Source organism: Trachemys scripta, chromosome 7 (assembly GCF_013100865.1).
Source record: "Trachemys scripta elegans isolate TJP31775 chromosome 7, CAS_Tse_1.0, whole genome shotgun sequence".
In the NCBI taxonomy this organism is placed as follows: Eukaryota; Metazoa; Chordata; order Testudines; family Emydidae; genus Trachemys; species Trachemys scripta.
The window spans coordinates 18,256,713-18,381,008 of record NC_048304.1 but is presented as its reverse complement, the minus strand read 5'-3'; the positions used below and the strand labels follow the sequence as shown (position 1 = coordinate 18,381,008).

The window sequence follows — 124,296 nt, the reverse complement described above, 5'->3', positions numbered from 1 at the left end:
TTGGGAGCATAAGCTCCCAATACTTCTGTTAGTCTTAAAGGTGCCACAGGACCCTCTGTTGCTTTTTACAGATTCAAACTAACATGGCTACCCCTCTGATAATTTAGGAGTGTAGACCAGGACTCATTCTCATATACATGAACTTACTGCAATTGAAAAAATACTTTCCCATGAAGCTTGAAGATTATGCCAGTGGTTTACTTATCTTTGTAGAACGTGACCACATTCCATTGGGTGTAGTGATTTTCCATCAGACCATATCATCATAGGATCTTTAATTACCATAACCCAGACGTCACTTACACATCTAATCCAGGGTTTCTCAAACTGGGGGTCATGACTTTAAGGTTATTACTTGTAGGGGTTGTGAGCTCAGCCTCCACCCCACACCCTGCTTCGCCTCCAGCATTTATAATAGTGTTAAATATAAAAAAAATGTTTTTATTTTATAAGGGGGGGGTCGCACTCATAGATTTGCTGTGTGAAAGGGATCACCAATACAAAAGTTTGAGAACAACTGTCTAAAAGAGGGTCCCTCAAATAGCAGACTCTTCTTTCAATAATTTATTAGGAAAAACAAAAAGACCTGCTTTATCCTGACCATACTTTTAACTTTTAATGAATAATATAAACCAGGGATCGGCAACCTTTGGCACACAGCCCATCAGGGAAATCCGCTGGTGCACGGGCATGGTTTGTTTACCTGCAGCATCCACAGGTTCAGCAGATCGCAGCTCCCACTGGCCACGGTTCGCTGTTCCAGGCCAATGGGGGCTGCGGGAAGCGGCAGCCAGCACATCCCTCAGCCCACGCCGCATCCCGCAGCCCCCATTGGCCTGGAACGGCGAACTGCGGCCAGTGGAAGCTGCGATCGGCCAAACCTGCGGACGCTGCAGGTAAACAAACCGTCCTGATGCACCAGCGGATTTCCCTGATGGGCTATGTGCCAAAGGTTGCTGATCCCTGATATTAACCATGAGTTTAGCTGAAAAATGAAATCATACTGATGAGAGGAATTGTTATGAAATACTGTTCTTGCAATTCCAGTAGCAGATAAATATGAAATCCTTTCTTGTGTCAGGATGTTTCTGGGCCATGAAAAATTAGATACACTCAAAAGATACACTCTCTGAACTGCTGCGCAGAAGGTATGGTGAGCATGTGATAAGCTTCAATGCCAATATTAGCATTCAATTTTTATGACTAGGTCAGGCAATGGATAGTATTAAATATACTGAAAGACATTTTAATGTACATTATAGTGATAGACAGTATCACACAGACTTGCTGTTACATTCACAGTGTGAATGTCTCCAAAATGACATTGCCACATAACTCAAGAATCAGTAAAAATATATTTATAAATTAATATCTGATACATTTATATATGCTTCTCATTTTGAAGAGGAACTAGTCAACATTTTTTAAAAAATGATGTAACAGAAAAAAATATTACCAATGCTTTGGCAACAGGAAAATGAGGTTACATCAGCTGAATAGATGGGAGCTGAAAGTAGGTCAGGTCTTAACAAATCCAGATAACAAGAAGAAAGAACAAACAAGTGTGGAGAACAAGGGAAAAATATGGTGTGTGGTTAAGTGGACTGGGACTCAGGTGCTCTGGTTTCAGTTCCTGCCATAACCTCCTTGAGAGTTTAGGCAAGTAATTTAATCTCTTCTGTGAAACGGGAGTAAGAATACTTTCTTTGTCTATATATGTAATAAGCTCTTCAGGGCAGAAAGTGTTTCTTACTCTATTTACGTACAATTGTCAAGCCAAAGGGGAGGGCTCAGATACACTCAATGAAGCCACAACAGGTGCATAAGTATAACCAGTTTTATTGCCTCCTGGGCACCCACAAGGCCTAGTTTCGCAGGTGAGACTGTTCGTCTAAAGCAATCCTCATAGCTGTTTTTATCACCATCTCCTTCTAAGGGAGGGGGCGTATTCACCCACAAGCAGGCTCTGGCAGAAATCACTGCTGCTCTCTATTCCCACACTCAACACTCTCCGGCCTTCCTTATCTCTTTACTAGTTTATCAGTCAAGTGGCTGCAAGCCAGCCCAGCAGTTCACTACTAGCTCCCCTTGAACTATGCTGTAATAACAGCCCAAGGTAACTTGCGGTCAGCCCCAGCAACAGTGTCTAAAAGTCAGACCCTGATCTTGGTTGTGTTTTCTCGATGCTACTATAATATAAATAATAAAATAACCCTCAGAGACAGATTCTCACTGATGTGTTGAATAAACCACTTTTCCCAAAAAGCATGGGAAGAATAAGGGCAAGTGGACAGTGCAGCACTACATCAGTGCAGCCTGCGCTGCTGGAGTGTGTCTGGTGAAGACGTGCTATACCAACAGGAGAGCGCTCTCCATTATCAAGAAGCAGAAGCTATGGCCTTGGCTACATTGGCAATTCACAGCGCTGCACTTGCTGCGCTCAGGGGTGTGAAAAAACACCCCCCCTGAGCGCAGCGAGTGCAGCGCTGTAAAGCGCCAGTGTAATCAGCGCCTGCAGCGCTGCACGCTCGCTCGCAGGGCTGCAAGCTATTCCCCTCGGAGAGGTGGAGTACTTACAGCGCTGTGAATCCACGCGCTGTGAATCCACGAGTGTAGCCAAGGCCTACCTTGGCAGGAGAGCCTCTCCCACCAACATAGCGCCAATGTGGACAGCGTAAAACTTGTGTCTCTTGGAGGGTGTATGTGTTTTTTTCACACCCCTGAGTGACATAAGTTATATCGACTTAGGTGGTAGCGTAAACTTGCCCTCAGTGCATTAGGAATGAAAGAAATGGCAGATATTGGACTCATTTAGGTGTGGAAAGGTTACATAAGCCCTTCATCTTGGATGTGGAAGAACCTTAGGCCTTGGCTACACTTGTAGCTGTACAGCGCTGTGAGGTAAACCTGTCTTCGTGCAGCTGAGTAGGGAAAAGCGCTGCAGTCTGTCCACACTGACAGCTGCCAGCGCAGTGGTGTGGCCACACTTGTAACATTTGCAGCTGTGTTGGGAGCGGTGCATTATGGGCAGCTATCCCAGCATTCATGTGGCTGCAATGTGCTTTTCAAAACGGGGGAGGGGCGGGTGGAGTGGATTGTGACAGAGAGTGTGGGGGGAGAAAGAGTGCTTTTTGGAGCATGTCAGCTCTCTATTTTGCAAGTTCCAAACTCCCGTCCCCCTGCTCATTCATTCACTCACTCAAAGCAAGCTGCAATCTGTTTGCTTTTCTCTGTGGTAGGAGCTTTGAAACCCGGCACTTCCGCATTCCTGCAGCCGGTCACAACAATGGAGAGGATTGGCCACTTCACAAGGTGATTAGCTGCAGCTGTTATTCCTCTCGGGGAGGTGGAGTACCTGCAGCGGTGTACCCAGGGAGATACAGCGCTGTAAGTGCCCTGCCAGTGTGGACGGGGAGTGAGTTACAGCGCTGTAATTTGCAAATGTAGCCAAGGCCTTAGGAGTATTTATGACTTTGCAAGGTATTATGCACACTCAATGCCCACTGGCTTTGCTGACAGTGCTTGACAGTTTGCACAATCAGATGCAAAATGGGGTGCAAGTGGCTGTATAAAATTCAATTCTAATCCGTATTTGGGCAAAACTCCCACTGATTTAAAGTACATTTTACATGTGGTTCCATGGTTTGTTTGCTTGTCACTATGCTTCCCTCCAGATTTTTTTTTTTTTTTAAACCTAAAGCAAAAATTCTCCTTTCGGGTACACTGTGGATCAGGGTCCACGTGGCTGTTCAGGGAAAATTCCAGAACAGAGTATCAAACTTTACATATTCTGGTCTGGTATTTTTCCTAAACAGCTAAGCTGGCCCTGATCCATGGTGACACATGTCTTAAAATTAAGACAAGAAACCTGCAAAAATCAATTGCCTAGCAGAATCAACATTAACTAAAAGTTTAATTAAGTTGCCTTGGTATCTTATAGATACTTCTAGAAGGTCACCCAAGTCAGAGCATTGGGCTTCTAAGTGTGTATTTTCTGGTAAGAGCACGTCTTCACTACCCGCCGAATTGGCGGGTAGCAATCGATCTATTGGGGATCGACTTATCGCGTCTAGTGAAGACGCGATAAAATCGATCCCCGATGGCTCTTCCGTCAACTCCGGAAATCCACCGCGGCAAGAGGTGGAAGCGGAGTCGACGGCGGCGCGGCAGCGGTCGACTCGCCACCGTCCTCACAGCCAGGTAAGTCGACCTAAAATACGCCACTTCAGCTACGCTATTCACGTAGCTGAAGTTGCGTATCTTAGGTCGACACCCTCCCCCCCCCGTAGTGTAGACCTAGCCTAAGTTGTTGCTTCTGGGGCAGATGCACCAGTATGCTCTGCTGCTTTACACCACTCCAGCAGACCAGTGAATCTGGCCCTTTAATTATGATCAGTCCTGTACAAAGAATTACTGAATGTTTATAACTTGAAAATATTACTTTTCATAAATTTCAAAGCAGCTAGTCACAGACTGATGGGAGTAATTTTAACACAAACTTTAATAATACTGATAGTCACAAGAGCACATAAAATCTACGTAACTTAAACCATATTATACAGAATGCTTAGGAGTAACCCAAAAAGGCATGTTCAAACCTAAGATCTAGTAGTTATTAGAAAAACAGTCAGTTCAAAATAGGCTGTTTTTGTAAGTGGATTATAACACTAAATACATTTATTGGACAAATATAGAATAACACAAGAACAACACTGATAAAAAGAGTCTGTCTCAGTGTTTGTAGAATTGAGCCGTAAAAGTATGTGATTTGCCATACTTTAAACAAAAAAAAGGAAGTTTTAGGGCCTGGACAAATTACTAAGTGTCCGAATCTGAATCCAATCTACATAGCCTCGTCTACATCAGACTTTTTTCTTTTTAGTATTTCCCATTGTTACTACTACTAGTGGAGCAGCAATCAGAGGTAGCAAGAGTGGAGTACTAGTGTAGGCAAAGTACCGGTGTTTTTACCACAACTACGTTAGAGGGTGGTTTTAAATGGTGGAAACTGCTGGCACTTTGTCTACACTAGAGCTCCCAACATTGGAGCTTCATCTTAGTAGCAACAGAGGGAAATTTTAGGGGGAAAAGTTTAGCGTAGACACAGCCTATGGAAGGGGTTAGTTACATTTTGTAAACTGAACAGGAGTACTTGTGGCACCTTAGAGACTAACAAATTTATTTCAGCATAAGCTTTCGTGGGCTACAGCTAACTTCTTGTGCCTTTGTTTCAGTAGTTTTGCAAAGTGTACATTTGTGGTTGATTAAAAATACCTCCAGGGGTTCCTTCTAGTATGCAAGAATATATGGCTAAAAAACCATGTAAACTATACACAAGAAAACCATGTAAAAAATAAAACCCAATATCAAGTTAATATGTATTTACATTTTCTGGCACAGAACAAAACTCAGTTAATTCACAATGTTTTAAGAAAAAAAATAAACTAATATTTACAAAAATGGAAAAGACACTTAAATATTTACACTGTGGCTTCTTACTCATTTAGTTTCACAGCAGTTTTCCTAGAATGTATATATTTTGTTTCATTAGAAATAAATGTGCAAGATTAAACAATGGCAAAATATTATGCAAAGATCTGCTGCTCACCTTGCATAGTATTTACACCTTTGATGGATTCCTGCACATATGTTATTTGCATGGTTGTTGTAGCCATGTTGGTCCCAGGTTTTGAGAGTGACAAAGTAGGTGAGGTAATATTTATATTTTACTGGATCACATTCTGTTGGTGGAAGCGACAAGCTTTTGAGCTGCACAGAACTTTTCCTCAGGTCTCAGAGAGGTAACCAGAGTGCCTGAGCTAAATACAAGGTGGGACAGATTGTTAAGCATAAGGGGTTCGTTCCTACTATAGCAGACCACTTAAAATGAAGTGGGCAATTAGCAAGCAGTAAGGTGAGTTACAAATTGTTGTAATGAGCCATAAAACCAGTCTCTGTTAAGTCCAGGGTTTTTAGTATCCAATGGAATTATGAATTGGAAGTTCCAAGGCTCATCCTTTGAAGGCGTTGTGCGGGTTTCCTTTGAGGATGAAGTTTGAGAGGTCAGATATGGAGTGATTGCTTTGTGAAAAAGTGTTCGTTCATGGGTGATATGGTGTTTTTGTCTTTTATCATTTTCTCTGTGAGAGTTAATTCAGAGCACAGTGATTGTCTGGTTTCACCCACCTAGTTATTGCTGGGGCACTTGATGTACTGGATGAGGTACACCACATGTTGTGATAAGCATGTGTATGACACTTGGCTCTTAAAAGGTGCGTTGCAGGGAGATATTGCTTACTGTAGCATTGGCGTTAGGTCTGCAGGTTTTGCATCTGTTGTTGGGACAGGGTCTCGTGCTGCTTAGAGTTGGCATGTCCTGGTCTGTGTCCTCTTCTGGCCTTCAAACAACCCTCCAACCTTGCCAACTCATCATCAGAAACAATCTCTCACCACACCAGGACACATTAACTCAAAGTGATGCATAGAGGTCCACATAAGTTAATAAAAAGGTCCAGCAACAGGAGAGGGAAAAACATCCAGCAAGTGACCTTTCAAAAAGTGTTTTAACCTAGAAATATTGTTCAACCCTACGTGCTAGATCGGGGTCGGCAATGTTTGGCACGCGGCTCGCCAGGGTAAGCACCCTAGCAGGCCGGGCCAGTTTATTTACCTGCTGAGGTTCGGCCGATTGCAGCCCCCACTCTCCGCGGTTCGCTGTCCCAGGCCAATGGGGGCGGCGGGAAGCGGCGCAGGTGAGGGATGTGCCGACCCGTGTGCTAGATTCTGATAACCCTGATGCAGATACACAAATGCAGAGAGCAGGGGCAGAAAACTCCTTATGCCTATACACACAGACTTTCCATTGACTTTAGTGGGCTTTGGATCAGGTTCCCTAAGAGCAAAATAGGAGCAAATTTAGTCCTTATGTAAGGAGGTCAAAATCCCCTGAAGTCAATGGAGTTATACACACTTCTACAAGTGCTGTGTTTGGCTCCTGATCATTCAAGCAGCTAGTTCAATTTCATCCTTGATGTAGCATTCTTTCTAATGATAAGGAAATTGTCTGTATTTATACCCTCCAAAAGAGAATGATCGTGGGCAGCCAGTGTTATATCTCTATATCAGAAACGCCTTTTGTTACATTTGTTCTGAAACAGTCAAAGAGCAAGATTCTGTCCTTAGTTCCACCTATACAAGGCCACTGATGTCAATAGCATTGCATAGGTTTAATTGCATGCAGAATTGAGTCTACTATGTTTAAACTGAAACATCATAAACTTGGTATATGTTACATACTATTTGATCTCTTGAATCTTGCTCTTGCCATCCTAATAAATTTTATATATTGAAACCAAATGAGAGCAGGCACCTTCCAAAGCATGAAATCCTGACACCTACTCAGCTCTTGAAATGTGTTTCAATGTGGTTAACATCAGTTACACACAGTAGTTTCCCAGTAGAGTTTTCTTCCCCACTTAAGAGTCTGGAATGAATGATGTTCACTTTAAATCAGGGACACCATTCCTTATCATTTAACTTCTTTCCAGAGACAGCCGTTGAAGATCCTTCCTAATGTCGGGATGATCTTCCAGATCTTCATATAATGACCGAACAATATCCAATCTCCTGTAGTCCACTGGTTTTACCAGACTGCGAATAACCTGAAGACACCTCTCTTTCAGACTGAATACTGCAAAGAGAGAGAGAAGATTAATATTTATGTAATATTATTTGAGCTTCTCTAGCACTCTCCAGCCAAATATGTCAAACGTATCTCACAAACATTCATGAATTTAGCCTGCAATACTTCTGTGAGGTAGGTATTACTTTTCCCAAAATGGAGAGAATGAGACTCAGTAAGGTTAGGTCTATCACAGAGTCACTGGCAGAGAGAAGCAGAATTCAGATCTTCTGACTCGCAGTTATGTACCCTATCCAATGGATCATGAAATATATCATAAGATACATTAGAAATGCAGAGAGCAGGGAGACTTAAATAATGTCAAAACCCTGTAAATAGCTGTACTCAAGAGAAATCAATGATGTTGCTTTAGAAATCCCTTGTTTTCAATTTTAGATATAAAGTTTTTATTAATTGCTTGAATATCTGATTCATTCACACCCTCCCTTGTACCAAAGTAGAATAAGGTCTCTGATCTTAGCTCATCAATTTCCCCTTAAATTCTAGCAGATTTAACTCTCTTTATAATTGTACCTGGAAGTGTGATATTTGCAAATATGGGCTGGCCATTCACATTGCGAGAAGGCACAAACAGCTCTGTCTGATTGACAAGAAGTCCATCATCTGTTTCTGCATCTCTGAACAGCCAAAGATGTTCTATAACAAAACAGAGATTAAATATAACAAAGGAGCTATGTTTCTAATTGTTTTTAATGTTATCTATATTGTAGATAAATATGAGGAAGGTAATTTATTTTAAAATGAAATTGAGCTCTGGAATTAGTAACTATTTCAATTCTTCTTGTGGCTTGTGTGCCTGCCAGTGGCTTTCAAATAGATGTCTGAACTGAAGTCCACTAGGGATTTCCCAGGAGCGAACACTGTTGCCAGTTCCTTAAATAAACACACGCAGGCAGCCATGGACCCTTTGGACTTCAAAACAGTGGCCACAGGACAGGCAGGGTGGGTAATACCTGCTGTTTTGAATCAGATACTTTATTGACATCCACGGCTATAAATCCATCCAAGGTTCACCGTTGCACATCAGTTTCACCCCCCTGCTTCAAGAAACCCCCGCGTCCATCCTCACCCTGGGGGGCACATGCCCCCTCACGCGTCCCCACCTTGGCGGGCATGCACCCCCCCACCCATCCTGACCTTGGTAGTTGTGCACCCCCCTGCCCATCCCCACACTGGTAGGTCCACCCCATGCCCATCTCCACTGTGGTAACTGTGCACCCCACCACCCGTCCCCACCCTGGCAGCTATGCTCTCCCCCACCCATCCCCAGCTAGGTAGCTGTGCACCCCCGCCCATCCCACCCTAGTAGTGCAGCCTGTGCCCATTCCCACCCCGGTAGCTGTGCACCCCCCCCGGGCAGGTGTGAGTGTACCCCTCCCCTGGAAGATGTGCACCCCCCGCCCGTCCCCACCGAGGTAGCTGTACATCCTCCGGCCGGTGCCCGGCTGCAGGGCCGGGTAGGGCTGTGGCTGGCCCTCGAAGTCCAGCCAGATGGGGATGACCACCCGGGGGCTCCGATTACAAAAGATCACGTGAGAGGGCTCCCGTGTGTTCAGAGAGCGCAGGAGCCGTCCCCGCTGTTCCGCCGCCAGCTCCTGTGGCATCTCCGAGCCGACGCGCCAACCACCACAGACCCGGGGGTGCGAGGAGGCCTACGGGTGCTTTCTGCCCATGCGCGGCAGGACACTGGCGCCATTACTCTGTGGGGAAGTGCTTGGGCGGAAAACCGACTCCAACCCGCATGCGCGGCCTGTCGGCCATTGCTCTGGGGGGATGGAGGGCACTTGTGCTCTAACTTTACTGCGGTCTGCGCCGCCTGGCGGCGGAGGGGTGTGTGGGGCAGTGTAGTCAGCTGCTCCGCGGCCTGGCTAGTTACGGGGCGGGGCGCTGCCATTTTGAGGCGTTGTTTGAGGGTGTGGTGTGGGCGGGGAGGGTGTTACTGTGTCCCTCAGGGGAGGGGCGGCGCGCTCCGGGGGGAACGAGGGCGGGGCAGGCAGGCAGAGGCTGAGCACGGGCAGGGGCTGAGAGGGATCAGACCGTAGCACATGAGCTGATCCTCCCCAGCTCGAGGATGGGAGGCGCGGGGAGGGGGTGGCTCCATATTCAGCATTTCTACCTGCCCTTTGGCTGCTGACGTGTTAGGCTGAGGGGTGTGCTCCATCCAGCGTGGCACCGGCCCCAAGCTGGTTCCAGGTGCCATTCGGCGGGGCTGGTTGTGAGCCAAACAGGGCCTCCTAGAGGATTCAGGCTAGGGTTACCATATTTAAAAAATAAAGAGGACACTCCACAGGGTTCTGGCTCTGCCCCTTTCCGACCCCCAGCCCAGCCCTGCCCCAACTCTGCCCCTTCCCCAAAGTCCCCGCCCTAACTCCCCCTCCTCCCCCCCAGCCACTTGAAAAGGGCTGCCGGAGCACTACCGGCTTCACAGTTTGCCGGGCAGCCTCCGGACCCTACGCTGCCGGCCGGACACTTCCCTTCCCGGGCCCCTGCTGCTCTGTTCCTCCCCTGACTCTTCGGCTCTGTTTAAGAGCCAAGCTGCCCGAGCGCTACCGGCTTTGGGCAGCCCCCTTGCCTCCGGACCCTGCACCACTGGAGCAGAACAGCTGGAGCCTGGGAGGGGAAGTGCCTGGCCGACGGCTGGGGTCTGGAGGCAAGGGGGCTGCCTGAAGCCGGAGCGCTTTGCCAGCTCGGCTCTTAAACAGAGCCAAAGAGTCAGGGGACGAGCAGAGCAGCTGGAGCCTGGGAGGGGAAGTGCCCGGCCGGTATTTTTCCCAGACATGTTCGGCTTTTTGGCAATTCCCCCCGGATGGGGGTTTGATTACCAAAAAGCCAGACATGTCCGGGAAAAACCGGACGTATGGTAACCCTAATTTAGGGGGCCTGCGGCAAAGCAATTTTGGGGCCCCTTCCATAAAAAAAAGTTGCAATACTATAGAATACTATATTCTCGTGGGGGCCCCTGCAGGGCCTGGGGCAAATTGCCCCACTTGCTCCTCCCCCCTCCCCCCCGAGCAGCACTGGAGCAAGAGTGACCAGACAGCAAGTGTGAAAAATTGGGATGGGGTGGGAGGTAATAGGAGCCTATATAAGAAAAAGACCCCAAAATTGGGACTGTCCCTATAAAATTGGGACGTCTGGTCACCCTACCTGGAGCCAAAAAGCCCTGTGCTGTGCAGTTTGGGTCTTGCGTACTATAGAGGTGCCCCTTTTCTGTGGTCTCCCAAACCACCAAAACTTAGGGTGTTTTTGCAAAGCTAGGTGTCCCTAGGTGTAATTTAAATGCTCATTTCATGGGTGTTCATCCTCTGGGTGTTTGTGGATGTAGTAGCTGGATGTGTCTTTTGCAAGACTTTAAAAAAACTAGGCCTTAATTTCATTGCGAGACTCCTGTTATGATTCTATACTTGTTACTTTGGATTATTAGGTTTGACTAGTGCTATGAAACTGACCACTTACAATAGATTTGTAACAGTAGCATGTCCCCTATAGTCTGCCAAAAAAGCAACACTGTTGTATGCAGTGTTCTTATAGCCCTGTTGGTCTCAGGATATTAGAGAAGCTAGGTGGGTTAGGTAATATCTCTTATTGGACCAACTTCTGTTGGTAAGAGAGACAAGCCTTCCCCCTACACAGAGCTCTTCAGGTCTGGGAACATGTTCCACCTTCTATTTAGCTGTGGCCATTAAGAGTATCTTTCCCAGACCTGATGAAGAGCTCTGTATAAATCAAAAGCTTTTCTCTCTCACCAACTGATGTTGGTTCAATAAAAGACCTTACCCACCTTGTCTTGCTAAAAAGCAAATTAACATTCAAATTGTACAGTGGAAATTTTCTTTATCACTGTGGTGTCAACTGCAGTTTGGAAAAGCCTTGTTGAAATGATTGCTAAGTATTGGAAAGGATGTATGAAATTACATTACAAATTGGTGTTCAAAGAATATTATTTACATTGCAAAGTGAAACCCTTGAAAGTTAGGAAATTTAGGTTTCTGTGCAATTTTAATTGCCCCTTGTGCATCTTCATTATGGTAGCTTTTAATTACATAGTTGCATAGTATATTTTTTCCCCTCAGGATCCCTGGAGTTTAGAGAGCTATTCCTTGTAATATCAAGAAATGTCTGTGAGAGAGAGAAAAGGGGAGGAGCATCATACATGCTTTTTGAATGGAAACGATAAAAATAATTAGTCTGTATAGCAGTGGTTCTCAGCCAGGGGTATGCAGAGGTCTTCCATGGGTACATCGACTCATCTAGATATTTTCCTAGTTTTACAACAGGCTACATAAAAAGCACTAACTAAGTCAGGACAAACTACAATTTCATACAGACAGTGACTTATTTATACTGCTCTATATACTATATAATGAAATGTAAGTACAATATTTATATTCCAATTGATTTATATTATAATTATATGGTAAAAACGAGAAAGTAAGTAATTTTTTCAGTACTAGTGTGCTGTGACAGTTTTGTATTTTTGTGTGTGATTTTGTAAGCAAGTAGTTTTTAAGTGAATTGAATTTGGGGTACGCAAGACAAATCAGCCTCCTGAATGGTGTACAGAAGTCTGGAAAAGTTGAGAGCCACTGCTCTAGAGAACAATCAGGCCCTCTACCTAAAGTAATATTTTAATAGTTTTACAAATAAAAATTCACTATCAAAATTACAGGACACCACCTGTTTTGATTACAGCAGACAGGAGCGGCTCTAGTTTTTTTTGCCACCCCAAGCACGGCAGGCAGGTTGCCTTCGGCGGCTTGCCTGTGGGAGGTCCCCAGTCCTGTGGATTCGGCGGCATACCTGCGGGAGGACCGCTGGTCCTGCGGCTTTGGCGTACCTGCTGCCGAATCCGCGGCACAAGCGGACCTCCCGTGGGCAAGCCACCGAAGGTTGCCTGACTGCCACCCTCACAGAGACCGGCAGGGTGCCCCCCTCAGCTTGCCGCCACAGGCATGCGCTTGGAGCGCTGGTGCCTGGAGCCGCTGCTGACAGCAGAGCTCCATAGGGGAAGCACTTCTGAGAAATTCTGAATGTATATTTGTGCTTTATGGGATGACTAAGTTTTAGTAAATGTGAGGTGTCTGGGAGTGCACGTGTGGTGTTTACTTTGGATAGTTCTCTGTGTCTGATAGGTGTACATATGGTGTATGAAATAAGTGAATGAAAGGATGTGTATGTAGGAGTGGGTAGATGTGTGTATGTGGTTATGTATGAAAATTCTATTGTGTATGGAAATCTGTGTGGGCATGAATGAGTGTGTGTTGTAATTGATGCATGTGGTGGACAGAAGTCTTCAAAGTTCTATTTCCAAATGCACTGTGCTGTACTCTCCTGTGAGGGAGTGGGTCCTTCTCGGAAGGTCCATATATCACATCCCTGTCAGCTGCATTTCCCTGGATACTAAGCTGTAACTTTCAAAGCAACAGAAACAAAACGTCTGAAGATCCGCCTTTCTCCCCTCCTTATTGGACAATGTAAATCAGAGCTTTTTAAGACCGGCTGTGTTTTTTTCTGTATGAGTTAACTGGGCAATGGAGCACGGATTAGTAACTGAAAGAGGCATGCTTTATTTCTAGCTCTCCTTCCACATCTCTCCCAGTAGATCAGTGAGGCAGGATCTTATTAGCTACATTTGACAGTTCCCTTTGCAACATTTATTAACTAACTTATTTCAATTTGGACCTCTCACATTTAGGATTTAGCGTTTGGAAATTTGGTCGCAGTTTTTATTTATTTATGAGACTCATTCTCTCTTTTGCTATTGTCTTTATCACTAATCTCTTTATTTACTGTTGGGGGAGAAGGAATATTTATTGTATTAATTTCCTTAGTGGAGGAGACTTTGCATATTTTTTTGGCCTATATTTTTGTCCCTCTTCTCCCCCCAAACAAACAAAAACAAACACACACACACAAAAAATGCAGTGACTTTTGTTGCAACTAAACTCTTAAAACTAGATAATTTTTCAATAGGCTATTGGTGTGCATTTGTGTCTTTTATTTCCAGCAGCGAGATGCTACTAGACACAGAGACAAGGAAAGCCAGCATCCTAGCCTCACTCCAGGCTCTGGGGGAGGATTCTGCAAATGGGAGAAACAGGAGGAATCACAGAAGAAAGCTCATCTCTGGTCCGAATCCTACTGTGTGTGGCTGCCTTCCCCCAGGGAAACATCTGCATGGATCCAGATTCACTGATAGAATCCTCCAAAGGGGAAATCTCACAGGACCACTGGCTCTGGAAAGGGTGAAACTGACAAAAGCAAAGCTGGGGAAAAAATTCAGAATTCCTAAAGGCAAAGAAGACAGCAGATGGGCACTTTCCCAATCTCTGCAGGAGGTCATGTACTCTGCCCAGGAAGACCAGGCATGCTTTCAGGTGAGGACTAGCAGGATATAGTTTTATATGGGACTGACTGATAGGAAAAAATTTAACCTTGATATAACTCTATTATAAACATCAATGGGCTTCCACCAGGAATAAATTTGGCCCTTATCTTTGTACTAAGGAAGCAATTTTGTATATATGTAAGCAAAAATAGATTTTTTTTTGCACAAAAACTGACAGAAGATTTTATTAATACAATGGTGAAAATTGTGTGATATAAATTAAAGAGGCTTTCATGTCAGGGCATCTAATGTTGAGCCTTATGTAAAACTGCCAGAAGTTGATCTTGATAAAAATCTGACCTTTTAACTGTAGACTGAAACCATGTGGAAAACTGAGAACTAACTTCTTGTTAGAGAAATATATCCAGTATTTCACTTTTCTCTGTCTTCTGTTAAAAGGAATGGCTGCATGAAGGAGGGCTTTTTGCTTCTATCCAGTCGTCTGCTGCTGCTGCCTCACTCATTCCTCACTCAATGTAGAACTGATTCTGATCTCACACTAATGTGACTATTGACTTTAATGGAGCTATTCCTGATTTACACTGGTGTGTATGAAAGGAGAATCTGGTCCATAATCTTCTGCTTATGACATTTCAGTTGGGAGCTGTGGACCCAGTTATAATGTCACAGGGTGAGGAATACGCAGCAGGGGCAGAAGGACTCAAGAAACCAACATCCTATTTCCACGTAAACTTCCTAAGTAGTAAAGAATGAGGGCAGGATGAAAAGAAAATCTAGTCCTTAGACAAACGATTTTTGGTGTTTTTAATGAGGTGTTTCAAAGTTTTATTCAACAGAGGCTGTGGTAGTAGATACTGTGGCTTCTCTGTACCCTTGCTGAAGTGTTTGACCAGTGGATCTATGTTATGCACCTACTGGCCACTCAAAGTGCCCCCACGGCACTGCTTTGCAGATAACGGACACAACAATAGTGCTGAACCTCCCTGCACAGTTTCTCTGTGTCCTTGCCAATTCCCCACTTTCTTGTGCAGTAGAACCATGATTGTGCTTATGACCTTTCATGCCTTTAGGAATGCAGATTTCTCCCAAAAGGAGTAGGGGATTTTCAAACTAGGATAACATTTCAAGGGCAATCAGCCCTCATACTTCAGGGCATAAACTGATTACAGGACTGGGGTAAAGAGGAATTTTCCTCATGGACAGTATTGCCTGGTTACGCGCATTATCAAGGTTTTCTCTGAAGCATCTGATATTGGTCAGAAACAGGCTGTCAGGCTATATGGGATTGTAATTTCTAGATTCCTATAAAAGACTTGAGAAGGGACAATGAGTCATAGTACAGTTTTGTAGATCTGCAGTTCTGACACTTCAACTTACAGTATAACAGGGAAAATAAATGCACTTTTGCATTGAAACGTGAGTCCTTTATCTGAATTGCTTTTATAAGGAGCTTCAAGTATGAAAAGCATTCTTCAGCCCTAAGATTTTTGTAATGATACTTATTGTGTAACTAACAATCACTGGAACTGGTAACAAGAGTAACTGGCTATTGGTTATTTTTTTATTTCAGCCAAATCTTCTGTTCAGATTTCAGAAAGCTGCTAAAAGCATTGTTATGCTTTGCTTACTTTACAGAGAGCACCACCTACTGTGAGTAATGAATATTTGTTTGTAATACATTTTATTCTATTCTACTTAGGCTTTTATATCACATCCATTACCATGGTATCTGAGCACCTTGTACTTAGTACGTAAACACTTCTGTTTCAATTATACATCATGTACACTTATAGTCTGAAATTTTGGGTTAACTTTGGAGCAGGTAAATGAAAGTTATGTGACACCATAGAATATGGATGTGTTGCTATTTAGTTACTGTCTATGGATCTTCCAGAGCTTATTGGGCATTACCTTCATGAGTCGTCATAACCTCTTTGCATATTTGTCTGAATTTAGTTTACTACAGTTATATGTAAATGATCAGAAGATTTACAGCTCCAAAAATTGCAGCCAAGTTAGAAAAGGAGACGTTTTTGTTTTGTATAGCGATGAGATGTCACAGTTACAAAAATAACCCAGGGCCCAATCTTTCAAACACTCACTTATGCAGGTTGGCCCATTGACAGTAACAAAATTATTGGAGGCTATGTGTATGGGTTTGCAGGCTGGGCCTAGTGTTAGAAAAGTGTTAGCCATTTGAATTGGTCATTTAAGACACAATTAATAAGCGTAATCTCCATACTTTCATACACTTGGTAATTCGTAGACCCACGCTTAGGTGTTTGGATGTGGACAAGAATTGTAAGCCTTCAAATTGTCTTTAGTTAGCTGAAAGATTTTACACTAACAAGTGTGTGTCTTTTTGGTTAGAGCCAACCTCAACTATGGGATTGAGAGAGTCAAGAGATGGAAATCCCAATCAAACCACATGGAACAGTCTAAGGAAGAGATCCTCTTTGATGTGACACTGTTCAGGACTAAAAAACAGGTAGGGAGAGAGCAGAGTTACCACCTCTAGGTCCAAGTTATCCAGCCTAAATAATTATCAATGAAGCCAACCTAATCAGTTGCATATGTACTGACACAAGGGTGATCTCAGGGTCTGTTAATTTGAATGTAATGCCTTGACAAAAACATATGGTCCTAGGGCTATTAAGAAGCTGATTTTAGGCCAGATCACACTAGAAATGTTTGCTTTTTTTGTTAGTTGGTGAGGGGTTCGATTTCTTTACAACATTTCTATACTGGTAAAAACATATATGTAGATGCAGTTATACTGACATAAAAGTGCTTTTGCTGGTATAGCTTATTTGGTCATGGAACTAGTATAAGCTATACTGGAAAAGCAGTTTTGATTTTTTTTTGCAGTATAAGATGTCTGCACTAGAAGGGGTTGCCTGGTAGCTATACCAGCAAACTGTTTCTAGTGCTGAGCTGGTACTAGTGGAGATGCAGTTATTCCAGTATAAAAGTGCTTTTGCTGGAATAGCATATTTTACTTATACAAGCAAAATTTCCAGTGTAGACTGGATCTTATACTCCTAATCAAAAAGGTTCAATTGCAAATTTGTTGTGAATTGTTAATCTTGCATTTGAGCTTCAGTCGTCCCTTTTAGTGAGACCATAAGCAGTGTTAGGAACAGTATGGTAGAAACTAGTTCTTATGTGTAAAATCCAATGTGGCTGAATCCTCATCAGTGTTTTAATCAAACAGTTGCAATTTAATTACAGTTCAGTCAGTCTCTCTATTCTGGCTGGGAGCCTTGATGCAGGCACTTTATATCAACAAGTATAAAGCTGTTTCATCAGTTTTATTGTACCTGCTCATCTTTTTTGCCATTTACATTTTCATTCTTTTTGCATGAAACTTGGAAAATAAGTTTTCTGGCATTCCTGCTTCCATACCAGTGCTCTTTCCTACCTGCAATGTGCAATGGCATATACTACACATGTAGATAGGAAATTGTCAAATGTGCTTTAATTTATGCTGCAAATCTGATGTATGCTATAGTGAACTGTGAACCATTTGAGCTTTTCTGAGGAGGATAAAAAGATTCCTAAAAAGTGCATTTTTATATTCAGTGTGAGGCAGATGAACAACTTTTCTTTTGGAAATTCACTCTTAAATGGCTAAAATACCATCTGAACAAATCCGTAAAGGCCAGAGTCAGTTTAATTGTGTCAAATGTGCCTCATTTTTGCATGCATTTACTCCAGCCAGGTGTGAAGTTATCATGATTGCACATGTAAACATGCCTTTGAGGATCTGTGCCTATGTGCCAAAACTGCCTGAAAAATCTGGTCTTGAATGTGAAGCATGGCGTAGATTATTTGCAAGGTTTGTTATTTAGAATTGTGCTTCAGATTTCACAGCTGTATGAGTGAACCTAAGTATGTATTTAGTTAGTAAACCCAAGTCACATAGTATTTGTGTTTGTTTTTAATAAGCTTTTTCTCCCCCTTAGGGAACCATTTGTGTGTCCATAATAATGCAAGCTCTAGTGTTCTCAGGGTATCTTCACTATCCAGGAAATGAAATCCTCCAAGAAGATGAGATTATGTATTATTGCTGCTCTGTAAATGGCTTTTTGAAGCATTACCAAATCCCGGGGGAGGGGAAATAAAAGCTATTACAAATCCCAGAACCTGTGCTCATACCCCTAATGATAAGTCTAAAATAATTAGTTGGCTTTATAGTCACCTACTAATTAACAGGCTATACATTTCACCTGGTTCTTCATGAGAGATGGCTGTTTGATTCCTAGGTTCATGCAGTTACGACCATTTGCAGCCTTTGATCCAGGCTTGCAACTCCTACTGTTGTCACAATTCTGAGTCCTTTTCTTCCCTCTGTGTATGCAATTCACATTAACATGAATGGGAGTTGCATACACTGATGCAATGTCTATATGCTCATAAGCACTCCCTTTAACTTAATTGGTTGAAGCCTATAGAATGAATTAATGTGTTGAAACTGGTTGATTAAAATGAGATATTCTGCAGATAGCAGAAGAGAAGTGTGATTGACATTGAAGTTAATGACTATCACACTCAAGCATTGATGAAGTTTAATCAGTCTTGCGAATCTTCATTGCTCACAAACTTGTCTTGAAAATAATACTATTAAATAATGGTCCGCTAATGCAATGGTTCTCAAAACCGGTCCGCCGCTTGTTCAGGGAAAGCCCATGGTGGGCCGGACCAGTTTGTTTACTTGCTGCATCCGCAGGTTCGGCTGATAGCGGCTTCCACTGGCTGCGGTTCGCCACTCCAGGCCAATGGGGTCTGCGGGAAGCGGCGCGGGCCGAGGGATGTGCTGGCCGCCCTTCCTGCAACCCCCATTGGCCTGGAGTGGCGAACTGCGACCAGTGGGAGCCGCGATCAGCCAAACCTGCGGACGTGGCAGGTAAACAAACTGGCCCGGCCCACCAGGGGCTTTCCCTGAACAAGCAGCAGACCGACTTTGAGAACCACTGCACTAATGAATATAAAATATCCTTAATCTATCAATTTACCATTGGAGCACAGTCCAGGAGACCTAGATTCTATTCCTGGCCCTGCCACTGGCCTGCTGGGTGCTCGTGGGCAAGTCACTTCACCTCCCCATGCCTCAGTTGCCCAGTCTGTAAATTGGGGATACAACTACTAATCTTCTTTGTAAAGCACTTAGAGACCTACTGATGAAAAGTACTATATAAGAACTAGGTATTCTTATTATTATTATTACCACAATACTCTGGAACTGACTGCAATGTAGCAATTTGTTGATACCAAACAGCATCTATGTAGAGAGGAACCATACTGGTTGCTTTATAATAATTGACTTTCCCTTCTTAAAGTCAAGGATCTCTGAGCGTGCCATACATATTCTTCATCAGTGTCCTCAGGAGCGAAGTGAGAAGGACATCAGCTACATAGTAATCACCCTGCAGCCCGTGAAGGCCTTTGGAAATTACTCCACAATGATTCAGAAGGAGGTGGCAAAGGCTGCATGGTATTCAAGGTAATAAGGAGGATAAATCCTATGGGAAGAGAGATTGAATTGGTAAAGTCATAGTCAGCTCTGCTATACAGGCAAAACAGGTCAGTGTTTCGGGCAACAGATCAGAGGCAACAATAGTATGAGTTACTGTATGGGCTGACACATCTAACCAGTTTGTGTAGGACAATAAACACTATAGTGCTGATGTTGAATAAAGGCAAGAAAATTGCTAAACTGGTTTTATTTTTACGATAACTTGTGGTCTTGTATAGCGTCTTTACCGTCACTAATATGTCATGTGCCAGTGACAAGCACCAAGGTGTCACAGACAGCATGATTTACACTACCACAAAGATACAGAAAAGGAGGAAATACAGCCAAGCATTTGAAATGTAAAGTATTAAGTAAGGCTTTAATTTTAACATTTTTGTTCCCTTTCGCTTTAGGTGGAGAGGGTTTTTAAAAGACCCTTCCCCATTTGATAGTCATTTAGATGGTATCAAAGGTGGTAATAACTGTTCTTTTTGGGAGAAAAGAGACGTTAGTTAAGGAAGGCTGGAGTGGTGTTGTTGCTGTTAAAGTCCAATCCAGTTTACTAAGAAGGCAAAACAAGACAGACAGACACAAAAGGGGAGAGAAAGAAATAACAAAGATAGGAAAGAGAAGAAATAAGGTAGGGAAGGAAAACACACAAGGGGTGAGGAGGGCATTTTTTTTTGTCTGACCCCCCCCCAGGTAGTGTTTGGGATTCAGCCAGAGCTGGTGGAAGTGTCAGTGTCAGATGGGTCCCGCTCTCTGGCCTGGTCTGGAAATCTCTCAGGATCAGGATGACGAAGGCCTGGGGTGTCAGAAGACAGTGGGAATGGCAGCCATGATGGTAAAGCTTGCTCCAGTAGCCAATTTTTCTCCCTGCAGTCTCTTTCTTTAAGGACTCCAAAAGGTAATGATGGGTGGAATAGCCACCAATTTTGTCCACCAATTAGGTCTAATTTCCAACACACCAATTTTGGGTCATTGATTTTTGTTCTCAGACTTTTCTTGTTTACCAAGCATGATCTTAACACAGTCGTTGCATTATATCACTAGTCCTTTTTGTTTGGACTAATTCAAAGTCTTTCTGTCTTGCCTTTGAACCTTTTCCATTCCACATTTGTTCTTATAGGTTACTGTGACATTTTATGAACTTTCACTCTCTTTTCACCGTTGAGCTCACAATTAGGGTAAATATGTAGGCCCAATTATTACAACAGCCCTGAACTTTTGGTATATTCAAATCAGGATCCAAAACTGCATTCACATTTCACACCTTGAGCTTCTATGTACAAGCATTTATACTATCCAGTGTGTTTGTGTGACAGTATAGATGAAAATCTGCCCTTTTGGGGGCAGGAATTTGGAAATAAAACATATGTTACATCTCCCAACCAGGCCTTACTTATATTAGCACTTTTCCTGCCATGGCTGCAGCTCCACCAGTGTTAGCAAAAGTGGGAATCCTAGTAATAATAATTGTAGTATATAGCTCTTATATCCATAGATCTCAAAGGAGGTTATAATCAATGTAGTGATGGGAAACTGAGGCACGGAGAAGTGATGTGACTTATCCAAGGTCACCTAGCAGGCCAGTAGCAGAGCTGGGAATAGAATCCAGGTCTTCTGAGTCACCAGCCAGTGCTCTTTCCAGTAGACCACAGTATGTAAAACAAAAGGAGAAGATGATGTGGGTCTGTGATTTAGCAATGAACTTAAGTCTTTGAAGATTCAAGATGTTCAGAACAGCTTGGAACTATAGCAGCACTGTTAAACTCTTTATTGTTCAGGGAATCTGTCCTTTCTAGGTATGAATCCTGCCAAGTGATGATCCAACAGGGCTACATACCACACTCCTTCTATATCTGTCTCTCAGGATCTGGTAGGTAGTAGTTTATTAAAAAAATCAGAAGTGATATTTATTGCTGTGCCTCAGGGAGCCAAATTAAATTAAGGTTCAGTTTATTTATGTGAAGGGTGTACAGTGTTTCCTCTACTTAAGACTCTTTACAAGGTGCCTTTTGAATGTTTTACAGCATTTTAAAATGAACTTCAGTGGAGTTGGCAGATAGCGCAATAACCTTATGTAGGGAAAGCTTTGTTTTCTGACTTCAGTCAGGAATTGCTGCACTGGTGGCTAGAGACCTTTGATCAGCAGTGATACTAAGCTTCCTTGCCTCTTTCAAACATAGATAAGGCATCAGTATTTTGTTAAAGAAAACCAAAAATTAGACACATGTTGCCCAAAGATAATTCCTCCAGAACTCTCGTGTCTGACAGAGAGCAGGATTTAAACTTAATCTTCAGTGTAATTCATTAGAATTTCAAACAGGTTTCTTTGTTTACATTTATTTTATTCTGTCTCTTGAAAACTTATGGCTCTGTTCCTTTGAATTCCAAACTGCAGCACACTGAGCCTGATCTTGCAAGATGCTGAGCACCATGGTGCTCTGTTTCTCACAAGATTTGGCCTCCTGGCAGGAAAGTTTTGCCACATTAGCTGGAATTAGGGATCCAGTAATTTGTCCTGAGGGTCTGTTCTCCCCTATTTACACATACGTTAACATTCACTAAACCTGACAGAAATTGTGCGTTTGAGTGCAGGTGCATGTGTTAATGGAAGGAGTAGAGCACTAGTCATGTTTTAAATACATCTATTTCCTCACACTGTAATGTGAGTAGTTATGCAGCATATCTTCTGCATCTACTCATAATTTGCTCACACCTAGTAGAAACAATGAAACAGATGTGTACCTTGCATATTTCAGAGTATTATTTTTGTTTATAAAAACTGTAGTTCCAGGAGGAATTTTGTATCCGATCAGTACACATCTCAGAGGATCTGAGTTTAGGCTCCTGTCGCCTGGGCAACATGTTGTGCCATCTGAAACATGTTGCCACGCACTTTAGACTCTTCTCAGTTGCATATTTGGTAGTGTCCAGGAAATGCCTGTGTTACGTAAATAATTCTTTAAGCTCTTAATACCAGTCTGCACTACAAGAAATATTCCAGACCTTTTGTACCCTTCAAAAGAGTGAGAGTCTGTGTGATCATGTAAAGTTTACAAGCAAACAGTAACACTATGTCCCTATCATTTGTCATGTTTTGTAAACCTACCTTCCGCTCCCTATTTTTGTTTTTTTTTTGTTTTTTGCAAAACATACATTTTGGATTCAAACTGCTTGAAAATATCACGTTGAAGCTCACAACAAGCAGGATAATGATACATATATTTTCCATACTTAAAGAGCCTCACATCACATTCACAAGGGGTCTAGAAAAAATGCTTGCTTGTTTGCACAATAAGCTCCTATTTGATTTACAAGTTAACAGCTAATTTGTGGTGATGTTTACCTTGTAGCAACAGTTATCAAGAGGAACGATGTCAGTGGCCAAGTAAAGCCTGCCTGGTTCTTTAGTCGAGGGGATGCATTTGGGGTGAGTTACCAAGCAGTACACTAGGTGTTGAAATACATCAACAGCAAGATAGGGTTGAGTTAACCTGTTATTTTTGCAAGGTAGGTAGATAAATTGAGTTTCATGCAATTTATTGTGTGTGTGTCACAGAAGAGACACAAAATTGAAATCCTGAACACTTGTGGTAATTAAAAATTCCACATACTTTTCCTGAGAGTTGAGGTTTGTTCAAGTGTCCTTGGGCAACATTTCTACTTGCTAGCACTGTAGTGTTGCATTCTGTGCACCAGTTGGCTATTTTTCTGCACTCCAGCTGTGTTTCAGCGGTGGAGAGAGATCTGTCTTGTGGGATATAGAGTCCTGTATAAATAAGATGACTTTTTATAATGTGTGACTTCTTATTATCTGCTGATTTATTTTCAATACCACAAAACATATTCTCTGTTGCCTAATTAAATATAGACGTAGGGGAGAGAGAAGATTTGAAATTAAAGAATGATTAAAAATTGAATTGATATTTTAAAATGATACACTTTTCCTCTCCTCATTCCACCCTTTTAATTATTATTTTTCAGGATAGAGAGATTATAAATGGTGACTACTGGCAGACAACTGTTATTATTCAGGAACCAGCTGAGTTTCTCTGTATTGACCGAGAGGTAAATATTTCTTACATTTATGACAAATAAAAATGGTTAATAGTCAAACATATGTAAGCGCATTGGGCCAAATTCTGCCCACAGTTACAGCCAGGCTACCCCTACTGAGTTGCAGCACTGTTGTGTGCGCATTATCAAGGGTCAGAATTTGGCCTTCTTTGTTCAGACACTGCTGTATAAATATAATTTGATGTGCAGCAAAAAACCACTGATGGCTGTTCTTACATATCATCCTTCAAAAATTTGTTCCATCTGCATTTGATGGATGATCAAGTTGCTACACCCCTACTATAAAACTGCCTGGGGTAAAAGTGGAGAATGCTCACCTTATGTTATATAATCAGATGCTTTACATTGGTGTTGTGTGTGTCAGATTCACGGGATCACACAGTGGATCATGTGAATGCTAACACAATGTGAGGTCAACAAACCATTTTTATGCAGCGATGACAGAACCAGTTTGCATAAAGTAAGAATTCCGTAGGTTCTTGGTTCAGAATTTAGACCCATCCTTTTTTGGAAGATTGGAACAGTTTGAATGACATTTCTTTTTGCCATTCTTGTGCACTATTTCACTTCTGGATTTTGGCTGGGAATGGAAGAGGCTCATGGCAAAGCCAAAACACACCACCTGTTCTTATGGTATTCCTAGCTTGACTGGAAACCGGAAGTGCTAGAAATTCCATGAGAGTCACCAGATTCTGATAGTTCAACAACTGGGAGATTCTCCCCTTCAAACCTTTGAAGATGTATCCACCTGTAGTTCTGCTATACATCAACAAGATGCAGAAACTTTAAAACACAGTGGGCCAAATTAATCTCTGGTGTAACTGCAGTGACTTCAGTGGAGTTACATCAAGGGTGAATCTGAACCAAGCGCTTGCTACTTATCCACATCTGAAAATGGAGCATGAGGTAGATTAAAATAAAGTTATCTTGACTGTACATCAAATTAACTGGTCACATATGTACTTGGTTGTTTGTGTGTGCTCAGTTCTTGAGTACAGTGGCGGTGACTGCGTGCACGTATTGGGTATGCATATACAGAAGTATTTTTTTCTAAAAATATAGGCCGTGATATCCATAAGTAAGCATGTAACAGGAGGCTTGAAGGACTAGTCAGCCTAGTGCAGTGGTGCCCAAACTGTGGGACGCGTCCCCCTAAGGGGGCGCGGAGGAATGTTGGGGGGGGAGGGCGCGGCAGGGTCCGGGCCAACTCCCATTGGGAGGGAGGAGAAGAGAGCGCCATCCAGCCCCGCTCTGGCCCCAGGCCCGCCCCCAGCCACAGCTCCACTACTGCCCCCCCTCCAACCCCCACAGCCTTGGCACCCGACCGCGGCCTGGCCACGTCTTCTGCTCCGGCCCCAGTCTCAGGCCCTGGCCAAAGCTCCTTTTCTGGCCCCAGACTTGCCCCCAATCCCGGCTGCCGCTCCAGTACGGGCCCTGGCCTCAGCCCTGCCCCCCAGCCTCAGCCCCCTGGTTGCAGCTGTGCTCCCAGCCCCGCCCCCAGCCTTGGCCCCTGGCAGCGGCTCCCTTACCTCTGTCCACGCTTCCCTCCCCAGAAGCCGCATCTCTGCTTCTGGCCCTGGCTTGGGGGTGTGTGGACAGGGGAAGGGAGGGGGGGCACAATTGTGTAAAGTTTGGGGACCACTGGCTTAGTGGTTAGAGTGCTTAACTTCCTGCTCCCTGCTTCTGTGGTCAATGTGACTCAGTCTTTAAGGCAGGGGAGTAGGAGAACCCAGACCCTCCCACTCTACCAGGTTCCAGCCCAGGACCCTGTGTAAGTCAACCCCTGAGTAGGGGAGCTCCCAGAGGGGAGTCTACGTCCACTGCCCTGGGCTCCTTTCTACTGTTGCCCCTTCAGTTTGCGACATGGCCCTACAATCCAAGTTCCTGTGATGGCTTGTCTCTAGAAGTGCCCCCTGCTGGACCTTGGGCAGCATCCTGCTGCAGTCCAAGGTTCCTCTGGGTGGGGCAGCTGTAAGTTTGGAACCCCCACAAGGTCTCTGTGCTTCAGTCACCTGGGTTCCTTTTAGGCCGGGTGTTCGTAGGCCGCCTCCTTCATCCCTTTTGGCCAGGAAGACAGTTCCTGGTGGCTGCCTTGGCTGACAGGCTAGTGATCCTTCCCTCAGGTATGGAGGCAACTAGGTCATACCTCTTTGCCAGTCAGTCCTGGACTGTGCCACACTCCCTCCTTCTCTCCCCACCAGCCTGGCATTGGCTGCAGGTATAACGGGCCAGGGCTAGCTGGGCCCAAAGGCTCTCTTTAACCCCTTCCATGATGGTGTGCTGTTTCTCTGCTTCACCACAAAGCAGATAATAATTTATTGCATATGCAGAGAATATTGGCATTGTGGTACTGTACATACATTGGGAAAAACAGGTCCTTGCCCTGAAGAGTTTCTAATCTAAATCATAGATTGACTGTTTAGTCTAGGTGCATAGACTAGACCAGATGAAGGTACCATTTTTTGGATTAAAATCGTAGATAACTTCACTTTTAAAAAGTGTTTTGTTCTTCTGTCCTTGGTTGATTATTGTTGGAAAAACCTCATGGAAGACATGAGCATTCAAGAGGCATTTGAATCCAGAGAGCAAGGCGTCTGGGGTGGCATCAAAAGTGGGAAGAAGGGTGGGAGGAGTGTAGGTAGTGGGAAACGCAATGTTGGACTTTGCTATAAGATGTCTCTGACTGTTGTGTTATGGTCAGTCAAGTTCAAAGAACTCATGAACTGTATTGGGGAATAGCTATAGATAATGCTGCCCTTTGGATCAGTCACTGTATTGTAAATCAGAGCAGGATAGAAGGATAGTCTTGTAATTATTGTGCTTAAGATACTAGAGTGAGAATCAGGACATTTGGTTCTCTTCCTAGGTCTGCCACAGACTCACTCTGATGTCTCAGACAAGTCACATAAACTGGGAGATTTTCAAAGGAGCCTAAGGGAATGAAGCACCCAAATCCTAATGAATTCCAGTAGGAATTGGGTGCCAATCCCAGCCTTAATCTGTGTGCTTCAGTTTCAGGATAATAACACTTCCTTACTTTGCAGGGAGGCTATGAGGTTAAGTCATTAATATTTGTGAGATGCTCAGATACTGCCATGACTAGTGCCATAGAAAATCCTACATATAAAATAAGCAGTGAATGATAATGTCACGTATAATACAGCCAAGGTGCCAGGTCATATTTCCTTGGGAGCTACGGAAATGTGTGCTTCTCGAAGGAGGTGTGGGTGAGGGGAGGAAAAGCCCATAAAGGAAGGAGGGGGAGCCTTCTGCAAAGGAAATGTTGGTTAAACTGTCTTCCTTCTGGGGCCCTAGTTCTGTTCCTTGTAACATTGCTGTCTACCATTCTCATCCTTTAAGTGCTTAGGGAAACACTTTAAGATAAGAGAAGAAAGAGTTTGATTATGAATAGGCGAATGGGAGGTTTTTCTGTTTTTAAAATATTTTTTAACTGGTTCTTTTCTTAAAGGATTTTATCAAGATTTTCCTGTCCGGTGGGAAAAAAGTGTTTGGAGATCCTGAGCAGATGCAGTTTCTGAGGTAGAATGGAAGAACTTCAGACTTTTCAATTACCACATCTGTGAATCAACCGTGTTGTTAACTGGGGGAGGGTTCATCACCAGAAAAGTACTGTAGTCCTTTTGACCTGTTACTGTTTATCTCCTCTTTCACATTGTTTCCATGAGCAAGTCAATTAACTACTCTGTGTGTCTCAGTTTCTCCATATGCAGATAGGCATAATAACTCTTCTCAGGATTGTTGGGAATCTTGCTGATTTGCCACATTGGAGATCTTCATGTTGAAGGCATTATTAGAAGTACTATTATCTTTAGTAATAATGAATCATTTACTGTCCACTAAATGTCCTGTCTCTTTTATTACAATGGCATACTAACTTTCTGGCATAGTTTGAGAGTTTTTAATTTAACAATATATTCATCTTACTGATCCCTCCATAAAATGAACAGGGGTACAGTGAACTTTTAACATTACAGATGCTATTTGACTTCAATAGATGGGATGGTCCTTACAATTTCTTTCTCTGATTTGCTTAGAAGTCTGCACTGTTTTAAAGGTTGGCCCATCAATCTGCTGGAAGACAATCCTGGAAAATGCATTGTCTGTCACTACAGGTAAGAAAAGTTTATTCAGTGTAGAAAACCAGCACTATCCAGTGGAATTAACATTATTATAAAACATTTAGATTGTGCTGTAAGTTTCCATTGTGTTTTACAAATGAGTACTCTGGCAGTGGGGTTATTCATAGTAGTAAGCACTATGCCCAGTAGCACATGTTTTCAGGACTGGGACCACCGAAGACATGTTCCTAGACCCTAGGAACTTAGTTTGAGGCCCTGATCCTGCAGTTGGATCTGTTTTGGCCGATCCCTTTGCACCTGCAGAACTGAGATCTGCATGATGCAGGGTTAGCTAAGACAGATGTGGTTGCAGAATTGGTATCTAAATAAGGAAGAACATAGAGTGCTCACTAAAAATCTTTGGCAAAACTAGAATTTATTATAATGTTAATATTAGTCTCTCCACAGATGACTAAGGCTCTGACATTTCCCAGGGTGCAATCTGGACTGTTGAACAGCTCTGTCCCCTCAGTTATCCAACCTGGGGTGCCTTTTATACTGTTGCTGTGAGAGTAAGCGCTCTTGCTCTGCTTTCACACAGCTTCCAGCATGTAAATCACTCCCAGCCATACTGTATGAGTGCTATGACCAGCCCCTCCTGTATTACACTGCAGAGCAACACCAGCAAATTCCCAGTCCCAGACTTTCCCGCAGAAATGTGCGTCTTGTATTACCCAGCCTTCTCCTGGACAACACAGGCTCATATAAAGTCTGTCATTTTAATAGAAAATGATATGCACAAATCCAGTTATCTCAAATGGAGTTTCCCAAACACTTCAATCCAAGCACACTGGTCTTGATAAAACAATGAAACAGGTTTATTAACAACAGAAAGATTGGTTTTTAAGTGTTCACAAGTAATAAGAACATAAGACCATAAGAACGGCCATACTGGGTCAGACCAAATGTCCATCAAGCCCAGTATCCTGTCCTCTGACAGTGGCCAATGGCAGGTGCCCCAAAGGGAATGAACAGACAGGTTATCATCAAGTGTCACCCAATCTCAGCTTCTGGCAAACAGAGGCTAGGGACACCATTCCTGCTCATCCTGGCTAATAGGTCCATCAATGGCTATCTTCCATGAATCTCTTTAGCTCCCTTTTGAACCCTGTTATAGTATTGGCCTTCACAACACCCTCTGGCAAGGAGTTCCACAGGTTGACAGTGCGTTGCGTGAAAAAATACTTTCTTGTGTTTGTTTCAAACCTGCTACCTATTAATTTCATTTGGTGGCCCCTTGTTCTTGTATTATGAGAAGGAGTAAATAACACTTCCTTATTTACTTTCTCTATACCACTCATGATTTTATAGACCTCTATCATATCCCTCCTTAGTCGCCTCTTCCAAGCTGAAATAATGAGAAATAAAAGTTAGAAGTGGTTACAAAGAAATAAAAGGTAAAACACAACTAGTACCTAACTAAACAAGCTAAGTATCAAAGGGGTAGCCGTGTTAGTCTGAATCTGAATCTTCGTCAGATGCAGTGGGAATTCACCCACGAAAGCTTATGCTCCAATACATCCGTTAGTCTTTAAGGTGCCACAGGACTCTTTGTTGCTTTAAACAAGCTAAATGATTTCAAAGCTAAAACATGGTGAGACATACTTTTGAAGTCTTACTGACTGAATTCCTTTCTGCCAGGATCCCCCTTCAGTCCAATAATGCTTCCTTTTTCCTTCACACATTGTCGATGCTCTGAGTAGCAATGAAGGGAGTGAGGATTTGGGGTTTTTGTTCTCCATTCTTTATACTTTTTCCTCTCCTTTGAGAATTGTCTCCAGCTGGGGTTCAGGAGACAAAGTCTGTGAGGATGGGAACCTCCAGCTGTTTGCAAAGATCTAAATTACTCGCTACACTTTTTTTCTTGCCAAAGAATGGCCGCTTAAACAGGTAATAGTCCATTTGATTTTGTTGACACCTGACTGAAGTGTTGGTTAGCCTTTTGTCTCTGAGGAACTGTTTTATGACTGCTTCCCCAGATTTGGAATATGTCTTAGTAACATCATAAAGGAGAATCTTATAACTTTACATACAATATTGCCCCACACATTTTACTAGGACAGCAAAGGTCAGTAAATCATGAGTTTTCAGATGATAACCTACAAAGCATAGTTTGTACAAAATTTATCGTTGTCTTGAAAAAGAGGTGAACATAGGAATACAGACTGTCACAGGCTCATATCAAATGACCACTGAAGTCAGTGAGTCTTTCTGTTGACTTCAGTGGGCATTGGATCAAACCCTGCATTGGGCCTGACAACTCTGAGATTTAATGTTAATTGCCAACTGCATATTAGTTAATTGTCTATAACATTGGAAAATTGATTTTGGTGGCTCCTCATTTCGTAGGTACAAACCATGCTGAGTACTTTGTGAAAGAGTTCAAAAGTGTTATTTTAATAAAATAGCTCATTCCTCCAAATACCTGACCCTGAAATCTCAGCCATCCTCACAGGAATGTTTGACGATATTATCAGGCAAATTTAACAGATGGACATGGCAAAAGCAGTAGCACAAGTGATGTAAAGTGAGTCATATATTTATTCTCCAGTATGTGTGTTCACTGGACTTCTCCAGATCAGGGAAAGACTCTCCCCACTTTCAGAACAACCTAGGTTGTGGGGAGACTTTCTGGCCTACAAGAAGTAACTCAATTCATCACCTTTTGGCTTCTTTTGCGGAGCACCCTTAAGTTGCCATAAAGGCTAAACGACAGCTGAACCTGACAAAACTGCAGCACTTCAGGAACAGCATCAGAGTCTGCTGACTACATTGTAGATTTGGAAATACTTTAACATTTGCGGCTGTTGGGTAGTTCAGGATGAACATTAACAATAAACAATTAACAATAAAAAAGCTTTTCAGAATCTAAAGGGTCAACTGAAATAACTAGTGTTCTCTGAGAGCCTGATCCTAAAGCCTGTTGGAGTCAATAGAAAGACTCCTGTTGACATCAGTGAGCTCTGGATCAAATCCTGTGTTTTTACTCAGGCCATCTCCATTGAAGTCCACAATTGTTTTGACTGAGTAAGGCCTCTAGGATTTGGTCCAGTATTAACACAAATGTGTTCATGAAACAAACCAACACAAAAATCAAACAAAACAGCTTACAATAAAATTTAACTATACTGCTGCAGTACTGGACATCCAAACATAGCCGTGTCATGCTAGTGCATGCTAGAGACCTGAAAAATGACATGCATGATAATCAGAACAAACTAGCTCCCTAGATTAAGATGAGTGTGTGACGTTGTGCAGTCTATATGGTTTTATAAAAATATGATAATAAGTTAATATAATGTAACTGGGATATGCTTCATGCAAAAGGTCTCTTGTAAGGTATCATTACAAAGCTTATAATCTACTGAGTGTGATCATCCTATTTGTATAAATGTACCACTCTTGTATCTAAAACTAGAAATATAAAATATAACTCTGAGGGCCTATTTGGTGGTTTGGAATCTTGATGACTCCCATTAACCAGGACCATTGTCTGAAGATGGCTGTGTTTTACCTGTGAGTCTTCATGTATATGAGTGTGCTGGCAAGTGGGTAATGAAGTCTTGCAGTGACATGTGATCATGTCACCTGAACTGGTGCTTTTCCAGTGAGCGGGGGTGGAAACCCAGAGGGACAAAGGGTTCCCGCCTTATGCAAAAGATATATAAAGGGGTGGGAACAGAACAAAGGGACAGGAGAGAGAGCTATCATGAAGAATCTCCTAGCTACCACCTAAGCTGGAACAAGAGCTGTACCAGGGGAAAGAATTGTGCCCAGGTCTGGAAGGTGTCCAGTCTGAGGAAAAAACTTATTGAAGCATCTCTAAGGGTGAGATTATCTGTATTCAGTTTGATTAGACATAGATTTGCACATTTTATTTTATTTTGCTTGGTGACTTACTTTGTTCTGTCTGTTACTACTTGGAACCATTTAAATCCTACTTTCTGTATTTAATAAAATTGCTTTTTACTTATTAATTAAACTCAGGGTATGTATTAATACCTGGGGGAGCAAACAACTGTGCATATCTCTCTATCAGTGTTATAGAGGGCAAACAATTTGCATTTACCCTGCATACACTTTATACAGGGTAAAATGGATTTATTTGGGATTAGACCCCATTGGGAGTTGGGCATCAGAGTGCTAAAGACAAGCACACTTCTGTGAGCTGTTTTCAGGTAAACCTAAGCTTTGGGGCAAGTAATTCAGACCCTGGGTCTGTGTTGGAGCAGACAGGAGTGTCTGTCTCAGCAAGACAGGGTGCTGGAGTCCTGAGCTAGCAGGGAAAACAGGAATAGAAGTAATCTTGGCACATCAGGTGGCATCTCCCAAGGGGGTTTCTGTGATCCAACCTGTCACAGAGTGAAATACAGAAAGTAAACAAAAGACCTAAAAACAAGAAGATTTAAGAAAAATTATTTCAGTCTTACTGAAACAAGTAAGAACTTAGGGTGACCAGATGTCCCGATTTTATAGGGACAGTCCGGCTTTTTGGGTCTTTTTCTTATATAGGCTCCTATTATTCCCCACCCCATCCTGATTTTTCACATTTGCTGTCTGGTCACCCTATAAGAACTCTTTTAAAACATGACATTAAACTCGATGGACTTTTTAATGGGAATGTATGTAGTGCTCATGGAAAATAGCCTTAATTTGGACTCTTACAAGAAATCTTAGGAATCTCATGCCTTTTCTATATCTGTTAATTTCCTTCTGTTTTTATTGTAGAAGAGGAACTGTCATTCTGAGAAACAGTAATGTGACTGAATGGATTTACATTGTGAAAGAAGTGAGTATCTGCAAAGCTAGCATGGAGCTTGGAGATCTGGGGAGGTGCTGTTGGGTGATGGTTATTTTTAACTTACCTTTCGTGTACTTAAAGGGAAGTTGTTCTGTGCTGAAGATTTTTAAAGATGACTCTTGCCTAAGCAACAGAGCACCCATGAACAGAATAATGCAAGCTGAAGCTGGCAGTGAGTATGACAAAACACCCTAATGATATTCAGCAAAGATTGTTAGATGAGGCTTTTTTCAAGCAACTAACAAAATCATCCAAAGCCCAAGATTTGGTGGTGATGGGGGACTTCAACTATCCGGATATATGTTGGGAAAATAACACAGCGGGGAACAGACTATCCAACAAATTCTTGGACTGCATTGGAGACAACTTTTTATTTCAGAAGGTTGAAAAAGCTACTAGGGGGGAAGCTGTTCTAGACTTGATTTTAACAAATAGGGAGGAACTCGTTGAGAATGTGAAAATAGAAGGCAGCCTGGGTGAAAGTGATCATGAAATCATAGAGTTTGCAATTCTAAGGAAGGGTAGAAGGGAGAACAGCAAAATAGAGACAATGGATTTCAGGAAGGCAGATTTTGGGAAGCTCAGAGAGCTGATAGGTAAGGTCCCATGGGAATCAAGACTGAGGGGAAAAACAACTGAGGAGAGTTGGCAGTTTTTCAAAGGGACACTATTAAGGGCCCAAAAGCAAGCTATTCCGCTGGTTAGGAAAGATAGAAAATGTGGCAAAAGACCACCTTGGCTTAACCACGAGATCTTGCACGATCTAAAAAATAAAAAGGAGTCATATAAAAAGTGGAAACTAGGACAGATTACAAAGGATGAATATAGGCAAACAACACAGGAATGCAGGGGCAAGATTAGAAAGGCAAAGGCACAAAATGAGCTCAAACTAGCTACGGGAATAAAAGGAAACAAGAAGACTTTTTATCAATACATTAGAAGCAAGAGGAAGACCAAAGACAGGGTAGGCCCACTGCTTAGTGAAGAGGGAGAAACAGTAACAGGAAACTTGGAAATGGCAGAGATGCTTAATGACTTCTTTGTTTCGGTCTTCACCGAGAAGTCTGAAGGAATGCCTAACATAGTGAATGCTAATGGGAAGGGGGTAGGTTTAGCGGATAAAATTAAAAAAGAACAAGTTAAAAATCACTTAGAAAAGTTAGATGCCTGCAAGTCACCCGGGCCTGATGAAATGCATCCTAGAATACTCAAGGAGCTAATAGAGGAGGTATCTGACCCTCTAGCTATTATCTTTGGAAAGTCATGGGAGACGGGAGAGATTCCAGAAGACTGGAAAAGGGCAAATATAGTGCCCATCTATAAAAAGGGAAATAAAAACAACCCAGGTAACTACAGACCAGTTAGTTTAACTTCTGTGCCAGGGAAGATAATGGAGCAAGTAATTAAGGAAATCATCTGCCAATACTTGGAAGGTGGTAAGGTGATAGGGAATAGCCAGCATGGATTTGTGAAGAACAAATCATGTCAAACCAATCTGATAGCTTTCTTTGATAGGATAACGAGCCTTGTGGATAAGGGTGAAGCGGTGGATGTGGTATACCTAGACTTTAGTAAGGCATTTGATACGGTCTCGCATGATATTCTTATCGATAAACTAGGCAAATACAAATTAGATGGGGCTACTATAAGGTGGGTGCATAACTGGCTGGATAACCGTACTCAGAGAGCTGTTATTAATGGTTCCCAATCCTGCTGGAAAGGCGTAACGAGTGGGGTACCGCAGGGGTCTGTTTTGGGACCGGCTCTGTTCAATATCTTCATCAACGACTTAGATATTGGCATAGAAAGTACGCTTATTAAGTTTGCGGATGATACCAAACTGGGAGGGATTGCAACTACTTTGGAGGACAGGGTCATAATTCAAAATGATCTGGACAAATTGGAGAAATGGTCTGAGTTAAACAGGATGAAGTTTAACAAAGACAAATGCAAAGTGCTCCACTTAGGAAGGAAAAATCAATTTCACACATACAGAATGGGAAAAGACTGTCTAGGAAGGAGTACAGCAGAAAGGGATCTAGGGGTTATAGTGGACCACAAGCTAAATATGAGTCAACAGTGTGATGCTGTTGCAAAAAAAGCAAACATGATTCTGGGATGCATTAACAGGTGTGTTGTGAGCAAGACACGAGAAGTCATTCTTCCGCTCTACTCTGCTCTGGTTAGGCCTCAGCTGGAGTATTGTGTCCAGTTCTGGGCGCCGCATTTTAAAAAAGATGTGGAGAAATTGGAAAGGGTCCAAAGAAGAGCAACAAGAATGATTAAAGGTCTTGAGAACATGACCTATGAAGGAAGGCTGAAAGAACTGGGTTTGTTTAGTTTGGAAAAAAGAAGACTGAGAGGGGACATGATAGCAGTTTTCAGGTATCTAAAAGGGTGTCATAAGGAGGAGGGAGAAAACTTGTTCACCTTAGCCTCTAAGGATAGAACCAGAAACAATGGGTTTAAACTGCAGCAAGGGAGGTCTAGCTTGGACATCAGGAAAAAATTCCTAACTGTCAGGGTGGTTAAACACTGGAACAAATTGCCTAGGGAGGTTGTGGAATCTCCGTCTCTGGAGATATTTAAGAGTAGGTTAGATAAATGTCTATTAGGGATGGTCTAGGCAGTATTTGGTCCTGCCATGCGGGCAGGGGACTGGACTCGATGACCTCTCGAGGTCCCTTCCAGTCCTAGAATCTATGAAATCTATGAAATAAGCCATTGAATTCTCCTCTAGGCATGCTTGTAAACATTAGCAATCTGAGTTCCCATACTAAGGATGGTCTGCGTATCATTTTGGTACCAGTATAACTATTTTTGTTAGGGGTATATGTGATTTTTTTTTTTGTAATGAAATAGTTTTACTGGTGCAACCCCAAGTGTGGATGCAGTTGTACCAGTATAAAGCTTATTTTCTTTCCTGTATGAGAATAAGCCATACTGGTATAACGGCATCCACACTATACTGATGTAGTTAAAGTGGTACAACTTTTGTGTATAGACATGGCCTACATTACCTTTGCACTCGTGCAGACTTCAGAGAGGAGGGTATATACACAATGCAGTGGTACCTGTATATAGGAAACCTGGTTATAGCGAGTCTTGTCTTAGAGTGAAGGTTCTGAAGTTCTTCACTGCTACCCAGTGGATTTTCACTTTTCCAGTCCCGCTCGGCTAAAACTCTTGGACCTTATCTATGTTACTCTTTTTTTCTTAGCAGAAAGCACTCTAGTGTAGGGAGGCTGTTGGCATTTTAGCCAGTGTTGTCTTGACTTGCTCTGGGAGGCAGGTTTTGCTCCATTTTAGAATCCTGGCCTAAACCCCGACACAGCACCACCTAAATCCCTAGGTGACATTTTCCTGGAGATTAGCCATTGTCCTAACAGCTAATAAGCTCCACAGCCATTGCAAGTTAAAGCAGCCTTATGGTTACTCTGGTTTACACTGGGGGCCAGTTCAGCCCCCGCATTGCGGGAGGTGGAAAGATGCTGATCGTGAGCCTGGGACAGCTATAATAATTTATATGTATTTACATTCATTATAAATAAGTAGTTTAAAAACCAAAGAAGATAAAAATGCAGATTTTGTACATATATATTCTAATTAAATAAGTAAATTTTTTCTTGATTTTTTTTTAATCAGTTCACAAATCTTTGTTGACAAGCAGGACAGAGACTCCTGTGATCATTGCCATAGACACCTTGCTGCAGGGATCTGTGTTTGTGAGTATTCCATACTGAAAGAAAAATGCCTGCCGCCTTGGCTGCCATTAAAAAATGCCTGTGACGCAGTTTACACTCACTGGTGTCGTTTTGTCCATCCATGGTTTACAACATTCACGATGTGCTGCCACAGATTCACTGCTCTGGTACTCAAGATAAATTAAAGCTAGCTTAGGTATGTCTACATGAGCTGCGATCACAGGGATATACCTCTGAATCATCCTTATCAGTCTTTCAAAATGTTAGGAAATCTTGTTGTTCCTTTATTTTATCTCTGATCCTTCTGAGCTGGGACATTTACAAATAGGATTTAAATTTATAGAATATGGTTTTTTCAAGGTTCATTTTCTTCTAAGTAATTTTTAACAAAGGCCTGTCTACTCTAAATATATCTGAGTCAGGGGGTGTGGTTACAACACATTTGATCCCTGACCATGTTACAACATGGTTTAAATTTGTATTGTGGATGGTACTATGCCTCTGTAATTGAACTAGAACTTTGGACAGTCCAAGATTATAATTGTGTAGATGATGTCAAAGTAATGGCAAAAAATGTTTCCCTTGAATTATTTCTCCAACTATATAGGTGTGACATAATTGCAATTCAATTCTTATTTAAGATAGCACTGTTAAAACATTTAAAACTGAGCTTGAGAAAACACTACCAATTGTAGGGAACAATCTTTCAGTGGTTGGGAGCAGATTCAGTAACATACTAGATATCTGATTTCTATGTTTCTTAGATTTATTATGTTAAGCTGGTGGTGGCAGATTCTCCTGTTCATTCAGACACGTGTTCTAGCAAAATGCACTTCTATATGACATTTCTGTATACACTATACTGCAGAGGTGTGACACAAGCTCTCATCAGGTTAGACAACTGCATCATGTCTTGGAGGACAGACGATCTGAAGGGATAAAATCCTGGCCCCACTGAAGTCAATGTCAAAACTCCCATTGACTTGATTGGAACCTGAATTTCACCTGATGCATTTATTAATATATTGGCACTCTCTGGCCAAAGCCCTCTGGGCTCCTAATGCAATATAATTAATAAAATATTGTTACAAATAAAAAGACAACATGGCCCACCAGTAATCAGGATGAACTGCAGCAATGGTAGGAGAATTTGAGTGGACAGATTGTAATGAGCATGGCTTGTGCTGAAAGTGGATAGGGGCAAGAGGCTGGGATTGTGGGTTTGAACAAGTCTGGCTCATTTCAATTTTCTTACCTTTAAGGGACTGTTAGACTTTCTTTTTGAGGATCAGCCAAATTTGTGTGTAGTTAGCAATGGAGCGGAGTGTCTTAAGATCTCAAAGAAGTTTTACCTGCATCATGCCTCCAAAGATCTTCTTCAGAGGCTGCGAAAAAAAGTAAGTATACATTTATTTGTTTTTATGACTACCCATCCTTGCTAAATTGGATTAGCTTTGCATACCTTGTACTGTTTGCACAATTGCACATGTTGTGGAATAATGTTAGGCATTGAAATCATGAATGTGCTTTCAAAAAATCTGAGGAGGTAGAAAGAAATAATTCAGAACATAGCAGTAGTTACTTCAGTGGTTGACAACCTCTGGCATGCAGCTCGCCAGGGTAAGCACCCTGGCGGGCCGGGCCGGTTTGTTTACCTGCTGCATCAGCAGGTTTGGCCGATCGCGGCTCCCAGTGGCCACGGTTCGCCGTCCCAGGCCAATGGGGGCGGCGGGAAGCTGCGGCCAGCACATCCCTTGCCCGCGCCGCTTTCCGCTGCTCCCATTGGCCTGGGACGGCGAACTGCGGCCAGTGGGAGCCGCAATCGGCCGAACCTGCTGAAGCGGCAGGTAAACAAACTGTCCCGGCCCGCCAGGGTGCTTACCCTGGCAAGCCATGTGCCAGAGGTTGCCGACCCCTGAGTTATTTGATTTAACAGTCTTCGAATGAGCATAGCAGCAAAGAAACAGCCAATCGACATGCTCATAAACCACAAGTACAATTTTCTCCTAGGGAGGTATCCTCATCACCCCGCCCCCATCCTTTGACCCCTTTATGCTGGGTAAGAGGGGCCCTAAAAGCTGCTTCAAGCTGGGGAAGGATTGCCCTCCACAGGCACTGTGGTATTCAGCATAAGGCTGCCTCCTGAGGACCCCCTCATTATTCTTGCTGGCTTAGAGGCCCACAGCACTAACCACTACAGAGATCCTGGGGAATGCCATAACCTAGACAGGCCTCGTGTTGCAGCCTAGGATCCAGAGGGTCCACCTACCATAACCTCCTCTCCCATGAGCAGCGGATCTGTGAGTTCTGGGAGTCTTAGCAAACAGCACAGAATGTCACTTCCAAAGTCTTGATTTATAAGCACACAGTGTTTTGAGGGATAGCTCAGTGGTTTGAGCATTGGCCTGCTAAACCCAGGGTTGTGAGTTTAATCCTTGAGGGGGCCACTTAGGGATCTGGGGCAAAATCAGTACTTGGTCCTGCTAGTGAAGGCAGGGGGCTGGACTCGATAACCTTTCAAGGTCCCTTCCAGTTCTAGGAGACAGGATATCTCCAATTTTCACCAGTAGGGTGAAGATGGCCTTGTCGAACGAGTAAGCAAAATCATGCGCTCTAGATGATTTTTTGTCCCATAAAAATAAATCCAAAGGATGGGGCACTGTAGGGTGCCAGGTTTCAGCGGGGTAGCCGTGTTCGTCTGTATCAGCAAAAACAACGAAGAGTCCTTGTGGCACCTTAGAGACTAACAAATTTATTTGGGCATAAGCTTTCGTGGGCTAAAATACATTTCATCAGATGCATGGAGTGAAAAATAAAGTAAGCAGTGTATATATATATATGCAGCACATGAAAAGATGGGAGTTGCCTTACCAAGTGGGGGGCCAATGCAATCAAGGTGGACGTTGCCCATTTCCAACAGTTGACAAGAAGGTGTGAGTATCCGTAGAGGGAGAATTACTTTTTGTAGTGACCCATCCACTCCCAGTCTTTATTCAGGCCTAATTTGATGGTGTCCAGTTTGCAAATTAATTCCAGTTCTGCAGTTTCTCATTGAAGTCTGTTTTTGAAGTTTTTTTAATTGAAGAATTGCCAAAAAAGAGTGTAAGCATCTTCCATTATGTAACATGCAGTCAGGTCTGGCTTGAGATTTTCCTTTTTAAATGAGTCTTCCACAAAGGCTGTTTAGAGTAGAAGCCGTGTTAGTCTGTATCCGCAAAAAGAACAGGAGTACTTGTGGCACCTTAGAGACTAACAAATTTGTTAGTCTCTAAGGTGCCACAAGTACTCCTGTTCTTTTTAAAGGCTGTTTAGGTACCATAAACCTGCCTAGTTTTGTTATGAAAAGTGGATGGTTATTGTGACATGCCAGTATCTGGTGTTGGCCTTCTATTATTAACTTCAACAATGTAGTAACACAAAAACATGGTTTTACCTTCTGCATGCAAGGAGCCCCATTCTGGATTTAGACTCGGGAAGAACACTGGGTGTTTGAGCTGATGGCAGTTTCCTGGTAAACATGAGCTTGTGGGAAAAGGTAGCTACGTTGGGCTATTTTAGAACTTGGGAATTTCCTCCCATCTTCAAGGCATTTTGGTAGCAGACAGGCTCTAATGTTACATGGACAGCAGCCCACCTTTTTCATTTGCTCCAGGAAGCTTCGGTAAGTGACACAAGTTCTGGCAGCATTCATTCACACAGTGTTGTAACTGGCAGTTGTACCTACTTTTGTGAAACGAAACTGTTGCTTGGGCAGCAGTTTGTAGCAAACCTTTAAGTTAAGAACAGGGTTTTGGCCTTATCTTTTTCTCAGTTACAGAACTCAAAATTGTAGTTACTCTTAACTACAGGAAGTTTAATTTATTAATTTTTTTTCTGTACTAACATGAATAGGAGAAACTCAAAGGCTAGGCCGATTGCTATGATGCATATGATAGTTCTATCTGCTTGTGTAGCAGAACTGGGTGCAATTGATAATTTCTTCATTTTTTGAAGGTGTTTTTCTTAGTATAAAATGTTTTTTTTTTTCATATAATCTATCTGCTCTATCTTAGGTATTTATATGGCCCACCAATACCATAGTATTAGGAAACCTCCCAATCTTTAGTATATATTACCTTCGTAATAGCCCTCTAAGGAAGGGAAGTGCTATTATGCCCCTTTTACTGATGGGGAACTGAGGCACAGAGAGGCTAACTGGCTTGCCCTAGGTCACACAGTAAGTCTGTGGTGATACAGGGACTGGAACCCAGGTCTCCTAACTCCAAGGCTAGTGCCCTAACCACTAGGTCATTCTTCCTTTCTGCAGCTACTAGGGAGGGTGCTCATTATTTTTTAACTCTGTAGCCTTTAAAACAATGGGTGCCTTCACTGGGAGCTGCAGGATACACAGCACCTCTGAAAATCATCCCACTTAGGCACCTGAATATGGATTCAGGAGACTCTTTGGGCACCTGATTTTGAAAATGTTGTCCCAGCAGTTATGGTGCTCATTTAGCACTCATTGTAGCTGTTCCTTGTACAAGTTGCATGGTCATCTGTTTTAGAAAATCAGCTAATACTTCATTATGGATTGGAAATAAGATGTAGTCAAACTGGTGTTAGACACTGACCAACTGCTCTGAGGGATTGTAAATACATCTTTAGGTTTTTTGTTTTTGTTTGATTTCTGTCTCAGTCTCTAACAGCATTTCAGTCACTCAGTCTTTTAAATCTAAGTGAGTGGCATTATAGTCTAAAGCTCAGGTATTAAAATGCCAAGAGAAAGCATAGTCAACACACCTTTTCATTTTTCTGTGGTGGATAAACTGATTCCATGTAGTATCTTGTTTAAAACAGATCACTGTCTGCTGTCTGTTAACATAGAGATCCCATGGCACAACTTACCCCCCCAATCAACCAAACCAAGACACTTCACGTGGTTCTCCACCTGGGAGGATGAGTGGACATGATAGATGTTAGTCACATTGCTTAATGCACTACTGGAAGGTGCTCAGATATGATGATGATGAGCACAGTATAATAGTCTATATAGAATGACACCATGAGCTTGCTCCTTTGTCCTTGACCACATTTCCCCTCCTGCTAGCGTAGTACAATATGATCTGCAGCATTTCTTATGGGAGCAGTCAGCTGTAATATATGATTTGTAAAAGCTTTCAGATGAAAGGTGCTCTACATAAATAGAATAATTAAGCACCTTGAGTATGCATGGGGTTAAAATGTGCATTTTCCAAAAGCTATAAAGTTGAAGTAGCTGATTTCAAAACAGCCAAATCTATATATGGACCCTACATATAGGGCTATATATATTTAAGAACTTGTAATGTTTCACTGAAGAAAACTGTTTCAGAGCAAAACTTTACCTTATTTACAGATCCTTCAGCATATAAGTTTATAATGGAAAAAAATTAGATGACAGAATATTCAATTTACATATTTGGTGAATTTTGCCTATTTGTTCAAATTTCTACAACATTTTTGCTGTCAGACTAGCTCATGGCAAACATTCAAACTTGCTGGTGGTTAGCTCATTATATAACAAGTCTTGTGGGCTTGTTTTTGGTACCCTGATTGGTTACCTTATGTAACTAACAACACAAATAACTGTTACAATCGAACATGCAGATTGAAATACTCATTAGTGGAATATTTAATGTTTTTCATAAGTGTTTTGACTTCTAAAGTTTGGCTTCTGACACGCAACTACAAGTCAAAGTCTCATCTGAATTTTTTTGTTGAATTTAGTGAATTCATATGAATTTTCTCACTATACACTCAATGGAAATGAATCATTTTCATAAAGGAAGATGGGGAGGTTTTCACCATGCATTGTGCCTGAGAGATTTTGATTAGGGCCTAATGTCTTTGCCACAGGAACGTTCCTATCCCAGTGAGGCAGAGCTAAAGGAACAGCTGCAGCAGGAGATACAATGGCAGATTTTTCGCAAAGCTGCTTTAAAGAGCACAGTTCAACAGATTGAATTGAAACGCAAACTGCTTCAACATTCCTATATGAGTAAAGGGCTTTACCCATGGTGTAAGAACTGACATGTGCACAAATTTCTGTCAACAGTGAAGCTATAAGATACCAGTCAGTACCCACTAAAGCGGCAAAAAGGTCCATCTCCAGACGCCAAAATCTTGTGAAAGATGGCGGTGTTATTAAATCAAGCCTGTAGTTTCTTCATTTTTAGGGTAGGCTACAATGGTGAAAACTTTCAGGGAACTGTCTTTCCCTGTATTTCTTAAATCATTAAAATGCTCTTTCCTTCATGTTAACGCCCTCTGACAGACATCATCTGTTTTTGAATGATTGGTATCTGTACCATTCTTCTACCCAACTTTATCAACAGGTGAAGGAGCATGAAGTAAGTTTCTTCTAGATAATTAATACACCCTGACTGGGAGTGTCATTGCGGCTGTTATCTACTGATGGTATGCACTTAAGTATGATTGATTGGATTATAAATGACACTGTTTATTGCTGATGCTAACAATAGCATAGTTAGACTTGTGTGGTGTCCTTTGTATAAAAAGGCTATTATTCCATCCGGGAGAGAAATCAGGAAAGGGTCAGAATATTTGCTGCTGGAGAAAATAGTGCATGAAAAATGCAGAATTTGCTGTAGTGAAAAGCAGTAGATACTATTTTATACACTTAGAAGTTGAATCCAAAGTTGTGGAATTCTATAGTCTATATGAACGAACAGGCTGACAGCCTTGAAAAAACAGCAAAGAAGCTGCTATCATGTGTTGTCGCCACCCTGGGTTTTACTTTTAAAATAAACTGCCTTAATTAACCTTTTCAACTGTACTTATTTGTTTTACATTTTCAAACATGACAAAATCATGCTTTAGTGTATGTAACTTAATTGAATCAGAAGTATATTCCCACCTCCAGTTACTTGTTTACTTAAAACAAATTGATTCACTTTCATTGGCAACTGTTTTTATAATTATGTATTTAAAATATTGTAAAATGCCTGTTTTCTATCCTTGGACTCAAATCTGTGAGGACTGCTTTCCTCCTCAGGTGTTAGTGTGTATTTTTTCAAGAAAATATCCTCACTTGATGGTTCAGTCTAGGAGAGAAGGGATGAGTGGCACGTTACTGATTTTATTTGAATCTTTAGTTAAGAAAACTGATAAAATGCATCTTCTGCATTTGAAATATTTAAAGTTACTTTAAGCTTGTTCTTTGTTACAGCTAATGATAGCAAATAAAACTACAACAAATGCAAGATAATCTGTGTTAAGACTTTTTATTATATTCAGGTAAAATCATAAAATAAAAGCTCAGTGCAACAAAGAACTTTTGAGGAACAACAAAACATCCGTGCCCTGTGGCTGAATGTTACATTGCCATGGGACAAACGTGCTTGTAATAGCAAAAGAATTAGAGGGATAGAATACCCTTTTTATTAGAATTGTAATGTTGGTGGTGCTTTATTTCCTATATGAAGAGTCTTGTTCAGTAGGTATTAAGGGCTGCATGAAAGTCTACTACAGAACAAGAAATGGTGAATGAATGTAACTAAGACAGGAAAATCCTAAAGAACCTAACTCTTATCCAAAACATCTAGAACTTGAATATTTACTCTTCCACCCTTAAACACTTTCAACAGTGAAGGATGGCATGAACTCTTTGAAGAAGATGATTGACAAACTGGTAACTATCATTTTACCCCAGTACAAGAGGGATGGCAGCCTTGAGAAACACTTACTGTACATTTACAGTAGGGACAAAAAAATCACTTTTAGAGCTTGCATTCCTCCAACTGTTACCACATTCCCGTTGAGGTGGTGGCATAGCTAAATCATCTTTTAGTCAGCCTGTTGAATTCAAATGTATCTCAGCCATCATGTTCTAGTCTAAATCTGTCCACCCAAACATAAGAAATATGCAGTAGTATATGAAGAGTGCTACAGTATTTCACAATTTTTTAAATTAAACAAACACTTTGCTAAGGCCCCTTTTTACATTTCTCTACCCCACCTACAGCAGGGATATATAATACGTAAACATTTACTGAATTAGCACTTAGTTGAGGTAGCAGGTGAGAACAGAGGCAACAGTATCAAGGTACTGTAGTGCAAAGCAGATGCCATTTCTAGCAAAACATAAATGGAGGCACTACTTTGTGTTAGTCTTATTACATTTTGGCAATGCTATTAACTAATGAAACAAAAAGGAGACATCTCTCCATTGGAAAAAAATCTTTCCATAAAGCAACACTATTACCAAAAAACTCCTCTAACTAAAGACAGCCAAGAAGACAGTCTTCAGTAGTCTTATACATTAGCAGTTTAAGATCTTCACACACATTCTACCATTTTGCAAAGTTACCCTGCTAGTTCCCGTGTGAATATGAAAACATGTACATTTAAGTGAAAAATGTCACAAACATGGTAAAGCAGATTCATATACACAGGAAAGAATTAGTAATTCTGTTGGTGGATTTGCTTTTTTTCTACTTGGTTTCAAATAAAATAAAAAGGTTCCAGAGTACACAGTGGAAATGACGCTTTTCAAGCTGATTCTTGGACCAGTATTCTCAACAGAAATCTACGGCATACACTCTAGCAAACAGCTTTCCAAGAAATTCAGGCAAGTGGATGCTGCTTGATATGTTTGCTGACAAGTGGGTTACCAGTATGATCTTTTCTCTCCTGCTCTTTCCAAGGTACGTTTCAGAAGATAAACTGCAGCATGAAGTCCCCCTACATTCACCCAGACTGTATGACCCTTTTGCCACAAGTGTCCCATTTTTGACAAGGCCTACAATGAAAAAAAAAAAAAAAAGTGAAAATTAGTATAGGTGGAGCTGAAGCCTATGAATAAGGTTGTCTAACAATTTCCATTATGAGCCTCTGTGTTCAGAGACTAATTTTTGCCAAACTTTAATAATTGAAAGGTGAAATTTTCTAGGCAATTTTCATTCTTCCTTGAGTGATTTTTTTTTTTTTAAAGCTTCAGTGAAAATTATTCTATTTCCAAGAATGAGGTTAGGGGAAGTGATAGCTGCACCAATGTTAAAAAATCTGCCAAACATTTCTTTTAGCACTTTCCATGCATTGGAGCAGGAACTTTGAAATGTAAAAATATTAATGTTGCAAAATTAGGAAATGCTAGAATTAAAGTTGCCCATGCAACCTTCATTTAGTGCCTTGGGTGTGTGCACTGATATTCTGATATGATCACATACTGTTTTTGTACAGAACCCTTGCCTCTTTCTGTACACAGGATGAACAGTGAATTAGGTAGAAGCATGCAAGAAGAGAAAGCAAGTTTTCTTGTGTTAAGATACAGGTCTAGAAAAGCTGTGTTCTATTCCTGGCTCTGCCATGGACTTCCTATATGATGTGCATCAAGACTATCATAATGCACATATGCAAGGGGGTTGAATTAAGGTTGCACGAGCAATTTTAATTCCCATATTTCCTAACTTACGTGCTTGACTCTGCTACCTTAATGTTCTTATTATCATTTTGTGTAAGTTTATTATATTCTCCTTCACTTTTGGGATGTACAGGTCAAACACTTGGGGATCCTGAATGTGTAAGTAGTTGCACTTAAATTGCTTTTCTGACCTATTCACAGTTGAACAGTGTGGCATATGTTATGTTTTAGTAATTCACTTCACCCATTAGGCTTCAGTGACCTGCAAGACAGTTTTCCTAGGCTTTTTGAGTGGAAGGAGCAAAGGACAAATATATGAAGAGAATCAGTTAGTTTTGGAATTGGGCTGATTTTTTTAAGGGAGCTGGGAGATATGGTGGGGTGTATTATTTTTTTCCCCAAGAGTGTCTGAAGATATTTCAGTTAGCATGTGTGTGCTTTTAGTTTTTGTAACATGCCTAGAAATCTGAAAGACAATAGAAAAGGAAGTCAAATTTGAAAGGTAAATTTATCTAAATTTGTAGTAATGATTCAGATTTGACCTGGATGACATGGTGTATCAACAGTTTCTATACAGACAATATACACCTCTACCCCGATATAACGCTGTCCTCGGGAGCCAAAAAATCTTACCGCGTTATAGGTGAAACCGGCGTTATATCGAACTTGCTTTGATCCACCGGAGTGCACAGCCCTGGCCCCTGGAGTGCTGCTTTACCGGCCGCGTTATATCGGGGTTGAGGTGTACTGTCAGAAGCATGACTTTTACATGTTTTTTATTAAGTTCATCCTTGTAATTTAGGTCTAATCACTTCTAAAACTTAAACAGCAGAAATCTATTCCTTAGAAAGGGAGGTGAATCTGTAAGGTGACTACTGCAGAAGAGAGTCTAGCATCCAGTTTAGAAAGAACATTTTAAATTTGAATATCAGTTCATTTTGAACACAATTTTAGCCCTGATGCATAAGTTGACTTTTCTCTGTCTTTGAGGGGGTTTGTAAGAATTAAAAAAAAAATCATTAAAAAACGCCTAAGAACTAATCTGTGATTCTATACCTTGGCAAAACATTTCCTGTCTTGGGTAAGTAGTACAGCTCTCCCTGTCCCAGGCCTGCAGATGCGACTCATCTCCAAAAGGCAAGCTGGGTAGAGATCCCAGTTCTTCTTTTTAGATCCTATCCTAGAACGAAAATTTTGACTTGTACAGTGAGCAGGCTGCTGCAGAGCAGTTGAAAACAGTTCATTTTCAGTTAGTCTTTCTTGCATGGGTTAGTTTGAGCATTTTTCCTTTTCCTTTCCACCTTTACTTCCAATAAAAGGACATATTACTAATGCTCCACTGCATCAGTTAGTTTATCAAGTAATTAAATTACCTCATAGAAAAAGCACTCAAGTGCCTTTTCTAGTAGTAAGGCAGCTTTCTCTAAAAGCTATAGCAACAGCAACATGGTTAAGTTACAAACATCTAGCAACTACAAGTGACTTGCAATCCTCTCTCCATCCCAACCACTCTTCCCAAATCTAGGTCCTTGAATTAATAAGCAGGTCTGGCTCTCAGACAAATCACTGAAATACATAAGTTGCCTCTATTTCATGGAAGGTTCCAATACATTACTTGAATTAAAAAGTGATTCTGAATGTCTTGTAACTGTATGCACTTTAATGAAATAAGGGCTTTTATCAATATTTCCTGAATATATTTATTAGGAGTCAAGGTGTTCTATGAAACCCTCCAAAAACACAATGATATAAAAGCCACCATGAAACTGGCAGAAGCTTTTGTAATCTATATCTTAAAACTGCTACACGGATTAGTTTGAAAATTAGAAATGCTTGGATTAAACATTGTATACCATGTTTCAAAGTAAAGTGAATTTTCAGAATTTGTGAAGTGTTTTGAAGTTGTTGAAGCCTATAAAAGTACTGATAAGAATTATGGCAGAGTCTGAGAGCCTGAAAATTCTAGCAGACCTTTAGTGATAGTAGCAATAGGAAATGCTGCTGCATGGTTCAGTCAAATATAGTAACCTTAAAAACTATTTCAAAATGATGATTTGCACCTCTTTCCAAATGGCATGTCTGTTACAATAACATCCACAGAGCTGGTCCTCAAGGGGAGATTGCAGATATCCCACTGAATGGTATCGATGGGTATGCCCCAAGAAGTACCACTGCAAATAAAGGCATTCAATATCAGGCATGATTTATTACTTCGAAAAGGTTTTTCAAATAAAAAATACCCATGGTATTATGTCAAACAGGAATATATTAAAACCAAAATGAAACAAATCCATGAGAAAGGGATTTCTTTATACAACCAGCTTGCCACAAATCCACGTACACTTCTTACCTTTCTTTATTCTGATTTTTCTTCAACAAAGAACAGATATTATTTGCTGCTCTTTTCACAGCCTGTGGATTGTTATCACCTGCAATATGATAACAGCTAGGCCACTCAGTAGCCCCCTGAAAATGGAAAAAAAATTGATTAAAATCTGTTATGCTGGAATTGGTGAATTAAAATGAGCCAAAGAAACAGCAACCTACCTGTAAATGGCAGAATAAAGCAGTAACTGTCAACTTTCAGCTTCAATATTCCTTGTAATATATCCATTTCATATATCATGCATTTTCAATGACCTGACAATGCTCTGGGATTTAGTTTCTTCCCTCTGCAGCTTGCATGAGGAAGGTGAAGCCACTAAGAGTAAGTATATTTGTAGTAGTTTGAAAGTTGAGGAGATCTTTGATGTTTGGCTGCTTTACTTGCTGAGTATCAGTAAGCTACCCAGCATGTATTTGAGTCATTTAAAATATACAGGATTCAGTTACGTCACTGTTTAGGCCACTTTCCTAATTTAAATAAAGAACAAAAGAAGGATTACCTCTATTGGTATAGCCCCCGTTCCACTCATTGGATCAATTATAATGTCAGTTGGCTGAGGATCACAGAGCCTGAAGAACAGAAGAAACTATATTAAAGGAAAGTTTTAACAGATGCAAAAGTTTCTACAGACAAGGTAAACTGGAGAACTACTTAAATTCTTCAAATTATAGTATTCCCATAAAGTAAGGAAATGTTAGTAACCACTTGGAAACAATGTTTAGTTAACTTTATATACAGTGACATATAAGGATACCATTAACAAAGTGTTATGAGCACAGGCTATGGTCAATGCACGCTTTTCCCCCTGGGCTGCAAAATGATAGTGATTATAAATCATTACAAAATGTTCATGATGTTTGTTTGAACTCTGTTTGTTTATAATTAAAAGGGACTTTTCAGAAAATAATCAAGTAGCTTAGTTTCTAGAACAACATTACATGGCAATTAAAAATAATACACAACTAAGTGACTGCACTGACCTGAGCATACCATAAGCAAGGGTGGAGCGAAGAGTTGTGGGTCCAAAATGTGTAATATTTCTTCTGTGAAGACTCTCTTCAGTTAATGCAATGCCCACCACTACTTCATTATTGTGAATGTTCAAGAGAACCTAGGATAAAGTTAACAACTACTATGTAGGAGTAACAGAAATTTTAAATAGTGTACTTCAATATTTACACTGTGCTTTAGTCTTACAGGATTCTTTCCAAGTAGTAGTAATGTTTATGAAGAGTTTTGAGATCTTGGAAGAAAAGTGCTGTGTGAGTGTTCAAGTTCATTAATAATATTTTGGGGTCTGTCTAAAGCTCATTATTATTGCACATACATTTTTTTTTAAATCCAAGATTTCAAAGCACTCAACATTAAGCTAAATGCTCCTCTGAAGTAAGTAAATAATAAAATGAGGCTATGAAGCAGATATTGGGTAAGTGACTTGCCCAAGGTCACCATGTATTAGTGGCAAATCAACAATTAAAAACCAGTTCTTCTGGTTCCAGTAGCATACCCTAACCAGTAGGGAACACTGAGAATTGTATTCAAGGATACTGAGCCAACATAAATGCTTCATTTCAGGTCTCTCCCTCACTCTGCCCCATACACACAAAAAATGGGGGGAAGGATAGCTCAGTGGTTTGAGCATTGGCCTGCTAAACCCAGGGTTGTGAGTTCAATCCTTGATGGGGCCACTTGGGGATCTGGGGCAAAATTAGTACTTGGCCCTGCTAGTGAAGGCAGGGGGCTGGACTCAATGACCTTCCAAGGTCCCTTCCAGTTCTAGGAGATGGGAGATCTCCATTAATTATTATTTATTAATGTTCATTTAAGATTGAACCTAATTTCCAAGTCTCCAACTTCCCATAATGAGAAACCACAAGTTGACAATAACTACTCAGTACCTGATATGAATATTTTTTCCTGTCCAGTTGGTTCATGCACATATATCATAGATTCTAAGGCCAGAAAGGACTACTGTGATCATCTAGACTGCTTTCCTGCTAACACGGGCCATAGGACTTCCCTGAATTAATTCCTGTTTGAACTAGAGTAGCTCTTTTAGAAAAGCATCCAATTTTGATTTAAAAATTGCCAGTGATTGAGAATACACCACAATCCTCATAAATTGGTACAACGGTTAATTACACTATTAAAAATTTACACCTTATTTCCAGTCTGAATTTATCTAGCTTCAACTTCCAGCTATTGGATCTTATTATACCTTTGCCCAGTAGACTGAAGAGCTCACTATCAAATTTATGTTATCTATGTGGGTATTTATAAACTGTGATTAATTTTATTCTAAGAAATCAAATTTATGTCATTGCTTCTACTATGAAACAACTTTCTCCCCTGGAGCGGAAGTGTCATATAAACATATTGGCTTAAGCAAAGATACATGAAGGCTCTGAAGTAAAGCAGCAACTCATTTATAGGTGTAAATATATGTGAATATTATTGAAAAATACTGGTGCATTGTACCTCGACATCAAAGTTGGTCATGTCAGCCTTCCACTGGAAGTAATCTTGCACAGCTCCACCAAAATCTCTTGCTGCATCATTCGATGTAAAACAATGTTTGTCACCTGCTCTATTGCATGTAACACGGAATTTCAGCACCTGAGCTTCTACTTCACCTTTCTTGCAGTCGCCAGCTTGGTTTTCATTTCCAGTTATAGTCGGGAATTCATCTTTGCCATCTGATTGGTCATCTGCTAGGATCATTTCCTGTGTCTTTTCTGTGTTCTGTTCAGCAGATTTCAAGCTTGGGGTATTTTGTGCGTGGTCAAGCAACTCTTTATCAGCATCTTTTTGATTTGCTCTGTCCTTTCCTCCATCATCATACAGCTTTTCTTTGCTTGCACCATTCTGTTGATTTTGTTTTTTATGTTTTGTCTTTCTCTTCTTTAGGCTGGTATTTAACTTCCATACTTTCAAAGGGTCAGTCCAGGGCAGTTTTTTAGCCAGGTCCTCCAAATCCTTTAGAGCATCTTCCTATACAAGATCACAGGACGACCAGAATATTCAATAATGTGTTTTGGCAAATTTTATAGGCAACTTTCAAATACTACTGGGTGACCTGGGGTAAGTCACATCTCACCCCCCGTGTCTGTTTCCTCATCGGTGAAAAGGGGATAATGAGACTTACCTCCCTCTGTAAAGCACTTTGAGATTTAGTGATGAAAAGGAATGCATATTATTATTATTTAAAGGACTAAGAAGTCATTATTTAAAGGACTGTCTATAGTCAATTTTGATAATGCACCTCAATCTGACCCGCAACACCCCATCTACTCCAATCCTGGACTTTGCCTGAGCAAAATATGCAACTAATATGGAATAGTGCTAGACTACCGGGTGGTTCTTTCATTTGAACAAACATTTAAGAGGAACCTAGAAAGTATATGGCATACAAAATAAAAATGATCCCAGCCCCCAAGTCTAAACAATTTTAAATCTATTCTTACATGGAAAAAAAAATCCTCATCCAGGAATTTCCTTATGAAGAAATGAATGTTTATTTTTTATTTTCATTTATTTAAAAAATAATCACAACTATCTGAAGATCTGGGTACAAAGACAGCTTACCTTAGTTTCTTTAAACTGATAATCTGTAAACTCCTGAACAACAACAAATAAATTATCCACTGATCTTAAACGATGAACCTAAAATAAATTACAAACAATGGTAATGTTAGTAGCCATATGTAAATGTCTGTAATTAAAACTTGGTCTGGTTATATGTAGACTTAAGGTACAGCAGTGCAACTATTTTGAGCCTGGATATTTGATGCTTTAATATTGTAAAAACGCAACATATTTTTAGTTTCTGTAATTCTTTTTCCACTACTATTGTTTGTGTGCACATAGCTCCTTTTCAGCACCACATGTGATCATCACAAAAACGTAAGTTAGAACAGGGAGAAAAACTCCTTGCACTGTTTCAGGGTACTTGCTTCTGACTTCATTTACTGTTGTGGAAGAAAAAAAAATGTGAACTTAGTTCTTGAACTGTAAGTAAAGGAGGGAAGGGTTTTTAAATAAATTTGTATTCAAATATATATTAATTGGTAGATTTTAATACTAGAATGTTTTGATAATGATGGGGGGGACAAATTTATATTTTTAAAAATTCATTTCATGTTTAGTCACAACGGTCAAGGGAATAGAAATAATAGGATATCTATGATATTTTTAAAAAAATCTACAAGTTGTGTAGTTTGCAGTTTAATAGAAGTCATGTTTGAGTCCAGGGGTGGCTGCATTTCAGCTGTAGGTGAAATATTTGCTGAATATACTGAATTAGTAAGGATGAAAAAGGATGAAAAGCATTATATATCATTAATTGCAGAGGATCATAACATTAGAAATGACTCCAGCACTACCTCTGAAGAATGAACACTCAATTGTTAGCATTCATAATATTCAATCCATATACAGAAAATCACTAATTGACCATTTAGAACATGCCTGTACATCCAAGGATAAATGTGTATTTTAGCGGGGACAGAAGGCCAGCCCCAGCCTGAAGAGTAAGAAAGGAATACTAATAAACTTCTAAACTAGAAAAATTACCCAAGGAACAAAACATGCAAACCTGTGAAAGTTTCTCTACTGAAATTTCAAAATAGATTTTCCCTCGGTCCTTGCTTATTCTGGACTGTGATCCTAATTTCTCTTTCACTTCATCTGCTGCTGTCAACTCAAAGCCAGTTGGGACAGTAGCTCCAATAGTGACCACGATATCTTTCAGGCTTGAGGTGGGATCACTTTCTAAATTTTCAGTTAAAGGTTTATGGGTATCATCGAGGTTCACTTCAGCTAAGGTGTCAGAAGCCTCTTCAGTATCTGACATTTTGACAGCACTTCAGACCCCCGTGCGGGTCTATTATGTACCGAACGATTGTAATGTAGCGGCAGTAGCAGTTCTGCAAAGAAAAACATGGCCTAAGCATGACATAGAGGAGTCAACTTGTAATGCTACTCATCTGGGCGAGGAGGGGCTGAATAAATACCAGTGTGTTTTAAGCCGGGTCACCCAGCTGTCAAACCGTATGTATTTTGAGCCTGGACTAAGCTAAGGCCTTCACCATGCAAGGGGAACACTCCTACCAACAGCCAGCACTCTTTGAAGCCGCTTGTTGAGGGTAATGCTGCCCGAGCAGCCGGGGGATCTCCCCGCCACCCACCCCCCGGGCTCTTTGGGAGGGGGCGGGACGCGCTCCCCCCTTTCCCGCCCCCCGGGGCTGAGAGCAGCGCGCGGCCTGGCGGGTAGCCCCTCACAGAAACTTCACCTCAGAGACCGGGCTGGACACGGCTTCACCGAGTGTCCCGTGCCGCCCGGGCCCCGCTGCCGCCCGGCCTGTCCTGGGGGGTTCCCCCTCCCGGGCTCCCCACTTTCCCTAGGGCCGCTCACCCCCAACCCGCTCCCAGGGGACGCTGCTCTCCTGGACCCCCCCGGCCGAGCTGCCTGCCAAGGACACAGCTCTGGCCGCCCCAGTGCTGGAGGGGGATACACCGACACCGGTAACCAGGCACCGCACGTCTTAGTTCCCGCCTGAGGCACCTGCAACGCTACTTCCGGTTCCGGGACGTCAAGCGCCGTCAAGCACTTCCGGGTCAGTCCCCCTCTGCTTCCCCGACGTGAGTGCGTGCGACGCAGGCGCCTAGTTGCACGCTCACGCGCTTTGCTCGGTTGTGGCCCGTTGTTATGGCAACCAGGCGGCCCACCAGGCTTGAAGGGTGTTTGCTCCTGAGCCTGCCCGGCCGGTCGGCTCAGCGCGTCTTGGAATTGCAGGGCCCGCGGCAGACGTGGCCTTGGGGCCTAATCGAGTAGATTGATGGGCGCTAGAGCGGGTTCCCTCCTCAGTCCCCCACCCGCCGCTCACCTGTTCACCCCCGTGCCTACCCCTCACCCCTATGACGCCGACTTCCCCTCTGCTGGGTGGGTGCTCACCCAACCCCTGCCTCTTTCTGCCCCTGCACCGCCCTCACCCCGCCCCCGTTGCACCCCCTTCCCCCAAGTCCCCGCCCCTGCCCTACCTCTTCGCCTCCTCCCCTGAGCGTGCCGCGTACCTGCTCCTCCCCTCTCCCTCCTGGAAAATGCTAAGTGCCACCAAACAGCTGTTAGGCGGCAGGAAGCCTGGAGGGGGGGCAGAGGGGGAGAAGGAGGCGAGGATGGGGGAGCTTGGCCGCAATTTTTTCCCGTGGCTGCTCCAACACTGGAGCACCCACAGAGTCGGCACCTCCCTCCCGCTCGCCTCCTTACCTGAATATCGGGACAAATGGCGTCCCGATCATACATTGATCAGGACAAAGGGTTAAATATCTGGACTGTCCCGATTTTATTGGGACATCTAGTCACACTATCTAGGAATAAAAGTGCTGTGCTAGTGCTAAGCATTAGAAAAAGATAGGCTTTGAAGGCATGTTAATAGTCAAGTCTGAGAAGGAGCTGCCAATCTGAGTGGCAACAGTTTAAGATTATCCATATCATTAAAAAAAAATCTTGACTATCCTGCCCCCATCAGACAAACAGGTAGGCTAAATTCCTTCCTAGTGATAGTGTCAGCCACAATAGTAGTTAGAGGTAGGGAGATGGTAAGCCTCCATCAGAGCCATGTGAGAATCCTGCTACTGTTAGTCACCTCAGTTATTAAATCAGTTCAGAGATGGATGAGAGGCGAGTTTCTTTCAATATTTAGCATTATAGCAGGTTTTTACATTTTTATGACGACAGTACATTGCTTTATTGAGTATTTGTCAGATTTATAGAACTAGATTTTAAACTTTTTCCCCCCCAGCACAATAGTCCTGCATGCTACTCTCTCTAGTCATTTCATTGTTCATTTATGGGGGATGGGATCCTGGCGCCAGTCTTCCAACTCAATGCAAGTTAAACACACACAGCATTTTTTAAAAATAAAAAACGTACAAGTTTTTCTTATTTTTTAAAGTAAATCCAAGTGACTGCTGATCATATTACTGAGGGTGTGTTTGGAGTAATAGTAAACTCCTTGGGGCAGAGTCCATCTCTTACATTTTTGTACAATGCCTGATTCATGACTGAGGGCAGGTCTTCACTATGGGGGGGTGGGGGTCGATTTAAGATACGCAAATTCAGCTACGCGAATAGCATAGCTGAATTCGACGTATCGGAGCCGACTTACCCCGCTGTGAAGACGGCGGCAAAATCGACCTCCGCGGCTCCCCGTCGACGGCGCTTACTCCCACCTCCGCTGGTGGAGTAAGAGCGTCGATTCGGGGATTGATTGTCACGTCCCAACGAGATGCGATAATTCGATCCCCGAGAGATCGATTTCTACCCGCCGATTCAGGCGGGTAGTGTAGACCTAGCCTGAATCTCCTAGGTGCTACCACAATACAAATAAAGAGTGTATGTGAGCGTGTCTGTCTGTCTGTCTCCATAGTGTGCTGCATAGTGACAATAGTCAGGTCCTAGGTGGCTTCCAATTTATTATAAGTGGAGAGGCAAGGTAGAAAGAGAACACAGAAGTAAGTTTGAGAGAATTTAACTGCATGACCAGGAGAGCGGGATCTTTTCCCATTCAGATAATTTATTGTAGAAGTCCACTTACTGTTAGCCCTCTTCAGTTTAATCTTATTCCTGCCTTCCTGTTCTTTGCACATCACAACTTGATATTATCATATGGACAAACTAGTGCTACAGTACTATATACTACTGTGGATGCATTTCTGCCAACTATATTGCTCAATCTGCAGGGCAGTTTGATTTATTCTGCAGAGAAACCTTGTCAAGATTTAGCCATCTGACATTTATCTTGTTCCCCCAAACCAGTCTCTAATTAATTTAATTGATTTATTTGGCCACTTAACATTGAAATGGTTTAAGGAGATAATTTCATTTCTACCTTGTTATGATTGCAGCAAATAAATGAAACGTCACTTTTTTTTTTAAGCCCCTGCATTTGGTGACTCATATGCAAATACACCCTTTTCAAATTTTCGTTCTGCCCCCCTCCTGCAAGGGAATGTCTCTGCAGTGCTGAATGTTGGGGGGTCATGAAGAGGGGTGAGTTCTCTTGAAAGAACTATTGGAAAGTACAGTGGTATTTAATTTCTCATTTCCCTGGCAATCTTTATCCAACATGTTTGTGGACCACTGGTGTAATATTTGACCCGAAAGTGCATGGGGAAATGGGGATGTCCTTCAGTATTCACCCAGTGGCAGAGGTGCTGGCAGCCTGCAGGACAGCTGTTGTTGCTGGCCTATTCACTATCCACCCTCTTCTTCCCATCTTCTGGGAGAAGATAGGGAATAGAAACCTCTTCCATTTGTCCTTGTTCCCACTTGGATAGAGATTTGATCCATCTCCCTGTAATGCATTTTCTCCTCATCCCCCTCTGGCCATGTATCACTGCATGCTCAAGTGACTGATCAGTTGTTCCTATTACAGCTGTTACTGCACTGCCTGCTGTCTACAACCCTTTAGCTCAGTCCATTAAAGGATGCCCCAAACCCTTGAGACTCTCAGTCTCAAGCTATATGTGGAGAGAGTAGGAGACCTGGCTTCAAGAGAGCAGCTGGCTCAGGACAAGGGAAGTGTGTCTGGATGGAGGACTCAGTGAAGAATTGTTGCCAGATAATACTTGACAAGGTCAGAATTCGGCTGACCAATGGAGGTCCCAATATGCAACAGCTAGCACTATCCCTGCCTGCTCTGCCTCTCTCCGTGCTGCTTTGCTCCCGGAAGCAGCTGGCATGTCCCTGTGGCCCCTGGGGGGAGATTGTGTGTCTCTGTGTGCTGCCCCCACCCCGAGCGTCGACTCTGCAGCTCCCATTGTCCGGGAACTGCAGCCAATGGGAGCTGCGGGGTGGCACCTGTGGGCAGCGGCCCACGGAGACCCCCTGGTCCCGCCGCCTAGGAGCCGCTGCCGGAGGGGGGTGTGTGCTGGTCGCTTTGGGAGCCGCACCACCCGAGGTAAGCACCACCCCTCTGCCCCACCCCATATCCCAATCCCCTTGCCCCAGCCCAGAGCCTGCACCCAAGCTTTCTCTCCAGAGCCCACACCCCCTCCCACACCCTAACCCCCTACCCAGCCCAGAGCCCGCACCCAAACTTCCTCCCAGAGCCCACACCCCCCCACTCCCAAACTTGAAATGAAAAATTATATAGAATATTTTATGCTGCTAGAGTGCTTTCCATTCCGCATTTGAAAATGGTTTACAAACTACGCTGCCAAATTTTCAAAAGTGGCCACTGATTTTGGGTGCCCCAGCCTGAGACACTTAGGACCTGATGTTCAGAATTGCTGAGTACAGGCAACATCACTTGACTTGACTTCAGGGTATAATTTAAGCCAAGAGTAGGATTTGAAAACTGATTAGATGTTTATTTGGTTAATGAGAACATGCACAGTTACATTAGATAAAATCATTTTATTTTTAGAAGGGATATAAACCCTCATACTTTAGAGCATAAATTAGTCACTAATAGATGGTGATTAGGAAGAAACTTTGGCCTGGTCCACACTAACCCCCCACTTCGAACTAAGATACGCAACTTCAGCTACGTGAATAACGTAGCTGAAGTCGAAGTACTGTAGTTCGAACTTACCGCGGGTCCAGACGCGGCAGGCAGGCTCCCCCGTCAACTCCGCGTACTCCTCTCGCGGAGCAGGAGTAGCGGTGTAGACGGCGAGCACTTCTGGGATCAATTTATCACGTCTAGACAAGACGTGATAAATCGAACCCAGAAGATCGATTGCTTACCGCCGGACCCGGAGGTAAGTATAGACGTACCCTTTCTCTATGGTCAGGTTATTTGATAATTGTCCACTATGAGGTTTCTTGCACTATCCTCTGAAACATTTTGACTGGATGGACCACTGATCTGGTCTGCTATGGCAATTCTTATATTCCAGTTATGCAACTGGATGAAAATAAGAGAACTGGTGAAGTAGTTGGGTTTATTCCATTTTGATTGAGGAGGATACCAAAGGCAACCAAAATTTTCAATTGCAAGAAGTTCCCTCTTCTCCAACCCTCCAATATAATATAAGCATGTTAATATTTCACAGAACCCACTCAGTAAATTAGACCATTTAGCTTTGCAATTTGTCTTTTTGAAGCTGGCCTGGACCTTTCTTGCTTGTAAACCCCAAGTAACACATTTAATGAAGCAATAGTCAGTATTCTCTCCTGCTAGGTATAGTTTGTGTTCAGCATTATGCTACAATTCTGTTCTAGTCACCCTAGAGAGCATCTTCCTCATTTCAGAAAATGGAAATGAGCTGGTTATTTGCCTGTACAGCTGCCAAAGACCCACATGGGTGAAACTGTGCTCTGCATGTAAACAGTGAACTAGCTGTGCTCTATTCTTAAAGGCAGTTAGGGATGACCAGAAAATTAAGAGCATTTCATGTTCCAGATATATCACAAAATACTGTATTTTATTTACATTGTGTAATAAGGAAGGAACTTTATTATCCACAGGTTACTCAAAAGTTCAGCACTACTACAGGCATAGGGCCTGGTTCTGTAGTGCCCTGCACCTTGTGTAGTCAGTTATGCCTGTGGAAAGTGGTTGTAGAAGTGCTACCAAATCAGAAAGACAGTGTTTGACATTACCTTTATATTGATGTAAATTACTTCACAAGGGGAAGGGGGCAATGAAGAATCAGGCCTATTTTTGTCAGTGGGAATTTTGCTTGTCTGTGGGTTTAGTGCAGTGTGAGTGTTTGGTGTGATTAGCAATGTACCGTATAATAATAGCAACTGTATTTTCTCACTGTTTGGTTTTGCTCCAAAACAAATTCTATTCTACTAGTATATCTCTCCTTAGCTATGTGGGCAGGGTTGCTATAGCTTTCAGATCTGTAAATTGGCCCTTTGTTGGCATTTCTGTGCAACTTGGCAATAAGGGGGATTATATTTTTTAAAACCATAATCTATTAAAATGTTTCCAACAATATGCAATAGCTCACACAAGACCTCGCTGAAAATACATTAGCCTTTCCACCACTCTTTTTCTCCATTCCTTTCCTTAGAACAGTTTTTTAAAAATAGCTCTACATTTATGACAGAATCATTACAAGCACTGGAGTGAAAGGATCTTCTTTGATTGCTTTGGGAAATATTACCTCAAAAAGTCAATCAGCCATTTCAGTTTGATGCTTTGGACTGTAAGAGTTATATAGTGCTCAGTAAATAATTGTTTTCCCCCGAAGATATTTATCATGAGAGTAAAGTTAATTCATCCACCAGAGGGCAGTCTTACATGTGTAGACATTAGGTATAAACTTAATACAATAATAGAGAACTGGATCTATATGGTACCTTACCGAACATAAGACCAATTCTCCCCTCACTTATGCTACCTCAGTTACATTGATGGAATTGCAATGGGTACAACTGAGTACAGAACTAGGATGGAAAAGGTCTCTTAACTGGTATCGTCCTTTTTGTTTTGGCCATGGAGCAAAGAAATATCTTATTTGTACTTTGTTTTGCAGTGTATTTGCTTTTGACTTGGATTAGATTTTAGCACATATACGTTGGCTAACATACATATGTAGACGTTGTTTCTGACACTTGCATCCCAGTGCTGGTAATACCATTGGATTTAAAGATAGCCTCTGAGAATCTCGTATTTTCAGACAAAAACCCGCTGTCCTATTTATTTATTCCCCCCCTTTTGTTATCAGGGGTTTGTGTGTTAAATTAGTACTAATCTATTTGAGTTGTGGGTTGGTGAGCAGAGGCAACCACCACAACAAAAGGCCTGTCCCCCTCAGGTGAAGGGAATGGGCCACAGAATTCACAAAACTACTAATGACATGGGACAAAGAATAAAAAAAAACAGGCAGGATGGAAGTTCCAGGGTTAAAAAAAAAATCCCCAGTGATTTAGTCATGACAGTATTAACTGGGTTACCCAGAGTATTATGGGATGTAGCCATGCTCCCTTATTTCCTGTTTTAGTCAGTGGGAGTTCCCCTCCCCAGTTGTGATGCAGTTAAATAAAGCAGCAAGTTCCCAGCCTACTGTCCTGTGAGTAGACTTATTTTTGTTGCACTGAACAGTCCATTTACAAAAAGGGGGACTTAGATCACAGGCCGCCAGACCATTTGTTCACATTTGCACGGCCACCTGCAGCTCCCAGTGGCCGCGGTTTGCAATTCCTGGCCAGTGGGAGCTGCGGGAAGTGGCACGGGCCGCAGGTGGCCCACCACTGCTTTAAGGAGTCAAGGGTGAAAAGAGAAGAGAAATTCAGTCTTGCTTAGAGCCCAGTCTGTTATTGCTGAAGGGTATCTTCCAAAAGGACAGATCCAGTTCACCTGGCATAAAACATCTGATTCGTGTTGTGCAGCCTCTCCTGGATAAACTGCTTAACACCAGCCCAGTGGTGACGAACACGGTAGAAAAGATTAAAAGACAAACAAACCTAGATCATGCTTCCTAACTGTCAGAGTGGTTAAGCACTGGAATAAATTGCCTAGGGATGTTGTGGAATCTCAATCATTGGGGATTTTTAAGAGCAGGTTGGACAAACACCTGTCAGGGATGGTCTAGATAATACTTAGTCCTGTCTTGAGTGCAGGGGACTGGACTAGATGACCTCTCGAGGTCCCTTCCAGTTCTATGATTCTATGCTCTATCTGTTCTGTGGGTAAATACAGGACTTCTGTTTCCAGGATTGTCATCCATCCTGGTTCTATGGCCCCCTGGGGACATCAGTCGGTGGCCCCTCCATGGAGTCATGAGCACAGGTGTGTGGCTGGCATGGTTTCTGGATTCCCCCTATGCCTGCCCCTCCTGTACCTAGAGGGAACCCTTGATGCAAGTTGCCCAACACTGATCTAAACTGTCCCTGACAGGTGTTTGTCTAACCTGCTCTTAAAAATCTCCAATGATGGAGATTCCACAACCTAGATATGCTTTCTAATACCCTCATGAGAAAATAACAGGTGGGCTCTTCCCACTACCCTAAAATGAGGGTCCCACTTTGGAACTTGGTTTAAGGGAGAAAAGATAGTCTTGTGATCTGGTGGTCCTGAAAGTAGTATATTGGGGCTCTACTCCCAGCTCTGCTACTGACTTGTTGCATGTCCTTGGTGAAGTAATTTAAAGGTATTTGGCAAATTATTTAAAAAAATTGGTCTTGTGACCATTTGGGTTTCTTTAGGATGGATAAAGAAGACCTGAAACATTTTTCTTTGTTTTGGTTTTTTGCTTGTTTTTTTTAAGCATGAAAAATATCAGGGATATTCTTGGCTTATTTAGTTTTGATGGGGGACCCATTATATTTGTCAAAAGATCATCTAATCTCACACTTTAATTGAAGGGATTGGGGTGATGAATCTTTTAAAAGACATCCTTTCTCCAAACAGTTAGTCATTAACCTTAAATAGATGTTTAAAAACAAGCAAACAAAAAACAAAGAATGTTAAATACAGTAGTCTGACTAAACATTTCTTCCCCTCTCAATGATTCTGCTTTCACTCTTTTGACTCCTGTGATGTCATCATATCACTATTTCACCGGTCATTGTAGGGTCTTCCAGGCTAGACAGAACCGAATTTCTAAAGTAAAAAGCAAGCAGAAAAGGTCCCATTGTTGGCTTTGGAACAATGTGAAAAGAATGTGCTATGTTGTGACAAGATGGACTGTAATAAACCAAATATTTGCAAAAAATGGACTGTGCAATTGCTTTTAGTATGGATTGTAACTGTTTGATCCAAATGACTGTGTATTTGCAAACCATTGTGAATCAAACAGCTTGCATGAACAGCTTTCTCTCTGTGCCAATGGTGAGGGGGCTGGCAGAGCTCAATATACTCTTGGAGCAGTTTTACACTGTAGTGCCAACACTCTGGTATGTCAGAGTAAACTCACTTCAGCAAAGAAAGCATTGGACTGTACAGCAGGCAGGCTTATTATCAGGGATGTCTAGAACTTATGCCTGTGTGATGTTCCCCTGGTGTTATCAGGACCGGTGATCTGCTAGGTCACTCCAATCCTTGACTCTGGGAGCCAGCCTTACCCCGCTCTGCTGTGAGAACCCCCACTCCGGGGCTGTTCACACACAGCCTATGGCATATAAACTGCTCCCAGCTACTTGCAACCAAAAGACACTAGCCAATATCTCCGGTCCCAGACACCCTAGGAGCCTCTGTGTTGCAGTGTCCAGTTATGCCCGCTGGATGCTGCAAACTTATATGAGTTCATCAATTTAACAAAGAAATTGATATGTACCAGGCTTGTTATCCCAAGGGGAGTCTTTGACATGCTTCAAACCAAACGCACTGCTTCAGGTAGACTAAACAAATGTATTAACTACAAAGGTAAATTTTAAGTGATTATAAGTCAAAGCATAACAAGTCAGATCTGGTCAAATGAAATAAAAGCAAAACGCATTCTAAGCTGATCTTAACACTTTCAATGCTCTTACAAACTTAGATGCTTCTCACCACAGGCTGACTGGTTGCTCTTCAGCCAGGCTCTCCCCTTTGATCAGCGCTTCAGTCGCTTGGCGTGGTGTCTGTAGATATAGGTGGAAGAGAGAGGAAGAGCATGGCAAACGTCTCTCCTTTTTATCATGGTCTTTCTTCCCTCTTGGTTTTGCCCCGCCCCCTTCAGCATCAGGTGAGCATTACCTCATCACAGTCCCAAACTGACCAAAGGAAGGGGGGTGACTCACTCAAGAGTCCAACAGATCATTTTGTTGCTGCCTAGGCCAGGGTTCTTTATTTCTGTGAGGCTGGGCTGGGTTTGTCCCATACATGCCCTGATGAGGTGTGAACTGCCTCTCTGCTTTTGGAGATTTTTTCCCTGGGCTTATTTTAAGCCATGAAGACACATAAATATATACATAAAATTATAACCTATAATATTACTGTAACAACAATTACTATAACATCACTATAACAATGGTCAGTGCATCATGAGCCTTCCGAAGACACCCAACATGACAAACTTTGCATTGGATACCACATAATCATTTTACAAGGATGAAATGGGGGTGCTGGGTGTTCTCCCAAGGTACAGAGCATCACAGCCTATTTCTGGCATTCCAGTGAATCTAGTAATTAGTGCACAGGGCTGGGAGTCAGGACTCCTGAGTTTTAGTCACAGCCTTGCCAACGACTCACTGTATGACCTTGGTTAAATTACTTGGCTTCAGCTTCCCCCACTGTGCAATGAGAATAATAAATTTAGTACTCTCATAGAGAATGAATTAGCTATTTTTAAAGCGCTTTGAGATGTTGAATGAAAGGTGCTGGATAAACACATAATATTATTTTATTATTTAGAAACAGATCCGAAGAGGAATTAATTTGGGATGATTGACAAACATAAGGGTTACCTTACTGCAGAGAATAAATAGAATTAGGAGACCAACTAAGTCATAGCAACCCTGACAAATCCCTGTTTGAATCAGAGAAGAGGTAGGAACTGAAGCTGTTAGCTACGTGAGCAAGGAGTAATACTGAGCACTTTAAAGTAAGAAATTGTTGCCATAACAACAAATTACTACTAGCACTGTTTCTTAAAATATGACAATGATCTTTCTGTCCTTCCCCACCCCCGAGAGAATTGCACACAAACAACTGAGCCACTATCAGAGCACCTCCTGAAAAGTAACATGTATGGCAAGTGATGCAGAACAATGCGCAGAGTGTTTCTGGAAAGTCAATATGTATGTTAAGGAGAAAATGGAATAAAAAGTTCATATGCAAGAATTGAAAAGACAAAATCTAAAAATATCACAGTGATCAAACCATTCAGCAATGCATTTTATACAGCTCTGTGCTGGGAAGCTAGTCATTATCATCTATTTTGGTTATAGAAAAACTCTGCTTATAGGCCCTAGTTCAACAAGGAACCTAAGCACATGCGTAGCTTTAAGCATATGAGTAGTCCCATTGAAATTATTAAAGTTATTCAAGGACCTTGCTTAATCTGTACCATAGTGAAGTGGAAAGAACATCTCAGGCCTGGTCTACACTGGGTGGGGGAGGGGATCGATCTAAGTTACGCAACTTCAGCTACATGAATAACGTAGCTGAAGTCGAGGTACTTAGATTGACTTAGCGTGGTGTCTTCACCGGGGTGAGTCGACTGTTGCTGCGCCCCCGTCGACTCCGCCTGCGCCTCTCGCGAGCTGGAGTACAGGAGTCCGTAGGAGAGCGCTCGGGGATCGATTTATCATGTCTTGTCGACGCGATAAATTGATCCCCGAATTGATCCCTGCTGGCTCGATCGCTGCCCGCCAGTAGTTCAGTGAATTTCAGTGGAACTAATATTCTCACTTATACCAGTGAAACTCTACTGGAGCCGATGGGGCCACCTGGCATTATAGAGCAGAATCTGGCCTTTCAAGGTGCATTAAATCTTCAGATTGAGGAAGAATGTGATGTTTCTAATATTAAAGCTGGGTAAAAATGTTAAAAATAATTTCAAAAATATTTGAATTTTTACAATAATTTCCTTTGGCTGCATTTGTGCCCCTTTAGGCTTTGCTTTCTCTTCATGTAGTTGATCAAGCTTTACAAGCAAACCTGTGTACAGAAAGCAAATTTCAAAAGCAAGTACATGAGGAAGCCAAAATTGGAATTTGCAGACTGATAGTTTGAGCTCCTCCAGTTGAGGAACAGAAACAATACCATGTGATTTATCTGACCAGTCATAACTAACCAACAGAGCTCACATTTTGAATATTCACAAGCAATCCAGAAAGTAAAATATTTAAAAAGAGAATTGTCAAATAAGGAATAAATGAAAGGAAACTGCAATCTGTTCGCAGATGTTTAGCAAGCAGGAGAAGAGCTATGTTTGTCCAAAATCATGGTCCACAATTAGCTCAGGGCTTGACTACACGCAAAATTGCATCACTTTAATGAAAAGTGTGCTGTAAAATAGATTCACTGGTGCAAATGACTGTGTGGTCACTCTTCCATTGATACAAACCTGGCATATGTTGATTTAGGTTAAGTTAATTGGGGACAGGTTTAAGGTCTGTCTAGCCCAGTACCTTGTCTCTGACACTGGTCAGTACCATGATGCTGCAACTTCTGTATGTAGACAAGGCTACAAAGTTTTGTAAAGAGACTGACATAATTGAAAACTTCTTTTTATTGTTTGTGACAGATTTGCTTTTTCCACAGTGATTTCTGCCTCCATATATTCTACTGGATCCTTGTAGTTCCATTCTTCAATGCCCTGGTATGGCAGGAGATGCCTAATGGAGTTTAGATAGCATGGATGCAGCCATTGAAGTCATTTAAATTTTTGTTTTTTTCAGATAAACTAAAATAACATGGGTTTTGGCTCAAAAGCACCTTTCCTGATCAGGCAGCAGGTTCAGGTGGAGGATATTCTCCACACGGCAGCTCCCTGAGGAAATAGCCTACGTATTAAGAGATGAAATCAGGTTTCCTCTTGTAAATTGAAAATGTGAGCCCTCATCGTGCATTGAGAGCTTTGCTCATGCCAAGCTCATTGCAGGTTAGGGTCCATGACCACAAAACAAGGGTTGAGTTCAGGTGTAAGCAGCACAGTTCAGCTCAGTATAACGGTGATGTGTAGTATAAATTCCACACGGTGCTTGGTGTTACAGGGCTTAAAACCGTCTGGGCTAGGGACATGATTTTCTCAGCTGCCAAGCTAGTAGGCATATTCTTCCAGATGAGGCTAATTAGAGATTGCTCCGTGATGCCTCTTTATTTTGCATGTGTTCTAATCTGTTATGAACTGTCCCTTAGTTAATCATTATTGTATTGGCCCTCCCAGATGGATGATTCCCAGTCTTAACTCCTATTTAAAAAAATACATCAGTATTCTATACTAGGTAATGGTCCCAAATGCTCTAGCTTGTAGTTGCATTATTGCAGTATTTTGGGAGATTAGAATAATAGAATCATAGTAATGTAGGGCTGGAAGGGACCTCTGTAAGTCATCTAGTCCAGTCCCACCCGGTGCTAAGGCAGGATTGTTATCATAGTTATATTTTATAAGAGAATATGCTCCTGATTAGACTTGAGGAAATGGCACTAAATTGTAGGATCTGGTTCTGGGTTTTCTTTCTCTCTGGTTCCCCTAATGGGGTATGGATTCAACAGTTTTCAGACCAGCCCAATCAGCAGAGGGCTGCAAAGCATGGGGCCCCTGTGGGCTACTTGTGTGGAAACTTGGCCCTTACAAAGGGCTAAAAGCAATCAGTGCACCATGAAACTGCATAACTTCCTAAGCAAGCTTTAGGGAACCCGCGCCTCCAACATCCTTAAAACATTCAAAACCAGCATGGAAAATGCAGGGAGTTGGGGGAACTGGAGAGAGTGGCATCCAGGCTAAATCTCCCTAAGAATTCCCCTCAAAACTCCATTTTTTTATGCACAGTACACAATTTAAGAGGTGATGACACTAACAGAATTTGTGCTGAGCCCTTTAATATAGCTATAATTTAGGATTATTTTGCTAGATAATAACTGCTGTTTGCATGCGGCTAATGGCATGAGAAGATGCCAGATTTCTTTATATTTTCCTCTAGCCTATTGTAAATACACTGGTTGCTCAATTACCGCCATATTAGCTAGCACAGAGATACTCATTTATAGCAGAGCAATATAATAGCTGCAGTAGCCGATGAACTGTTTGGGCAGCTTGAGGCCTGGTGAGCAGTCATTTAAGCTGGTGTGCACAGAGGCAGTCCCACATTGTTCAGTAAGCTAAAGAACATAGTGTCTGTCACAGGAGTGTGTTAAACTCCCACCGCTGAACTGTTCAAGTTACAGAGCATAGCCAACGTCAGATAGGCTTTTCTGACATCTCCACAGGGTAGAAGCTAATGTCACAGAATGTTTTTCCTCGCACCCCCTAGCATCTGTTGTCTCTAAAGACAAGAGCAGGGTGTTTTTTTGTATTTTGCCTGGAGTCCATAATGCCTAACAGTATAAGTCACTGGAGTCTGGGAGGCAGAGCGCTGCTTGTTGCTCAGTTAAGTATTTGGGCAGCAGCAGCAACCACCACCTTTACATTTTATTAGTATTCACAAGCGTCTCAGGATTTTTAATAATGGTCAACTTTAAAGATTCAAAATTCCAGGAGACAGAGTGGCTCAGAAATTGGTAATTTGGAAGCTGGGGCCTTCTCTTATAGCTCACCCATTCAAATCTGACCCATAACAACAGAGACTGAAGGTCATTCATTACTATCTAAAAGCTGATCAGGTGATGAAAGTTCAGTGGCTTCAGTCCAGTTCCTAGTGGACAAAGTGTCCTCCACCTCAGTAGAACCAATCCACCACGGCTAGAATTGTCCCTGGCCCCCCATCCTTTTTGGCAGAGGATTTCAGTCTCTAGGATGCTGATCTAGCAGCTTTCTCATGCATTCAGTTGACTTGCAGGAGATAGAAGGGACCTCTCACTTACAAAACACGCTAATCTGTTTTCTTCAATTCCAGTTCATTAATATGGCTCTCCAACTTCATACAGCAGTAATCAGTGCCTCCCACTTTAACCTTGGGCATAGGTTCTCAATCTGGAGCTCATGCCTGCCAAGATAGATGAGAACAGGTCCAGAGGGATGATTTCAATGGTAATTGCAGTAGATGATGAGCAGCTCTTATGATTGTGCACCATCCCCCAAATGCAGGGGCAGCTCCAGGCACCAAGCGCGTGCCTGGGGCGGCAAGCCGCGGGGGGCAGCCTGCCGTTCGCCATGAGGGCGGCAGTGAGGCTGCCTTCGGTGGCACGCCTGTGGGAGGTCCGCTGGTCCTGCGGCTTCGGCGGCAATTGGCGGCAGGTATGGTGAAGGCGTGGGACCGGGAGATCACCCGCAGAAACGCCGCCGAATCCGCGTGAGCAGCGGACCTCCCGCAGGCGTGCCACCGAAGGCTGCCTGACTGCCGTGCTTGGGGCGGCAAAAAACATAGAGCCGCCCCTGCCCAAATGTATATTATTTATTTAAGGCCAGAGCCAATGCGTATTAAAAATAATGAGTTGTCCACCCTCCTTTCTTTTTGGCTAGATGTGATGTTAGTCCTAAAACCACGGGAGCCAGGTTTTGAAACTTTTTCTGTTGTAACGTCAGTTACAGTACGGAAACTTTTGAGAACCACTGAGCTGCAGGCTCCACAAAGCTAGTAGCCCTTTACTAGGCATTTCAGACACACACCATCTCCACACAGTAAGAAAAATCTCCAGTAATTTAAAATATCCTTTCAGATTAATAGGAATGTTCTGACTTGTACCTGCCAGAGAACAAAAGCAGAACAGTTTTTTGAGTCAGGCAAATGCTGATTCTTGGAGGCAAATTGTGAGAGGTGAGAACTACTTAGACGTCTCAGGATAGTTCTTCAGTATTTTCCAAGGTTGCTACTATATTTAAAAAGCTGAAGAAGGGAACTGATAGGATAGCCCCCCTCACCATTACATTAAGGAGTCAAACATTTAATTCCTAGCTTGTCAGGTCTGCTTGAGTTTTAGAGAGGGTAGTCTAGTGCTTAAAGTATGGGACTGAGAATAGAGTTAGGACTCTTGAGTTATAGTCCTAACTACCACTGTGTCATTGTGTGGCCCTAGTAAATCACTTCTCTGTGCCTTGTGTAACATCCCACGAAACGGCTATAATACTACATGCCCTCCTCACTGGGGTGCTGGGCACTGATGTTGCTGTTACTGAAGCATTTGGGGATCTTTAGAGAAAAGATGCTATACAAAGGCCTGAGAGGTGTTGAACTCCTGAGAAGTGCATTGATTTCAATGGAAATTGTAGGTGCTCAGCACATTTTAGGATTTAGCCTTGTACATTATTTATTTAAGTCCCAATCCAATACCTATTAAAATCAATGGTTTGGGCTCTTATTTTTTACTCTTCAGCCAGGGCTGCCCAGAGGATTCAAGGGGCCTAGGGTCTTCCCACTGCCGAATTGCTGCCGAAGACCTGGCACTTCAGCGGTGGGTCCCGGGGCGGAAGGACCCCCTGCCGCGGGTCATCGGAGCACTTTGGCGGTGGGTCCCAGAGCGGAAGGACCCCCCGCCGCCGAATTGCCCCCAAAGACCCGGAGCGGAAGAAGCTCTGGGGGCCCGGGCCCCGCAAGAGTTTTCCGGGGCCCCTGGAGCAAGTGAAGGACCCTGTTCCAGGAGCCCCGAAAAACTCTCATGGGGGCCCCTGCGGGGCCCGGGGCAAATTGCCCCACTTGCCCCCCCCACCCGGGTGGCCCTGTCTTCAGCTTGCATCAACAGAAAGTCACTTAGAGTAGCTTTCAGGGGCAGCACATATGATGGTATTGGACATAATGGTAGATGCCAACCCCCTTTTGTCATATACTTGGGTGGTGGGGGAAGGAAGGACAAAAGTATATGTTCATTTTTCAGTCTGTATCCACATTCCAAGGGAAAAGGTAGAGACGACCCGTGCCTGCTGATAGTGGGAGGGCAGCCGGCTTCAACAGTGTTACTGAGCATGCTCAGTCCCTGTGAGCATGCTCAGTACAAGCCAAGCAGCAAACCCACATGGCCCCGCCCACAGATCGCCTCTGGCAAGGTTTTCTCTTTCTCTAGGTCCCAAGGCATTTCTTTTGTAAAGAAACATTTCCAAGATTTAAATTAAGTGCATGTGTTATCCAAAAAATGACTGCAGCTTTCAATCTGTAGCCTCCCCTCTTGATAAAGAGACCCCATTAATGCTTCAAGTGACACTGTCTTGTTTAGTGTCTGGGTTTTATTTTACTACACCTCAATTTCTGGGTTTGACAACAGAAGGACTGGAAACACGAAATACTTACCAATCCTCAGCTCTCAGACCCAATAGCACAGTCCCAGATACAGCTGTTGTGTTTCACTCCAGAGGTGTTTGCATTTCAGTAGTGAGTGAAGAAATCTCTCTGAAATAATCAATGATACTTTGTACTTCTATCAGGCCTTTCATTCAAAGACCTCAAAGTACTTTACAGATATTACATATCACAATACCACGTGAAACTAGACAATCACCACACTCTTGAATGAACTCACATAGAAAAATGATAAAAGACAAAATCCCTTACTACCCATGGTCAAACATTGTCACAAAATGATCACTCCATAACTGACCTCTTGGTCCTTGTCGTCAAAGGAAACTTGCACAACACCTTCAAAAGACAATCCTGGGAGCTTAAATTAATAACTCTACTAGACACCAAAAATCGTGGACTCAATAGAGACACTGGCTTCATGTCTCATTATGCTAATCTGTAACCCACTAACTCTTCTTTGTCCTATGACTGCAGTGGTGTTAATTGCCCACATCATTTTGAATGGTTTATGTGTTAACTCCTTAAGCTTAACAATCAGTGCCACCTTGTATTTAGCTATGACTCTTTGATTACCTTTCCCAGATCTGAGGAACAGTCTCTTTTAAGCTTGAAAGCTTGTCTCTTTTACAAGCAGAAGTTGGTCCAATAAAAGATATTACCTCACCCACGTTGTCTCTCTCATATCCTGGGAACTACATAGCTACAACAACAATGCAAACAACACCCTGCGATGCAGGTGAGCTGAGGCCTTGGCTACACTGGCAATTCACAGCGCTGCACTTGCTGCGCTCAGAGGTGTGAAAAAACACCCCCCCCCGAGCGCAGCGAGTGCAGCGCTGTAAAGCGCCAGTGTAATCAGCGCCTGCAGCGCTGCACGCTCGCTCGCAGCGCTGCAAGTTATTCCCCTCGGAGAGTTCTCGCAGCGCTGGCGGCGCGACTACACTCGCGCTTCAGAGCGCTGCCGCGGCAGCACTGTGAATCCGCGAGTGTAGCCAAGGCCTCAGCCAACTCAATGCAGCTCAACCTTCAGCTCCAGGTCACTGGGGCTCTCTTTACCCCATCAGAGACAGGTTGAAGTGTTAGTGATAAGTTTTACCACTGATGCTCCCATGCCAGCTGCCGTGGGAAGTTACTTGAGTTGCTTGGAGAAAAATACACTCATCAGTTCTAGACACATTCCATGCTGGCTCCCACTTGATGGAACTAAAACCTTCCCCCACATGGCAGGGCAGAACTGTCTGAGTTAGGTTGTTCGGAGGTCATATAAATCTTGGGACCAATTGAGTGGCTTTTCATGGGGCTTCGCATTGGCTAGAACTGTCCCTGAAGTTAAGGAATAATTTCACCCACTGCTGGAATGCTGCCATCACTGGGGTGGAATCATCACACAGAATACTTTGCAATAGTATAGGATAGATAGTGAAAATGTGAAATGTCATGGAAATTTAAATAGGTAGAAAGTAGTGCTCTAAGTTAGAATGTAGCTGGAACACTGTTATCACCCTGCCCATATGTAAAGTGCCGTATAATTGGGCAAGACCTGTCCAAAAGATGGCAAGTCAAGCAGCATAGCACCTGATCACATTGTTGTACTGATTCAGTGCTAACACAAAGAGAAGGGTGCAGTCTTCTAAATCATCACTACCACATGTATTAGATAGCTTGTAAAGTGCCTTGAGGTCCTTTACAATGTATAAATTTAAGCTGTTTATTATCACAGTTTGATTCCTTTCAAATCTATCCTGAATGGCTGGCTTCCTCCAACTCAGTGCAGAATGAGATCTTTTTTATTTTTGAAAAGTCACAAAGATATAACATACTGCAGCTGTCTCCCTATTTTCTCATGCCAAAGTGTCCTGCGGTAGAATGGAGTCGAGTTATCTCCTGGTGGTGGTGGTGGTGGAAAAAATTATTTTTGAATCAAAATTCATAAATAACTAAAACATTTTTCACACCTCATTGTATTGCAGACATGAAGAAAACTGCACATTCTAGGTCAGAATTTCCATGTTCCTACATTCTGCATATTGAACTGTAATATTTATTTGTAAACCAATGAGCTAAATTCATCCCTGGCATTACTACATTGGTTTTATCTCTGAGATTAATGTAGGCCCATAAGTTATCTGTATGGGCTTACTATACTAATCAAAATCATAAGAGACTTAAAAAATACTAGTCTCTTTTGTCTGGATACATCTCTCTCCACACTCAAAAAGTATTCTGCCTCTCGTGAGCGATCCTAGGCTCCACGTCAAGGGTCGGATGAGCTTACTATTAATGAAAGTTGAAGGATAGCAGACCACCAATGAAGTCCTGTACGCAGGACTTATATATGGACAGGAAATTACTGCATTATGTGCAGGACTGTTACAATACATGCCAACAAAATTAATAACCATATAATGCTGTGCGTTATTAAAAGTGAATTCCCAAGGTGTTCTAGAGTGATATAGGTTTCAGGGAAACTATAGTTCCATTCAGCAGTTAGATTGCAAAGAGGAAGTATGGTTGAAAGGCTGTAGTAATGCACAGTTGCTGTTAGCCAGAAGTCAGATGTAATGATGAATGAACAAGAGACCACTATTTTTTTACATCTCTTATGATCTGGAATGAATGAATGAATGAATAATGTGCAAAGCTAAATTCTTAAAAATGTGTTCAGGAAAAGGGTCGCCTGTGGGGTTTACTTTGTCTAATACAGATCCCGAGCAATGTCTTTTATTTTGTCAAATGGATCTTGGTTCACAGAGGAAGGATTGTCCAGAGGTTAGGGTGGTAGTCTGGGACTCAGGAGTCCTGGTTCAGTTCCTGCTCTGTCACCCACTTCCCGCGTGACCTTACACAAGTCACTTGGGGTGAACTTTGGAAAAGTGCCAAAGTGACTTAGGAGCTGATGTCCCATTTTATGAGTTGAATATGTCTCTCAGGTCACTTACCCTTAGTGTCTCTGTACTGCAGTTTCCCATCTTTACAATGAGGATATCCATACTCCCCTACTTTACAGGCTGTTATGAGGATAAATACCTTAAAGATCCTGACAGGTTTCAGAGTAACAGCCGTGTTAGTCTGTATCCGCAAAAAGAACAAGAGTACTTGTGGCACCTTAGAGACTAACAAATTTATTAGAGCATAAGCTTTCGTGGACTACAGCCCACTTCTTCGGAGAAGTGGGCTGTAGTCCACGAAAGCTTATGCTCTAATAAATTTGTTAGTCTCTAAGGTGCCACAAGTACTCCTGTTCTTTTTAAAGATTGTGAGATATTCAGATACAGTACTTTCATCATGGGGGCTATAGAAATAACTCCTGGAAAGCCAAAGCAGGCATGTGCAATAGTGCTTATGAGTTTGAGCTCCGAGTAACCCTAGAGCCACCAGACACCCCAATAAAATGTAACTGGCCAGCGAAGACCACCCATTGCTCGCATGTAAAGGAAACCAGCTGCAAGCCTCTGCTGCAAGTATCAATGATATCCACATGTTCTGCCTTTCTATACAGTCTGAGGCTAAGAGTGAATCATTAGCACCTCTTTGTTACAACAATTGAAATAGAGCCTTTACAGTTTTTTGTATTTTTATGTGAACTTAGTGCTCTCAAAAGGCACTATATTGGAAGATAGTGGGGACTGGACTCCTTCTTCTACCCCCAGAACAGGTACAGCATGAGCTGGCACTACAAGATTTCTTTATACTGTCTTACTAGAGTATCTCTACCCTGTCCTGGAGTTTGAGAACGTGGTCCAGTCCCCACTGATGTTCAGCCCTTGGCTTTTCACTGAGATGGCCAACAGAAGCACTGAATGTAGTGGAAGCTGTGGTGATATAGCCCCCTGTTCACTGGGAACTGAACTGAGACCCACCCACTCATTTCACATACCAAACTGCTGTCAGGTGATAATTACTTAGCTTCCATCATTCATAATTAATTACCTGAGATGGACTGAAACCTGATCACTAACAGGTAAAAGGCACAGTCAGCTGAATTCAGCCTTGGCATAAGCAGGGGCAGCTCCTATTGGTTTCAGTGAAAGTTATACTCATGCTAAAGCTGAATTTACCTCGATTCATCTTGAGCCATCCAATCTTCCTGCTCATAAAATGCTAACCAAGGATGGACTGGAACTAGAACTGAGATCTGAACTCCACTTCTCCCCCTAAACTTAGGGTAAGTTGGAATCTGGATATAAATTTCACAGCTTGGACCCATCTCTGCTTTTTATACTCTTTTTCTGGTGTCCTCCACTCTATTTTTTGGACAGTCATTCCTTCAATATATTGCTTGCCTATATTTTCTTGAATCACACATTTGTATTTATTTATATTATGGTAGTATGGAGAGGCTCCAACCAAGATCAGCATCTCTTTGTGCCTGGACATACATTTAGAAAGAGATAAAAAAGCATATCCTCTAAACAGACAAAGCAATTATTTGTTCTTTCTTCCTTTTTTGAGTTAGTTCTGAAGTCCCTGACTATGGAGAGACATCGATGTCTAAATGGATTCTTGCCATGTGACACCAGTGAAGGGTAGGTGCCATTGTTTTCCTCCTGTGCAAAATTAAAAATCTCATTTTATGTTGAAAAGTTGTGTGGGGTGTGTGTTTTTTTGTTTTTGGCTTTTGAAATACTTCTGAATATTCCCTAATGCCCTCCTGACTTATCAAGATTTCTCAAGGCAAATTTTAATCTCTTTATATTGTGCACTGAACAAATAAAGCAACTGTCTGGGGCAGCCTACATTATTCTTAATGTGACAGGTTTATGGACAGAAAACGAATTAGAAATTGGCAAAGCATTGTGAAAAGTACTGTAGGAAGCAAGATGAAAGAGGGTTGTGAATAGACAAACTCACATAATTAATTTTCAACCTTCGATTTCTATAGTTCTACTTAGCTTCGATCATATGCAAAACAGCAGATTTGGGTTTATTTACATACAGTGCTCTCTGATGATGAGCATATGTTCTACAAGTGTTTTTTGGCCGCTGTCACAGCCAACCAAGGGATCTGTAGAATCTTACTGACGAGCTGAGCAGTATCAAGATAAACTTTTTTATTGTGAACAGCAGCTATGTACAGAAATGAGGTAACAAACTTTCTACTACCGTATGTAGCTGCAGCCTGCAGCTGCCCTGTGCTGTGCTCCTTTGGTTCTGTCCCTGGGAGGAAGTGTCTCATAGGAAACCAGAGACTGTATAAAAAGTGTACAGGAAGTGTGGCATCTCTACACTTCCTGTAGGACTTACTCTATAGCACTGGAATCTTCAGACACAAAGATGTACGGTCTCAAGACTCCTGCTTGACAAACCCCTTTGGGCATATCTACACTGCTTCTGGGAGTGAGCCTCCCAACCCAGGTCCACAGATTTGTGCTAGTGGGGCTTGCGCTAGGACTCTAAAAATACCTGTGTAAATATTGTGGCTCAGGCTGGAGCTCAGACTCTGAAGCATGGGGGAGGCTTAGGAGTCCAAGCTCCAGCCCAAACCACAGCATCAAAGCACTGCCTACATCGCTATTTATAGAGCAGTAGTGTGAGCCCTGCTAGCACGAGTCTTGCTCCCAAATGCAGTGCAGATTTGCCCTGTTTAGAGGCACAGACAAGGAACATTCTTTAAGACTTGGAGGAACCTCAGTTCTCCCCATTTCTCACTTAGCCAGACCTGAACTGAGGAGAAAACACTAAGGGAAATGGAAGAAACTTCTATAGGAATGGAAGGCAAACCTCTCTCAGGGTATGTCTACACTACGAAATTAGGTCGAATTTATAGAAGCCGGTTTTAAAGAAATCATTTTTATATAGTCGATTGTGTGTCCCCACATAAAACGCTGTAAGTACATTAAGTTGGCGGACCGCGTCCACAGTACCGAGGCTAGCGTCGACTTCCAGAGCATTGCACTGTGGGTAGCTATCCCACAGTTCCTGCAGTCTCCACAGGCCATTGGAATTCTGGGTTGAGATCCCAATGCCTGATGATGCAAAAACAGTGTCGCGGGGGGTTCTGGGTACATGTCATCAGGCCCCTCCCCCTCCATCAGAGCAACAGCAGACAATCGATTCGCGCCTTTTTACCTGGGTTACCTGTGCAGACGATGTACCACGGCAAGCATGGAGCCCGCTCAGCTCAGCTCACCGTCACCATATGTCATCTGGGTGCCGGCAGACGTGGTACTGCATTGCTATACAGCAGCAACTCCTTGCCTTTTGGCAGTAGATGGTGTATTACGACTGGTATCCATCATCGTCGTATTCCTCAGTGAGTTCGGTCAGAGGCACCTGAACAGACATGTTTTGTCTCCTGGAGACTCAGTCCTGCCGGCAGTCCTTTTGAACCGTCTTGACGATGATGGCTAGGAATCATAATGCAGCATCTTCTGCCAAGCACCCAGAAGATGCCAATGGCTATCAGTCATGCTGCACCGTCTGCTGCCAGCCTAAGATGTAAAAGATAGACGGACCAGATTTGTTCTGTATTCATTTGCTTCCCCGTCCCTCCGTGAAATCAACAGCCTGCTAAACCCAGGGTTTTGAGTTCAATCTTTGGGGGTGGGGGGCATTCTATGTGACAGTTGTTTGTGTTTCTCCCTGATGCACAGGCACCTTTGTTGATTTTAATTCCCTGTAAGTCATGTCATCACTCGCCCCTCCCTCCCTCCGTCAGACAATAGTTTTGCGCCTTTTTTCAGCCCAGACGCCATAGCACTGGGATCATGGAGCCCTCTCAGATCACCGCGGCAATTATGAGCACTATGAACACCATGCACATTGTCCTGGAGTATATGCAGAGCCAGAACATGCCAAAGCAAAACCAGGCGAGGAGGCGATTGCAGCGCGGCGACGAGAGTGATGAAGAAATTGGCATGGACATAGACCTCTCACTAAGTACGGGCCCCAGCAATGTGCAAATCATGGTGTTACTGGGGCAGGTTCATGCCATGGAATGCTGATTCTGGGCCCAGGAAACAAGCACAGACTGGTGGGACCGCATCGTATTGCGGGTGTGGGATGATTCCCAGTGGCTGCGAAACTTTCGCATGCGTAAGGGCACTTTCATGGAACTTTGTGACTTGCTTTCCCCTGCCCTGAAGTGCCAGAATACCAGGATGAGAGCAGCCCTCATAGTTGAGAAGCGAGTGGCGATAGCCCTGTGGAAGCTTGCAACGCCAGACAGCTACCGGTCAGTCGGGAATCAATTTGGAGTGGGCAAATCTACTGTGGGGGCTGCTGTGATCCAAGTAGCCAACGCAATCAAAGACCTGCTGATATCAAGGGCAGTGACTCTGGGAAACGTGCAGGTCATAGTGGATGGCTTTGCTGCAATAGGATTCCCAAATTGTGTTGGGGTGATAGATGGAACCCATATCCCTATCTTGTCACCGGAGCACCAAGCCACCGAGTAAATAAACCGCAAGGGGTACTTCTCAATGCTGCTGCAAGCCCTGGTGGATCACAAGGGACGTTTCACTAACATCAACGTGGGATGGCCAGGAAAGGTACATGATGCTCATGTCTTCAGGAACTCTGGTCTGTTTCAAAAGCTGGAGGAAGGGACTTTCTTCCCAGACCAGAAAATAACTGTTGGGGATGTTGAAATGCCTATAGTTATCCTTGGGGACCCAGCCTACCCCTTAATGCCATGGCTTATGAAGCCGTACATAGGCAGCCTGGACAGTAGTCAGGACCTGTTCAACTATAGGCTGAGCAAGTGCAGAATAGTGGTAGAATGTGCATTTGGACGTTTAAAAGCACGCTGGCGCAGTTTACTGACTCGGATAGACCTCAGCAAAACCAATATTCCAATTGTTATTGCTGCTTGCTGTGCGCTCCACAATATCTGTGAGAGTAAGGGGGAGACATTTATGGTGGGGTGGGTGGTTGAGGCAAATCGCCTGGCCACTGATTACGCACAGCCAGACACCAGGGAGATTAGAAGAGTACAGCAGGGCACGGTGCGCATCAGAGAAGCTTTGAAAACCAATTTTGTGACTGGCCAGGCTACGGTGTGAAACTTCTGTTTGTTTCTCCTTGATGAACCCTCTCCCCGTCCCCGGTTCACTCTACTTCCCTGTAAGCTAACCACCCTCCCCTCCCCTCTTCGAGCACCGCTTGCAGAGGCAATAAAGTCATTGTTACTTCACATTCATGCATTCTTTATTAATTCATCACACAACTAGGGGGATAACTGCCAAGGTAGCCCGGGAGGGGTGGGGGAGGAGGGAAGGACAAGGACACACTGCAGTTTAAAACCTTAAAACTTTAACTCTTATTAAAGGCCATCCTTCTGATGCTTGGGCAATCATCTGGGGTGGAGTGGCTGGGTGGCCAGAGGCGCCCCCACCGTGTTCTTGGGCGTCTGGGTGAGGAGGCTATGGAACTTGGGGAGGAGGGCTGTTGGTTACACAGGGGCTGTAGCGGCGGTCTCTGCTCCTGCTGCCTTTCCTGCAGCTCAACTATACGCTGGAGCATATCAGTTTGATGCTCCAGCAGCCGGCGCATCGACTCTTGCCTTCTGTCAACAAGCTGACGCCACCTATCCTCTTCAGCCCGCCACTTGCTCTCTTCAGCCTGCGATTCAGCCTGCCACCTCTCCTCTCGTTCATATTGTGGTTTTCTGCACTTTGACATTGACTGCCTCCACGCATTCTGCTGTGCTCTGTCAGCGTGGGAGGACATCTGGAGCTCCGAGAACATATCATCCCAAGTCCGCCGTTTTCTCCTTCTAATCTTCACTAGCCTCTGTGAAGGAGAAACATTTGCAGCTGGTGGAGGAGAAGGGAGAGATGGTTAAAAAAGACACATTTTAGAGAACAATGGGTACACTCTTTCACGTTAAATTTTGCTGGTCACATTACACAGCACATGTGCTTTCGTTACAAGGTCGCATTTTTCCTCTTATATTGAGGGCCTGCCAGTTTGGTGTGAGAGATCACTCACGCAGTGCCAGGCAACAGAATTCAGCTTGCAGGCAGCCATGGTAAGCCACAGTCTTTTGGCTTTTTTAACCTTCATAACATGTGGGAATGGTTTCAAACAGCAGCGCCCTCATTTCCCATACCAAGCACCCGTTGGTTGGTCATTTAAAATGGGTTTGCAATCTAAAAGGAGGGGCTGCGGTTTCCAGGTTAACATGCAGCACAAACCCAACTACCCCCACACACACACCTAATTCTCTGGGATGATCACTTCACCCCTCCCCTCCCACCGCGTGGCTAACAGCGGGGAACATTTCTGTTCAGCCGAGCAGGAACGGGCACCTCTGAATGTCCCCTTAATAAAATCACCTCATTTCAACCAGGTGACCATGAATGATATCACTCTCCTGAGGATAACAAAGAGAGATAAGGAATGGATGTTGTCTGCATGCTAGCAAATACCGGGACCATACGCTGCCATGCTTTGTTATGCAATGATTCCAGACTACATGCTACTGGCCTGGCATGGTAAAGTGTCCTACCATGGCGGACGGGATAAGGCAGCCCTCCCCAGAAACCTTTTGCAAAGGCTTTGGGAGTACATGAAGGAGAGCTTTCTGGAGATGTTCCTGGAGGATTTCCGCTCCATCCCCATACACGTTAACAGACTTTTCCAGTAGCTGTACTGGCCGCGATTGTCAGGGCAAATTAATCATTAATCATTAAACACGCTTGCTTTTAAATCATGTGTAATATTTACAAAGGTACACTCACCAGAAGTCCCTTGTGCACCCTCAGGGTCTGGGAGCATGCCTTGGGTGAGTTCGGGGGTTACTGGTTCCAGGGTGATAAACATATCCTGGCTGTTGGGGAAACCGGTTTCTCCGCTTCCTTGCTATGAGCTATCTTCATTGTCTTCATCATCATCTTCCTCGTACCCCGAACCCGCTTCCCTGTTGCGTGATTCTCCTTGATGGAGTCAAAGCACAGGGTTGGGGTAGTGGTGGCTGCACCCCCTAGCATGGCATGCAGCTCCGCGTAGAAGCGGCATGTCTGTGGCTTTGCCCTGGACCTTCCGTTTGCCTCTCTGGCTTTGTGGTAGGCTTGCCTTAGCTCCTTAATTTTCACACAGCACTGCTGTGCGTCCCTGTTATGGCCTCTGTCCTTCATGGCCTTTCAGACTTTTTCTAATATTTTGTCATTTCGTTTACTGCTACGGAGTTCAGCTAGCACTGATTCGTCTCCCCATATGGCGAGCAGATCCCGTACCTCCCATTCGGTCCATGCTGGAGCTCTTTTGCGATCCTGGGACTCCATCATGGTTACCTGTGCTGATGAGCTCTGTGTGGTCACCTGTGCTCTCCACGCCGGGCAAACAGGAAATGAAATTCAAAAGTTCACGGGGCTTTTCCTGTCTACCTGGTCAGTGCATCTGAGTTGAGAGTGCTGTCCAGAGCGGTCACAATGAAGCACTGTGGGATAGCTCCCGGAGGCCAATAACGTCAAATTCCGTCCACACTACCCCAATTCCGACCTGCTAAGGCTGATTTTATCGCTAATCCCCTCGTCGGAGGTGGAGTAAAGAAACTGGTTTAAAGGGCCCTTTAAGTCGAAAAAAAGGGCTTCGTCGTATGGACATGTTTAGGCTTAATTCAATTTAACGCTGCTAAATTCGACCTAAACTCGTAGTGTAGACCAGGCCTCACTTGCAGAAGGCACTTCAAGAACAGAAGCAGACTTGAGTGATGGTCTTGGATGTGATGCAATAGCTATTACCAGACCTTCTCTACAAAAGCCCATGTCAAACATTGATACCATTCTGATTCCCAACAATCTTTTCTTTCTTTCCACTGTGGTGAAGCCTGTATATTTTCCCTCCATAAATCTGTCATCTGAAGAAGGATCTAAGCTGCCCTGGCCTTCTGTTTTATTGGCTTAGTGCACAAAGGGGATAGACATTAGAGGTACTTTGAGGGTGGTAGCTTGATTTCCACAGCTACCAAGACCATCATTGAGGACTTGCAACTATAGGCCTCTGAAGACTCATTTTCAGAGGGTAGTATAAAGGGGAGGTTGTCTGTGGCTTCATATTTCTTCCTGCCTAAGTCGTATGTGATGTCTCGCAGGGCTGCCTTCTGGCTCCAGTTCTTTTTTTAATATTTATATTTTAACAGCTTGAAGCCATTAAATAGGTGATGTGAGCTGGGCTTTTCATTGTTTCAAAACAACACCTACATTTGCTTGTCATTTATGTCAGAACCTGGCAGCAGTCTCCTTGTCAAACTGCCTAACTGAGACTTTCTGCTAGCTTGCTGGAAAATATACTATGCCTTAATCCAGGGGTTCTCAAACTGGGGGTTGGGACCCCTCAGGGGGTCGTGAGGTTATTACATGGGGGTTGCAAGCTGTCAGCCTCCATCCCAAACCCTGCTTTGCCTCCAGCATTTATAATGGTGTTAAATATATAAAAAAGTGTCTCTAATTTATAAGGGGAGAAGTGGGGGTCGCACTCAGAGGCTTGCTATGTGAAAGGGGTCACCAGTACAAAAGTTTGAGAACATTCAGACTAAAACTGAAAGAGTGGTCCAGAGCAGGTTGTAGGGACTGAGGTTCTCCAGCTTGCATTTTGACAGACTAGTTTATTTAGCTAGTGATTTTCTTGAGAACCTTAGTGACATTGAGAACTAGAGCGGGTTGGGAATTTTTGGACAAAACTTTTTGTTGAAAAATGTCAATTAACTGAAATCAAAATTTTTCATGGAAACATATCAGCTTCTCCAGGATGGACCCACCAAAGAGGAGACACTGCAGAATAACCAATAGCCTAATGGTTAGGGCACTCATCTAGGATGTGGTCAGAAGCATGGACTCCTGGGTCTCCTACATCCCAGATCCATGCCCTAACCCATGGATCAGCATCCTTTGGAAAGCCGCTGCTGGGCCGGGATGGTTTGTTTACCTGCAGCATCTGCAGGTTCGGCCGATCACAGCTCTCACTGGCCGTAGTTCGCCATTCCAGGTCAATGCGGCTCTCCCAGCGAGTGTCACTAGCAGCTTCATGGTCAGATTTGTAACATTGTCTGTGAGCATCTTCCATTTGATAGTTGATGCTGAAAACAGGACATATATCCTTTGCAGTACTCCGAAGAGAGATACTGAATCTAAAGAAGATGACGCTGCATCCAACACAACCAGGTTGAGAAAATGGCAACCACAAACACAAAGAAAGCTCTTGGATTCAGCACAAAGATTCTTGCTTGGATGCCACTGTTTCTTCCCTTCATGTTCATGCAATTGTTGTAGCCTTGGCTGTGGCAGTCCTGAAGCTTTATTTTATTCTCATTCAAAATGTTCATAAACAATTCTGTTCTGTTAGACCTTTTCCAGTAGAGTCATCCACAGACCAGAAACAGATAAAGTGTTCCTTTACTTGGATACAGCCATCTTTGTCGTCAACAAATCTTACTGTAAATAACATCTTTTCACTGTGACTAATGTCGAGAGTGCAGTCCATTATTACAGTGTAGTACTTTGCTTTGCCAAGCCGCATCAATATGTTATCAAGCACCTTCCTTGTCATAAGGTCAATCAATTCATTTATAAGTGTTTTGCTGCAATAATGGTCCACAGCTTCTTTATGAACTACTTGACGTACATGCTCACGCATGCCATCATTGTGTTTCCCAAGGAGCTCCACCAAATTGAGGAAATTACTGTTATGTTCAGTGAACAACTTATCTGACGAGCCCTGGAAAGCCAAATTATTCTTTGCAAGGAAGAGGGTAACCGAGATCAGACACTCAAGCACATTCCTCCAATGCTGGGTTGCTTCATTAATAATGCGCTGGTTTTCTGTGTTTGTGCATTTATTCAGCTTGATCCTGGACTTGGTTGATCTCCATCCATTTGGAGTAGGCCGGAAAATGGCCGGGTAACTTTTCATGTTGCTTCAGAGAATCAGCTAAGTTATGCCAGTAATTGTACCCAGAAAGCGCATGATACCATTTGGCATTCTTGTCAAATATTGTGCAATAAAAACAGAAAATTTTGTCAGTTGATTTTGGGTAAACTAGCCAATGCCGATTCAGTTTCTCACCATTCTCAAGCACTCTTTCGCAGTGTGACTTTGGGAAATGTCGCTTTTGCTCATTTACTGGAAACATCATATCCTTGATTTTGCCTGGCCCGTTCAAAATTGTACGATCAATATTTGCAGAGTTTAGGATCGCTGGCCATAAAGCAAGATCTGATGTATTGATTTAAGGTGTGCAATTTTTCTCACTGCTGTTTGTCATTATGTGAGGCTGATTCTTTTTTATCGTTTCTCTCCTTTTCATGTAAACCAGATTTTTCTTTGTCATTACTCTCCTTTTCACATGAGCCACATTCTTCTCTTTCACACTGCCAGGAAAACTGGACAATTCTCCATCACTTTCCTCAGATTTCCATTCCTTATCTTCAGGTAAATCCACTAATTCCTTAGTAATAGGACTTCCATCCTTTACCCTTTACTCCTCAATTTCTTCAGCATTGTCCTGCTGCTGCCTGAAGTACGGTCTATGCTCTATTTCAGATATTTTCCCAACAAATTTGCCCCCTTGCTGCAAACTAGACTGCAATTGAGCTTTTCGCTTCCTATACTGAGCTGAAGGCTTCTTCAGGGGCATCTTTTATGTTCTACAGGAGAAAAAAGACAATATTAGGGAGAGAAAAAGTCTATGTTCCGCAGTCTTAGAAAGTCATCAAACATTACATGTTAAGCATGACAAAAGAAGTAACGGTATTTCTTTTATATTGTTGCGCAGATAAGGGTCTGATAGATATCTCTGGCGTTTCATTAAATATGTCCTTTATTAATGGCTACTTCCACGCTTCAAGTCTTAATGCACAAGTACACTTTAACAATTACTGTCCTGAATCTCCAAATATGTGAATGGATAGATTTGTATTTCACTTTAAAAACCTTCCCATCCTCCCTTTATGCTTCCATTCCATTCCGTCCCTTCCCCCCAGATTCCTCAGAACTGTGTCTGAAGTGATGTGGTATCTAGTACACTCAGCCATTGCTATCCATGTATTTATTTAGAACACACAGCCCCTCTACAAACAAGAGACAGTGAGTTACACAGATCTGTTTGTGAGTGTAGAGGGAATGGAAAATATAGGATGAGGAGTAGCTAGGGAAAGTCTCACACAAATAATAGGAAAGGGGAGTGTAAAAATAATGAATTGATAGAAAGGTTAGTGCTCTCAAATAGTTAGAGCAGAAGACCTACTTTGCTATTGTCTTACACTTTGTGTGGCTGTGTGTAAGCGTGCGGACTCACCCCTGCGGCGCCTCCTGCTGGTCTCTGTCGGGAATTAGCTTGTCCAGTTTCCGGAGTGCCCTCTGCAGGCCAGTGATCCACCTTACCACTGGCCCCCGTGTCCCTCCCAGGACCCCGGTGCCCCTTTTTCTGGGGTGCTGCCCCTCTGGCAGTAACCCCTCAGTCTCGGGGTCTCCCCACCTTGCCTCAGTGTAAGGCTACTGCCTGTCACCAACTAGCCCCCGTTCCCTGGGGCAGACTGCAATGTATGCCACCCATCCTAGGCAAGGGGGGTTTGGGCCTGCTGCCTCTGTCTAGCCTTGGGCTGTCCCCTACATCTCCAGTACCTGTTTGGCCTTATACTAAGCCCCAGCTTGGGGGGTTTCCAGGCCGGCGCTCCCCAGCTCCCTTGGCCTTCCTCCATCCCTGCTCCACTCCCGGTACCTTATCTAGCTCCCCAGCAGCCAGGCCCGTCTCCCTCCACACTAGAGGAGACTGTGCCTTTACTCCTGGCTCAACCCTTTATAGAGCCAGCTGGGCCCTGATTGGGGCGTGGCCCCCAGTTGAGGCTGTTTCCCCCAATCAGCCTCGCTGCTTTCCTCCTCCCACCGCCCTCCTCCAGGGCTGTTTTAAACCCCTCAAGGCAGGAGCGGGTAACCGCCCTGCTACACTGTGTATGCCTGTGCAAAGAAGGTATAGAGCACTACCCTTCTGATTTGGTGCTGATTGACACCCACTTTAAGTACGTAAGTAAAATTCATTTACTCCTATCTGAATATTGATTACATCATAGCAGAATTTTCAGAAGCCTTCTCAATCCATCGCTAGCTTTGAGCACTCAGCAGTTGACCTCCCTGTGGTTTACTGCACACCATCTATATCCATCTTCTTGTTGCTCTGCCACCATTCCTTCTAGGATAACTTTCTCAGAGTTATTTCCTTCTCTACCTGATGTGACCAAAGTACTTAAGTTTGTGCCTGTTGATTTACAACTGCAGGGTCTGGCTCTCTCCAATAATATTTCTAACATAAGCATTCATCATCTTTTCCATCCAGGAAATATGCAAGAGTCTTCACCAACACTGCATCTCAAAGGCTTCAATGTTCTTCTTGTCTGCAGCATTAATTTCCCATTATTCATGTCCATAAGTCACTATGGAAAAAAATAATCTTTTTCTTTAGTTAAACCTTTCTACATTTCAAGATGCCATGGTTTCCCCAAACTTTGACAAGGGAGGCCATGGCTGACACCCACTGTGCACTTGTGTAAATGACTCCACCAGGTGCAAGACAGTGAAGAATCGTGTGGGGAGTCAGATCATTTGGTTCCTATAGTGACTGCCAGTGACTCACTGGGCAAGTGACCTAACCCAACTGTGTATGTTTTCCCCATCTGTAAAATGGGGATAATACATTAGAAACGAACTTGTGAGGCCTAACAAACTTATTAAAGTGCGCTGGGCTGTTTGGATGAAAGATACAGTGAAAAGCATCATATTGTACCATTAGTAAATAGAAGTGATGAGACTGGCAAGGAACTGACCTGATGAGTCCAACTGGCCTTCTCCTATTCTCTTATCCTCATTTTGGATGGCATATTTTGATATTAACCCTAGTTGTGCTGGGGTGTGAGGGGAAGGAAACCAAAAGCTCAAGTTTCCTTATGACCACCAGTACAATTAGGGTGACCAGATGTCTTAATTTTATAGGGACAGTCCCGATATTTGGGGCTTTTTTTAATATGGGCTCCTATTACTCCCCACCCCCTGTCCTGATTTTTCACATTTGCTATCTGGTCATCCTAAGTGCAATATATTAGCAGCTAAATCAAGGCCTGCTTTTATTAGCATTGTAATATTGATTTAGCTACATATAACAACAAAAACTGATTTCCCTCATCCTTCCATTCCTTGTCATCTCCTCAGCTGTATTTCGAGGTCTGCATTGGTTTCCCAGCACAGTGGCCGAGCCCTAGAATATTAGATTTACAGCATAAACTCCACAATAAAACTTAACATTGGGTTGGAGGTCCAATCAAAACTCCAATAGGAGATCCTCTTCAAACCTCCAGAGTGAATCACAATTAGATTAATCATAGATTGGGAATGTGCTGTGACTGTGACAGTTTAAAAGGACGCAAGACAGTGGGCTGCTTTTGTAACTGAAAAATAAAAAATAGTTGAGTTAAAAGAATGAAGCCCTGGATTTATCTGTTCCTCAAAACAGCGCACTATGATGTTAGGTCTTGAGTTTGCTAACCTTTTGATCCAGGCGCAGCATAACTTGGGAGGTTGATGGCTCACAAGTCTCTGCTACTGCAATCTCATATTTTTAATTAGTTCTTGAATCCAACTATAGTTTGCTAGGCTTGAAACCTTCGATTGAATCTTTCATAGTTTGATTTTGACTGTTGGTACAGTATAGATTTAAACATGCCAGTGTCATATGCCTGCCAACGAAATAACTCTCATTCGTGCCGGAATTGACGATTTCTGCAGCTATGTTCAATGGGCCAAATCCCAGGTTCCTTAGTTTTTCCCTTGGTCCTTACTCAAGCAAAATACTCACTCACTTCAGTGGGAGCGCAAAAGAGAAAGTATTTTAGGATTTGACTTTATATAGGGGCTGACTGGAGTCAAAGAAAATCTTTCCATTCTAGTCTTTCCAGATCCAAATTACTTGTGCTCTTAGTGGATCATTCCACACATGTGACCCAAGAAACTCTCAGTGCCAACCAACAAGGGTTACAGAAAGCACGTTCTGTTTCATTAAGAATGCCATGTGAGGCGTCAAATGAAAGCCAGTGTCACACTGGTCATCAATATCATTGTGAAATGTATGTATAGATGTATGTATAGATGCTATGTAAGGAGTTATATGTATCTATACTCTGAAAATATATTTTAAAGTCTGTACCAAGAGATCAACAAAGGTGGAAAACCAGGTTTTCCTTCAGACAGGAGGTAAGGACTTTGTCTGTCTGTCTGGATGTAAATTACGTACTGTACGTTAACACAATGGATGTCCATTTACATATGAAGTCACGTTTGGATGAAGAGATGTGAAGTCAATGGGGATTCAGCACACTGGAAAAAAACAAGCCACAGGGGGATTATTCAGTCTATGAGCAAAGACAATGAACTTCGGGGGTATATCTATAAGGAAAAGAAGACTCCCCTTCATTCTGAAAGGAAGAAGTAAATGGACAGTGTATTTGCATTCATGAAAACAGCCAACCTTGGTTGAAAACGCTGCAGAGGACTTTGAGTGAGATACGCTTCTTTAGACAGGAGATTAACCTATTAGTTACGTTTAGTCTCTAGAAAGCATGTTATGATTTTGTTGTAAGTGTAGACCTGCCCTCAAAGTCCGGGTCAGCTGACTTTGGCTTGGAGAGTTCAGGCTGCAGGACTAAAAATAACAGCATAGATGTTCAGGTTCGGGCTGAACCATGGGCTCGGAGACACTTTCCACTTGTGGGGTTTCAGGTTCCACCCCGAGCCTGAATGTCTACACTGCAACTTTATAGCTCCGCAGCCTGAGCGCTGTGAGACCAAGTCAGCTGACCCAGGCCAACTGCCATCATGTGACTTTTGTTGCAGAATAGTCCTACCCTGGGGGACCTGAGTCTGCTCTCTCATTCATGTAAATCAGGAGTAACTCTGAAGTAAATGGAGTTACACCAGTGGAAAAGAAATCAGAACCAGGCCCTAAGTATCTCAAGTTGAAGCCCCCAAAACTAATGGACACTTTCGAATCCCCAGTTAGCTCATTCGATACAAATCCCAGCTTGCCTGTGGATACACTCCTGGGGCAGCTATGCCAATTGCTGAATCAGGGCTGTTCCTAAACGTAGACAAGGCCTAGTGACTTGTTGAAGGTCACATAGCTAGTCAGTGGCAGAACTGAGGCAAGAACCCATGAGTCCTGATCTCCCAGTTTTCCTGCTCAAGCCACTAGACAAATCTTTCCACCTTTGTTCCACCTGATGAATTCATCAAACTTCAGTCCCTTCCTGATAAGATTTCCATCACTGACATGACTCAGAAATTTGGATTTTATCTAGTTTGATTTTTTTTTTATATTAATTCAAAATAGGGAGACTTGGGGAAAGCTGCCTTGGATATTGTGACTGAAAAGCAGGAAATAACTCTTTAAGGTATTTGCAGATGTTATCAGGCTCCTATTTTCATGGCAGATGGCATTTAGGTTTTCTTTACATTTTGGCTTCTCTTTGTGCAAGCTCTTTGTGGGGACAGATTACCTGTATGGGAAAGGAAATTCTTTCTGTTTTATCTTGCTACTTGATTTTCTTGCCTATTGCCTTAGAACCGCATTTAAAGGTTTTATAATTGGCGTCAGATAAGCACAGTGGTGAGATTAAGTAAAAAAAAAAAAAAAGCTCTTTTTTGTCCCTGTGCTTTATCATTTCATAACTAAACAGCCTTAGTACAAGTTGTGGGGAATGCTCTTTGGTGCTCTTCCAATTTAATATTCTTGTTTAAAAATCAAAGCAGTTTTGCAAGCAACAGGAAGAAATAACACTCTCTAAATTTAAGAACTACTTATTGCCTACTTTATTTTGTTATCAGTTGAACTACCCTATCTTTAGTTTACTTTCCGCGATGTTGGGATTCGAATATACCCTCTCGAAAAGGGCTTGATCATGAAGGGTGCTGAAGATACAGTTGTGTGCTCAGCCCCATTTGAGGACAGTTGCACTGTGGGGGGGGGGGGGGGGGAGGGATGTCCACCCCACACAAAGTCTGAAGGGGTTAAGGTGGCTGGGTGGGCCAATTAACTGCCCAGACTGCACCTGGAGGAGGAGCCAGGTAGCAGAGATTAATTAGAGATGAGGCTCAGCTGGAGAGACCTGTATAGAGTCTAATACAGTGGTGGGCAACCTGCGGCCCGTGGACCGCATGCAACCTGTCAGGGTAATCCGCTGGCGGGCCGCGAGACAGTCTGTTTACATTTGCATGGCTGCCCACAGCTCCCAGGCAATCCGTGACCTCCGTGAAAGACTCACAGCCTTATTTATAACAACATCCCTGACACGCTGCTCACCCTAAACTACTGACATGTACTCTCAACCTGAACTTCATCCTAACCTAGTATTTGTCTGGGAACAGGTCCCAGGCCTCTGGGATCTCCTGGCTATTAGTCCTGTGTTTTTATTTGCTGAGCTCTTCCATTCTCTTTGTAGTGGACCAAGTCCCTCTAATGAGGAAGGGCTTTAGCCATCACCCTATCAGGGAACACTTCCCCTAAAGTATCTGGATTGCTGCTAGGGACACACTGATGCAGACCGTTGAGTATACCGTATTACATCAAGTAATGATCTCAACTATCCGTACTAGTTTCTACATAATTAGGGTTAGAATTCACTAGGCAACTGAGGAAAGACGGAACATGTCCAATTCTTTCAGCCTAGGGAATAGAAGGCTGAAGGGGGTGGGAGGGGACATAAGTCTTCAAATATGTAAAAGGTTGTTACAAAGATGACAATGATCTTTTGTCTCCATGTCCACTAAAAGTAGGAAACGAAGTAATTGGCTTAGTTTGCAGCATGGGAAATTTAGGTTGGATATTAGGAAAATCTTTGTTACTATAAGGATTGTTAAGCACTGAAACAGGTTACTTGTGATTGTGGAATCCCCATCATTGGAGGGTTTTTAAGAACAGGTGAGACAGACACCTGTCAGGGCTGGTCTAGTCTTACTTAACCTGCCTCAGTGCTGGGGGATGGGCTAGATGACTTCTTGAGGTCCGTTCCAGCGCCCCATTTCTGTGATTCTGTGAAACAGTTTCCACTAGCTGCCTGTTCCATTGGGTACGTAGCGTGCTCCAGTGCAAAGGCACCTGCTTAGGAGTTAGCTAACCTGTGTTCTCTTTACAACCCTGCTATTGACTTGTTGAATTACTTGGGCAAGTTTCTCTGCCCATTTTTCCCAAATGGTTGTAATAATGCCTACCCACCTTTTGAAAGGTTATGGAGGTTGAATTCTTTACTTTAATTTCATTAACAGTTATGGCCTAGGGTGTGACAATGACTAGCTTGTGATAAATAAATAAAAAGGCAAACAAATGTTACTGTTTTCTAACTTCTTCTGTCCCAGGACTAAACTCTCATTAACATTGAGATTATGTGCTAGATGTTTTGGCCTAGCTGCCATTACTGTGAATGCAGAGTAACCCATTCACTCCCCCTCTCCAAATAGCCCAGGCATTTGGGATTAATCGCACGTAAACCTTTTGTTTTAAAAGCAGTGGCGAATGAGAGCAAAGAGTGCAGTAGGTAGTTTATTCTAGGATATTTTAGAAAAATAAATGGAGTCCTTCTGTTCATTCCAATCAGCTGTGTCTTGCAGTGACAATGATTTTAAGTAGATCTGATATACCTCCAAGCCAGGATACAGTGTCCAATCAGAGATGGTAATGTAACAGTAATGCTATTTGCATACGTTACATGTATTATCGGTTCAGTGCAGATGCATCACTGAGACACGGGTAGTGAGCAAATGGCAAAAGGGATGTCATTTATACCTGTTGAGTTCAAATACTGCATTCTGATTGTTGAACCATATAACAACGATATATTGCACAAGCATTCAGTGATACTATAAAGCTCCATAGCAACAACAAATCTGTCTGTGTATGTCACCAGAAGATAGTGCTGTCTAGTGACTAGAATAGAAGACCACTGTGGTCAATTCATTAGATTCAAAAATCTTCCCTGTACAGAATAAAGCACAGATGGGTGAGTTTCTTAGGCACATGGGTGGCCTGATAGCCTGGAACTCCATCAAGTGGTTGCTAATGGTCCTGTTCCTCCTTTTCCATTGGCCTAGCATGGCTTGCTTCCTTTTTTCCCATCCATTATTTTATAGGGGTGGCTGCCTGGCATACTTGGGAGCCCTGTAACCTCTCTATCCATCTCTCTGAGCCTGCTAGGGTGAGAGCTGGCTGGAATGCCTGGCCGTCCTTCCCAAGGTGGAGGTCAATATGGTGGAACCAACACCACTTCTGACTGTGGACAGAACTGCAGGTTGGGTGACCAGTATGAAGACCAGTTGGTGGTCTCTAGCACTTTCTTTGCTTTTCCCAGAACCCTTCCCAGGAGAGATGGTCTGGAAACTTCAAAATTTCATTTTAAAAGAAATGTTTAGTGAAATACTTTTTCCGTTTCTTGACCAGCTCCACTTCTCTGCCTCAAGGTGCCACTTACCAGGTGGGCTCAGGAAGAGCAATAACATTTGTAGCAAAGTATGAGGATAGATGTAATGGCATATATAGTCCTTCCCCACCCCTCATGGTTTGGCATGGGGGAGGTGGTGTTTAAAACCCTTTGCAGAAGGTGGATCCCCTCATCACAGGAATTGCTAAAGATCCCATCTGTGGATGAAGATGGGAATGTAACTGGGCTCAGCTGGAGAACTGATTGACTAGAGAGAACTCTGGACTCATGGGTTTGTTTGGCTGGATGTGGAGATTCCTCCTATAACAAGGACAAGGAGATTTGGTAAGAAGCCCTTTTGCCTTAGTTTGCTGAACTCTGGCTTTGCCATTTTAGACCGGCTTTCCAATCCCACTATTAGTGCCAGTTTTAAATTATTTGTATCTTGGAGCCCAATCCTGCTTCCATTGAAGTCAGTGGCAAAACTGATTTCAGATCATAGCAGGATGAGACCCTTTTAAAATTTATTTACTTATTTTTATTTCGTGTCTCCCCACCCCCAATACTGAAATCACTGCTCACGTCCATCTCTGGTGGCACTTGAATAAATCCTCTGCTGTGATCTGCATCACCAACGTGCCTTTAAAAACAAGCCAAGCGAACAGCACTAATATATGCCTTGTCACTCTTGCCTGCTTTGATTCTCTCTCCCTCTGGAGTAACAGCAAACTTGCCAGGCATCCAGATTTTATTTGAATATACACGGCTGAAATCCAAAGTCTGACTTTTTTTTTTTTACATCGGAAAAACAAGCATTACAAAAACATTTTCATTGCAAAATGCTTATGAGTTGCAGAAGAAAATCAGTGGCTATTCCTTAGGTTACATGGGGGGCCCTTTCTCTCTCCGTAGTGGGCTGAATGAAAATCCTAGACGAGAATAAACCAGAATTTGAGGAGAATTTAGATTTGGATCTAAACTTTGTGTTTCAGCTCCATTTCTAGTTATAAGATGACTCACACTGAATCTAATGGAGCATTTTCAAAAGAGGTGGGTCTGAACTTCTGCGCACTCTGGGGAAGTTCTGATCAGGATCCAAACCATACAGCTTGGGCCCTGCCTCGAGTATCCATGGCTAGAGGATTTGTAAGTGGCCTGCCTCTTGTTTCTCTCCGTAGAGGGCAAGGGGTATCTAGTAAGCAAGAACCTTTTCTGTAATATTGTTTATATCCAGTCAAGAAGCGTGGTGAGCCTAACAGCTGTCCACAGGTACTTTATCTTCGTATTGGCATCATCAACAAGCTGAGGAGTAGAAAGAAGGCGGGTGTGACTAATACACACAGTTACTTCCCCAAATGGGTTGACACTTCCCCCACTCTCCAGAGATAGGTTTGGTGAGTATACAGTTCAGTGGTATACAGTGCCTAGAAACCCAAAGGCAATTTAACTAATGTTCAGTCCATTTGCTGGTAAAATCGCCTAGACTGGACCATGGCTATCATGCTCTCCCTTCACATTACAATGAAGCAAGCTGCTTTTGTGGCCTTTAAATGCAGTATGAAAGTCCCTACCTATAAGCCAGGGGATGTTTTGTACACCCTACCCTTGCAATGCTGATCAGAACTGAGCACATCATTAACTGGCTTACACTGGTGCCCAGTGGGTATTTTTGGGGAGCTTGCCCATATCTGTGGGAGATAAAAGTTCCTTTTTCACCTCTGGACATTCCAATCAAAACGGTAGAAAGTTCTCTGACTGGCTGTGCCCTGCGCTGACTGACTGTTTGCTGCAACCTTCCCCCTCCCTCACAGTCTCACCACCTCTTCCCTCCACACCTGTCCCTTTTCCCCTCTTCTGCCCTGCCCCCTTTGTGACAGGGCAATTTTCTTCAATATCCTGAATTAAATTAAATTAAATTAAATTAAATTAAACCCAATTGAATTAAGGTTCAGCATATTAGGAGTTAATTATATTAAAAATGCGAATGATTCTGCATTATTGTGGGACTGAATGTCTCCAGGTGGAAAGTGTTTTGAGCTTCACAGGATAGTTAAGAGGGTTTCCCAGGAAGACTCTAGGGGGAGATTATGCAAGAGCTCAGCCTTTTGAAGCTTTGCTGTGAGGAGGGGACCTTTGTCTACTGATCACCTACTATGTGAGGACAGATCAAAGACCCAAACTGTATAGAAGAGTGACTCACAGATTTATGGGTGTGCTTGTTCTGAGCAAAGGAAGTTATGAACTTGTAACCACAGAAAAACCTCTGTCTAGGGTTTGAAGGACTGTTCACCTGTCAGAGCCCTTGTTAGAGGTGGGGTGATCTCTGGTAGGCTTGTTAGCATGCATGTAAGTTCTTTTGTTGTTTTCTCTCTGCTTTCACCTTAAGAATACATGTGCTTGCTTAGAAAGAGCTGTGGGGTAATTTAATTGTGGAGAATTATGCTGTTTATAGCCTCTGAGGAAGGCTGAGCCAGTCTGCATTGCTGGGGAATTCACGGTGTCGGCAGGGGACTGTGCAGCCTGGAAATACTCCAATCAGGAAGGAGTAAGATGCGTGTCTCCATGCAAGAGAGGTGATGACTGGGAGCGGGAAGGTGAGAGTGGCCATGGAGGGGGAATTCAGGAGCCATTGCCCTGAACTGTGACAACCCTCATCCCCCTTCCCTTCTTCTTTCCATTTAGTGGATCCCCTCCTATATAAACTGCTCCCTCCCCCACAAAAAACTGAAAACAGTGGGGCTAACATGACATTTGCTACCATCACTCTGTTCACTCTGCTTCTGTGTTCTACCCCTTCTCCCACCCAGTGTGTGTCCTGTCTCTTCACATTGTTAGCTCTTTGGGGCAGGGGCCGTTTACTGCTCTGTTTGCACAGCACCTAGCACAACCACTGGGGCGCCTAGATGCGGCAACAATACAAGAGGCTTAGTCAGATCCTTACCGCATCACTCAAAACTTCCTTTCCTCCTCTCTCAAATCTCCATAGCAGGCAAAAACGAGTGGGTGGGTTAAGTGCATTTCTAAAGGCTGAATTCAGATAAATGCTAGTGGTAGAAAGGGCGGCAGCACTCAAGGCTTATTAACCACTCCATGTAAAATTCTTGATTCCTCAGTTAAAAGCTTTACCAATTCACATTATACACTGGTGCTGTGTATACATAATGAAGGACTGTAGTAATAACCCCCCAAAGTCTCCAAGTGTGGCTGTGCTCCAAGGATAAGCCAGGGTAACTCTCGATAGAAAAGTGAATGCGATGTGCTAGTGAGCACTTCCAAGCGGCTATGTTCTGAGTTTCATTCCAGCGTGGAACGCTATATAGATCAGCTTGGATGTGCAGTGGGTAGCAGTGTGTTTCACATTTAACTAAGTGGAACCAAATGGAACTATCTCTGAGCCAGCACGATGCCTTCCAGGAGAGGACTGCAGCCAAACCCAGACTTCAGGAACATGTACCATAAAACGTACCCTGTTGTTTACATGTTATGAAGCCTTCATCTTCTAATGGTGCCAAAGGATTGTCTGTACTGCCTCCTCCCCCCCACCCCTGTCTGCTTTAAACCTCTGTAAATACACTGACCTGAGAATAGGGAAGTTAGAGAGTGCTGTCACAAACCATCCAGGTGCAAATGCATTAGCGGCCTCTCAATTAAAAGAAACCGAGCGACCTCTACTCAAGTGAGACTGACTTATTCCTTGAGAAACTGATTTCAGTTTATTTTACATCTAGCTCTTTACCATTCTTTTATCCATTTGATTATAAAGCACTTTACGTTGGTGGGTTAAAATAGTCACACCCATCTTATAGACAGGGAAACTGTAGCAGCATAATTTGGCCCTTCATGTCTAGTGACTTTCATGCAGTGCAGTGCAAAGCCATCTCTGTATAATAAAACTATTGTGCTCTATAGAGAAAATGCTCAAGCCACAGCCACTCTTCAACATCCTCTCCGTGTTGAGTGAAGGTGGAGCACGTGTGCTGATGCAGTTGCCCAAAGGGAAAAATAATCCTTTAAAACAAACTACACTGTACACATGTGTGTTAAATGTTACAGCCTGCTCAAGTAGACCTGCACATGAGCAAGAGCTGCAGAATCAGACCATTAACTTGACAACGAAGGGAAGCAAAAGCTTCTGTTTTTCTCTTTACCACTTTAAGACTGTTGTTCAAGAGGAGGGTAATCATAGTAATGGAAACTAAGAATGGAGTCTTGCTTGTGCCCCAGTTAATGCTGTTCAAATTGCAGTCTCTAGCTGTTTGGTTAATGCATTAACCATCACTTGTCATGTGCACTTCTGAATCCTAAATCTGATTCACTCTTTTGTGGCTCCTGGCAGCTTTGATAGGAAGGTGGCTTTTCCGTTGTTGTGTGCTGGCCCTCACGGTTGGTGTATAATGTTTGTTGCTTAGATTACAAAAAGGACTGTAAATAAAATGCAACACAACCAGAGTTAAATTATATTCCTTACATTTGGTGCTTCCAACTTGGCCTACTGTAGGAAGAAGGCTTTTTCAGCACTGCTTTTCTCCAGGATTACTTCATCGGAAAATAGGGATTGCCAGACTGGATCACACCCAAGGTCCATCAAGTCCAGTATCCTGTCTCCAGCAGTGGCCAGCTCCAGATGCTTCAGAAAAAAGTGCAAAAAAAAAAAAAAATTCCTAATTGCTTGTAATTAGAGCCCGGTTTAAGCCCTGAAGCATAAGTTTTAATATTTCCTACATTTGTTAGCATCAATTATTATAACTCTGGGTATTCTTGTTATCCGTAGAAATGTCCAGTCCCTTTTGGAATCTTGCTGAGTTTTTACCCTCAATGGACCTTTTGTGGCACAGTGAGTTTCACAGTCTAATTACATGTTGAGTGAAAAACTATTTTATCATTGTCGAATTTGTCATCTTTCAATTTCATTGAATGTTCCTTTTTGTTCTTCTATTATAAGATAGGGAGAACAGAAGCTCCTGATTTCCTTTCTCTAGTCCAATCATTAATTTTATATACTTTTATCGTGTCCCCTGTAGCGGGGTGGTCACCCGCTCCTGCCTGAAAGGGCTTAAAACAGCCCTGGAGAGGGCTGGGGCAGGGGGAAAAGCTGGGCTGATTGGGGAAACAGCCTCAGCTGTGGCCACGCCCCAAACAGACCCAGCTGGCCCTATAAAGGCCAGGGAAGCCAGGAGCAGGGAGACTCTCTCTCTGCCTTTGGAGAGGGAGGGACCCAGGGCCGCCCAGAGTGGGCCAATTTGCCCTGGGCTCTGCAGGGGCCCTCATGAGAATACAGCATTCCAACTTTTTTTTATGGAAGGGGCCTCCCAAATTGCTTTGCCCCAGGCCTCCTGAATCCTCTGGGTGGCCCTGGAGGGACCAGGGTGCCTGGGGAGTTGAGGAAGGTACTGAGGGTGGAGCAGTGCTGGGGAAGGGCCAGGGAGCTGGGGAGCTCCAGCCTAGCAGAGGGCTGCAGGCTGAAGTAAGGGCCCATTAGAGGGTACTAGGGCTGCAGAGGGGCAGCTCTGCAATAGGTAGAGGCAGCAGGTCCAAACCCAACCTTGCCTGTGATGAGTGGCTTATTCTGCAGTCTGCCCCAGTGAACGGGGGCTAGACGGAGACTGGGCAGTAGCCAAAGACTGAGGCGGGGCTAAGGAGTGGGGGTTCCCTGGGGAGGGGAGACCCTGAGACTGAGGGACGTACTGCCAGAGGGCAGCACCCTGGCGTGCAAGGGACACCAGGTCCAGGAGGGACTTGGGGGCCAGGTAAAGTGGGACACCGGCCTGCAGAGGGCACTACAACGGCTGGAGAACTAATTCCCAGAAGATACTAGCAAGAGGCACCACGGCGGTGAGTCACGCCCCGTTACACCCCTCTTATTCATTTGCTTTCCAAGGTAAACAATCCCAATCTTTCTTTATGAGAGTTTTTCCTTGCCCTTGATTGTACTTTTCGTCCTTCTCTGAATCCCCTCTAATTGTGCAATGTCTTTTTTAAGATGGGATGAGCAGTATTGTACACAGTAGTCTAGTGAGGCCACACCATTGATTTATTTTCTGTATTCTTTATCCCATTTCTAGTGCATCTTAACACCTTGTGTGCTCTTTTGACTGCAGCTGCAAACTTTGTCAAGGCCCATAATGAAGCCCTGGACCCTTTCTTGAGTTGATAGGGTTAATTTAGAACCCTGCAAGGTGTATAAAGAATAACTTAATTTTTTCCCCCTCCAATGTGCATTATTTTGTATTTTATCAACAATTAGCTTCATTAGCCATCATGTTGCCTAGTCACGTAGCTTGTTTCAGGACCTAACCAGTTGCAAAGGGCAATTGAGCACAACAGAAATTATTGAAAAAATTACAATTTTCTATTAATGGAGATATCCTATCTCCTAGAGCTGGAAGGAACCTTGAAAGGTCATCAAGTGCAGCCCCCTGCCTTCACTAGCAGGACTAAGTACTGGTTTTGCCCCAGATTCCTCAGTGGCCCCCTTAAGGATTGAATTTACAACCCTGGGTTTAGCAGGCCAATGCTCAAACCACTGAGCTATCCCTCCCCCCTTCTCAGGTGTATTAATGAGTGTAAATGCTCTGCATGTATATTAGAGTCGTGCCTTTCATTTGAGGCACTCAAATTAGTTTAAAAATTATTTTACTGAGTAAGTTGGCAGATACAAATTAAGTGACTTGGCTAAGACCCCCTGGAATCAATGGTAGAGTCAAGAATTTAACTTGGCTTTATGAAAAAGCCTGTAGAATTTCATAGTTATCTTATTCTCTACAGAAATGTTTAAACCATCCAATAAAGCAGGGATTAGCAACCTTTGGCACACGGCCCACCAGGGAAATCCGCTGGCGGGCCGGGCTGGTTTGTTTATCTGCAGCGTCCGCCCTCGGCCCATGCTGCTTCCCACAGCCCCCATTGGCCTGGAACGGCAAACCGTGGCCAGTGGGACCTGAGATCGGCCGAACCTGAGGACGCTGGAGATAAACAAACCGCCCCAGCCCGCCAGCGGCTTTCCTTGATGGGCCGCGTGCCAAAGGTTGCCGATTTCCTGCAATAAAGTCTTATAGACACCTTATAGAATTCTCTAGGATGGTGTTAAAATCTGTAGGGTTTTAGAGTATTTTCCAAAAAACTCTGTTAATTTCATCCTTATTAAAGTCTGTAGGACTTTTCTCTAAGGCCAGGAATCCTGATTCCTAGTTCCTGGCTCTACCACTTAGGCCACTCCCCCCCCTCCCCCCCCCGTTTCAGAATCTCATCTCTAGGACCAGGATCTAGTACACAAAGTGATGGAATGTCTATGCCTTCACCTGTTTCCTTCTCTAAAGTAAGTCGTAATAAGCACCTGTGAATAAAACTGCACACAGAAGTTGTTGTTTGAGATCTCTGATCATAGTTAATTATTTCCAACTCATCATTAGTCATTTCTATGGTAAAAAAGGCAAATGTCTGTGATGCAGTTAAAATGCACAACTAGAACACTTGGGGTGCTTCGTGTATTTAGGATTAATAAATAGCGATTACTGTATACAATGATGTGGGAACCATTCACTGGACATGTGGAAACTGAGGGCCTGATCCTCAGCTGGTGCATCTCGATTGACATCACATCAATTGGCTACTTCAACTCCTTATACATGTCCAGTCACCTCCTACTACTGAGTCATTGCAATCAATAGAATAATTGCATTCAAATTAGCTGTAAAGGAAGAGTGGTGATATTTTTAGTTACTTTCGATGTCACAGTAGCTCCATTTAAGAGTTACCTGAGCTTAATAACCTATAAAATCATATCAATCAGTTACAATTGTTAATAGCTTTGCTTAATTATAACATGATTTCTTCATGAGTGGCCTATGCACAAGACTTCAAATTTTCCATAGAATTACAAATTGAAGTGATTGCATTATTCTGTTAAAATAATTTCAGACAAAGAAAAGACTGACAGATGCTAAACTTCTTAAAGGATTCAGGTTTTAATTAATTTAAACTAATTGATTTACTTGTAAATTCTCAGAATTAATTTTGTTCTTGAAGAGTCAGCGTTTTAAGTTGAGGGAAGATTTGTTCTAGATTTTTATACATAACAGAGGTTGAATCCCTGCTTTAAGTGCAGAATAGAACTCATGTTTATTTATGGCATTGCAACCACAGCCTCCGTGATATGAAATCAAAAAGTATACAAAAAGCATACAAGTGACTGTAACTATAACTCACATTGACAGAAAGCTGGTTTTGCTGAGATTCATGTGGAAAGGGAGTTTCAATGCAAAAAGCTTCTTACTTTTTATCATGATCTACATAACTTATGTAGAACTGCAAGATAATAGGATCTAGCATTTACAGTCTAATATCTATCCAAAATGCATATATGGAATGTACTGGAATATATCATTAAAAAAATGGAATACACTTTTTTAAAAAGCCAAGTTGATGAGCTATGTACACTTACTAACAAATTATGTTGACACTAAAAGCACCAGATTAGTTTAGGAAGCTGGATTCCAAATTGCAAAACCTTCTGAAAAAGAGCCATTGAACTTGTTTTAATCAAAATGGCACAAATGTATGAAAAAGAAGAACATTGCTGTGAATGGGGTTGCCAGTTTTGGTTGGATGTATTCCTGGAGGCTTCATCACATGCCATAATGTTTAATTAAAGATTATCCTTTAATTCCTGGAGACTCCAGGATAATCTTGGAGGGTTGGCTAAACTAGCTGTGAAAACAGCACCAAGGAATGTCTGAAATGACTTGCATGGGAAATGCATCAGGAATAACTGTCCAAAGGATCCAATTGTCTTACTGTTTTGAGATCTCTGGATGAAAACCCCCGTATCAGTGCAAAGAATTATTACTGGGTAAATTATGGGGGAGCTAGGAAAGATATGCTGGATCAGATGTGCAAAGTTGCCCCAAGTTTTTGCATGCAGGGCAGGGAGAATTTGGATTTGGGTGTACAAGCCAAATATTTTGTGCCTGCAAAACTGAGATTTAGAGTGGGCAAAAATTGGTCACCCAAACTAGTGCATCCACAAACACTGAGAGTGAAATTCTGAGCTTTCAAAGTGGCAGGTCATTTTGAAAGTTTCTCTCTGTATATTTAGGAATCCACCAAGTTTCCTTCCCAATTCCAGATAGCATAAAAAGAGAAATAAATGAGGGACACTGCTAAGTTTGAGACTGTTACTAGAGTGAAAAGGCTAGTAAAAACCATCTACAGCTCTTGAGTCATTTAAATTCAGTTGGGAAAAACACAATGGGGACCAAGGGAATATGTTATATAATATGATGAGTGGGAATGGAGAAAAAGGGTCAGATTTCATGAGAGACAGTTAAGTATGACACAAGGGCACAAAGGAATGCAAGCAGAGGCCAAACTATTAAAAAAAAAAAAAGCTATCTCTGCCATGTCACTCAGCATATTTAATAACCACTGCTAATACCTGGTTGTTGTATATCACTTTTCATCAGCTGATCTCATTGTTTTACAAAGGAGGTCAGTATCACTATCCCCATTTTACAGATAGCTGATTAATAATTAATAGTATATTAAAAGATAATTTCCCTACAACTCTGCCTGTTTGTTACTTTACTTATTACTAATGAAACAAGTCAGATGACACATCTCTAATTTCTCTGATTCTATATTTCACTCCACCTGCACCTCCCCATAATCTTTTTATTATAATCCATCTAACTGGAATATCAATCTCATTCTTGTGTTTTTGTTTTTGTTTTTTAAATCTGATCATTTTACTCTCCCAGTTCACATTTTACAATAGCCGTGTTAGATTTGCTGCTGTGTAAAGTCTGGCTTGACAAAGGGACAATTTAAAAAACAAACAAGCACTGCCTTTTTGCTTATCTCCTCTTGAGTGCTTGATAGTAAACTGAAAAGAAGGGATGTCTGAACAAATTGCATCCAGAAGTTACTATTCAACCTCCCTGCAAAATAAATAAATAAATACATAATGTACCATAGGCCTGCTGGATCACATGACCAATATCTGCAGGCCAGATGAGAGCTGCTTATAGGACCCAGCTGGAAAGCTTTCTGAGAAAAATTTGTGACTTTCCGCCCCCCCCCCCTCCCATTCCCTCTCAGTTGTGCTTATTTTAAGATTCTGGCAACTCATGCCTGAATCTACTGCCAGATTGTGCACATGTGCCCTGCCACTTGACTCTTTTCCCAGTCAGAGCAACCCTTTTGTCAATCCTATTTGATTATATTTTTATCAGGCAAGTGCCTGTCTACGTGGTAGGACTCTCTCTCTTTGTAAGTGCTGTAGAAGAGAGAATTGTGTGCATATATGACTAGAAATGGCAATGTGCAAAAGGTGGTGTTTACACTGTGTTTATTTTACTAAATGCAACATTTCCTTAGATAGTGAAATGTGCAAGAGTCAGGTAAGTCACAGACAGGTGTGTGTGCGTGCAGATCAGTGTGTATCTTCTCCCTTCAGGCAGGTACACGCAGTAACTCATAACCCACAAATACAGTCACATATCCTAAATCTACCCTTTACCCCCCAGTTCAGTAAGCACAGAGGAAGTCAGTAATAAATGAGATGAAGACTCAAACTTGGGCTTAGATCCACATAGGTATCTAGGCTCCTAACTTCCACTGAAATATATGGAAATACCCCTGGGCCTTGATGACTAAGATGAAAACTTTTAGTTTGAGGTTTGACCTGTGGCCACAAAGCAACAGTTGATGACATTTAATATTTTTTCACGTCCACAAACTCTGGCAAAGTTGGATGCAAACTTTTAGCACATACAGGCTCTCTATGAACACTTCAGGGTTGTGGCTCACTGCTGCTTACTGACTCTGAACCATGTTGGTTGGAAAAGATCTATGAACTACTTAGCACACCTTGGGGCATTTAAAAATACAATATTTTAAACAATGGGGAAAACTCAAATTGTATTTACCAATATGACCATTAACCTCCGAGCCAGGCCAGTGGGTTAGCAATGAAAATCAACCCTGAGAAATCTAGGGTCCATTTGAACTAATGCCATTTCTGACATTAAATAAATTAGATGTGAAGCCATTTTGAGCTGACATTAGAAGGGGCTGTATAACTCTACTGGGAACTGTTTTTAGAACTGAGGCCTGGACTACATTTAAAATTTAGGTTGACCTAGTTACACCACTCAGGGATGTGGAAAAAAAAATTACACCCTGAGCACTGTAGTTAAGCTGACCTAAAACTTTGTGTAGACACAGCTAGGTCAAAAGAAGAATTCTTCTGTTACTTTAGCTCAGGGAGGTGGATTACCTACATCAATGGAAAAACCTCTTCCATTGCTGTAGGAAGCATCTACACTACGGCACTACAGGGGTGTAGCTATAGCGCTGAAGCTCTGCTGTTTCAGTGCTCATAGTGTAGCCATAGCCTGTCTCAAGGTTTAAATTCATGCCCTTGTTCATTCTGTCCCAATGAGTGCATAATTGTTAGAAGGAGATTTTTGTCATCCAATACTGATCATTTGAATTTTTACAGTCTTCACAGTAAGTCCTGGCTTGACAGTCTTGGTGACTGACCATCTCTTATTAATCCCTCTGCAAAGACATCTAGCATTCTACTTCCCAACTCTGCCCTACCACTATGCCTCATGCAATTTCCTTTAGGTGCAAGATGGTAATTCAGCCTTAGTCGTAACATACTAAGCCCTTGGCTGCGCTCTGATCAGACTGTCAGCCAGGGTGCTTGCTAGCTATGCTTATGACTTGAGCCGTGCAAATCTGTGAATATCCACAGACCATGTTTGCAGATTGGATGAGGATACAAATTTTGTATCTGTGCCGGGGTCTACTTATGACTTGTTCTGTGGAGATTGGTGATCTTGGTGTAAATTCCAAACGTTTTCATACTGGTCAATGAACTGCCATGACATTGTGACCATCACCTGCTGTTTTTTGTCTAAGTAGCTCCTTACACTTCTAATGGTGTTTAATGGAGGATTTTTCTATACTTGGCAGAGCTGAGAAGTTTCTCTCCTAGATGCTAATGAAGAGGCACGACTAATTATCTTTCCGTCATCTTGTAATTTAATGGAAGAGGAAGGACTAACTTTCAAGGGAATGATCCTGTATCTCATAGATGAACAGTCTCCCTCTAAGATATTAAGCAGGGAAATGGCTGCGAACAGTGGACTGCAGGTCCCCTGGAAGGGAGGAGCACAGTTCATGGCATGGCTGGAATGGCTGTTGCTGAAGAGGACACTGTGGTCCTTGGAGAGATGTGGGTCCTAGAGCAGGAGTGACGGCAGTGAGACACCACCTAAAGAGGGTGCTGAGCTAATTCCCAAGACAGCCAACAAGACGCACCACAGTGGCCATTACACAGATGCTAGGGGAAGCAAGCTGAGACTAAGAATTTGCAGGTGTCGGCCTGTATGTAATTCATGAGTGAGTGGTCAGATGCTCATGTCTTTAGCTGGGAGTGAATTTGCATGCTAAGGGCTGTGTGAACAGGAAAGGAGTTGTCCTGACAGCAAAGCAGTGTAAAAGGCACCCCAGCCTAGAAAATTAAGGGGACACAGCTGTTCAATGGCCCACATTGTACCCTGGGTAATGTCACATACAGGTCCTCAGAGAACCCCTTCCCCAAGGAGGAAAAAGAGCTCGAGCCTATTCCAGGAACTTCACTTGTAGAGATTTAAAAAAACAACAACAAATAATGTCGTAAGTTTGTGAGTGCTCGAGCCACAGCTTAGTGGGACTGTACGTTAGCTCTCACCTTTTTCTCCCACCAAATTAAGGAAGAGGAGTGTACCTGGTTTCTCCAGCTTCAGTGTCCTATCTTCCTTCCTGGGCTCTGTGGCTTTCTTCCTGAAGATTTAATGGCAGTCACAAGCATCTCCCTCAACAATGTACCCACCCGGCTTTGCTTTTTTCACCAGCTGCGTTAAATATTAACGTTGCCTGACCTCTTAAGATTTATACTGCATTCATTTAGCAATCGGAAGAGTCACTCTATTTGCTTTGTGCCTTGTAGCTGCAGACTAGTTTTTTCAGTGCTTGGGAAATATTCTTCCACTAATTCTTGGATGTCTTCTGTGGTCAGCTTGCTTTGGAACCTTCCCATTTGGCACATTCATCATACTTCTGTTTCTCTGCTGCTCTGTGAACTGCAACCCACTGTCTGTTTCCAATGGGGTGTTCTCCTGGCTGTTTTCAGTGGGATTGTGGTACAACTAATGATCATGAACCAAAACACGGTGGGTTTTTAGCCACCAAAAATCCAAAATATGAGATTTCATACCTGACTACAGCACAAGCTCCAGCTGCATCCAACATGACTACCCTGAGAAAGTAAAATCTGAGACAAATCCTAGAATGGAGCATAACTTTCCTCTGAACACTGAATCACCTTCCCTGACTTTCCAGCATTTGAATGACAGAGGTGGGTGGAAAGCAGAAATGATTCAATCTCCGTTCTAGTCTTTATCCCAGTGGCAGGAGATCTATTGCAGGGACTCTGCTTCCAGAAACAGGGCTAAGAAGGGCAGTCAGAGCTCATCAGTTCTAGTACTGTCGTCCCAGTAAAATGTGCATAATCTGTCCTCCTAATATAGTTTGGAGCTGAGGGTTAACAGGGGGCAATATCGGAAATTAAAGGAACACATTCAACTTGAAATCTAGTTAGTTTTAGGCCTGGTCTACACTATGGGGCTAGGTCGAATTTAGCCACGTTAGGTCGATTTAAAAATGACTGTGTCCACACAAACAACCCCGTACCGTCGACCAAAAGGGCTCTTAAAATCGACTTCTGTACTCCTCCCTGACAAGGGGAGTAGTGCTAAAATCGACATTGCTAGGTCGAATTTGGGGTAATGTGGATGCAAATCGATGGTATTGGCCTCCGGGAGCTATCCCAGAGTGCTCCATTGTGACCGCTCTGGACAGCACTCTGAACTCCAATGCACTTGCCAGGTACACAGGAAAAGCCCCAGGAACTTTTGAATTTCATTTCCTGTTTGGTCAGCGTGGTGAACTTAGCAGCACAGGTGACCATGCAATCCCCCCAGAATCGTAGAGCATAGAATGTTTCTACGCTCCCCCTATCATCTCCATCTCTGAGGTTATTGCAGATTAGAAGGCGAAAAAAACGCACTCGCAATGACATGTTTTCCGAGATCATGCAGTCCTCCTGCACTGATAGGGCACAGCTTAATGCATGGAGGCATTCAGAGGCTAGGAAAGAATTAAGTGATCACGAAGAGCAGAGGCAGAAGACGATGCTGAAGCTAATGGGGGAGCAAACTGACATGATGAAGCATCTGTTGGAGCTTCAGGAAAGCCAACAAAAGCACAGACCCCTCCCCACTGTATAACCGCCTCCCCATGTTCCATAGCCTCCTCACCCAGATGCCCAAGAATACGGGGGGGGGGGGAAGGGGGAGAGGGGAACCCAGCCACTCCACTCCAGAGGATGGCCCAAGCAACAGAAGGCTGTCATTCAAACCGTTTGATTTTTAGTGTGGCTACCTTGTCCGTTATCTCTCTCTCTTTTTTTTTTTAATTAAGAAAGAATGCATGGTTTCAAAACAATAGTTATTTTATTTTGAAGGGGGGAGGATGGTTGGCTTACAGGGAATTAAAATCAACAACAGGGGTACATTTGCATCAAGGAGAAACACATAACTGTCACACCGACGCCTGGCCAGTCATGAAACTGGTTTTCAAAGCCTCTCTGATCCGTAGCATGCCTTGCTGTGTTCTTCTAATCGCCCTGGTGTCTGGCTGCTCAAAATCGGATGCTAGATGATTTGCCTCAACCTCCCACCCCACCATAAACGTCTCCCCCTTACTCTCACAGATATTATGGAGCACACAGCAAGCAGCAATAACAATGGGAGTGTTGGTTGCGCTGAGGTCTGACCAGCAGTGCCTGCGAGCTTTTAAACGTCCAAAGGCACATTCTACCGCCATGCTGCACTTGCTCAGCCTATAGTTGAACTGCTCCTTACTACTGTCCAGAGCAGGAGAGCAGAACTGCAGCGGAAGCGGTGGACAAGGACGGTTAGCAGTCCTACTGCACCGTCTGCTGCGAAGGCGAGGAGCTTCTGCTGTGTAGCAATGCCAGCTGCTGCAGTCGTGTCGAATGCTTCAGGGTCTGGGTAGGGCAAGGTACCTCGGCCAAGGCAAAAGAGCAAGAACCCTGGAGCTGTTACATGTGTTAACCACAAAAGTGCTATGGGGTGTTACAGCGCCGACCGGACTGGAATGTACGGCTGCAAGACTTCTTCACCAGCGACAAAGGACAGGAATATGATGAACCTAAAATCTAAAAAGGCCCACACATTTCCCAGAGTTACTACCCTTGATAACAGAACGTCAATGATTCCATTGGCTACTTGGATCACAGCAGCCCTCACAGTAGACCTGCCCACAACAGCAGTGGTGACGATGAGCTGAGTGGGCTCCATGCTTGCCGTGGTATGGCATCTGCACGGGTAACCCAGGAAAAAAGGCGCAAAATGATTGTCTGCTGTTGCTTTTACGGAGGGAAGGGGGACTGATGACATGTACCCAAAACCACCCGCAACAATGTTTTTGCCCCATCAGGCATTGAGAGCTTAACCCAGAATTCCAATGGGTGGCGGAGACTGTGGGAACTGTGGGATAGCTACCCACAGTGCACTGCTCTGTAAGTCGATGCTAGCCACGATAGTGAGGACGCACTCCACCGACTTAATGCGCTTAGTGTGGACATAGCAATCGACTGTATAAAATCGATTTCTAAAAATTGACTTCCATATAATCGACCTAATTTTGTAGTGTAGACATAATCTTAGAAACCAGAAGTGGTTCCAGGTTCCTCATCTGCTCTTGAGTCTCCTTGCCAAAGACATTTACAATCACATTTTATCTATCTCTTTTTTTAAATGCTTGTGTCTGTCTCCTGTTACTGTACAATAAATTCACAAAAGCAGGGAAAATTGACTTATAAGGAAAACAATGAAATTGACTATTGCAAAATGCTGTCAAATGCACAAGATAAACAAGCTGGAAGAAATAAAAAAAAATATTTTCCCCTCTAATCACTCAATATGCTCTTCCAGCTTGACTGTGAACCACTGATAACTATTCTCTGGGAATGGTTTTCCAACCAGTTATGGACCCACCTTATAGTAGCTCCATCTAGGTTGTATTTCCCTAGTTTGTTTATGAGAAGATCATGCATGACAGTATCAAAAGTCTTACTAAAGTCAAGCTACACCACATCTATTGCTTCCCCCTATCCACAAGACTTGTTATCCTGTCAAAGAAAGCTACTAGGTTAGTATGACACTACTTGTTCTTGACAAATCCATGCTGACAGTTACTTATCACCTTATTATCTTCTAAGTGTTTGCAAATTGATTGCTTAATTATTTGGTGATTATCTTTCCCGGTACTGAAGTTAAGCTGATGGGTCTGTAACTGTCTCCACCTCTCCCTCATCCCAAGCTGTTTTAGGGCTAGATAGCTAAACTCTCAACCCTCTGTTGCTGCGACTCCTACAGACATAGTAGCATGTATATTGAAAACACCACCAATCCTACCAAAACACTGCACTCCACACACATGCTCACCTTATACCTGTCATGATTCACAATAAGAATGTGTAATAAATGCAGATGAGAGGAAACCAACCCCACATGACAGATGTTAATCATGTCACTTAATGCAGTACTGGGAGAGACTCAAACTATAGTAACAAGGTGGTGTCTTGTATAGAACAGAACTGTACTTCTGCCCTCAATCAGGATACTGTCAGACTCAAAGCCCTAGAGAAGCCAGAAGTGACCAGAGGTCTCCTGGTGCTGTGAAATGAAAGGTGTGACTTGCGTAGCCTGCATAGTTTCATATGGCTAAGGTTTTTCGACATCAAGGCTGTGTTTGTTAAAATGCATAACATTCACCTGAGCAGGTGCCTCTTCCAACCTGTTCCCAAACGCTGTCCACCCTGTAGTGCAAGGATCTCAAACTCAAATCACCATGAGGGCCTCATGAGGACTAGTACATTGGCCCGAGGGCCACATCACTGAAACCTTTTCATACAATGATACAAAAGTATAGTTAAAAATGAAAAAAATGAAGAGTAATATAGTATGCTATTAAAAGTCAAGGTATTAACTTTTTTAAAACTGTAATGCGAAGAGGGGTTTTAATAAAATATAAACACCTTTATCTATTCCTCATGTGGTCAGTAACACTGATGATGATCTACACTAACAGTCTATCAACATAGCTGTAACGGCAGGAAACTTTTAAAAGTAACTATTCATACAAAATATGTTGCCACTTTTAACAAACATTCTTCCCAACTACACTCAGCAAAGAATCATACATGCTGAACTTCATACCTCAGACTGCTTGTCTAGTCCATGAGGCCCCACCCTTGCCCTGCCTCTTCCAACCCTTTCCCCAAATCCCTGCCCTGGCCCTGCCTCTTCTCCGCCTCCTTCCCTGAGTGCGCCGCATCCCTGCTCCTCCCCCCTCCCTCCTGGAAAGTCCTAAGCGCCGCCAAACAGCTGTTTGGCGGCGGGAAGCGCTGGGAGGTAGGTGGAGGAGCGGGGACGCGGTGTGCTCGAGGGTGGGGGTGGGAGTTGAGGGGGGGATGGGGGTTAGGGGAGCTTGGCTGCCGGTGGAGTCAGCATCTATGGCGGCCCACAGGAAATAACTTTGCGGGCTGTCTGCGTGTTTGAGACCCCTGCTGTAGTGTCTAAAGGCATCCTTTACCTGGGGTTTGGCTCTATGAACAATAAAATAGCAAAATGTATCTCAAGCCTTCTCAGGCTTGGCTGCTCAGAGGGTTCCTCCCTTTGGGCTGCTCACACCTTACACCTTCTCTAGAAAGCCATTCCAACTTCCCTTTTAATTGGGTGGGGGAAACAGGCCAGCTCCCTCAGGAGTCAAGAGAATCCACCTAACCCTTTCCCAGCTGGATGAACATCTGTGCATAGGATGGGGGTGTTCCATGCAAACACTGGTAGCCCGTTACATATTCTTATTGTGAATCATGACAGGTATAAGGTGAGCAGGAAGTCATGGCTGCACAGCGCAAGAAACATAGGAAAAGCAGTAACAGAAGGCTCCTGAAAATGCTGCCAACAATATTGAAAGCCTACATGGATGCCTTTATGTACCAAAACAAAACCCCATACTCTGCAACATTTATTACCTTTCGGATACATTAAAAAACAAGACTTGCCTTTAGTTCCAGCTGACCAGTTCCTGACCGGCAAGCTAATAGCAGCAACCAGTACATGCATAGCAATATTTTTGGTGAAGTGAGCTGCTTTCTCTGTAGTGAGAGCAAAGCAGGACTTCCTAGAAGAACATGGAAGCCTGGGAAGAATATTGGGCCAGATGCTTGTCTGATGTGAATGGGTGCATTGACTTCATCAAAGCTGCTCTAATTTATACTAGCTGAAGACCTGATCCATTGCGCTTATGTCCTATGGCTTTCTTCCCTTTGGGGAGAAAAATATGAAATTAAAAATCATCTTTGGAGGCAAGGCTGAGGAAGGGTTTGAATTACAAACAGATCAGTTAGGGAAGTTTTCAGGACCTCAGACTCTGCTGGGTTTGACTGTCCCTAGTGAATGAATTTCACCCACACATGGAACAGTCAGACTCAATGCAGCTAATAGGTGTACCCACAGCCAAGACCCAGAACTGCATTTACCCCCTTTGTGACCCACTACATCAGCCTACAAGTATGGCCACAGTCCTCTCCGCATCACTTGAGGATCCCATAGACCTTCCCTACATCACTTCCTAGTGTTGCCCTTCCCACCGAGCTTTGCAGGGCCAGCTCAGAGACTGCTGGTGGTACCCTGTGTGGCAATTCTGTGGATTCCTCATGCCACTCCAGCATACAACACTAGGCTTACGTTATGTGAAGGGCCTTGCACCTCTCGCTGAATTTCACCTGTACAGAGCATGTGATGCTGTGCTATAAAGCTTTTAGCAGTGTGAGGTTTGGGACACTCACATTACATTTCAAAGGTGAAACAACGAGTGAGACATGTAGGCCGAGTGCAGCCAGTACATCTTATGGAGCGCACCACACCATACCACCTGTTTCTGTTCAGTTTGATATGAAAATTATTTCAGAAAGGATCGAGACTATTTTCACAAAGATTCCTTGGTACTATTTTTCATATCCTTCCCCCCCACATAATGCCAAGTGTTTAAATATAGAGGCTTTGGCGAGAGAGGAAAATTATAATCAGGTCTGTGCTTGGGTGTCTAGCCAGTGCCACCGCAACGTCCACATTGCTATTTTTAGCGCTCTAGCTCCAGCAGAGCTAATGCACATCTGTCTACCCGGGCTGAGAGATCTGCTCCCAGCTGCAGTGGAGACGTAACGGGAGGGTGTTCACTTGTGTTTAGGGGGAGAGGGCCACTGTCCCTCCTCTTCAAAAGCTGCAGCATGTACTGTCCTTTGCAAACGACTAGTCACCCAGCTCAGTTAGATGGTTATAGTGGGCAACTGCTCACTCAGAGCCCAATATTGCTGTGGTCTGCAAACACTTTGGGATGAAAGATAAACAAGCATGAGTTATTCTACTATCGTAGACCTGTCTCTGGCAGGCCTGGCAGGGACGCATTCTTTGCTCTGGGTGCCAAACTAAACACAGAGTTTAAATGGCCAGTTTTTCCTAGCAGCCGTGGTGTCACAGCCATTTCCTCTTCATTTTAAGTTGTAAAACCTTGTGGTTTTAAAATAAAAACAAAGAGAAGGTGCTGGCTGTTGCTTGGATACCTTCTCAACCCCCCCCAGCTATTTATCTCACATCGCTGCAGCATTTGCAAAGGTGCGATATAAATTGTCACATACCATATGATATTGTGAGCAAATGGCAACGTAATGTAACGATCTCAGCTTTTTTAACCTCCTTGGTAGCTCAGTGTGTAATGTATAAAAGGTGTTTGTATTACTGGAGGTTTTGCCTAAGCACACACTACAGAGGGCTCTAGTATTCGGGCACAGTTCAGTACAATCTATCTTGGGGTTTTCTGAAGAGACTAAGCAAATGTCTACTCTACAGTGACACAGCTCTGGCACTGCAGCTGTTCAGCCATAGTACAGATGTTTCCACCTCTCTGAGGGCTCGTCTTCACTACCTGCCTGGATCGGCGGTAGAAAATCGATCTCTCGGGGATCGATTTATCGCGTCTCATCGGGACGCGATAATCGATCCCCGAATCGACACGCGTACTCCACCAGCCCAGGTAGGAGTAAGCATCGTCAATGGGGGAGCCGTGGCGGTCGATTTGCCGCCGTCCTCACAGCGGGGTAAGTCAGATCAGATATGTCGAATTCAGCTACACTACGAATTTGCGTATCTGAAATCGATCCCTCCCCGTAGTGTAGACGTAGTCTGAGAGGAGCTAGCTAGGTTGACCGCAGAATTCTTCCATCAGTTTTGCTGCATTTACAGTGGGGGACAGATCAACCTAAGTGTGGAACTCGGGGCACAACATTTTTCACAGCTCTGAGCAAGTAGCTAGGTTGATCTAATTTTTAAGTATAGACCAGGCCTGAAGCCTGAATCATCTCTCACTAATAATGATTTCACAGTGCTGCAACTTGCATGACTTCAGTGGAGCTATATCTAAATAGAGAGAGGGGAATTTTTTCAGCTGAAACTCTTTTTTGGATGCATAGTGCAGATTCAGCAGCACTGAAATGGTTCACAGATTTGTTTAACTGTTCATTTAGGAATCCCCCTTCCCCCAATAAAAATATTAAAGTGTTTTGGTTTGAAACAACTTTTTTGTTTCAAAATTTTGTTTAATTTTATTTTTAAAAAATCCAAAAACATTGGTCAAAATCAAAATGCTTCTTTTAACTTGAACTGAAATCTTTTTCAAATCGCCAACAATTTTTGTTTTCAGTTCAATCTAAAACTTTTTTTTTTTAATTTTAAAATTACCAATGAATCACACCGTCTGTTATCTACACAGCTCTACTCTCAGTCTATATACAGAAAGTGCACTGGTTTTAACTAAATGAGTTTCTACGTTGGGCTAGTTAAATCTGTGCAACCCTTGTGTATGGGCACTGGGTTTACGACTGCCTTATATTGACTTAGCTTAATTCTGTAACAAAGTGATATTTGCCTCCAAGCCAATTTAAGCAACTCAGTGTGGCATGTGACACTGGACTGGGAATCTGAAGTTCTGGGTTCTATTCCTGACTCTGCCACTGATCTGCTGTGTGACCTCAACCAAGTCACTTCACCTCCCTGGGCTTCTATATCTACTTCCACTTTCTGTCTGTCTGGCCTGCTTTGTTTGTCTTTTCTTCCTGACGGGGACTGTCTCTCAGTGTGTGTTGGTAGAGTGTGTATCACAAGGGGGCTCTGATCTCAGTTGGTGCTGCTAGGAACTACCCTGTTTCCCCGAAAATAAGACATCCTCCGAAAATAAGGCCTACTTACAGTTTTGCCTCTCGTTGTAATATAAGGCATCCCCCCGATAATAAGACCTCCCCGATAATAAGGCATCCACCGATAATAAGGCATTTTTCATTTCTGAAAAATAAGACATCCCCTGAAAATAAGACCTAGCGCATCTTTGGGAGCAAAAATTAATATAAGACACTGTCTTATTTTCGGGGAAACAGGGTATTATAATAATAAGGCACATCAGGAAAGCAGTGTGTGGAAGTTTGCATTGCTGCTGCCTGTGCTGTTCTTGCTCAGTAGACCAAGGACATCAGCCTCCAAGTCTGTCAGTTCACCATTTTCACAAGCATTGTCACGCAACCCCCACAAAATGTCGCCTTGTCAACCCAGTGGCATTGGACCCGATTCCTTGTTGCCCTACTGCTTGTGTTGCCATTTACATTAGTGCAAAGTGGGTGTAGAAATGCTGCCATTATCACTGCATAGCATTTTACACCCTCTTTATCCTAGTGTAAGCAACTACACAAGTGACAGGGCAATAGAGAATTGGGCCCACTGTTTTCAGGCACATCTTGGGCCAGGTCCTCGGCTGGCATCAATTAGCATAGCTATAGTCAAACGAGCTAATTGAACCAGTTGAGGATCTGGCCGTTAGTCTTAAAAGCCGATGTTCTGGGATGACTTCCCGATTTAACGAATGCTAGTCGCTTGGGCTATATCTTCACTGATAAAAAGGTGTGGGTTTTATACTGTGATAGCTATTTCGAGTTAGCGATCTTGCGGTGAAATCCTAATTAAGACAAGGTACAGGTGTTTTTTTTATTTTGATGTAGTCAAAGGTCAAGGTCAACACTTCCTCCCACCTGGGGTTTATTGTTATGAGCTATGTTGAGGTTAAATAACACTTGTTTCCACTAGGATTTCACAGCAAGAACTCCAGTTAACTATCCATGTCAATGTAAAAACACTCCTGATTTTTTTGTGATGAAGATGTAGCCTTGATTTCAGATAGAGAAGGCTACATTTTGAAAACTCTACGTCAGGGGCAGGCAACCTATGACACGCATGCCAAAGGCGACACGTGAGCTGATTTTCAATGGTACTCACACTGCCTGGGTCCTGGCCACGGTCCGGAGGGCTCTGCATTTTAATTCAATTTTAAAAGAAGCTTCTTAAACATTTTAAAAACCTTATTTACTTTACATACAACAATAGTTTAGTTATGTATTATAGACTTATGAAAAGAGACCTTCTAAAAATGTTCAAATGTATTACTGGCACACGAAACCTTAAGTTAGAGTGAATAAATGAAGACTCAGCACACCATTTCTGAAAGGTTGCCGACTCCTGCTCTACGTAAACGGAGACTTTTTTTTCCTGTTAAAAGCATTGGGAGCCCTTCTGTGCCTTGGGAACACACCGTCTGTTGTTGTTTTTATATAATGAGTTATTTTTAAATTCGAGGGATTTTTATACTTTTTTGGGAGGAGGGGATCTAGGGAAAAAAGTAGCATCACTTTTATGAAAGAATTTTCAAAATTGCTTGTTTCCTTTCTAACTGCTCCCACTAGAGTCACTGACTTCAGTGGGAGCAGACTTAGGGCAGGTCTACACTACTCGCCTGAATCGGCGGGTAGAAATCGATCTCTCGGGGATCGAATTATCGCGTCTCGTCAGGACGCGACAATCGATCCCCGAATCAACGCTTCTACTCCACCAGCGGAGGTCGGAGTAAGCACTGTCGATGGGGGAGCCGCGGAAGTCGATTTGCCGCCGTCCTCACAGCGGGGTAAGTTGGCTCTGATACGTCGAATTCAGCTACGCTATTCACGTAGCTGAATTTGCATATCTTAAATCGACCCCTCCCCCCCCGCCCGTAGTGAGGACCTAGCCTCAGTCTAACACTGGGCACTTTTGAAAATACCATTTGGTACTGGAGGTGATGATGACTCTTTAACAGTGAGTCAGTGGCAAAGCTGGGATGAGAATTGCAGAATTTCTGATTCCAGTCCCATGCTCAGATCATGGGGGTATTGGTCAGCTGACTGTGATGTCTCATTTGTCTATATAGCAGCTTTATGTAGATTGTAAACTCCTTAGAGATCAGGGATCTGGCTGGTGTACATTTGTTAAGCACCCATTTGGTGCTACGGAAATAATTTACAATAATTTGAAATCCCCATGCTCCTGGATCCAGACATTTGAATCCCAGCAGGGCTGACTTGTCCTTTCATTCTTTCAAGGTAGATAAACTGAGTACCATGCAGTTTACTTTGTGAGCTTGACCCTTCATCTTAGGCCTTCAAAACCAGGATCCTGTCTCTCTTCCATGGACACTAAAGGTGCATGGCCCTTTTTGTAGGAGCAGGATTTTGCCCTAATGTTGTTTGCCCAAACTTGCCTTCCCCTTGCTGTGTGCTGTGAAACATCTTTTGTCCTCCTCCCCAGAGCTAATTGTATCTATACACATTTAAGTGATTTCAGAGGAGAAGCCCTAAATAAGTGTGAAATTATTAAAGCATGTACCGCTATCAACATGGAAGGATTTTCTTTTCTGTACCAAGCCCAAGTGGGAAAAGATTACTCGATCCTGAACGCCACAATGCTGGCATGCTAGAAATGCACAGGCAGATTCCAGTGCCAACCAAAACTAGGGCAGCTCTTTAAAAAAAAATAAAAAATCTTTTTAGCTAGCTAGTTACCAAGCAGTTACATGACACCTTCAATACACTAGAGCACATCTTTAGCTGGTGTAAATCATTGTAGCTCTACTGAAAATGTTGATTGAGCTTTGTTGATTGACATCATCTCAGGATCTGGCATACTCTATGTAAATGAGGTGCGAGTACATTTCTATCTGTTTAGAAAAAATATATAATGCATTTCAGATGACTGTTGGAACAGATCTTCAGGGACATAAATAATAGCGCTGATTCTCAGCCCCACTTCACATTTGACTGAGTTGCAAAAGCAGCTCCGTCAGTTGACACATGGCAAATATTATAAAAAAAAGAGAGAGAAAAAGAAAAGATGCCATGGGTCTAGGGTGTAACTGAACAACAGCAGTGCTGCTATTTTTGATGGAAATCTTTGAGCCTTTCTGATATGAATCCCACGCAGTTGCACATCTTGAGCAAACACAATGTTCCGTCTTTGCACAATTCAGATCTACAAGTAAAAGGAATCGATTGAAATAATATTGTTGGCAGTGCTACTGGTAAAAGGCCCTGCCTCCCCGTGAGTCTCAATGTTGTGAAAAGCTTCCTTAGTTTATAGATAAAATACCTTGTACATGACACTGTGTCTTTAATCTGGAGTCGTGCCAGCCGCTGGTAAGTATATCACTCACATTGCAGCAAAAATCTTCCTTTAGCTGGGTTGGAACAAAAGCCTAACATAGTGTCCCAAAAAGGTTTCAGAGTAGCAGCCGTGTTAGTCTGTATCCGCAAAAAGAACAGGAATACTTGTGGCACTTTAGAGACTAAGTGTGTGTGTGTGGGCGGTGGTGATAAAAATTAAACTGGATTCTCTGTGTGTACAAATTCCCAAACCAGAAGTGGACTATTGCAGGGAATAATGGGAGCAAAAGAAAGCACAACTTTCCTTTTTCATTTCTTCTGGACTGCCTCAAAGTAATCTCTAAGTCGCTGGTGTTCACAGCCATATCACCACCGTCATGTGTCTCAAGACTGCTGCTGTATAGCAGAGTTTGATTACATGCTCCCTTTGAAGGGGGAAATTAGCTTTCTTAGAGCAACTACTGAAAATCTCTGCTTGACTTTTGTATAATAGATCTGTCCACAGCATTTGTCATGCGCTAATACAACAGAGCCACAGCAGTGGTGTTTTGTAGCATATATTGCAACGTATCACTAGAGAGGGATGCCGAACGTGTACCTGCCATAGTTTAATTTTGGAGCTGGGTGGGGGCTTGCTTTTTCCAGCCATGTCCAACACTTGTGGGTTTGAGGGAGCATGTTAGGCCTTGATGAACATTTCCCCAGTGCACGCTGGGGCTGGTCCAAAGCTGATTGAAATCTGCAAGAAGATCCATAGAATTCATTGGGCTCTCCATCCAACCCCTAAAGCTGGCCTAAAACAGAGGCTGAACTTGTCATTGTAAGACTCCATTGCTACTATCACTGAAAGAACGTTATGCTACATGGTTTGGTGTTACTGGTAGTTGTGATTCTGGATTCTCCTTGGCCTTTTACTCTATTCCCTCCCACAATTGCCCTTATATATTTTTCCCAATCCACTTTTGCAGATGCTGACCCCGAATGATGAAGGGTGCGGATAGGGAACAGGCTTTCCCACAGATTCTGCTTTATAGATCAATTCTTCATGGACTACTGTCATTGCTCAAATGATGCATTTAATAATAAACAGACCTGGGGTGTGACCATGTTTCCTTCATACTTTTCCACTTGTTCTGGATGGCAATTTCTGTCTATAATCTGCCTGCATTTTGTTTTTGGAAGCAGATGCTTTATTTAGTCAAAAGAACAGCTTTAATTCTATATAGTTATAAAGAAAACCTGCGGATAGACCAGTGTTTCTCAAACTGAGGTCGCCGCTTGTGTAGACTGGGCCGGTTTGTTTACCTGCCCCGTACGTCCCTCAGCCCTCGCCGCTTCCAGCAGCTCCCATTGGCCTGGAGCAGCGAACCGCGGCCAGTGGGAGCCGCGATCGGCCGGACCTGTGGACGGGGCAGGTAAACAAACTGGCCCAGCCCGCCAGGGGCTTTCCCTACACAAGCAGCGACCCCAGTTTGAGAAACACTGGGATAGATAATATTAAGGGTCTCTCTCTGTCCTGTACTTGCCATGTTGTACCAGAGTAGGTGTTATACTTTAGTGGTAGCTGGATTTGCTTATTGGGATGAAGACTGTATATAAATGTAAAAGTAACACTATTATTTATTATTATGGACTAAGGGTGTAGCTAGTGAATTTGAAGTTTTGCATGAAAATCTTTGCCATTACACTTAGGACAATTTCCCACCTCCTCTAAATTCTGCAAAATTTGACAGACTACGTATTTTTGCCTTGAAAATATTCAAAACATTTGAAACTCCACATTTATAAGCAAGATTTTTGGATGCCCTTTCCTCAAAATGGGTCTGGCTTTCTCCAAAAATGGGCCCATTTCCAAGTAGAAAAATTTACAAAATATGGTAGATTGGGCTCAGATGAGAATTTCTAGTGAAATGCAAAAACAACGGCCTGGTATACACGTATGTTACTCCAGTTTCATACTGGTGTAACTCCACTGAGGCCAACAGTCACTCCAGTTGTACACTGGTGTAACACAAGTGTGTACCAGGCCCTGTATTAGTTTAGTTTTGCATTTCACTACAAACTCCCATATGAGTGGTCAGTCAGACCTGTGCTGGTTGGCTGTTTGCTCCAGTCTCTTCCTCCCTTTACCTCACAGTCTCTTAATCCTGACCTCACTCCACACCTACCTCCCATCATCCCAGCCCTGTTCCCCTCCCCACTCTTCCCTTCAATATCCCCTTTCCCTTCACTTTTCTTTCCATTTAGCTGATCCCTTCCCCCAACTAATTTCATCTCTATAATCATGCAACTAACATGATATTTTTTTGCTGCCATCACATTCTTCACTCCACTTGTATGTTCTACCCATTCCCCTACCTTGTGTCTGTCTTGTCTGTTTACATGTAAGTTCTTTGGGGCAGGGACTGACTGCTACTCTGTGTCTGTACTGTTCCTAGCACAATGGGGCCTCAGTCTTGGTTGGCCCTTAGGCATTGCCATAGTAAACATGATTAATAAGAATTGAAAGTGTTTTCATCTTTCACTGCTACTTTTTTGCCCACCTCTATTTGTAAAAATATACATGACACCGTCTGGTTTGTCCAGAGGGCCAGCTTTGCCATACATGCCAATCAGGCAATAGTCTAAGCCCTTGTGGTGGAGAATATTTTGGATAACGAAACATTTAGCAATTGTTTTTTGTTGTTGTTGTTTTTTTGCAACAGAGGGCCTTTGGGATCAAGACACTTCCTAGTTTGCCTATGTAACAAACCTCTTCTGTGAGCCCTGAATGGACAGTATATTCTCCGGGTTAGACTGGGCCTGCAGTAACACAAGTTGGAGTTGTGTGGGATAATCACTACTTCACATTTAGCTGAGCTAGTGAAGAAACTGATGCTTGGAAAATTAAACAGTGAGGCAATAATGCCGGGGTGCAGCTCAAAACCGGCAGTGTTGCAATTTTATTATTATGGCAATCTAATCACATGTAATCCACAGTATGAAACATTAATGAATAACTCAGCAATTTCAAGCCTTTCCTTTCTCAGTCCTCAAAAGCTTATTCCTCCAGGTAGGCTACCTACTGTGCTGATCAAATTTCATGTGGTATAATCAACAGCAGTGCTTAGATTTGTAGCAGCAGACGCATGTGGGTCAGATAGATTCTCTGTTTCCCTGTACCTTATTTAGTCATTTCCATCAGTGCAAAGGGGGTGTCAGATGCTACTCTCCTTATCTGGTAGTGTTTTACATCCACTTTGCACATTGATGTCAATGAGGATGTAAAATGCAGAGCAATGGATAATCAGGCCCTTTGTGTGCAAAACACTCACGCAGTCGTTGATCTGATATGAAATCAGTTTTGATTATTTAGGTTGAGCTGTTTTATAAACTATACTCGTGTGTGCAACAATTTCCTGCTATACGCATGCCCAGTACCCCTCCGTCTACCCCTTCCAGTTTGCCAAATGCTTTTGGATACTCCGAGCCTCCATCTGTGCAGATTTCTAACAGCAAGTGTGTTTGTGAAAGAACCCCACTTGTACATATGTCTTGTCACCTTCAAACCTAGCAGTGTTTGCCATGATCAAATGCAGTGTGCAACAGATGGCTGAAATGTGGAACACCTTTGTTCAGTTGTATCCCATTCTGCAATTGACAGACTATAATGGTTAGTAATGATAAAACCTCTTGTTAAGGATGGTTCTTCTCACTGTTTGAATTAAATATACTATTTAAACCCCTCCCCACTCTCCTGGGAAAAACAAATTTGCTCATGGTCATCAAAAAGAACCTTCACATGGAGCATCAGGAGGGTTTAAACTCTGAGCCTTCATATCAACAAAAGAACCTGTAGAGTTAAAGGAGTAACTATTATGAGCTTTGTGGACCAGCCACTAGAGGGGGATGTGGCACATGCTTTGCCAGTGGACTTCCCAACTGGTAGGCAGCAGCAAAACGTTGGGGATTGGGACTCCACTCTGGGTTCTGTTCCTGGCTCTGGGGAACAGACAGAATAGCCCTTCACCTAGATCTGGCATCTTTGTTCTGAAGGGCAGTGTGGCTGGGTCTTGAATCTTACTTATCAGGTTGGACCCAGGATCTGTCAGAAGTCACCTTGTGCTGCCTCTCAGGGATCTTATTTGTAATGGGAGGGGTATGATAGTTGCCTGCCTCTTTGGATAATTAACGTGAATGGATTTAAGCACACAACCTCCGTGCTGCTGTGAAAATCTTCAGCCTACTTTCCAGGAGAGATTTGAGAGTGGTGAGGGACGGTGCTTGGTCATTGCTGACTGGGAGACTGTTCAGGTGCAGAAACAACACGGCAGAAAGTGCAGAGACGAAGGAGTAGTCTGGAATGAAGCTTGGGTGGAGCTCAGGGAGAGGGACGGGGCGTAGGAAGAAGTAAGGCCGCAGGTGTTATTTATACAGTATGTACCTGTCTAATTTTAGTGGTGTGAGTGCAAATGTGCTTATCTCACTTCCTCAAGGGGCTGCAGGGCAGGGGTATGTGACACTGAAATGTCTGTCAGGCTCCTTTGATCCCATTTTTCCCCTTCACTAGATCCTAGTTTAACCTAGTCACTCTGTCCCACCGCCCTTCAACCCCAGTGTCACAAATTTGCTGCCATGGGCAGTGCACAGAACGGTGAGAAAAACAGAGTCTCTTTTACTTTAGCAGAGGCAAAGAACAAAGGAGGGGGAAAACCCTAAGTGACCAGCCACTCCAAAGAGCAGTGAACATCTGCTCCTGCCTGTTGTAGGGACTCTGAAGGGTAAGGGGAGGGGTATGTGTGAAAGGGAGGGATGGCTTCCAAGATAGACCTATTTCACGGCGGGGTGGAGGGGGAGAAAAGTTTCCACTTTGTGTTTCAGGAAATGACATTGTCGTGCTGGAATTTACAATTAAGTTGTGAATGTGGCTGAAGCCTCTGGATTTTGCCATGAGAAGGCCCCTTTCACTGGCTCTAATGAGCGAACTAAATTCTCATTGAAAAGCATATCTTCCATTTGGCCCCCTTTTCTTCTTCAGCTGCTGTCACTCTAAAGAAGACCCCCGCGTGTAGCTTCCCTTCAGTTTGTGTGCGTCTCTTTGGCAGAACCGAGCAGAGGGTACACTGTGGCCTACTAAAACGAATCGCTGAGCCCTGGAACAATAGAGCTTTGTGCGATTAAAAACACTGAAGTCACAGTTTCCCAGGCTGCTTTTTTGTACTTTCCGCTCCCTTGCCTGGAGATGCCTAGCAATGAGGGGAGCAGGGGGGTGGATTGCAAGGACTTACTGGTAGACAAAAGGGACAGAGGCCTTCCAAGGGATTCAGAGGCCATCCTGAGGTCTACAGCCAGATTGCACTACGTTCCCCGCCCCCAACAGCTGGGTTTGGTTGCAGGTGCTTGAAAGTCATCAGGCTGAAATGTACCAGAAAGGGTAATTTCACCAAGAGATGAAAACCAGGGTGAAAGCAGGTTTCAGCTGACAACTTGGAAAGCTTTCTAGGAACATGTGGCTTTTATAAAAGCAGGAAAGATTACTCGAATGCACAGAGTTGATTCTGGGCCATTGCAAGGACTAGTGATGCAGTGCATTTTGGGTCTCTTCTATTGAGATGTTCAATGCTTCCCACAGCATGCGGTGCACTCCCTAATTCCCACAGGAGTCAATGGGGTCCGAGGACCCCTGGCACCTTGCCAGAATTAGACCCAGTTTCTAAGTCTCCTCAATGCTTTTTCTATAGATATTATTTGGCATTAAATGTTTAGGGTGGTTCCAGGGGCTTAGAACTAGGAGTACTGGGCCAAAATGAAGGGAAGGAAAATGTAAACTGGATCCAAGAAAACTTCCTGCTGGTGGAGATCTGTTCAATTGTGAAATAGTCTCACAGGTAAAGGAGTGGGAGCCCCATCACTTGAGACATTTAGAAGAGAGGAGAGACAGAACTGGAGAACAGACTGTTGAAAAGAACCCTGCACTGGCCAAGAATGCACTAGATGTAGTAGGTCTTTATCATCTCTAATTTCTATGCAATGTAGGTAAATGAGAACAAGCACAATTGTGAAAATGTGTGAAGAGGGTAACAAATCTGTGGCTACTGAGTAGCTCATTATTGTCTCTTTGCTGCAAGCCATGGGAGTTTGAAGCTTCGCGGTGGCAACAGGCCTGCTTCCAAAGCCCTGGCCCCTGCCACTTGAGTGTAAGGAGAATTGCAACAGTGTAATGTCGGAGGAGCATTTGAGTAGTTTTGAGTCTCTCATGTGGAAGAGGCCAGTAGCACACATGACACACTTGCCAGTTCACTACAGTAATAACAATAGGATACATCCTTAAGTTCTGACCCTGTGCTTATGCAGACCAAGCTCCCATTGAAATTGATGGGAATTGAGCCCGAGTAAAGACCGGAATATGGCCCAGTCATAGTTGCCACTTGTAGATCTTAAAGCACTTAAATATGGTTAGTACCATTATCCCCATTTTCCAGTCAGGGAGACTGAGACAGGATGGTTAAGTGACTTGCCCACACTTGTGCTGCAAAGCACTGGCTTTGGACCCAATTCAGGAAAGCACTGTAAATCCCACTGACGTTTTTAAGATTTCTCTGAATTCAGTGGGACTTAAGCACATGCTTCAAAGTTCAGCACACGCTGTCCTGAATAGGGATGCTTTCCTGAATTAGGGCCACAATCCTCTGGCTCCCACTCCCATGCTATCGCCCCTGGCCCATCCTGCTGCATCTTTATTGCTTGTGAAGAAAGCTGGAGGAGAATGTGCCTTTATTTATAGGATGTCCAGTGCAAAACAATCCTAATTTGCATATGCAGATATGTCCCTGACTCTGCAAGGTGGAGAATGCCTGGGGATATAAACAGGAATCAAGGGACAGGAGCACCTTGCTGGATCAGGCTCACTATCTACATATACAAAACAAAATTGCTTATCAATATTTGATAGATAATGGACCATCCTCCTCCACACAGCGGGAGTTGAGGGTGCTTAGCAGCTTGCAGGAATAGGTCATTTCTTACATCAGATTATTTAGTTCTGTAATATATATTCCATAGATAATAGAATATTCTCCTATACAAAGTGGGAATTAAGGGTATTTAGTTCTTTTCGTGATTCGCTTCATATTTTGCAGGATTGGGATCAACATCTGCAGTCAATGATATTGCCACATCTGATCAATTGCCCATAAACAATCATTCAGAAACGATTAAAATGACCTGGTTAAAAGAACAGTGAGCTCCTCCTACTCTAGTGCAAGGTTTTTTTTTGTCTGTTGCTACAGCAACTATGTACTAAGAACAAAGATGACAGCAAGATATTAAATTTTGCAGCAATTCAATTTTCTACTGATTTCTTTGTCTTCAGTAACTGAATCCTACTCCACTAATTGTGTTAGATTTCAGACAGAAATATGTGGTATGAGTTCTATGTTGCTTTCTTCTCCTCCCTTTAGAAACCAGTTACATGAAATTGCCCTCTTAAATGTCTATAATTGCCCACTGGATCTAAGTAACTTGGATGGCTTCTATCGGAGTATCACATATTTTTAACCCAAACTAATATTATGTGCTAGAAACCAATTTCTTTTAGTATTCTTTAAATAGAAACAAATACTTTCTGCACATTTCTGTTTGTGCCAATAGTACAAAAGCAAAATCATTGTAATGGAAGATCCCATTAGATTATGAAACAGTAAACATATTTCATAAAGGAATACTGGTTTGGGGTGCCAGTTTTATCTTTCTGCTCTGTGGGATTTTACAGACCATGTCATCAGAGGGCTATCATAACTCATGTCTGCCAGACTTGCAGGTTCATTTGTTTTGCACATGCAAATGTAACAAACTGTGGCTACATACAGAATGTCAGTGCAGTACTTGATAGGGACTCACCTGGAAGGTTCACAATGAATACTCTACTACTTGAGCTAAAGGAGAACTCCTATGTGTAGGAGACTGTTAAAATTCAGCCACTAGAGGGAGACATGTTCACACCTTAACCATGAGTATTGCATGAACACCATATATCTGTGTGCCTCTACAGTCATTGCACATTCAGCGGCTGAGCTGTACATGCCATTTGCACTCATTATGGACCACTTTCTACTGACTTTGATAGGCGCAGGATTAGCTGCTTTGCCACTCTTGCATGTGCAAAATGGATGTGCCCATACATTTTGGGGTGGCAGAGGCCCGTTGAGAAAATGTCCTCTTAGTGATGAGGGGAAGCTATCTTGGCAGGATGAGGTATATAGTACTTACATTTCTGGGGCTCCACTTCTCCGCGTATGCTTACAATCTTCTCCACCTGCTGGTCTGATATGAATTCCCCCTCATACACACCCATGCCTTGGAA

The 124,296-nt window shown here is 43.0% G+C and overlaps 3 protein-coding genes across 11 annotated transcripts; 1 reads left to right on the top strand and 2 right to left on the bottom strand.

The window, feature by feature from the left end:
* Positions 1 to 4,654: 4,654 nt before the first annotated feature.
* On the bottom strand, positions 4,655 to 9,464 carry VHL (von Hippel-Lindau tumor suppressor). Its single transcript, XM_034777013.1, has 3 exons — positions 9,114 to 9,464; positions 8,216 to 8,338; positions 4,655 to 7,690 (listed from the first exon to the last, which is right to left on the bottom strand). The coding sequence occupies exons 1-3, from the start codon at positions 9,304 to 9,306 to the stop codon at positions 7,533 to 7,535; spliced, it is 474 nt and encodes a 157-aa protein (XP_034632904.1). The 5' UTR covers positions 9,307 to 9,464; the 3' UTR covers positions 4,655 to 7,532.
* Positions 9,465 to 12,621: 3,157 nt separating this feature from the next.
* Positions 12,622 to 43,118, top strand: LOC117880249 (cyclic nucleotide-binding domain-containing protein 2-like). Of its 4 annotated transcripts, none has more exons than XM_034776245.1 (14): positions 12,622 to 14,079; positions 15,622 to 15,701; positions 16,422 to 16,539; positions 19,430 to 19,554; positions 21,354 to 21,445; positions 22,926 to 23,002; positions 23,557 to 23,640; positions 27,119 to 27,189; positions 27,705 to 27,782; positions 32,517 to 32,577; positions 32,671 to 32,761; positions 36,235 to 36,314; positions 37,556 to 37,690; positions 42,168 to 43,118. In XM_034776245.1, exons 1-14 carry the CDS (start codon positions 13,717 to 13,719, stop codon positions 42,339 to 42,341), a joined length of 1,629 nt encoding a protein of 542 aa, XP_034632136.1. In that variant the 5' UTR covers positions 12,622 to 13,716; the 3' UTR covers positions 42,342 to 43,118. The 4 variants fall into 4 exon arrangements, with proteins under 4 accessions (XP_034632136.1, XP_034632135.1, XP_034632134.1 ...); XM_034776244.1 differs by having other exon boundaries at positions 19,391 to 19,554; positions 21,372 to 21,445; XM_034776243.1 differs by having other exon boundaries at positions 19,391 to 19,554.
* A 418-nt stretch (positions 43,119 to 43,536) lies between these two features.
* On the bottom strand, positions 43,537 to 53,688 carry THUMPD3 (THUMP domain containing 3). Of its 6 annotated transcripts, none has more exons than XM_034776252.1 (10): positions 53,643 to 53,688; positions 52,674 to 53,004; positions 51,665 to 51,742; positions 50,558 to 51,070; positions 49,060 to 49,190; positions 48,579 to 48,648; positions 48,044 to 48,159; positions 47,754 to 47,864; positions 46,750 to 46,873; positions 43,537 to 45,072 (listed from the first exon to the last, which is right to left on the bottom strand). In XM_034776252.1, the coding sequence occupies exons 2-10, from the start codon at positions 52,929 to 52,931 to the stop codon at positions 44,941 to 44,943; spliced, it is 1,533 nt and encodes a 510-aa protein (XP_034632143.1). In that variant the 5' UTR covers positions 52,932 to 53,004; positions 53,643 to 53,688; the 3' UTR covers positions 43,537 to 44,940. The 6 variants fall into 6 exon arrangements, with proteins under 6 accessions (XP_034632143.1, XP_034632142.1, XP_034632139.1 ...); XM_034776251.1 differs by having other exon boundaries at positions 53,599 to 53,643; XM_034776248.1 differs by lacking the exon at positions 53,643 to 53,688 and adding an exon at positions 53,493 to 53,630.
* Between the last annotated feature and the right edge of the window lie 70,608 nt (positions 53,689 to 124,296).

Bases quoted from the DNA above. Each gene is read 5' to 3' on its own strand.
- VHL (XM_034777013.1), bottom strand. From the start codon at position 9,306: ATGCCACAGGAGCTGGCGGCGGAACAGCGGGGACGGCTCCTGCGCTCT. The intron at 8,339-9,113 runs GTGGGGACGGGC...GTTTTGTTATAG, and splicing joins GAGGATGTACAGCTACCTCG to AACATCTTTGGCTGTTCAGA. The intron at 7,691-8,215 runs GTACAATTATAA...CTCTCTTTGCAG, and splicing joins TGCAAATATCACACTTCCAG to TATTCAGTCTGAAAGAGAGG.
- LOC117880249 (XM_034776243.1), top strand. From the start codon at position 13,717: ATGCTACTAGACACAGAGACAAGGAAAGCCAGCATCCTAGCCTCACTC. The intron at 16,540-19,390 runs GTAGGGAGAGAG...CCCTTCTTAAAG, and splicing joins TGTTCAGGACTAAAAAACAG to TCAAGGATCTCTGAGCGTGC. The intron at 37,691-42,167 runs GTAAGTATACAT...TCTTTGCCACAG, and splicing joins TTCAGAGGCTGCGAAAAAAA to GAACGTTCCTATCCCAGTGA.
- THUMPD3 (XM_034776252.1), bottom strand. From the start codon at position 52,931: ATGTCAGATACTGAAGAGGCTTCTGACACCTTAGCTGAAGTGAACCTC. The intron at 51,743-52,673 runs GTTTGCATGTTT...AATTTATTTTAG, and splicing joins CAGTAGAGAAACTTTCACAG to GTTCATCGTTTAAGATCAGT. The intron at 46,874-47,753 runs GTGCAAATCATC...TTTTCGTTCTAG, and splicing joins GACATGCCATTTGGAAAGAG to GATAGGATCTAAAAAGAAGA.